Consider the following 144,179-nt stretch of genomic DNA (forward strand, 5'->3'; position numbering starts at 1 on the left):
GCTAATGCATCATAATGATTAATGCGTAAATATTTGTAAAACACTTTCACTTTCTTCATAATTAACTTTGAATTCATTAAAAAATGCTTCATCATTTGTTACTCTGTTCGTGAATCATGAGGCATTACCAACAACCCTCTCAACATTTCATGACCATCCAACCATCGCGCCCATTAAAAATAAAGTATAACATCATCTTACGAAATCAATGTACTTTTTTTAACTGGAGAATTTTAAGTTATATCCTTAATAACAAACCACAAACGGCACATGCAAAGCAGCACTAAATATTGAAATAAGTTAATAAAGCTTACCTGAGAAAGGCAAACCTCCACCAACACTGGATGTAAATAGAATAACTTTGTTATTGTTTCAGCTTGCCAAACAATGGTTGCTGTTCTATATACAGCAAGTGTGGCTGATGCTTTAACTCTTTCATATAAAATGCTTTGAGTCCTTTTACCATTACTATTTTTTTTGTCATGAACAAAAAATGATATACTTTTGAAATACCACTTTAAGATATCACAGAGATTAAATGTAAAGTTAAACTTCTTTAACTTTGGGCTGTATGTGGCCCACGATGTAAAATAAATTCGACAGTCTTGCTTTAACCTCTTCACACTTTCTTCTCCATGCACCTTGGTGTAGGTAAAGTTGTGCCAGAAACCCCTCCTCTGTGTGCATTTTTTGGGTAAATCTGATTTAAAGTTGACAAAATGGAAAATGTTTCACCTGCTGAAAAACGATCTTTTGATATGACTGAGAGCTTCTGAGCTGCGCTCGAGGCAAGGTCGTTTTTGTCTGCTTTATCTGGTCATATCAGTTGTTTATCAGAGACGCTCCCAACATTAAAGGCAGTTTGTTCAAACCTTCTGGGCTGTTTAATCCTCCTGTTAAGTTAAACTCTATGTGATGGGATGCAGGATACTTTACACAAGGATTTTAATAGAAATAACCGAGGCATGGATTTACCATTAAATTATGTCCATGCCAGTTTAGTTTTCCATGCTGAGATAACACCCGGGGCTCACATCACTCCAAAAATGATGCAGATTCAGGCTTGTGTTACTTTAATTGGAGGCTACACTGCTTCCCTTGCTGTGTTCAAGAGAGTGTCTGCCAAAGTATTTTCCTTTAATGTTTATTGATATAAAATGTCAAACCATAGCCTGTTTGTTCTTTTCACCTGAAAAACAAAATCCCCAAACTTGAGGCAGTAACAGCTGCACAGCACTCGATGAAATGAGCAATCTTGGTCTGTAAGTGTCGTAGACACTTGAGAAAAGTTTGAAAGTTCAATGAGTCTGCCATCATCAGGTAAGTGTCCAAGTGTCCCAGTTTATGTGGGACTGCACATCATTTTTATCCCTCATCCCACTGGCCCACATATTGACCAAATGGCCCACATTTTGACTGGCTCTAGTTTATAAAATTCAACACTCGCCAGACGTTTCAGTAGTCATCTTTCTTGTACCATGTTGGGCTCTTGTTTACCTTCAGATCTGCCTTAATTCTTCATGGCATAGATTCAACAAGGTGCTGGAAACATTTCTCAGAGATTTTGGTCCATATTGACATTTTACCGTCACACAGTTGCTGCGTTATTGGCTGCACTGCACTGATGCAAATCTCCTGTTTGACCACATCACAAAGGTGCTCTACTGGAATGCAATCTGATGGCTGTGGAGGACATGATGATCTAAGCTGTAACATAGTGCGCCATCCTGCTGGAAGCAGCCATCTAAAGATGGTTGCTCTGTTGTTGTAAACGGATGGACATGGTCAGCAACAATCCTCAGGCAGGCTGTGCCATTTAAACAACTCTCGGGTGGTATTAAAAGACCACAGTATGCAAAAGAGATGATCTTCTGCATACTTTTGAGCTGGTTTCCTATCAGCTCAAAGCCATTCATTCTCCTCTGACCTCTGGCATCACTGCAGCACTTTTACTGAGAGAACTGCGGCTCACTGGATATTTTCAAATCATTCTCTGTAAACCTTAGAGAGAGGTGTATTAATTTGCTGCCACATGATTGGCTGATAAGATGTTTGCATTAAAGAGCAGTTGATCAGGTGTACCCAGTAAAGTGGTCACGAGTATGTGTTTCTGTTTTTGAGGGAAAAGATTTCTAAGAAATAACTGAGCGAGTGAACTAAAGCTTTTGTACACCAGCTATAACATTTGTGCAAGCCTCAATTCAATACCTCTTAAATATACAGTGAGCAAAATGAGAACTAAACTCATTGTGAATGTGTGTTTGCACAGGAAGGTTTCTCGTGCTGCCGTGAGCCTCTGCCAGCACGTGGAATCGTGTCTTTAGCTTTGGTGGCACTTTTATTACACAGATGGCCTTTCCTCATTCATCCTTCGGGCTATTTACATTTCTTGGCTGTTCATTATGCAATCAGCGTGATGTCTGAGGATGCTTGACCTGGCTTGATTGCTATTTAGCATCTCGTTACAGTCTCCATCTTTCTGGCTCTCTCAAGCGCTCTCTCTCTGCTTCGGGCAGCTTCAGAGAACCAAGGTCGCCAGAATTGATTCAGTTCCTCACTGAGCACACACTGATTCTCCACCAGGGCTTTAATTGCATTTCTGTACCAATAACTCTCATGACAATCACGTAATTCTCACTCACACACACACACACATACACACACACACACACACCCTTCTCTTAACTTGGTACGCATAAACTGGCTGCAGCGATGATGATAAGACAGAAAAGAGACGAATGAAACGACAGAAACTGATGTGTCCTTTTGCTGTATTCATGCGCTGTTGTGACTCTCAGTATAATCCATTATGTTATTAGAGAGCAAGAGAGAACTTGGCACCAATTCTTCATAAGGCACTCAGCTAAAAATGGTTAGTTAATAATTTGTTTTAATTGACAAAACTGCTCTTTTATGATGATTTTGTTGAGAAGAACTGGCAAATCAGCATACCATTTGCTTAAGAATCTGCAGATACAATTCCAATAAATTCTCAATTAAGTGCTCTTACAATAATAAGCACTGCAGCTATAAATATTGTTTTAGCTGCTAATTTATTAGGCTTTCCCTGGCCTCTCAAACATTTTTATTAACCCATTATTTATCTGCTGAAAGCAGCACTGTACATTGCGGTAGATGCCCTCACTGTCGCCAAGTGTTTGCTCAAAGAGGCTGATTTTAAGGGTTCTCTCTGTATTATTGTAGTAAAAGTGCATTGAGACAATGCAGATGTGATTTGGTGCTATATAATTAAACTAGACTGAACTGAGTATAACATATTGTAGCACACTGACTGAAGTGTAATATTCAGTCCTCTGGAGGGACCTGGCAACCAAAAAAAGTTAATTAAAGTCTTCTAAAAAAAACATGAACATGTAAAGAAACCATTAGTTAGAGCGTAAAATCAGTATTGCAGCAGCGATACTATCAGCTCGAAAGGAAAAAGCATGAACAAAAGTACATCACAGAATGTGTCTTAAATATTCTGCGTATGTAGGGTTGCCAACCGTCCCTTAAAATACGGAATCGTCCCGTATTTCGAAACAAAAGTACACGTCCCGTATTGAGCTAATAAGGGACGCACTTTGTCCCGTAATACAGTGAGAATCAAAAGTAGTCTATAAATGTTTATGGAATTAACACTTTGTTTGAAAACATAATTCCCAGCCCCTCTCCTGCTTTGTGACCAATGAGCTGACAGCACACTTATGACAATTCGAGTATGACAATTCAGATTACCGCTCATCTCATTGGTCGAGGAAAGGTCGCTTGCGGAGAAAATACCGGAAGACAACAGATGACCACAACAAGAAGCATGGCCAACAGGGGAACAAACGCCGACTCTGCGGTGCAAGTCTCGGATGACAGTACACCTAAAGCTGGGCAAACACTGTGCGATTTTTTTCAGTCACGTTATTCAGCTCCTGCTCAAACTGCACGATTGACTCGCAGGGGTTAGAAGTTGGTAGGTCACGATGTACTCTCACACTATACCGCCCGATGCTCTGATGCGACCTGAGTAGGGTTGCCAACTCCCTGAAAAATAAATAAGGGACACCTCGTGGCCAGGGCCGGGCGACCCAGTTGTCTTCACCCTTCCCAGTGTGGTGAATTTTCTAGCTCTTTTTTTGTGTGTGAAATTATTTTTTTAACCATTTGACTTGAAGTTGATTTAAGTAGATGCATATTCTATTCTTTGTGATATGAACACATGTGAAACAAATGATCATTTAGCCATTTATTTTTAGCTCAAAATGACAACATTAACACAGTAAAACAGGTCTCTTTCTTAAACAGAAGCCTGTCATGCTTAACTTTTGAGAATATAAGTAAATCTTTCTTTAAAAGCACTCTGTCCTGCTTAACTTAAAATAATAGAAAACAATAGAAAGAAAAATATTCTTGTAACAGTGCACATTTAGTGCATTTAGTACAATTGGCTTCAGTTGAGGTATTATTTCAGCTTTTCTAATGCTAATCAGCTGCTCCTGTTTGTAAACCCGCTTGTTCCCATGATTACGCATCATAACTCATCATCATTATTCATCTATGTATTACTTTTATGTATTAGTCATCAATTTGTTGTAATCATCTATCCTTGCAGTTGTTTATTACACAAAATAAATTATATTATCACACTTCTGGCCACATAGCGCTGATATTCACTGCACATGCCCATATTAACGTTTTCCAGCCAGGTGTTTTCCTTTTCCCATTCTTCCCTTTCTCTGAGGGGAACAAACATTGCTGCTCTAATGCTGGGCTCACACTGTGCGATTTTTGGCCCATTTTGAGCCGATTTTTGAGTGATCGGACCGATTTTGGCCTTCATCGTGCGTCGTGTAGTATACGTGGGGTAACGAGAAGTGATTAACACCTCACGACCAGCTCCCGATCATCAATCGCTCGTGAGGGTGTCACCACAGGCGCTCACACTGCTCACGCGCAAACGTAAACGTTGGTGAAAAAGATGGAGCAGCACGGCTGTGCAGCGTGTGATCTGGACACAAGCGATGGAGGCACAACTTGTAGAACTTTGGAAAGCTCATCCGAGCCTTTTCGATGTGGCATCACAAAATTATCACGACCACAACAACCGTGAAAATAGTTGGATTTACACTGCTGCTCAATCACAGCTGCCTGATCAATGTTTTTCATTAGCAATTTAGCAAAGTTGATGGTGGTGGTGTGTCTGTGTGAGTGAAAGACAGAGAGAGAGAGCGACAGATTTTCTGTTATAACCTTCATGTTATGGAGGCACAGTGTGAGCACTCAGGTCGCATCAGAGCATCGGGCGGTATAGTGTGAGAGTACATCGTGACATACGAACTTCTAACCCCTGCGAGTCAATCGTGCAGTTTGAGCAGGAGCTGAATAACGTGACTGAAAAAAATCGCACAGTGTTTGCCCAGCTTTAGGTGTACTGTCATCCGAGACTTGCACCGCAGAGTCGGCGTTTGTTCCCCTGTTGGCCATGCTTCTTGTTGTGGTCATCTGTTGTCTTCCGGTATTTTCTCCGCAAGCGACCTTTCCTCGACCAATGAGATGAGCGGTAATCTGAATTGTCATACTCGAATTGTCATAAGTGTGCTGTCAGCTCATTGGTCACAAAGCAGGAGAGGGGCTGGGAATTATGTTTTCAAACAAAGTGTTAATTCCATAAACATTTATAGACTACTTTTGATTCTCACTGTATTACGGGACAAAGTGCGTCCCTTATTAGCTCAATACGGGACGTGTACTTTTGTTTCGAAATACGGGACGATTCCGTATTTTAAGGGACGGTTGGCAACCCTAGACCTGAGTGCTCACACTGTGCCTCCATAACATGAAGGTTATAACAGAAAATCTGTCGCTCGCTCTCTCTGTCTTTCACTCACACAGACACACCACTACCATCAACTTTGCTAAATTGCTAATGAAAAACATGATCAGGCAGCTGTGATTGAGCAGCAGTGTAAATCCAACTATTTTCACGGTTGTTGTGGTCGTGATAATTTTGTGATGCCACATCGAAAAGGCTCGGATGAGCTTTCCAAAGTTCTACAAGTTGTGTCTCCATCGCTTGTGTCCAGATCACACGCTGCACAGCCGTGCTGCGCCGTCTTTTTCACCAACGTTTACGTTTGCGCGTGAGCAGTGTGAGCGCCTGTGGTGACACCCTCACGAGCGATTGATGATCGGGAGCTGGTCGTGAGGTGTTAATCACTTCTCGTTACCCCACGTATACTACACGACGCACGATGAAGGCCAAAATCGGTCCGATCACTCAAAAATCGGCTCAAAATGGGCCAAAAATCGCACAGTGTGAGCCCAGCATTAGAGCAGCAATGTTTGTTCCCCTCAGAGAAAGGGAAGAATGGGAAAAGGAAAACACCTGGCTGGAAAACGTTAATATGGGCATGTGCAGTGAATATCAGCGCTATGTGGCCAGAAGTGTGATAATATAATTTATTTTGTGTAATAAACAACTGCAAGGATAGATGATTACAACAAATTGATGACTAATACATAAAAGTAATACATAGATGAATAATGATGATGAGTTATGATGCGTAATCATGGGAACAAGCGGGTTTACAAACAGGAGCAGCTGATTAGCATTAGAAAAGCTGAAATAATACCTCAACTGAAGCCAATTGTACTAAATGCACTAAATGTGCACTGTTACAAGAATATTTTTCTTTCTATTGTTTTCTATTATTTTAAGTTAAGCAGGACAGAGTGCTTTTAAAGAAAGATTTACTTATATTCTCAAAAGTTAAGCATGACAGGCTTCTGTTTAAGAAAGAGACCTGTTTTACTGTGTTAATGTTGTCATTTTGAGCTAAAAATAAATGGCTAAATGATCATTTGTTTCACATGTGTTCATATCACAAAGAATAGAATATGCATCTACTTAAATCAACTTCAAGTCAAATGGTTAAAAAAATAATTTCACACACAAAAAAAGAGCTAGAAAATTCACCACACTGGGAAGGGTGAAGACAACTGGGTCGCCCGGCCCTGGCCACGAGGTGTCCCTTATTTATTTTTCAGGGAGTTGGCAACCCTATGCGTATGCTATTTCAGACAACATCAACATCCCAGCGGAATTAAACCCACGGCCAGCCTGTTGACTTCACATCATCAGGCTGTAAGTCCACTTGTTTCCTCCATCCTCCAGCTGCACCCCTTACCCCACCCCCCGCCTCTTCCGTGGATCTCTCTCGCTCTCTCTCTCTCTCTGTGTGTGTGTGTGTGTGTGTGTGTGTGTGTGTGCGCGCGTGCATTCCTTTGCATCCAGAGCAGCGGCAGTCGGAGGTTGAGAATCCGCGCAGAGAGGACACACTCTGCAAAAATCAGCTATCATTGTCGCCGTTACAACACAGGAAAGCATGCAGGTAAGATCAACATCGAATGATTATTTTCTGTAATCGGGCATTTAAAAAAGGCGGCTTTTCTGCAGGTTGCAAAAGCAAAAACGCGTCTTAAGTTGAATTAACGCGCGGCATCTCCTCTACCGGCTACTTGTTGGCTTGATTTATATTTTAACCAATTTTTTTTTTCTTTCTTCGCGGACCTCGTTGGCTCATTCCCTCTCACTTTTGCCGAGAGCTGAGTTTCGGAGTGAAGTTATGTAATTGCAGCTGTGGAAGCTGCCTGTGGAGGAGACGCTTCGCTTTTAGCGCGCAGCAGAAATCCTGCAGACAGCAAGTGTCACTTGGCATCACGTCTCCCACCGCGACTTTTGCTCCCTGTCATCAAATTCTTTTTAACGTGTGGTTTATATATGTCATTATTAATGTGTGTGCGTGAAATAGACGTCCTTTATGTGATTCACTCGTGACTTCAAATCTGTAATAATCCTCGATTCTAACGAAAGAGTGGGATTGTGCTGGTAATTCTGCCGGTGTGTGTGTTTTCCTCCATGCTGATGAATCAGTTTAGGAGCTCAGATCTCAACAAGCAGCCTCTGAGTCTAAATCCGAGGTAATAGACTGTAAAGTGAAAGCCCAGCCTCCCCAAAGTGACTTCTACCACCTTGCAAGGCAGTGCTCATTAATTCTCCCAGAAAGAACAAGTTTCTCCCTTTATGGCTGTTTTTTTTTTTTTTTTAATATAGCGGGCTGGAAAACAAGGGCAACCCTGTGCAAAATATAATTTAAGAAAGGAGAGACACATCATTCAGCAGGAGACGGGAGGCTGCAACATGTGTGTAACAGTTTCAACATAAAATTCTGATAATCTCAGACAGGAGCTGGTAGTCACACGCAAACAACTCACAAGTGCATCGAGCTCTGAGTGGTGAGATTTTGATTGGTTGGAGTTGGTTGGAGTACAAGCTTGAGGACAGTGCAGAGCCTCTTTGAGATTGATGATACTCATCATCGGTCACTTGGTGGGTCAATAAGTCAGTCAGTAAATTGATCAATAAATCACATGAACATCAGATGGAGAGCTGAGGTCTGTGTGCATGGACGTATGCGTGTACACTCGTGGTTCTTTCAGTCACCATGCTGTATGTATGATGTTTAAGATGAAAAATACCTAATGCATGGGCACAAAGTACAAAAAAAGAAGCAAATTCTGACATTTCATGGACAAAGCAATGCTTGGCATTTTTTCCTTTCTGCATTTAGCAGCTGTTATTTGCTCCAGTTTGGTACCTCCTGTAGGTCGACTGTTGCAGGACCTCTACCTCATCATTTTATCTCTCCTTTCTCTCTGGCTATTGACATGCAGGTGTGTTCTGAAGGAAGGAAGGTTCAGGGCTGAAGCAATCAGCATCATGGGCTCATCCGGTTAGAATAAGAAAAAGCAGCCATCTAATTCAGAATTATTCTCAGGGTTCTCCTTTTATTCTCAAATAAATAAGGCAAAGAAGGAAGGAAACAAAGACACACATGGACTGCCAATGCTGAAAGAAAACAGATTTAAGTTACTCATTACCTTAAACAATACATAAAATAAAAACCCAAACAGAACCTCACCTCAGCTGCCGCCCCGTGTGGAAGTGAGGAAAGAGTGAGCCAAAAGTGAATGCAGTCCTTATATACTGTGTGACATATAATGTGTGACAGGTGAGTGCAATCAAGGACAAGCACCACACCCAATCAAAGGTGAGAGAACTAAACAAGGTGCATCTGGTGCAGTGAGTGGGTGTGCTGGGATGTGCTAAAAGGTGGGTCTCTACAACAGCCGCCCCCATATTTCTAGTGAGAAATATGTTGATATGATCAGGATCAGTCTTCGTCAGGAAGCGGGGGCAGGGGGATCAGACAGGAGACAGGGCGGATATAGGTTTTATCCTGTACCAGGACCTCCACAGTTCTGATGCAGTCATCTGGGCTTTTCAGCAAGCGTGTAACTCTTCCTACAGGCCAAAGGGCACGTGGAAGGTGTGAATCCATAATCATGACAACAGAGTTCAATGTGAGATCTGGGTACTCCTTCTGCCATTTGGGTCTTCTTTGGAGGGATGGTAGATAGTCCTTTATGAAGTGCCGCCAGAAGTGATCTGCCAATATTTGTGTATGTCGCCATCGTCGTCGACCTAGGAGGTCAGAATCAGAATAGGATACTAAGGGAAGTGACAAATCATGTCGGCCCATAATGAGAAGGTTTGGGGTTATGGGGTCAATATCCGCAATGTCTGAGGATACATAGCCTAGGGGTTTTGAGTTAAGAATGCCTTCAATCTCAATTAGGACTGTTCTTAGGACCTCTTCAGTGACCATTTGGGCCCCAATGGTCCTCTTCAGAGCATTCTTCACAGAACGCATCTCCCTCTCCCAGGCTCCACCGAAATGGGGTGCATGCGGGGGATTGAATTTGAAATGGATTCTTTTAGTCATCAGGACCGGCTGTAGAGTCGGAGCAAGGTTGTTAAAGGCTGCCCGTAGTTCCTTATCTCCTCCTTTGAAGTTAGTTCCTTGATCACATAGAATTTCCAGGGGTGTTCCTCGTCAAGAAATGAATCGGAGGGCCATGAGGAAGGAGTCTGTATCCATGCTGTTCAGGAGGTCAAGATGTATACACAGAGTGGTGAGACATTTGAATATTATTCCCCACCTTTTCTCCGATCTGCGGCCGGTCTTGACCTTGTATGGTCCAAAGCAGTCTATTCCTGTGGAGTAGAAAGGTGGTTTGAATAACCTAAGACGAGCAGCAGGCAAGTCTGACATTTTTGGAATGATGGGCTGTGCTCTCCATTTCTGACATGCAGCGCAGCTATACTGATGCCTGCGTACTGCTTCCCTTCCTCTGAGAATCCAGAATTTCCGACGTAGTTCAGCAAAAAGTCTTTCTGAACCAGCATGATGCAGTTTGTCATCATAATTTTGTATGATCAGTTTGGTCACTGGATGAGCAGGATCAAGTACTATTGGGTGAATGACGTTCAATTCCAAGTCTGGGCTTTGCCGTAATCGGCCTCCTACATGGATAAGTCCAGAATTCCTGCACAACACTGGTGACAAACACAATAGACGGCTGTCGGATGAGAGGGGTTTGTCTGACTGTAAACGGGCTAAGTCTTCACCGAAACTGTCCAGTTGTGCCTGACGAAGGATTTCTTGTTCTGCTGTTTGATAATCAGCTGCAGAAGGAATGTTACCCTTTTGGTTGGAGAGTGAATGAGCCGTGAAATCCAATAGCTCTTGATACGTTCTGAAGCTGGGTGTGTATGTATGGGAGGGTATACTGACAATACCAAAGAAGTAGGATTTCTTTAACTCAGTCTGATCATCATCAGGATGGAGATCTGTAACTGTGGGCCAGTTATTTGGAGGTTCATGCAGAAACGAGGGACCCTTAGTCCACCTGTTTGGGCTAAGGAATTCTTTCAGGGATTTACCTCTCGTAACATCATCAGCAGGATTTGTGGCTGAATTGATGTATCTCCAGTCTTGACTGTTTGTGAGGTTTTGAATTTCTGAGACTCTGGCTCCTACGAATACCTTGAAACGGCAGGAATCTGACTGAAGCCAGTGAAGTACAGTTGTCGAGTCAGACCAAAGGGTGGTAGTCCTGACTGGTAAGGTGAGTTCTGTTTGTATGAGCTCACTGAGGCGTGCGCCTAGTAGGGCTGCGCATAGCTCCAGTCTGGGTATTGTTAAATGCCGTTTAGGAGCAACACGTGAGCGAGCTAACAAGAAACTCAGTTCTACATGGCCTTCAAGATCATCTGATCTCAAATATGCGACAGCACCATATGCTCGCTCTGAAGCGTCACAGAAGATATGAATGTCTCGAACTGTGGTAGAAACATCCATTTCCTTAGAAGTATAGCAACGTGGGATGGCAATTTGTGGGAGATAACAAAGTTCTTCTTCCCAGGACTTCCATGCCTCTAAGAGGTCGTGTGGAAGGGAAGGGTCGTCCCAATCTCTCTCTTTTCTCCATAGCTCTTGCACCAAGGTTTTGGCGCGTGTTGTGAATGGGAGTAAGTAGCCTAATGGGTCATACAGACGAGCAAGTACTGCATAGATACGACGCATTGTGGTGGGGTGTGAGGCTAGAGTTCTGTATTTATAGGCAAACAAATCAGTCTCACAATTCCACAATAATCCTAATGTGCGTTCATGTGGGCCAGATGGCTTGTCTTCAGTCAGGCAAAGTTCATTACTTGCCGTTCTTACCTCAGATGGTAGATGGCTAATCACAACAGGATTATTGCTGGCCCACTGGCGAAGGTCGAAGCCTCCTTCTGATAGATGGTTTCTTAATTTGTCTAGGAGTGTTCGAGCTAACTCTGCTGATGGAAAACTCTGCAAGCAGTTATCAACATAGAAACACTGCATTACTGAAGACTGCACATCTTTGTCAGATTGATATTCCTTCACATGTTTCTGCAGTGCATAGATTGCACAACAAGGGCTGCAGGTCGTGCCAAAGGGGAGTACCTGCCACTCATACACTGAAGGGGGAGCTGCTTTGTTCATGTCACGCCACAGGAATTGGAGTGGTTTATCAGGAGGCAGAAGACGGACTTGGTGAAACATGCCTTTGATGTCGCCACTTATTGCTACTGAATGTTGCCTAAAACGCAACAAAACACCAAGAAGTGTTGGGCCTAGGATTGGTCCTGGCAACAGGTACTTATTGAGACACTGACCTTGAAATGTGAAAGAGCAGTCAAAGACTATGCGATCTTTATTGTTGTGACTTGTCATATGATGAGGAATATACCAGGTTTCTTTGCTATTGTGCATCTCCTCCGGGCTAAGTTTGACTACATAGCCTGCTTGCTCCAATTTCAAAATCTGATCCTTGTAAGACATGGCTTTGTCAGGATCTTTAGCTAACCGAGCCTCAGTGTTGCGGAGTCTAGACATGACTACAGTTGGAGGGACATTCAAAGGAGGAAAGTTTGCCATCCGAAGAAGAGTGGCGTAGCGATTAACACCATTGATCTCAACCCTTTTTGTGGCCTGTTCAAGGAGTTCCAGTGCCAGTTGATCTTGCTTTGATCGGATCACAGATTTCTCACTGTATTCAGGTAAAGTGTCTAGTTGCCATAGCTTCTCAACATGATAACGCAGTACATCTGCAGATGAACTGAGAGATGTGAACAAACACTGCACATGCTCTGTACTGCTCTGGGGCTGAAAATCTGTGATCGGACCTTGAAGTGTCCATCCTAATTGGGTTTTAACTCCTGCAGGAGACCCATATGGTCCCTGTCTCAATGGAGCAGTAGGCGTGATGAGGTGAGTATGATCTGAGCCTATGAGCAGGAGTGGCGCTGCTTTATTAATAATGGGTAATGGGATACCTTGAAGATGCTTGTATCGCCGTTGGAGAGATGATACAGGGTAGGTGTGGTCTGAAAGTGCTAGGTGACTTGCAGTGAAGGCATTATTAATTGTGTAGGTTCTCTCTGGGTGTGCGATGGGTGAGATTTTGAAACTTACGGAAGAACCATGAATAGTTTCAACTTCTTGACGGACCGTTCTAAGTGATAATCTCTCTGCTTCCCCAGTTAGGTTGAGATGCTGTGCAGCTGATGTCAGAAGAATGGTACGCTGGGAGCCATCGTCAAGTACTGCATATGTTTCAAGGGTTCTTTTGCCATTTCGCAGGAGCACTTTCACGACCTTTAAAAGGACACTAGGACAATCACTAGGTCTATCAAAGTATAGCGTCCTCACTACAGGATGAGTGTCAGTTTTAGATCTCTTATTTACATCACATAGGATCTGTAGATGTAGTCCCATACAGGTGGCACATGCTTTCCTCAGGTCACACTTTGCAGCCTGATGAGTCCTACACAGCAAATTCAAAAGTGTTAAATGTTTTGGTGTTAATGGTCTTCTTGCAAAAGTAGAGTTAATTTTACTCTAAGCAGAGTCACATTCTTTTAATGTAACTCTGAGGTGTAAAATGATAGTAGTTAAAATCGAGTGTTAAAAATGAGTGTTTCTCTGTCAAATCTGGAGGTGTTAAAATGGAAACATTAACTCTTGACCTCTTAACTCTGAACTCCTACAGGGGCTATGACACCAACAGAGTAAATTCACAGACTCCGCCCCCAGCACGGCTCCAATCGAAGCTGAAGTGAAGCCGTTTCAGAACATTTTGCTCTACATATTTGAGTTGTTTGCCATCCTTGGTAAGTCATTCTTTCAAAGATTGTTTCAATTATTATTATGAGCTTTTACTTCTGTGGCTCTTTGGAGTTGAGACAAAGCTGTGTGAAAGGCATTAGCCATGTTGCTCGCTGATAGCATAATATTCTGTTTTAGCTAGCTGAAAGGTATTGTTTGCGGGCAAATACCACAGCCTTGAAAAAAAAGCTTGCATGTGAATTTTCAGTCAAACTTTTGGTCAAATACACCTAAAACAATGTGTAGAATGTAAAATGTTGGTATAATGGTGCTACTTGAAGCCTGAAAACGATCGCCCATAAAAAAAATAAAAAAAAAAGCGAGCAAACAGCAGTAGCTGACGTCCTGACTGGATTCTACGTTAGCATAGATCCCTCCAGAGTTTTGTGCACACGGTTTAGGTAAAAATGAAAAAGGTTGAGGTTTTACATTTAGTTCAGTATTACCTGTTGCCTGTGTCTTTGTCTTTTGGGAAAATACTTTACACAAGTAATGGCTCAAAGAGGATTCCTTTTTTTTTTTTTACTGTGCTGCAATTGTTTACTGGATTATTTGTGCCATTAATTAGTGTCAACTAATTTTTATTCAATCTCCACACAGGATATGCTTGTGAAGATGGAATATGGGGGAGAGCAGAAGTGCGTTGCAGTTCCACAAAGTGATGAATGAAGGACATGCATATTGTATTGAAGAAATAAGTGATGAGAATGCTGTTATTTGCATTTGCCATGTCAGACCTTTTGATAAACACAATTCTAATGAAAGTGAGAACATGTACACTGTTACATCTTTCAGAAAATGTTTTGAAATCTTGGTGCACAGTTCAGAATAAATGTTTTTCAAAAACCATTGCATCTTTTTAGTAAATGTTTATTTCCAAAAGAAATTTCTAGAAGTTCAGAACAGTAAAATTCCCGCTTTTTAGAATGAATTAGAAGATAACTCTTATGTAGTTAAACTAAAATACTCTTTGAGAGTTAATATATAAACTCTTAACACCAAGTGTTAAATTATCAACTCCAGACAGATTTGGTGTTTAACACTAAATGAGAGTTAACGTACCAACTCTCCAAAAAGAGTTAAATTAACACTCTGGTGTGGACCCATATAGACACTTTAATAGTGTTGAAATCAAATCCGACAGTGTTAATTTGGACATGCTGGATTTGCTGTGTAGCACAACGCCAACACCGTTTGTTTGCTTTTATCCAGTTTATTTTCTCATCCTTTGTCTTCTGAATAAACCCAGGACACTTACTAATGTGATGTTCTGGTGAGCAGCAATATGCACATGTAGCCTTAGTTGTCATGATCGGCTGTGTTGCATGTACAGAATCATCAGATGTATTTGTTTCATGTAATATTGTTGTAAGTGGAGAAGCGTACTTACGGGCAGGTCGTGTCTGGTTGAAGGATGGAACAGGACTGGCCTTCTTTGGTTGACACCTGCATTCCATTTGCAACCAGGATGAGAACAAAGGCAAGGTATACGTCATTTCTCCCTGTTCCCTGTAAACATGCCGTTTGAAGCGACTGAAATGCTCTGCAGGCAACTTCACTAACAAGCGATCGACATGGGAGCCACAGTCTAGTTCTGCACGTCCTTGTTCTCCCATAGTGCTAAGCAACCCAACTAAAGCCTGTACACGAAGAGCAAAATTATCAAGACTCTGACCATCACCTGCTCTGATAGGAGGCAGTTCTAGTATATTCTTTAGCTCTTTCAATGCCAGCTGTCTTGGTTGCCCATAACGCTCATCAAGGGCTTTGATGGCTTGAGTGTATGGGTCAGGAGCGTAGGAAAAGGCAAGAGCTAATCGTTTAGCTTGGTCTACTTTGAGGTGATCAAGAAGGACATGATATTTGAAGTGCTCTGTCTCATGAGGATCAAGAAGGTTTGTAAGGGCCATCCGTAACATCCTGTATTGCATTTCGTCTTCTCTACTAAGGTCTGGAAACGAAGGACCTTCAAGCTTATATACATGTGTTCTCGTGCTAGAGGAGTGACCCGAGCTAGCAGTACCAGGTATCAAAGGTTTCTGTTCATATGAGGCATTGTATGTAGCTGGTTGCTGCTCTAAAGGAGGGCAATATTTGTGGTCAGATATGCGAATGAGAGGTTGAACAGGGTCTTCAGCTAAAGGAACAGCAGGTTGAACACATGAGATCTGGTGGGGATCCTGCCGTGATAAGGCCAGGAAATCAAAGGGAGTCTCATCTTCTGTAGCAAGGACTGGTCTAGGCAAACCAGTTGAAGGGATTGCAGCATCTAGTATTGTTGAATTAGGTAAAGGATGGCTGGCAGCTGTAACTAAGCCAGACTGACGGCTAATCTGCGGGGGCTGGAAGGGTGATTGACAGGTTACTGTATCAATCACTGGGAGCTGCTCATGTTGTTGATGTGTTTGAGGACTGGCTCGTAAACTGCATACAGATTTGATTCCATCAGATGAGACTGTGCGAATGGAAGATCTGGAGCTACGAGAATGGGAAGGAGATGATTGAATCATAAATTGCCTAATCTCCCTCATTGTTGTCAGGAGTTCCCTCATGACCTCATCTTGGTTGGTGGGTAAAGGAGCAGGGGATGTTTCTGGTTGTCTTTCTGACTCTCCGATAGGATCCTGCGGCCCATGTGTGTCTTTGTCACTATGCTGGCATTCGGTTTGGCTCTGTCTCACATGTAGCTCTTCTAGCTCCAGGATACTGAACATCATACTGCTGCAGGTAGGCAGGAGGTCGACTATCACGACTGGATCTTCTCAAACCTTCAGTCAATGGCTGCTTTGAATCCATGACGCTAATACCACTCCGGCTCGGAGGACCATGTTCTGAAGGAAGGAAGGTTCAGGGCTGAAGCAATCAGCATCATGGGCTCATCCGGTTAGAATAAGAAAAAGCAGCCATCTAATTCAGAATTATTCTCAGGGTTCTCCTTTTATTCTCAAATAAATAAGGCAAAGAAGGAAGGAAACAAAGACACACATGGACTGCCAATGCTGAAAGAAAACAGATTTAAGTTACTCATTACCTTAAACAATACATAAAATAAAAACCCAAACAGAACCTCACCTCAGCTGCCGCCCCGTGTGGAAGTGAGGAAAGAGTGAGCCAAAAGTGAATGCAGTCCTTATATACTGTGTGACATATAATGTGTGACAGGTGAGTGCAATCAAGGACAAGCACCACACCCAATCAAAGGTGAGAGAACTAAACAAGGTGCATCTGGTGCAGTGAGTGGGTGTGCTGGGATGTGCTAAAAGGTGGGTCTCTACAACAAGGTGTTTGAATTAAATCACGCTGTGAGGGAGCTGGGCACCTGCTGTTTCAGTGGGTGACTCACTTCAGTTTATTATTTGCTGTAGAATGACTGTGTGATCAATATTGTTGGTAGTTGTTTTCTCATTCTGAGTCATTTTCAGCAATATCAGAGTGCCTGTTGAAAGAGTGAGCCTGACATTTTTATATTTTATGCCACACTCTGCCTCAGTTTGAAAAATATTCATTTGGATAATGATAAATGTGAATTTACTCAGTGCTTTTATTCTCTCCTGTTGTTGTTTCATCTGGTTTAATGCTTGTTTGATACCTGAGTAATGTTTACTTAAAACTTCCAAGGTCTGCTGTTTTAGGAAATTATCTCAGTTTTTAAAATGTCAGTAAAAAACTGAACACAGTGACATAGTTTAAAACTTATATTTAACTAAAAATGGTATAAAGAAATGACTGAAACTAAGAAACACTGGCTGTTTGAAAAAAATACATGTTCAGTTTGAATTTGATTCCACCACTAAATGTCCCCAAAACTGTGAAAGCTGTAAAAAAAAAATCACCTGGTGGAACACTTTGTAGTTGATGCAGTTAATTAGTAAAACGACCGGCTCTATGAGAATATCCTAGAGAGGCTGAGTCTTTCACCTCTGTGGGACAGGATGCACGGGCAAGTGGTTTAATCATTTAGGAATCACGTTTTCATTATTAAGAGAATTTTAGGATATTGTTATCGGTGGTACAGCGACAAGGCTGAAAACCAAAATAGCATGGCTGTGATCTTAAGGATCTAAGATAGTGCTGCATTTAAAACTGACATGATTCTGTGGCGGAAATTACTGCACAGGCTCAGAAACTCCTCTAAAAAGCACTGTCAGTGCAGCTCGTTGTTTCATCTACTGATGCAAATTAAAATTCAACCGTGCAAAAAGGAAAAACAAACCCAGATAGGCCCTCATTTTTGGCCCTGAGTTCATGTAAGATGGACTGAAAAAAGTGGAGAACTGTCCTGAAAGCTGTGTGACCAACGGCAAATTTTTCCAGAATTGACTGTTTTTGAAAATCATAGACACTGAGCCCTGCAGTCTAAAGAGGAGAGCAACCATCTGGATTATCATCAGCGTACAGTTTAAAAGCCAGAGTCTGTGTATTAGTGCACATCACACTGGCAATTGAGGATCTTTGAAGGCGCCATTAAAGCTGTGTAATGCACATTTAAGAGCAAAATATGCTGCCATTCAGACTTTTTCTTCTTTGGGAAGTCTTTGCGTATTTCAAACTAACCTACAATTCAGACCTGTCATCCAGTGAAAACATTTGGTGTTTATTCTTTTTAATTTTTACTTTTGGAATTTTAGCCTTCATTTGACAGGACAGGGCAGACAGTTAACAGGAAAGTGGAGAGCGAGGGGGAGAATGACACGCAGGAAATGATCTGGGGCAGACTCAAACCAGGCCCAAGCAATGAGGACTTCAGCCTTTGGCACATCAGACACCAGTTCAACCAGGTGAGCTGTAGCAGCAATCCTTCTGGTGTATTATGAAACAAGCAAACAAACAAAAAAAATGTGACAGAGGAGGCCCTGAACTACTAAACAGCTAAAATCTCACATCAAACAAAAGTGGGAAAACTTTTGACTTGTCAAACTTCAAATTTTCGTCTCCTCAATTTCCAAACTCTTGATGTTTTTATAAAGATGTGATGCAACAAGAGGTGACTGCTTTTTGAAAACAAAATATTCAAAATGTGTATAAAAGAATATTTGTAGCCAACTATAAATAGTACGTGAAATGAGTATTGAGGGGTGGACTCAAACCTCATGTCTGCACATTCCTGCCAAACCTATGTTTTGTTGACCCTGTTAGCTTCCCCAACATCCTCCTTAATCACTAATATCCCCTAATTACCTTTTTAGCTCTTAAAGTAACAATGTGTAAAAACTTTAAGCTGTGAACTGAGTTCAATTTTCAATTACGTTTATTTTTCACTCCCAATTCAAGTGCAGAATCCTAGCCACTGTGGCTGTTATAGGATAAACATGTTTTAGTCAGCAAAAGAGATGTTGCCAACCAACATGTTTCTAATACCGTTAGGACTGGATCTGGAGCCGGCCCAGAGTTCTTTCCCTATCTGTAGAAGGTTGTAAGTCTGCTGTTTACCTCAGCTGTCAATGCCAGGTTAAAATTGTCCACCTTTAGTTACTGTGGACGAAGATGTCAAACTTTGTGGAAGGAGTCCAATACGGGTCAGACACATTCACTTCTGAACAATGAGAGTCGTACTGAGGTGAGCTGTTCAGGATATGCTGACCTGTTGGTAGCGCTGCTGTTTTTGTCACTGTTAGCTACTATTAGCCTCTGTTAGCTGCAGTTGATGGCAATAGTGAAAAGCTCTTTTAAGTAGCTGTAACACTGCTGGAATCTGATGTTTAGTGAATAAACACTCAGATGTGATGATTTAAATTAAAAAATAGGATTTTTTCTTCTCCACCTTTGGTGTGTGTGGCTAGAGACCCATCACAGATAGAAATAGATAGAGATGTATGCCATATTGTATTGTATGTATGAGGCTTGTTTCCTGCCACTGAAAATACTTTTTTTCTGTTAGTCAGTCTTAGACTAACCCTAAATCTAACCCTAATTTCAAGTTAGCCAAAATTTCAAGATAATAATGCAAAATTTGGAGTTATGAATGGCAAAAATTGTTTGTTGGTTTGTTTGTTTGAATTGCAGAAACTTCCATAGGTCTGGGATGGAAAACAGCCCGCAGTCATACTTCTCCCTGTTATAAGAGTTTTTATTTAAATCTTTCTACTACTGTACTGCAAGTAAAGATCACAAAACAAGTATTTTATAGTGGAATTTTGCTTTAGGGGAGTGTACCCATCATAGCTATTACACACACATAAGCCTGCAAGATGAGTGAATCTGTGGTAGACAGGCTGACGGCAACACACCCACCCTCACCCTCATGCTGCACCTGATACTGTGTCTTCGGGACCCACCTGCTCAATAGGTGGGGTGATTGGAAGTTGTAGACTCATTAAATAATTTACCAGGTCTGGTAACTGTATCCGTTGAAGTGGGAACAGGGATGGGCACCGCACAGTTCTGATCAAACTTCATCAGCAAACACAAAAGAGAGCTTCTGAAAAACAACAGAAAACTTTTAGCTCACCAAGGTCAAGTTGTTTTGTTTTGTTTTTCCAAAGTCTTCCATTTGTCTTATGATTACCATAGCTTATATTACCAGGAAGCTACACACACACACACACAGAGCCAACTTCATATTACCAAGAAAAACGGAGTATTATTGACCTAAAAGGGTAAAAATGCAGTGAGGTGCAAAGATGCTGCTGAAGAATATCAGTCACTGATCAGTATGTGTTGTTATTATCTGCCAGTATTTTTATTGACCTGTCCGGAGAAGAACGAAGCAATGTGATATGTTTCAGACTGACTGGTGTGTGTGTGTGTGTGTGTGTGTGTGTGTGTGTGTGTGTGTGTGTGTGAAGGAGGAGGGGCTGATAATTGAAACATGTCTCTTCTGTAGCTCTGAGCCTCCCCAGAGTATTAATTCTTTCACCACATGCAGGCTCACACATCAATATAAGTCTCACTCTTGCTCTTCTCTGACACACACACGCACACGTGCGCACACAAACACACACAGCATGCAGTCCATATGGATGTGCTATCCTCCCACAGACACAATGATTCGCTTTGACAGCGTTTAGGACACAAATAGTATCAGCTGTCGACCGTCAGCCTGCTTTCATATTTCATAATTTCGTCATCATGCTGCTGACTTCACATATAGAGCCGCACTGTGCCACATCGCAACAACAGTAATGCAGATATTTTCTGTCTGCTTACAGTAAAGGTTACAGCTCTGCTTGCTGCCTTCTTCAGAAATCTGAGAACAGAATTGGGCTCATTGTCAAAGCTTTATCACTTTATCACCTATTTATTTGATTCAGATGCTGTATATGCAGTTGGGTGTGTGATTTAATTTATCTGGCAAATGACTTTACAAAGAGAAGGAGAGGTATTGCATACACAGTTGACAGGATCTCATCAAACAAAGAGACAGAAGCTAGAAGGAAACAAACCAGTCAAGAAGAAGATGAACTAATATAAATGCACCAATCATTATCATCCTCTGTAATGACACGTATGAGGGCTTTCTGATCTCTTGTCACTACTGGCAGCACAACAATTGCTGTCTGTGCTTTACAAAATCAATACATTGGCTGTATCAATATTTGACTGTTACGTAACTGTGCAGTGCATTTCCACCATTATAACTGTGCCTTCATTAGGTTTAGACCCAATCAAAAATGAAGACATTTTTAAAAGAATTAATGGTGGAAGCTCATATTAAAAATGATAAAAGTAATTAATGAGCTCAACTTGCAAGAACATCACTTTTAATTTTGGATATTAATGTCAGAGAGAGGTTATCAATATGATAATTTCAGGCATACACTGTCCCTATGGGCATAGCAGCCTGTCAAACCTCCCGCTCTGTTTGGTAGGCTCAGCCACTCAGAAGAGACTTGGTTTAAGCTGAGGGTTGGCTTAAAGGGGGAGGAGCTAAATAAAAAAAAGCATATTTCAGACTGCTCAGAATCCCAGTATGAGATAAGTAAGGCTACTCCTGTTTGCTGGAGAAAAAGAATTGAGGTCTGTCCATCAGAGTGTCCACGTCACACTCTTTTTTTGAAGTCACGCTGACCTCCTGGGGCTACTATTTTGGCTGATTGTCCACGTGGAGTTCTGAGCTGACAAAAGGCATCTGTATCATTGCGGCTTTACTTTGGTCGTCTCGCTGTGCTTCCTCCCGTTTGGCTGTGTTTTCAGCATGGTGTCCCGATGCGTCCATCTGTCTTTGTTATTATGAATGGTGTCCTGATGTGTTGTTTGACTGCGTTGTTATGAGCATAATTTCGGCACTGTGGCACTGCGGCAGCCACGTGACTAAAAACTGAAATTTGACATCTTTGCCAGTTAAATTTAAAAACGTTAGTGACATGGAACAATGCCCCGTTTTTTTCTTTTGCTGGTGAAACAGAGAGAGGAAATAAAGACAAGGAGTGTGCAGTTTGTAGGCATTTAAGAATGTAAAGCTGCATGAATGTACATTAACATGATTAAATGACATATGTACTATGGGCTCTTAGCAACAAAACCATAAGGAATCACTACCAGGCTCTGCATGATGCTCCTTCATCTCTGTGGAGCTCCTCCTGCTATTTTTGTGTTACAGATGCAGTTTTGCAATTTTGGTCAAATCTCAGCAGTAACATGGTTTCTAGCTACTGCAAGATACTTTTTACAAAAAAAGAAAAAAAATCCCTGATAAAATCAACCATCGGTACACTTCCTGCTTAGTATCAAACCAGCTGGTGGACTTGATGAAGCATTTAGCAGCCAAGGAGCTATATTAAGTTGGTGAAAATCAAACAAGACCATATAACACACTTGCCATTAAAAACAAAGGAAAACCTAACAAGGTGATGACATGTGGGGTGTTTTTCCCCCAGCTGCTTCCAGTCAGACAAAAAACACTCAGAAGTTCCTCTCCATAAAGATGGAGGACTCTCAAGAGACATATTTGGTATGGATCAGATGTTTAGCTCCTACTTTGCTCATAAGGCAGCTTCATTTTTTCTTTTCATTAGACCAATCCCTCGTCTCTTTTAAACTCCACATTCTATTGTTTGTAAGGATCTGCTGGTTCCTGATCCTCATGGCAGTTTTAGTTTCGCCGTGCTGAACACAGAGGGTGTTATCCAAGAGTTTTCTCCAGCTGACTTCTTGTCATTTAGATGTTTTAAATAAGAAGAATTTTCCTTTATTTCATTTCTTTTAAAAGGACAAGCACAATCTTTTCATTTTTCTGCTGCCAGTGATGTCATAACTCCAGGTGTTTCCTATTTTAGAGCCAGTCTGTGCCATGTTATTTGTCAACATGGTGTCAGTACCTCGGGCTGTGGGTGGACAATAAACTGGACTGGTCATGCAACACAGAGCACCTGTATAAAAAAGCCCAAAGCCGACTGTACTTCCTCAGGAGGCTGAGGTCTTTTAACATCTGCAGGAAGCTCCTGAGGATGTTTTACCAGTCAGTGGTTGCTGGAGTACTTTTCTATGCTGTGGTGTGCTGGGGGAGCAGCACAGCAAAGAGGGACTCATCCAGGCTGGAGAAACTGATCAGGAGGGCTAGCTCTGTGGTCGGCATGAAGCTGGACACTCTGGTGACAGTGGCAGAGAAAAGGACACTAAAGAAACTGATGGACATTATGGACAATGCTGGGCATCCTCTGCACACGGCCATAAACAATCAGAAGAGTCTGTTCAGTGACAGGTTGCTTCTCCCCAAGACAAGAACTAACAGACTTAAAAACTCCTTTGTCCCACACGCCATCAGACTGTTTAACTCCTCTCTGGAGGGGAGAGGGAGGGGAAACAGGAGGACAAAGGAGGGGGGAACAACTAAGCTGTAGTGCCTCTGCACCTCACTGTACAATACCTTGTGCAATACTTTTTGTAAATAGTCAACAGTGCAATAGACTCAATACTTGAAATGTGCAATTCACTTGTATTTTTATTTTTTATTCCTACTTATTCTATTTATCCCCTTTGTATATTTTATTTATATTTGTCTCTGTATTTATATATGTGTGTGTGTGTGTGTGTGTGTGTGTATATATATATAACAGTTCTGTAACTGTAACTTCGGTTGTTGCTGTGCTTTTTTTTGGAAGTCGAACTTCCCAGAGGAACCCACCCGAGGGATTAATAAAGTTCTATCTTATCTTATCTTATCTTAACACACTGTGCCAACAAAATGAACCAACTCCCCGTGAAGCTGCGTTGTTCTCATGCTGCTTCACAAATGCAAGGCAGAGATTTAAGAGCATCTCACTCTGCTGGAAGCCTGGATGGGTTATGTGCGAGGGTTTAGCAAGTATTCACTGTACTTCTCCCTTTGTGCTGTCAGTCCTTGTCACCACGCTCCTCCTTCTGCCTGCTCGCCTTATCTCCCCGCATATGCAAGCACACATGGGCATGCAGAGGCTGAGTCTGCCTTCCCTTCTGTTTAGATCCCAGCTGGTATCTCTGCTTCACCTGGAGAGGAGCATGGTGACAGGTGACATTATGTGTGTGAGGGGGAGGAGGGGGAGGTGCCCCTGCAGGTGGGAGAGAGATGGAGGAGGAGTGATTGACTGTGAAATAAATTGGAAGGAATGAAGAGGTGACGAGATGGAGCGATTGAGAACAGATTTGCGCAGACATCCAGGGAGAGGAGATACAATAAATATTAAAATGAGGGGCTAATGAAATGACTGTTGTTTTCCCATTGTGGATGTGTTGGTGTATGTGTGCATACGCTCAGTTTCATTCTGTCTAAAATCAGGTTAAGGCTTTGAGTTGCAGCCCTGTGGATCAATTAGATCTCCTCAGAGTTCTACAAAGGAATATAAATATAACTTGGGAGACAATAAATGTTTGTGTTGTAGTAGTTAGGATGAAAACAGAAGAAACATCATAATCTTTTTTATTTTCTCCCTTTTCCCCCTGGTTCCAGTAGAACCAGTCTGGGAACTTCTCAACCAGTGCTTTGTGGTTCCCAGGTTAGCCAGTGGATACCTTTTAAAACTTTGCTGTCTACAGGGACTGTTTTCATGCAACTGTTTCTAGAGATTAAGCTGAAATGACTGTACACTAAGCTGGTGTTTCCAAACTTGCACGACAGATGTATATTTTACAACAACAGTAGCTGATTAAATACAATTTAAATGGCATTCAGTTGAAAGAGGGAGCAGAATTTGAAGGAATTAATGTTGCACTTGCTTAATGGTCCAATTGCCAACCACCATAATGGTTACTCTGTGGCATTATCCAGCTTTTCTGTAAGAAGAGAGAGAGAGGAACAGGAGAGGACTGAATCATGTAACCTTGTTCACAAACAATAATGGCCTATCCAGCCATTTTCTTCTGCTTATCCAGTTCAGGGTCATGGGGGCTGGTGTATATCCCAGCTTGTCAGATGGTGCATAAAAAGTCCCTGACACAAACCTTGATAAAACAAAAAAGAGAAAGAGAAATTATTCAGCTGGAGTATGAAGTACATGAAAATCCAGAACAGAAATTCAACTGAATCTAAAGGTTTTAAAAAACAAACAAAAACAAAGGCGCAGAAGGCAGAGCAAACAAGGAAAACAAACAGGCAGAGAGCACAGGCAATATGTCAGGAACATCATATAAACTTCTCAAAAAAATTAAAGGAACACTTTAAAAACACATCAGATCTCAATGTGAAAAAGAATCATTCTGGATATATATACTGATATGGATTGGGTAATGTGTTAGGAATGAACGGATGCTACATCGTTTGATGCAAATGAAAATTATCAGCCTACAAAGATGCCCTAAAAAATCAAAGTGATGTGGCAGTTCAGCAGTTTGTATGAACTTACATGTTTGTATGCATCCTTGACAATGATGCATGCTCCTAATGATACGACAGAGGGTGTCTTGGGAATCTCCTGCCAGATCTGGACCAGGGCATCACTGAGCTTCTTTACATGCTGAGGTGCAACCTGGTGGCATCAGATGGATTAAAACATAATGTCCCAGAGGTGTTCTGCTGGATTTAGATCAGGCAACCATGGAGGCCAGTCAACAGTATCAATGACTTCATTCTACAGGAACTACTTATATAGACTCATCACACAAGGCAGAGAATAGGGCCAAAGATTTCATCTCAACACCTAATGGCAGTCAGGGCATCATTGCCTAGCTTGTAGAAGTCTGTGTGTCCATCCAAGGATATGCCTCTCCAGACCATCACTGACCCACAACCAAACTGGTTGTGAAGAACAATGTTACAGGGAGCATAACGTTCTTCACAGCTTCTCCAGACCCTTTAACATTAGTTACATGTGCTCAGAGTGAACTTGTTTTTTTTGAAACGATGATTTATTGATTTTGTCAGAACAACACGAACAGCAACAAGTCAGCACAGCCAAGCACACAAAAAAAAACAAAAAAAAAAAAAAAACAAAGCAAATGCAGGTATATGAGTTACCAGTACACACGCCTGGGACAAAATATGTAAAGCGTTTCACATTCGAAGTCAAGGGAAACAATAAATAAAAAATAAAAAAAAAAAAGGGGGGGAAAACACAGACATTAATCAGTGTGTTTAAAAACAAACTGCGAGTCCCCTTTATGTAATAGCACAGTAAGGTCATGAGGTAGGTGATCAAGCAGAGGCTGCCATATGCTACAGAATGCATTACAATTGCCCTTTATGATGGCACTGAGGCGCTCCATCGGCAGCACCCTGAGCAGTTCTCTGTACCACTGTGTAACAGTAGGAGGCCGTCTCTGAATCCATTGAAACAGTACACATCGCCTCGCCAAATGTAAAAGTTTACTTAACAAAAGCATCTGTACAGAAGACAGAGAGAGCCCTTCTATAGATAGACCCAGAACGAACAGCATAGGGTTCAGTGGGATCGTTCGGTGGAAAATAGAGCAAAGCTCTATAGCAATATTCTTCCAAAATCTAGTAATTAAAGGACATTGCCATATGCAGTGGTAATAGGTCCCTACAGCCGTATTGCACTTCACACAAAGAGCAGAAATCTGAGGGTGAATTTTATTTAGGAACTCCGGCGTACGCTGTAGTCTATGTAAGATTCTGTACTGGCTTTCCTTTAGTCTGTTACAGGGAAACAATTTCATGGCAGATCTGAAAGTTTTGGACCATGCTTCCGCACCAACCTGAGCTTCGAGGTCGGTTTCCCACCGAACCCTGGCCTTATCAGTGGTTATAAAGTTCAAAGACAACAATTTCCCATAACAAAGAGAAATAAATTTCTTTTTTGTAGTCATTTCCTCGTTAACTTTGAGAAGAAAGCTTTCAACAGGGTTCAAAACTGGTTGATTGGCTGGAAATTTAAGGGAGTTCACATAATGCCTTACTTGCAGGAATCCAAAGAAGTGTTTCTGTGGTAAATTATACTTAACTTGAACTTGATTAAAGGCCATAAAACTACCCCTTTCGAACAGATCACAAATAAATCTTATACCTTTGGAATACCAATCATCAAATATATTAATGCCAATACCCGGGGGGAAAGCTTTATTCCTAGTTAGAGGCTGCAGTGCACTAGAGAAACCTCTTCTTCCGACGTGGGCAGTAATATCACGCCAAACCTTTAAAGTGGGCATCAAGACGGAATTAGTTCTGACACCAAGAGGGAGGTCCGCCAGGTCAGTGGATAAGAGACTAAGAGGTGAGAGAGGGTCACAGCACCAGGCATCTACCGATGGTTCGCCCCGGTGAAGGAAGGAATGTAACCACCCTGAGATTATTTGTGCATGGCAAGCCCAGTAGTAATATAAAAAGTTAGGCAGTGCCTGACCCCCCTCATCCGTGGGCAGTTGTAAAATCTGTATCTTTAGTCTAGATTTCTTCCCACGCCATATGAATTTAGAAAGACATCCCTCAATCTCTATGAATGTTTTTCTGTTGATCCTGAGAGGCAACATTTGAATGGGGTATAATATTCTGGGTAGCACATTCATCTTGATTAAACTTATTCTACCCGTCCAAGACAGGGGGAGGTCAAACCACCTATTGAGGTCATTCTTGATTGAGGCCACAATCGGCTTGAAGTTCAACTTGTACAACTCCGCTGTGTCTGCGGACACCCTGATACCTAAATATGTGAAACCCGTGGTCGACCACCTGAAAGGGAAATTAGGAGGAGCGTCCCACCTCCCCCCGTCACCCAGTGGCAAAGCTTCAGATTTATCATAATTTATCTTATACCCTGAGAAGAGGCCAAATTGGTTGATGATATGTGTCAGTGCAGGAATAGAAGTTTCTGGCTTAGTGAGAAAGAGCAACACGTCATCTGCATAAAGGGAAATCCTGTATTCAGTATTCGACAAGGTCACCCCACAGATCTCAGGATCAGTTCTTATAGCCTCTGCCAGTGGCTCCAAAGCAAGTGCAAACAACAGGGGAGAGAGGGGGCATCCTTGCCGCGTTCCCCTACCCAGTGGGAAGACATCCGAGACCGAGCTATTAACCAAGACCCTTGCAGCTGGGGCCCCATACAGCAGTTTGACCCACTTGACAAATTCAGATCCCAAACCAAACCTGTCCAAAACATCAAATAGATATTCCCACTCCACCCGATCAAATGCTTTCTCAGCATCCAAAGAGATCGCAAGAGCCCTATAATTGGTGTTCTGAGAGAACTGCGCAACATTTATGAGTCGGTGGACATTGGAGCGGGAGTATCTATTCTTGACGAATCCCGTCTGGTCAGGCTTTATCAGAACCGGCAGAACCTCCTCTAAACGTCTGGATAAAATTTTGGACAGAATCTTACAATCCACACTAAGTAGACTTATAGGTCTGTAGGATGTACACAGATCCGCGGGTTTATCCTTCTTTAAGATCAGGGATATATGGGCAAGGTTTAGGGTGGGTGGAAGCACGCCCCTCTCAAGAGATTCTGTATACATTCCCAACAAAGGACCCGCCACATGTTTGGCCATTTTTTTATAAAACTCTGGCCCAAACCCATCAGGGCCCGGAGCCTTCCCGCTCTGTAAGGATTTAATTGCATCCAAGACCTCCTGCACCCTGATAGGGCTGCAAAGATCCAATCGACTTTCCTCTGACAGTATAGGGAGGTTAACAGTGTCAAGAAACAGTTTCCTGGCGTCTACAGTATTTTGACACTCAGGGGAATATAAGTCTTGATAGAACTCTTTCATTATTTTGCTGATAAGTTTAGCCTCAAACTGTAAGACACCTGCCTTATCTTTTAGAGAGGGTATTGCATAAGAGCCCCGTTTCCCTTGGGCAAGTCGGGCGAGCAAGCGTCCAGGTTTGTTGCCTGATTCAAATAATCTATGCTTCGCATAGAATATTGCAGTTTCCGCTTTCTGAGTTAACAGTTGGTCCAGGGCCGATCTAGCTGCATCCAACTTCCGAAGCACAGAAATAGACGAGGATTTCTTAAACTCCCTCTCCAAGTCAGTGATATCGCGTTCAAGCACTAATTGTTTGGCTAAGTTGCTCTTCTTTTTTGCCGAGGTAAAAGAGATAACGGAGCCCCTGAGAAATGCCTTACCCGCCTCCCATAGAGTAGAAGCACTAACCCCCGGTAAGTCATTTGTAGAAAGATAGAGTTCCCACTGATCTTCTAAATACTTTACAAATTTAGGGTCACTAAGGAGAGCTGGGTTTAGCCGCCAATGTCTAGACGAAGGGTCATAATAAGGTGGTGATAGCTCCATTGAAACTGATGAGTGGTCCGAAAGCGCACATGTGCGGATCAAACAGCCCCGAGTTCTGTCAAGGACAGATCCAGAAACAAACATGTAGTCAATTCTGGAAAAGGAAAAATGGGGGCGTGAGAAAAATGTGAAGTCCTTCACATGTGGATTACAAACTCTCCAAGCATCAAAGAGACCAAGATCTGAACAGAGGTCCGTTGTAGCCTTTGCCATTTTTGAAGATGGTTGAGATTTTGGTGGATTATAATCAGTTTCAGGATTCAAGCCACAGTTAAAATCCCCACCAATTATTACGTGGTTCGGACACACAGGGGAGGTTTTTGCCAGAAAATTTGAATAGAACGATCTATCAAAAGTATTTGGTGCATAAACACTTCCCAATAGAATTAATTCCCCATATAGAAGCCCAGTAATCAAAATAAATCGTCCGTCCGTATCCCTTACAATAGTATGTAGCGTGAATGGTAGATTTTTATGGACCAATATTGCGACGCCTCTACTTTTAGAGTTAAAGGAGGAATAATAAATTTGTCCCACCCAATCACGTTTGAGTTTTAGGTGTTCGGAATCTGTGAGGTGAGTCTCTTGCAGTAATGCAATCTGCACTCTATCTTTTTTGAGTAAGGAAATTATCTTGCGCCTCTTAATGACGTGGTTAATTCCCTTGACATTAAGAGTAATAATTTTAGTGTTACTCATTGCAAAAGTAATCTGTCATTGGACAAGAATCGTCAACCCAAGGCAAACAGAAAGAGCCATCATAATAAAAGACATGTGAAAGACTTAACCCATGGCCTGAACCGGCCGTGCTGACATGAACAAAACCATCACAAAAAGATGGCAAAGGAACCTTCACCCACACAACAAATTGCATACAATAACAGAATTAAGATAAACGTCAAGGTATCACGGACTAAAAACAGACAAACAAGAAACAAACAAAAATGAAAATGCCACCCACCGGGTGGTGTCACAAGCCCAGTGCAGCCAAAAGAAGTTTCACTCCACGGGAGAGAAGGAGAGAGAAGACAAGAAAAAGAGAAAAAAAAAAAAAACAAAGCAAAACCCCGCCCCCGCTCCCCAAACCTGAATGGAATCGGGTTACTGTCAGTTGTGAATCAAAATTAGAGACTGAGTAAACAATTAGGCTATTTTCCCCGTTAAACCGTCTCTGCCTCCTCAAACTGCGTTAAACGCTGCGGACTCAGGCGTCCAATGACACGGTCCCAGTTAAGTCCGGCAGTGCCACAGTTTGTACGGGGCAAGCATCTATTAATCCAGCGCATTGATGAAACTTTGTGCATCTTTAGGCGATTCAAACTTGTGCTCATTGCCATTGTAAGTCAGCACAAGCGTCGCTGGATAGCGCATCCTAAAGCGGATGCCCTTGTCGATCAAGGCACGGCAAGAAGCATTAAATCCCCGTCGTTTCTCACGGATCGCGTAGGAGAAATCCTGATGTATGAAGATCCGCTGCCCGTCGTGGTGGAGTTCGGGGGCCGCTTTCACTGCAGCCATAATCCGCTGTTTATCTCCGGAGTTGTGGAGCTTGATGATCACCGGCCTGGGGTGAGCACCCCGCGGGCCGAGGCCCCGGTGTGCGCGGTCAACTTTAATGCGGGCTTTACTCGCGGAGCTGTGTCTCAGCCCGAGTGTGGCAGGCAGCCAAGCCTCGAAAAACTGAGTAGGGCTCTCACCCTCCGCACCTTCTTTCAGGTTAATGATGCGAATATTGTCGCGCCTGCTGCGGTTCTCTAAGTCGTCCAAACCTTTTGCCATAACCTTAATCCTCCCCTCCGCTTCAGCCAGCCTCCCCGCGAGGTCAGTCACCCCATCTTCCATATCTGAGATTCTCTGCTCTGCCTCCGTGACGCGTTTGGAGACGTTTTCCAGCGAGGACGAAATTTTCTCCAGTGTCCCCGACAGTGCAGACAGTTTTTGGTCAATTACCTCACTGATGCTATCGGTCACCTCACGGACGAGAGTTGCGGTGTCCACCGGGGGCGAGGGCTGGTCGCCCATTGCTACTAGCATGTCAGTTTGGCTAGCATTGTTCATCACGACGGCCGTGGTCTTTCGAGATTGTATCTTCGTCTGCTTCGACATTATTTAACTTCCAAAAAGCGTATTTAGGACTGCTGAGTATTCCCAAAGCTCTCAGTCACTAGTTTAGGTAAAAATATAGACAGTAGTGCGCATTACACTGTGATAAGTACAGGTGGGAGCGGGAGCACAGTGAAAGCACGTCTTCTAGCCTACCATATTCACCGGAACTCCAGAGTGAACTTGTTTATGTGTGAAAAGCACATAAACAAGTCCTCAGGCCACCCTCATGAAATCTGTTTCTGATTGTTTGGTCAGAGACTTTCCCACCAGTGGGCTGCGGGAGGTCATTTTGTTGGCTGTTCCTCCTTATAGAGAGGAGCAGATACTGACTCTGCTGATGGGTAATAACCTTCAGCTCTCCTAGAGTAACTATCTCCTGGAATCTCCTCCATGCTCTTGAGACTGTGGTGGGAGACAGTAAATCTTGGGGGAGAGTGGAGACACCTAGGAAACTAGACACAGCTGAACTCAATCAGATAACGAGACATGGAAAACTAAAACTAAAACGTGGCATAAGAGACAAATAAAACAGGAAGTAACATGACACAGAAATGAAGCCTTAACAACCAGATACAATGAGTCATTAAGTGATTAAGATAAGATAAGATAAGATAAGATAACCTTTATTAGTCCCACACGTGGGAAATTTGTTTTGTCACAGCAGGAAGTGGACAGTGCAAAAGTTATGACGCAAAAATTAGAATACAATAAGAATAAATACAGTACACAGCTGTACAGAATAGAATAAAATAATATACTATATACAGTAGAATAAAATAGAATAAAAATATACAATAAGATAAAAATAGAATACGAATGCTATATACAACTGAGTAAAAATACAACGATGCCAGAAAGGATTATTGCACTTAATGTTATTGCACATGTGTGGATGTGTGTGTTTGTTCAGTTAAAGTCTTTGTTGTGGAGTCTGACAGCAGTGGGGAGGAAAGACCTGCGAAATCTCTCCGTCCCACACCGTGGGTGCCGCAGTCTCCCACTGAAGGAGCTGCTCAGTGCTGTCACAGTCTGCTGCATGGGGTGGGAGATGTTGTCCAACAGGGATGACAGCTTAGCCGCCGTTCTCCTGTCACTCACCACCTCCACTGGGTCCAGAGGGCATCCTAGAACAGAGCTGGCCCTTCGGATCACCCTGTTCAGTCTCTTCCTGTCCCCAGCAGAGATGCTGCCGCCCCAGCAGACCACACCATAAAAGATAGCAGAAGCCACCACAGAGTCATAGAAGGTCTTCAGGAGTGGGCCCTCCACCCCAAACGACCTGAGTCTCCGCAGCAGGTACAGCCTGCTCTGCCCTTTCCTGTAGAGGGCGTCTGAGTTATGAGTCCAGTCCAGTCTGTTGTTCAGATGAACACCAAGGTACCTGTAGCTGTCCACAGCCTCAATGTCCATACCCTGGATGTTCAGTGGTTGCAGTGGAGAATGCTTGTGCCTGCGGAAGTCTACCACCAGCTCCTTGGTTTTACTGGCGTTGATCTGGAGGTAGTTCAGCTGGCACCAGTCCACAAAGTCTTGAGTCAGTCCTCTGTACTCCTTGTCGTCCCCATCAGTGATGAGGCCGACTATTGCAGAGTCATCAGAGATTAACTAAAGCAATGAAGCTAAACCAAGTGATTCTAACTCTAACAAGAACTGAAGACTAAACGCAGTGACAATAAACCCGATACAACATGAAGGTACAGATACCAAGGAATGAAAAAACCCTGTAATACTAATCAACAGGAAATAACTAGAAATTAACACAAGAAATAATAAGCAGAAGTCAAAACAAAGGAAAACTAAAACCTGATTGAGACTATGAGGCTGACACTTACAGAAGTAAAGAAAACCTGAAGTATAAGAGCTCCAAGCAACAAAAACAAGAAAACCATAATCAAACAGAATTTTTAATACTTAACCAGAAAGTCTCAACAAACCCAAACCGTGGGTTCAAAACCACAGGACAATGAAACAGCCATCATAAGGGAAAAGGTGGCATAGAGCCTGGACAGGCTTGTCAGTTGCAAGGCTGAACGACAGAGACAAACACTCACAGCCAATTAAACCAACATGCAAACTGAAGCTTTTGTGCTTGCAATTGTGCAATGAACGGATATCGCTGGTTATAGCATACATTGTTTACACTATGTGGTGTTCCCTGTTTACTAATGCTGTCTGCAGTGTAGATCCAATATTGCTTAGTGAAACAATGGGGCTCCTTGACACATTGTAGGTTAATATTATTTTCAGATTACTTCCTTACTTCAGATTTAATAACCTGAAAAAATATTAAAGTTTTTTTTTTTACTTGTAAACTTGTGTGCACAAGATAAGGAAAAAATGATAAAGAGCTATTTAATTCTAGTGTAGAGTAACCCTATACATTTACTATTGCTTATAATGAAACAGTCCCCCACTAAAAGGGGAGAGCTTCTATCACTATTCATATGCTAATGTTTGTAGCTTATATAAGAGTACACGCACACATACACACACTGGCTTCTACTCTTGTGTGTTTAAAATGGCAGAAAATGACACAGTTCTCCAAACTCTTTATAATGAAGGTATCACTCCTAAATCACTTTCAGATTATCCTCAGAACAAAACTTCGCTCACCAGCTGTATCTGGCTAATCTGATTGTTTCTGTGCAGGTGGAGGGTTTCAGTGAACTCTGAAAGTGCAGTATCACTGAGCTGCAGCATAGCTGGTTGTTATTCTGTAGGTGCGACAGTTATATGTGGAGGTGTGTGCTGGTTTAACTCTCTCTGTGGGGACGTTTACACAGTCACATGGTGTGGTTGTGTCTTGCCTATGGGCACAGAAAGCAACATAAATCATTGATTTTTTTTCAGGTGAGATTTTAGGGTTATGGTTAAACACCATAACCAACACCATAACCAACATTTAACTCTTTAAGAACGACAATATGAAAATATTTTTGCTGTATCTTGAATGGGTTCAGCCTCATTTATACTTCTTTTCTAAAAACAGCGTAAGCCATTATAAGAAACTAACACAACATCAGTAACAGCAGTAGCAGCAGTCTCGCTGAAATCGGTGTGAGTCAATGTAGTGTCCATCAAAGTCACACAAACACAACTGCGTATATGGTGGTCTTGGTCTATTTATAGTCTGCACACCCTCTATATCGTCTTCTGTAGATGTGCTTCGAATGCACGTCAATGGTCTCAGTACAGACTGTATATACAGTCCTGTGAAAAAGTAATTGTCCCCTTCCTGATTACTTTTTTTTCCATGTTTGCCACACTCAAATTTTTCAGATCATCAAATAATTTTTGATATAAAGCAAAAATAAGCTTAGCAAATTTAAAGAAATGCAGTTTTACATGAAGAAAGCTAACACAAAAATCTTGGAGATCATCTTGATGTTTTTTGGCAAATGTGAGTTGAGCCTTTGTGGGTTTTTTTTCATCAGGAGTGGTTCATCCATGGATGTCATTTTTGCCAAGTCTCTTTTTTATTGTTGAACTCTGACCTTAACTGAAGCAAGTGATGCCTGCAGTTCTTTAGATCTTCTGGGCTCTTGTGAGACGTCCTGGATGAGTCGCTGATGCGCTCTAATTTTGGTCACACCTGGGATGATTCACCACTGTTACAGATTTTCTCGCTTTGAGGATAATGGTTCTCACTGGAGTTCACTGGAGTCCCAAAGCCTCAGAAATGGCTTTGTAACTCTTTCTAGACTGATAAATGTCAGTGACTTTGTTTCTCAACTGTTTTTTAGATCATGGCATGATGTGCTGTTTTTGTGATCTTTTAACCCACTTCACTGTATCACACAGGTTTTGTTTAAGAGGTTTCTTGATCTAGCAGATCTGGCAGTAATCAGGTCTGAGTGTGACTAGTGAAACTGAGCTTAGCTTTCCCAATAAATTGGGTTCAGGATTTAAAAAGGGGTGCAAGAAACCTTACCTTTTCACACAGGGGGAGGTAGACTTGGATAGCTTTTTATTTCCTTGATAAATTGAATTTTTATAAACTGGATATAATATTCTGAAACATTTACATTTGACAAATATGCAAAAAACAAAAAAACAAAAAACATTGTCAGGTCTCATTGTGATGTTTTAGCTGTGTTTTAGGTGTGCCCAAGCCCAAGCTAGTTCAACCCAACGCACACCCTGCTTTCTCATCTGTTTGCCTCTAAGTGGGACTTTAATTTGTAAAACGAACATCATGCTGTATTCAGTAAGACTTAAAAGTACATTTTCTCTGTAAGCCTCTTTACAATCTGACTTCATTTTGCAACCAGGGGAGTTATCCCCTTTTGGCCATTAGAAAAAACAGCATGTTTAAATTCATGCTGACCTTGAAGAAGCGGCAGAGGAGCACAGATGAACTCTGCTGGCTAAGTTTGAGTCACACTGACACAAAGAGTCAGAGAGAAAGTGAGAGAAAGTGAATCTGCTGTGGCCTCGTTAATCACTCATAAATTATTAATGGAAACTCCCATCCGCTGTTATAACATTGCAAGGATACACCGCTCTCTCTTTCTTAGACCTCTTTCCATCACTTTTACTTTCATTTTTTTTTTCATATTGCTGTGTTTTCACAGAGTCATGAGCTTCTTTAAGCCATTCTCCCAGAATGACTTCACTCTCAAATGTCCTTCTCAGGTATTCTAACATAATTTATAACACGACTGCCCAACATTTAACTCCTTAAGACTTTCTGCATGAAAATACTTCTGCTGTATCTTGAATGGCATCGGCCCCACTTATACATCTTTTCTACACATAGTGTAAGCCATTTTCAGAAACCAATAAAACACAAATAATGTCAGCAACAGTGCCTTAAATCACAGTGAGAGTGTGCATGTTTTCTCACCTTTTCTGTTGTCTGTAGAGGCTCGTAATTGTTGAATCATTATGTGTTGTGCACTATTTTCACACTAAGAATCCAAGAATAAAACGCTTTTAGGCTTTTAGGCTTTTTAACAAAAATAGGGAAGAAATGATTTGGTTAAAATGTGTGAAAAGAGAAGGGAAAGTGGTTTGGAAATATCTACTACAAATAAATTAAAGCTGCTCTCACTTACTGTGACAATCACACAGGGATTCATTACTAAAGCCTGCAGCTCTTTTAGCATCACTGAACTGATTTCTTCTACCCATAATTTTCCTTTGTGATTCAGTTTTGCTCTGCTTGCCATAAGCAATTTTTTATTTTTTTTACTTAATCTGTCATATTTGTTGTGAAGATGAAGACCCAAATGCAGACACTCAGGCACTGTCAGGCAAGCTGACTGTGCAGCAGGCATGAGTAGGATGCAAATGCAAGACTTGAAAACAGTAAACAAAAAGCACTTTTATTTAACCTAAACTGGATACAAAAATAATACAAGGTGAAGAACAAACAAATCTAAACATACTTCAAGGTAGGACACAACCACTAGGGACAACACAACAGGAACAAAGGGCAATATATATACACATACCAGGCATTACCTGAAAAAGGGAATACACTGAAGGAAATCTGACTATTGAGACAAGGGGAAGTAACACTAAGCACAGTACACGAGACAAGGGCCTATCAAAATAAAACAGGAAGTAACAATCACTGAGACCGGGACTAAGACATGTGAACCTGACACTTAGGAATTTAAATAAATTGGGAATCAAAAGATATTTCAAATAAACAAAAATATCCAACAGATAGAGGACTGTGACATAACCTTTATTTAATAATATGACTGATAAAATTAAAAATTCACATCCACATTGTTCTTGCCAAGACACACACCAATAGTATTAATGGTAGTTGTATAAAAAAAACCACAGATACACAGTGAAAAACAGTGAATATAAAAAGTAAAATACAACACAAATAACCAACCTTTTTGACTTTTAGTGCCAATTATGACTAAAAGAACAGTAAAGGTCATTGTGTTGGCCTACAGGGGGTAACGGTATTCAGGAAAAACATTTCCAGCCCAGAGTAACTGGCTCTAGGTTATTTAAAATCCCCATAAATTAATTTAGTGAGCTGATTTTGTTGCAGATTCTGAAAGCAAGCTACTAATTTAAAGGCTCTTTTGTTAAAGTTCAGTGCAAACTTTCAGGACAGACAGCAGGAATGAATCTTAGGCAGTGACGGCCCACAATTTTTTCATTAATCTAATGGATTAAGAAAGGAGCAAGGCAAGAAATCCCTTCTAAATAATAATGTAGCAGTGGTTTAGTCTATGACATGAATATACCAGACCAACCGACCCCAGCATACAACGTTCGGTGGAGTTTGGAATAAGCCCCAGTGGAGACGGTATTAAGCATATCTATGCATTGTGAAGATACGTGCATATAAATCATGTCACTATAAATGAGCACTGACGTAGGAGTAGAGGCTGAAAGTCTATTACTTTCCTAACGGGACAGAAAGGACAGTTTCAGTTTAAGTTTTTGACAGCAGTTACTAAATGTTAGTTGTAAAAGGCAGCGAGCCATCAATTATTATTCCTAAGTACTTATACTGCAACACTAACTCTTGGAGTGGACTGTAGCGAAACATGAGATGTTTCGTGGTTTCACATTTCAAATTTGTCACCATTTAAACAAATGTGCTGTACGTCATTAAAAGCTACAGTACCATGCAGCCATAACCATTTAAAGCAATAGCAGATGTTTTTGACTAGTATACATTTTTAAAAAGCCAAATTCATGTTACATTTTCACTCTAAAATAGCGTAGCAACTACCTGTCGAGGAAAGCAAAGCACTTATAAGCCTAACAGCCTGATAATTCCCTCATTAGTTTGTCAGTTAAGATAAATAAACAAAGAAAATAGAGGAAATGAAGCTGTGCTAAAATAAGGTAAATATATTGGACTTAGATTCGACAGGTGGCCAGAAATAAAACACCAAATTAATGCTAATGCTGATCCGTGTTTGCTGACAGTGTAAACATTGCTTGCTGACACAGCTCCCTGATTCGTTCTCCATAACAGTTACACAGTGTTGTGTTTACAGCCTGCATGGCTGTTCCAAGTGACCAAAACTCTACTAATACTGCTCAAGAAGTAGAAAATAAAAAATGTATCTGATGAGAGGGGTTCAAGTTAATTATAATCATAAGACAAGAGGGAAAAGGATGGAGATGAATTAAAGAGAGAAGCTCAGTTGTGTTAGTTTTCTGTCAGGTCCTGGCACTGTTTTCCTACAGTAAATATTGAATTTTGTTCTGGTCTGAGAAAGTGTTGAACTCCTGGTATTTGAGTTTCATTTCAGTTTGGAATGAGATATTTCTGTCGTTGTACCGGAAGGAAGTGCAGCTCCATCTGTTCTTCTTGTTTGTGAAAGTCTGTTGTCTTTGGGTTGCCATGTTTGTCTTTGTCCACCAATCTCTGTGACCAAGCTGAAGTTTTCTAGCGACTGTCTTTCTAAATGTGCAGAGGTTTATAGGAATTGATTCTTATGCTAATTATCTATCATGTAGTGGTGCATTACATGATTTGAATTTAAGTTTAATCATTAACTGACTCACACTGGGCCTCATTGTGGCCCCTGAGTCCATCCTCTGTCTCAGATGTCTACGCGCCATCATTTTAGCCTTCTCTGCATTTTGCGACTCACAGCTTTAACCCAACTTTGTTCTGAAAAGCTCGCCCTTTTAAACAAGGTTTGAACAGCAGGTGGGTCAGTTACTGTCTCACAGCCAGAACTGTGTGCCTGAAAGGACCAAGGGTAGAAATAAACTGCCTGAAACCGAGTGGTTAAAGCTGCCTGAATTGTGAATTGGCTCACACATAATAACTTAATCTGATGTTATTTGAAACATTGGCTATGTATAGAAATATAAGCATGCAGAAATTATAACAGTCAAAAGTTAAACACATAATTTGTTGGGCAAAAAGAGAATTATTGTAGTTTTGGTTCTGTACACCACCTCAGTGGATTTCAAATTAAACAATGTGTGAGTAAAATGCAGACTTCCAGCTTTACAAAACTGCGTTACATGAACTGTTTTAGAATTACAGCCAGTTTCATGGCCAAGTGAGGTTTGTTCTCTCATTATTTAATGACAAATGGAGCCTAATATCTCAATATAATTCAAAGTGCTGTGCCCAAAAGCCCAAGAGATGTCAGTGCAAGTGAGGGAAGCCATCATTAGGATGAAAAACCAATTAAACCAATGAGTGATAAAGCAGAAACTTCAACAGTAGCCACATCAACATCTGGTACATAATTAAAGACGAGGAATGCGCTGACCAGCTCAGCAACCCCTAAAGGCCTAAAAGAAGACAGAAGACAAGTAAAGTACATGATCAGAGAATTATTTTTATAGTTAAAAACAACAACTTCACAATATGTAACCAAGTCAAGAGCATGCTTAAGGAGGCAGATGTATCATTGTCAAAGTCCCGATTAAGAAACGGCTTCATGAATGGAAAGACTGGGGGTCTACAAGAAGGTGCAAACCACTGATTACGCGCAAGAACAAGAAGGTCAGATTAGACATTGTCAGAAAACATCTTAAAGATGCTTATTGTTTCATTTAAAGCATAGGTGTTAAACTCTGGCCCGCGGGCCACATTTGGCCCGCAGCCTAATTACATTTGGCCCACGAAGCCACACCAAATTACTATCAGAGCTGGCCTACTGGTATTATACAGCTAATATATATATTGTTTAGTATTAAGCTTTGCTTGTTCCAGATTCAGTTTTTCAGCAAAACGTGTTTGAGTCCATAAGAAAAGATTCATTCTTATATCTGGATGAATAAATATATTTCAATAAATATTAACGTTAGCCCGCGACTTTGTTCCAGTTTTGAATTTTGGCCCACTGTGTATTTGAGTTTGACACTCCTGATTTAAAGTCTACTGTGGTGGTGACAGAGGCAAAACTACAAAAAGTGTGCAATTCTCCAACAAATTGTGGACTTAACTGTACACTTTTGAGTACATAAACACCATCAGTCCTCTTTAACTTCGTTTCTCTTTGACTGTGTTTCATTTTAGAGTGATCCAGATTCGCTCTGTAACGTAATAAGGCCAGAGTTTATGCTTCACATTAGCCAACCTCCGCTGAAGTAACAACCCAGCAACTTATATTTAATAATTGATGGCAGAGCATAGCGATGCGTACGGCTTGGCTCCTCTGTTTGCTCTGAGCGTTATGGGTCCCTTATAGGATGTGCATGAGTGTTATAGTGGATGTTGTACAGACATTACGAATGGGAAGTGCCGCCCCGGGACAAAGCCAGCTGAAGCGTTAAGAAACAGAAGATACTAGCTGCAAACGTGTGTGTGTGTGAGTGAGTGACTGTGAGTATGCCTACATGTCCAGCAGCCCATGAATAAACAAATAATGTAGGGCTGCATTTTCTGTTGTTTGCACTGTGCCTGTCTGCATCTGTTTGCCTTACGGCCCTCACTTTGGAGTTTGGGACTTTCTCTTAAAAGCCACGCTGAAAACAACACTTTCCAATAATCTACTTCTCCAAAGAAGCGAGTCACTGCTGAGCACATTTGCAGCATATATGTCACTGTTGACATGCGATTAAACAGATATTGTATGTTGTCATTACGATACAAGCCATCTTCATCCATCTCTTTCCTCGCAGTTGTCCCTCTCAGCCACTTTTTCCACTCATCTTTCGCTGTTTTTACCAATCTGTTCATGTGGAAGATGCACAGAAATAACCTTGAAAATGTATTCCCCAGCAAAGTGCTTTCATATCTTCACCTCCTATCTTCCCATCCTCCATCCCTCTGTCCTCTGGCCGTCCTCAGATGGGCCACGATTCATTATGGTAATTGACTTCGGTTCTTCCAGGAACATGAGCAGACCTTGTTCTCCTCACATCTTTTTCTTTTTTTCTCTCGCTCTCTCTGTTTCCCTTTCTGCCTTAAAGTAAAGGATTTGCATGGTCAGACTCCCACAGAATCAAATAGCTGTTAAAAATCCTCCGTGTGTTTGTTTGTGCACCCTGCATCTTCATTTTCCCCCCTCCTCTCCCTCTGTCATCCCTTTCTTCCCTCTCTTGCCAATAGCATAACGGGGTGTCTGTTTGTTCACTGTTCACCTCTTTCATCTTCCTTCCTGCACATGTGTGTGTATGTGACTATTTTGCATGCACCCAGCAGGAGCAGCTTAATAGAGCTTATTGAGAATCTAAGAAAAGACATTCTCAGTAAATCAGAGATCGCATCGGATCAAATCAATGTTTGCTGGATAAAAAAAACTGAAAGGATGCCAAGATGTGAAGGAAAGAAATTGAAAAATATATTAGAGCCAAAAACGTTATCTCCTCTGATGAAAGCGGATAAATGCTAAATATGAATGAGATGGTAGGGATGGGGCTTGCATGGTAAGCATTACAGGGAGCTGAAATATGAAAATGAACAGAATGAGGCTTTTAACTAATCTGAAATTAAAGTTATTTCAGCTATTTAAAGATGTGAGAGCATGATATTTGTAGATGAAGTGGAAATAATCTCTTTAAGCATGGCTTGCTCTTATTCTTTCTTTTGGATCTAATAGGTATCAGAGATACGTTGTGTGCTTTTATTTGTAGCCAGAAATATGAAACCGTCCTTACTTAAATTTCAAGACTGTTTTGTGACTGATACACTGTTGGTGTCTCACCAGTTGTGTTATTGTTGTCTGGCTCTTAGTAAGAAGGTTTATCTGCCACTGGAAAAAAAAAGTAAAAGAAAAAGTATCAGGCAGACTTGTCAAGGAAAATAAAAGGCAAAATTTCAGATTAGTACGTCAGAATTTCGACGTACAAACTCACAACGTCAAAGTTTTGACTTATGTACCATACAGAAGCTTGTGTAAAATAAATGTAGTATAGTCAATATAGTATTGAGTACTGATATCTCAATCTCTTAAATCAGTGCTGGATGATTCCATGTGTTTATTGGCCTTTAATTGCATCTTATACTGTCTGTTGTCCTCCACTGATCGTTTGTGCTGCTGTAACTGTTATTTTGATCTATCTCTTAAACTTTAAACTTCCTGTTTGAATAAATGCGCCGTTGTCTTCGCCACAAAATGTATATAAATGATGAGCTATTAGCATCTTTTAGTTTCTCTATATTATCACTGGCCACTTCCATGTTGTTTTTTTTGTGCGCGAGGGTGCATTAATAATGCTAGCTAGCTTAGTTTGAAAGCTAGCTAGCATTAGCAAACAGTAGCAAACTGGCAAACAGTACTGGTACAACACACAGGCACACATATGTGTAAGCTCTAGAGGTTTTATATGGAGAAAAATAACCTACCCCATACTGTTTTATTCATCATAATTATTTCAGGTTATTAATATGTTTAATTTTCTGTTTTTGTCACATGATAATCTTTGCTAAACTCTTGTTCTTCTATTGTACCATAAGATGAAGCATCTATTGAAATGAAGTAGGACTAAATTCATATAGGACTAATTAGATAAAGACTTTTACTCTGGAAAACTGAAGCCTAACATCCTTGGATACCTCACTGATAATCCATTACAAAGGCTCCAACTACACAGACACGGTGAAGCGGTCCAAGTCAGAACGTTGAATTGGCAGAGGTGAGGCCCAACGGTCAGCTCTGTCCAAATGGATGACTTATAAAATATTCAGTGGTTATGATTTTTTTGTTGTAGGCAGTAAACGTACTCTTTAATGCTGTAAAGCAGGATTTGGCCATCACTTTCAGATGGGCTGGGACACCGTACCCGTGGAACCTAGAAAACGAAGCTTTCCAACATGCATTAAATATTCTGAAAGGGTCTTTTTAAACCCCAAATCCCATCTTTTTCCAAATCTACTATAACAAAGAACTTGTAATGCCTAAATCAATTGGTGGGTGCAAAAGAAATTTAAAAATAGCTCCCAGTGAGAGCTAAACTCCAGTCTCCTTAATGAAAGGATGGACCTTTCCACTCCTGGGACAGTGGAAACACTCTTAAATGTCATTTGAGAGATGTTTATGTGACTAATTTCAGTAGGTGGGAATAGTCTAGCAGCTCTAATCAATATTTCTCATTAACAGCGGCTGCAAACAATGTTAAAGAAAGGGAACAGCAACAGAGGGAAACAGCAACTGGTATTAACATCATCAGCATCGTTCAGCTCCCTGTTTTACTGTCATGGTTCACTGTTACGTCATGTCAGCAGACAGTTGGTGGCAATGGAAAAGCTCTCATGTGCTTATAAAACCTCATAAAACACTAAAGAGATCCAGAACTGAACTCTTTCTGAACCTCTTTAAAGAGTTCCTGAAACACTTGCAGTTCAGAGATTAATCAGATTCTCTAGGCTTGCGCACACACACACACACACACACACACACACACACACACACACACACACACTTACTCATAATCTCTGGCTCCATTTGAACATTTCAGTCAGATTTGTTTAATTTTAATTTTGTGCTGAATTCTCTCCCGCTTCCTCCTCTTCCTCCCTCATCCCCTCCCTTCCCCTCTCTCCAGGCGGATGGCAAGGTGGTCGATGGCAGCCTGCTGGGAGATGCCAATGGCGTCGAGCCTGCACCGGGCAGAGTGAAGGATTCTGGGAAGTGGCAGAAGCCGCGGTTCTCTCGGAGAGCTCTGATGAAGTGCTGCCTGGTGAAATGGATCATCGCCAGCACGCAGCCACAGGACAAAGGTGAGAGGAGTGACATGAGCATCTCAGGCTGAGTGTGACATGTGGGGTGAAAGCACAAAGAGTTTGAACTGATCAATGGCTTTGACACATGAATCCCAAAGTTCCTGCAGACTGAGCTGGTCAGTTGACCTCAGGGTCAAGTACCAAGAGATAATTTAAAGTCATACGCTCATTTATCAAAAACCTCTACACCCTCGGTCACCATTAATATTGTCCACAAACCTGAATACCCTCTCCAACGCCTCCTGTGCACTGCTTTTTATCTGTCTATTGACTTTGTCTTTGAAAGGAAAACAGATGCACAGAGGTCGCAACCACAAAACTGTATAGATAACAATAACAATAAAAAGCACAGGTAAGTGAATTAAAACCGATTAACAAAATACAATAATTAGAAGTTTAAAAAATGCTGATTTTTTTTTTTAACAAAAAGGGGGTAAATAAGTAAAATGAGACCCTAAAAATATAATCGATAAAATAAGCAACATATTGACAAGCTAAACTACTGAAACAGGCAGTCAAAATTAAACCTTAGAGCACCTTCACTAGTATTGTTCCAGATGTTTGAACGATACTTGTCCTCACTGTTTTGTTTTTTTTTAAATATGAAAACAGTCTTCTTCTTTGTGTTTCGGTGTAGTGTAGCCACTCCAGAGTTTTCATGTCTCTGCCTCCTGTTTGCTACTTCCTGTTTTATTTTGATACTCTGTTGTCTCCTGTGTCCTGTTTTATGTTTTCTTGTCTCCCTGCCTTGATTGTATGCACTGCTGTGTTTTCTCCAACTGTTTCCACTTTCCCTTGTAGCCCTTGTAATACTTGAAATACTGGAAATTTTTAGCTTTGCAGTGTAGCAGAGAAAATGGTTACTTAAGCCTTTCAAAGCTACATTTGAGAATTATGTTTGACTTCTGAGTAGGGCTGAACGATATATCGCATTTGCGATAATATCGCGACATGATCAAGTGCAATTTTCTAACTGCAAAGGCTGCGATTATACTGCGATTATATTATACAATTCATGGGCTGCATCCTCCTGAGGCCGCATTTGTAGACCGATTACGTCACAGCGACGCGCCGAAGGCTGTCCAAATTACTACCATATCCCAGAATTCATAGCGCGGCCCAGCCAAACTCCAGTTTCCAGCAATGGCGGCCGCTACTAAGTTTTAAAATTACTCATACTAATCTTTCTGGGTCACAAAATAAACTTTTAACATATTTTCAGGCGAGAAAGTAGTTGTGTAAACATCAAATATCTGCTCGGTTTATCAAGATATCCCATATTTGCAAAAGTGCTTCGACGTTTTCAGAGGCGTCTGCTACCCACCAGCTCGACAGCTAGCCGGGAGCTCGAGGGTTACTGATGCGGCCGAGAGCGGCACAACTCCCGGCACATCATTTTCAGATCACCGCGGAGTTTCGCTGCTCGGGTTAAACGTAATATATAAGTCACTTAGACAACCTAAAAATGTTATTGTTGGGCTTTTTTCAGTGTTTTGTTTGTTCGTGAGTAAATCGGTTTGGCTGAGATTAAAGTTATTAGATTAGATAAAATAAAACTTTATTAATCCCCCGGGTGGGTTCCTCCTTGGTTTTCACACAGCTGACTAAACGTCAAACAGAAAACTTATTAAACAGAAGTATGAGACAGTCCAGAATTTACACCAGTGTCTGGTTATATTTTAGATAGCAAGAAGCAGACGGCCGAGTTTATTAAACTCCACCGAGACAGCGGTGACGCTAATCAGAACTAGCCTTCTGATTCAGAAGGCTAGACCGTCCAATTTCACGCCTTTAAACTTTAAAGGCGTGTTTGTGTGTGTGTTTATACAATTGCTATTATGTTTGCACTTTATGTGTAATGTTACTGACTGCAGAGATCAGTAAGATGTGTGTATTTTTTATTTATTAGTTTTATTTATTTAATATTATTTTTTAATTGAATGACTGTCTAGTAGTTCACAGATGTCGAAAAACTGAGTGTGGTAAAGCCACTGATTTTTTTTATGTATATTTCTGCAATCTGCACATTGTACTGACTTTCATTTTAATGTTTACACCAGGGTTCCTTGTCAGCACTTTATGCTCAGATGTTTGTAAGCTAAAAATAAACTATTGTGTATGTTCAAATATACTGTTGTGATTGAAGAAGTTAAATAAAAATGTCATCAATTCATGCATCACCTCATGTCATCATAACAGAGGTCTGTCTTCCAGGAAAGAACAGTTTAAAATTAATGTAATATAGTATTGGCCATACTATATGATGTATTGCTTGTCTTTGTTTAATAATACAGAAGACAAATACCTTAAAAAATAATCGCATATCGCATCGCAATCGCAATATTGGGGCAAAAAATCGCAATTAGATTATTTTCCATAATCGTTCAGCCCTACTTCTGAGCATATTACCCTGCATTATAAATAGTTGTTCCTTCCTCTGGCTTTACAGGCCTCCAGTCTTGGTTTGTTCAAAGGGGTTATTGCTCCACCCAGTGGTCCAGCTGTTATTGTACACAGTTAGTCTTTTCCCCGCAGGGAGGAAAAGAGACTCTTTTAATTTTAATCTTTATACACATATACATGTGTTTTACTGAAGCCTGCTTGTTAATGGCAGAAAATATTATCTGATGTTTGTTGATTTTAAAATAGCTCTAATGTAAGAAAACATTTCTACAGTGCAAATAAAATCCATAGTTTAGTTCTGGATATTTATTATAAAACAAGAAGAAACCCAAATCATCTCAGTGTGCTCTCATCAGGGCTTTGCCTCCTCTGGGTCTTCCTTTCTTTGCCAATTCTTCAGCACTTCATGACCTCCTTTCCTCTTCTTGTCCTTCCTTGTCACTTCTTAATCACCATCATCTTTCTTCCTTACAGACTTTATTCTTTCCTTGCTGCCTCTTCTACTTCCTTCTTGACTTACTTGCCTTCTATCTTTCTCTTATTTGTTTACTCCTGTTTTCATCCCTCCTTTTTTCATTCCTTCACTTTTCCTTCATCATCTGTCTGTCCTACCCCTGGCTTCTTCCTGTCCATCCTTCTCCTTACTTCACTTCTGTCTCTATTCCTTCTCCTTCCTCATCCCTGCCTCATAACACCATATTTGTCCCCAACTGTATTCTGCTCCTAAACTTTATTTTCATTTGTTTTTTGTTTGTTTGTTTGTTTGTTTGTTTGCTTGTTTTTATCATTGGAGGCATGCATTTCTGTGTCCAATCAGTTTAAAGTTTAAATTTAAATAACACAATGAGGCAGAGTCTGTGGCTGTGACCTGTCTGAGCTCAGTTCACGCTGTAATGTAATGTAATGGTACACTAGGTAGACATTGACTCTCTCTCTCTCTCTCTCTCACACACACACACACACACACACACACACACACACACACACACACACACACACACACACACACCACCCTCTCCATGAGTTGGTGTTTCCTCCTCTCGTCCTCTCTTGGCTCTGGTAGAAGTTCTTCACTTTTTTAAAAACGTAATCAAAGTTTTTGACAAAACGATTTCTAATATTTGAAAACACTTTTCATCACTGAGTGGATAAAACTTATATTGCCTGGATGTGGAGATGCTGGAAAATATGTTTGGATATGTTTTTTTTGCATCATTGTTCCAGGATTGTTTTTGTTTTTTCGGGCTTATAGAGACAAGTTCGGGTCATAGTCATTAATTATGCCCACTCCTCTGGCCAGCCCATGCAATCAGTAAAGCCCATTAGGAGAGCTACACACACAGTCATAGACCTGTTTTGTACATTTTCTCTAAAACCTGTTGCAGAACAATTTTATCCACATGGACACATTTGAAGAACTCGTACTTCTCGTATTTCTGCTTTTAAATCATGCTTGCTTAAATGAAAATAGAAAGTTAACTATAAATCTAATATCGGGCTGTTTCCAGCAGAGAATAAAAATAATGTCCACCACTGTGCGCAGAGGGACTTCCAGTGATTTAGCACAGATATTTATACCTTGAAGGTTTCCACCCAAGCACCTGTGCAACCAAATTACATCTATTAGTTTTGAGGTTGTTTGTTTGTTTTACATGCCTTGATGTGCACTAATGCACTTCATCAATCTTTAACAGATTCAAGTAATCCTTCAGGTCTTTTCCTCTTTGCCTCTGGCTGTGAGATCAGTGAATAAGCTCTTTGTTTGCAGGAAACAGGAGCGCAGTGAGTAAAAAAGAACAGGACTAACAATCACAGAGAGAGAAAGAAAAGTGGGGCTGTGATGGGATCTATTTCATCTTAGCGGTGTCGAGGGAAAAGCGAGAGGGATTCAGCAGTGGAAGTGGGCAAACCCTCACCTCGATAATGGCCAGCAGCTAAAAATAGCAGCGCAGAGACGGAGATGTGAATCAGTGGTGTGGGTGTAGTTTAGGTGTGGAGAGTTAGAGACAGTGTGCAGGGTTTGAGCAGGATAACTGCAGTTTATACACTGCTGGAAACGAAGGACTACAGACAGTGGGTTTAATAATTTCTATTTTCAGGTACCTTGTGTTTTTAAGGATAACACTGATCATTTCAGTGTACATAAATGTGTTTCTTTCAGATTTTGGATGCTCGTTCTTACCTTTGTTTGAAGCCTTTATTGAATTGAATTTCACAACCATTAGGCCTTCAAACCCTTTATTATTAGGCTGTGGGCTTGGTTTTAGAAATCAACCTATAATAATAGAAAATTGTTGTCTGCATGATGCAGTACATTTGCTGTCCAGCAGATTTGTTCTCCCGGGAACCCTCATTAAACGGATTTGGCACTAGATGTTATCTAAATGGTCTCCACTTCATATAAGTTGGTAATGTAGTCAAGTTTCAATCACTTATGTTTAGTCTTGATGTATTTATTCAGTATTAGTTTTAAATTGGTAAAGCTGAAACTTCAAAAAGAAACTTTTTACTGATTGGCTTTGAATTTCCTGCTCGTTGTTCTTGGTTGTAGCATGTTTTATGCAGATATTAACTGAGGTGAGCTTTGCAGGACATATGTTTATGTGTGTGAAAAGTGAAGAGAATTGCTTGTCTTAAAACGTGCATTCTTGCAAATGACCAGCAGGTGGCGACTCCTGGTTGTAAAAAGATATCTGATTGCATAGCACTCTATAGGAAAATGGCCCTACTTTTCACTCAATTTGTGATCTCAGTAATTATTTTCCTACTGCGTTTATGGCCTCAAGAGCTAGTTAAAAGTCTTATTCATTACAGTACATAACACATTATGTGAATCTTGTTCCCATTAAGAGTAAAATAATCAATAAAACACTATAGGTTTTGGTTTGTAAGTCTCTCAGGAATAATTGTACAGTGTTCCTTGGTTTCTCAGTAACATCCTCCCCTCTCCTTGAGGTTTGATTTAAAAATAGACCAGTTATGATGAATGTTCTCAACTCAAGGTTTAAAAATGGGACTTTACGCACAACTGGCTGACATCACAGTGACCATGTACAACTTTTATGTGTAGCTGGCATGGTTTATGTCACATTAAATATATTTAAGATCATTCTGCTACTTGCGTGTATAAAGATGTAAACTACATTTAAAATTTTAATTAGTAGTGTTACCTCAGAATTTGAAGAGGTAGTTCTTAGTACACATCATCCACATAATGTGATGGCTCTGAGAGCTTAGTGCACTGCAGCTTGATAAAAACGCAAATTACAAAAAAATATCTTCACAAAACCGACTGCAAAACATTTAAAAATAATAATAATCAAGTAAATACAGAGACATTACAAAGCACTCAGACAACAGCACACAATATGGACAAAATTACTGAGCGACACCTCTTAATCTTTAAATTCAGGTGTGTAAAATCAAGCACCTAGCCATGCAGTCTGCCTAGATATTCACCTGTAAGTGGTTTTATGTAAAGTGGAAGAATTTAGGAACCACAGCAAATCGGTCACAAAGGTAGGTATGTAAAAGTCGCCAATGCTCTGGCGACAGTCCAAACCTCCTCTGGCATTAACATCAGCACAAAAACTGTACCAGGAGCTTCATGGAATACGTGTCCATGGCCACACAGCTCCTCTAAGTGTAATGTGTAGGCTGCACAGTATTCTTATCCATCCACTGTATTCCAAGGGGATACTGAAATGTTTGAACATATGTTTCTGTTGCAATAGTGAGTCATGAAGTTAGGTATTAATCACTCCAGATATCTCCTGTTAGCTCAGGATTACTTATCACTCAATGGGTGAAGTTGTGAATAAATCAAGTGAAGCGTGTCTAGTTTTATGAACCATGTATTCAAGCTTGATTAAGTTTGACTGGACTTTTTAAGGTTAAGAAAGGATTAAAGCCAGATAACAAAGGCTTTTTCACAAATGTGTTGTGTTCTACGATTATTCCTGAGATTAATCAAACTAATAATAAACTAAGTGCTTACACTTGGTGGGAGGCAGATATCTGCAATGAATGAATGAATCATCTATGTTAAGATGAGACTTTTTCATAGGCACAGATTTATTTATTTAGCTTCCATAACATGTCTTCTTCATCAAAACCTGCACACTAGACATTTAATGCTTATTTTACACATTTAAACATCCAAACAGCAAATTTCAGAAAACTTTGAATACAAAAATAATTATAATAAACTGTAAGTTCCATTGTGTCAACGTTGCTTGCATTTTTTTCAATGTAAAATAGCAGTTTCTAATTAAAATGTATAGAAATCTATGGAAATCTGCACTCCGCTCACAAATGCACAAACCAAGCGTTCCAGTTTTAATCCCGTTTGTATTCTGAGCACCGAGGTTTGTTCATATATTATTCAGAGGCTGATTTGTAGAACATTTTCATCTGGGAATACTCCTGTCTCTCGTGATTTATGAAGTCATAAACTCATAATATCTTCTCCGTAAAAAAAGAAAATTAACATTTTAGCCGCTAAACAAACTTAAAGTATGCCGTGATGTTTTTATGCTTCTTGTTTTGGTTAAAGTAGTCTAAAGATATTGAATTTAAAGTGATATAAAACAGGAAAAACACGAATAAACAGTTCCTATAAATAAAGTCAGCTATACTGCACAGCTCCACTCTGTTTTGGCATGCATGACTTCTTTCATTTCAGTCAGCATAAAGTTTAATCTCTACTTTAAGTTACTCTCACACCAGGGAAGAAGAGTGAGATAAGAAGGCTGTATCAGTGAAACTGAAAGACGAAGAGATATCAGTGACTGTAACACGAAAAGTGTAATATGAGTCGGATTAGATATGGAAGGAAAATGAGGGAGGGAGCTAAGCAGAATATTGGGATTTCTTTCTCCGTGACTGTACACGTTGACACGGTGGTCCCAGTGACCACGATGGCTGATGATGGCTGAAACAGGAAAAGCGGCGATGGGGGGGGGGGGGGGGGGTTCTTTTGTGGTTTGTCAGACTGGGTCGTGTTTAAGGAAAGCAATGGTGATTCGAGTCACCTCGTCTGAGACACCAAGGGTAGTGGAGAGAGGAGGAGGAGGAAGTGAAGATCACCTGTAAGCAAAGTGGGACAAATGAAACAACCTTTATATCAGAAGACTTTTCTGTGTCTTATCACATTCCTGATTTTTCCTGCAAGATCAGCATTTCTTTTTTACACTGTGTGGTCTATTTGGCCAAAGTTTGGATGATGAATGCATGCAGGGCACACTGTGAAAAGGAAATCACCAAGCTGCTGCGCTGCTTCTTTGGCTTCATCACCGGGACACTAGTTCAAGGTATTTTCTTTTTTGTTCGGTCGTGCATTTTTCATTCCGCTTATTAAAACAGCAGATTATAGGCAAGGCAAGGCAAGGCAAATTTATTTGTATAGCACAATTCAACAACAACAGCTAGCTAGAGGTAGATAAGGGAATATGAGAGGATATTTCAGTGCTGGATAAAGAGAAATTTAAAAATAAAACAACCGTAGCAGCGCGAGGGGAGCGGAAAAGTAAGACTCTGTTTTAATCACACATCCAGGCCTGGCTTTGAACCTGCCAGGCTGAGGTGGGTTTATGAAAAGGAGATTATCTCATATGGATATAAGACTGGATTTAGTTTTAATTGGAAAATTAAAAAAGTTGACGGAGTGAGGCAAAGACAGCAGGAGTGTAAAAAGTGTGAAAAAGATGCCATCTTTTCCCCCAATGGCCACTAAATGGTTTTTGCAGCTCTTGGAGTTGGAGAGGACGTAGAGCAAGTTTACATGTCTGGGGTGCTGTTTACTGACAGTGTAGAGGGCAGTTCCTGTCAACACTTGGTGCAAAGTTTTCATCTTATGTCCCTGGGGTAGGTTGTTTGGGAAGAAACGGGCATTAAAGAGACTTGGATGATTTAGTCATCTCTCTTCTGACTGAGCAGCAGGGTGTTTAAAATCTGTGCACAGCCTTTAAAGATTTCCTTGCATTCGCAGATTTCCACTCATGTTCGTGAACATACTGCGAATAACAGGGTGGATTCAGGGAGGCAGGCTTTACAAATTAAATTTCTTGCTTTGTTTTATTCCTGATGTTCTCCTGTCAAACATGGATACAGATGTCGTGAGAAACCACACATTGTCTTCCTTTTCATTTATGGCTTAGTAAGCTTGTCTATGATCTGGCAGTAATCAGATCATATACAAACTTGATCTAATCAAAATTTGATCTAATATCTCCAGTTTCTTCTTGTGTCAGTGAAATAACACGAGTGGCTCTTCTCTGCTGTTTGGTGTCTGACGCCCTCTGGTGGACAGAGTGGATATAACATGGCAAATACATTCCTCAGTTCAAACTTAGTTTTATGACAACAGTCAAAAAAAAACAGCTTTTTATGGGCTAAAAATTATAATTTTATAATTTTGATTTTTAAATTTACTGCAAATATCCAAAATGATAGAGACCTTGTCTTTGGTGGGAAAACTGTGAAATGACAAATTTTAATAAATTAGATTATTTATTTTTCCATTTTCTAATAATTCAATAATTTCTATTTAGGATAGATAAACCAAGCAGAGACTCGCCTATCAAAGCCAGAGTATTTCATTATAATGCAGTGAAGACGAAAATGAGATTACATTTTGGAATCGGCTCTGGTCTGAAGAGTCAACTAAAAAATAAGGTGATAAACAGCTTGACTAGCTCTGTTTAAAGAAAATCAGCTATAAGCCTGTTTTATTCTCCATATTTGTACAAGTTTAAAAAAAACAACAAAAGTTGCATTTTGTATGTCAACGTGATGTCCAAAGAGATGATCTAATTGAGGGAGGGAGGCTAAAAACACAAACCTATCTCAAAATCTCATCAATCTGGTATTTTCTTAAAGAGATTATACGTGCTCAGCTCAAAGACTTCAGAAGAAAACTGCAGTGCCCAATGACAGAACTGGTTAAAGAAAAACAGCTTCTCAACATCTAACTTAATAATAAGAGGAGGTTGGCATGTCATTGTCAAAGTCTCTGTTCAAAAAACACCTTCATGAATGTCTTGATGCATGCTCAATCATCCAGGTAAGTAAATCTCCAAAAGTTGATTCTGTTCATCTGGACGTAGCGTTTTGTGGGAGAAACGTTTCGTCACTCATCCATTCAGTCTCAGCTGACTGCAGGTTTCCCCAAATCTTATAAACAGTAAATTTGCATAATGACTGAAACCAGCCCACGAAGGAACAGTGGGCTGGGAGGTCAGTTCCTTAATCATAATTATGCAAATTCTCATGACCATTGATCAACAACCACTGACCAAAACACCGGGTCTCTGTGGCTTTTAAACCCCAAAACACACTGCGCCAAAAATTGGTCCACCCCAACACAGAAGAGCTACCTCATCAGGCCAGGACTCTGCAGTCTATTTACACCTACAGACCAGTGGGCACTCTTTCAATGATGAGGATGTACACATCCTGGACAGGCAGGAACGCTGGTTTGAGCGCGGAGTCAAGGAGGTCATTTACGTGAAAAGGGAAAGACCATCTCTGAATCGAGGAGGGGGCCTAAAGGTACATCTTTCGCCATCTTACAATTCTATGACTGCAGCCATTCCCCAACTCTCTGTGAATGGTAGTCATTGATCAGTGGTTGTTGATCAATGGTCATGAGAATTTGCATAATTATGATTAAGGAACTGACCTCCCAGTCCATTGTTCCTTCAGTGGGCTGGTTTCAGTCATTATGCAAATTTACTGTTTATAAGTTTATAATTGGGGAAACCTGCAGTCAGGTGAGACTGAATGGATGAGTGACGAAACGTTTCTCCCACAAAACGCTACGTCCAGATGTACAGAATCAACTTTTGGAGACCTTCATGAATGTAAATACAGACTTACATGGAGGTGCAGACCGCTGGCTACATTCAAGAACAAGAAGGTCAGATTAGACTCAGTCTGTGTAGTTTGGATAAAAAAAGATTCGAGCAGATGAAACCAAGATTAACTTGTACCAGAATGATGGGGAGAGAAAGTATAGAGGAGGAAAGAAGCAGCTCATGAAACAAAGCATGGCTCAGGCAATGTTAAGGCATGGACATGTGTGACCCATGCCATAACATCTGCCAGTGGAAATGTGCCAGCAGTTTTTATTAATGATGGGATGGAAATGGATAATAACTCAAAGCATACTGTAAGAGTAAACTAAAAGCAAAGAGTTAGTGGACCTGTAAAATGTACACGTGTCATATTTTTTACATGCAGTGGGACTGTGTGTTTGCTTTAATTGTTCCCTTGGAGCTCAGATTCTTACTCCCTCCTTGCTTCATTTGTTCCTAGGCTGAACAGCTGCACCTGTCTTTATATTCCTTTATGATTACATTTTTAGATATACATGAGCAGTTTTACGGCATTCCTGGATAACTACATAATCTTTGGGTTATTTTATCCATTAACCCTTGTGTGGAGGAAATCTGCAGGTATGTTTAAAACAGAGTTTCTATCGCTGGAGAAAATGGAGAAGAATTGCTGTTTTACTTGGAAAAACTCTACAGCAACCAGATTTGTTTGCAGTCTGTTAAATTCACAGCTGCTGTCTGAGCGTCTGTGTGCATGAGTCTGATCGTACATCCAAATGCAGTATTGCTGAACAGCACTACATTAAGGTTTCTTTACACAAAAGAGACAAGCATAAAACTTTCCCTTATGCTCTTGGAGGTACTACAGATATTGGGGAGTTGTTTGACTTTCCAGAGCCACAGAAATTTGTGAGACAGTAGGAGTCGAAGTCATGTTTATGTGAGGTGAACGATCTGAAGACAGGAAGGGAGTGAGACAGGCAGAAAAAAAGAAATGTCGGGGCGTCTGCTACATGTGTGATGTGAAAGGTCAGAAGCTCTGCTGTGCTGTTTGATCCTTTTCTCTTTTTTATCTCCCTCTCGCGCTGTGACGTGGTGTCGCAAACTCAAACAGATTTTCAAATGTGGCCTCACACACACACACACGCGCGCACACACACAAACGTCTCTCTCACCTGTCGCTTTTTCCATTTGCCTTTGTTAGTAGGTGAGATTTGCTCGTTTGCCTCCTCTCAGGCTGAGCTGAGACTTTCAGTGCTCGGAGTCAAACTTGGCGGGCGGCTCAGACATTTGTAAGCATTTTGTTAGCATTGATCTCCACGACCAAGCATTTACATTCAGTCATTTAAAATCTGGATCTTCTCCTGTTAGACGTCTTGCTATTGTGACAGTTCAGCTGATTATGGGAGCTGTGATGGCTGCGCTCTCTGTGGAGGCCAGGAGGCGCCTCTCTCGGCCCAGTTGCCTCTCTCACTGTGGCCACAGTGCAGCCAGGTACCACCGCTCAGGTAGGAACAGACAATGTCACATTATTACTTACTTACAGTATTAATATTACAGCAGTTGAAATGACAAATATTAATGATAATATGATAATTTGTCAGTCAGATATCGTGTATTTTTAGGAATTGAATCAGTCTGTTAGTGAAGTTGCTTCTAGTTTTCTTACTCTTAACTAAAAGGAGTGACACCTGGTGTGGTCTCTCTCTGCTGTAGCCCATCATCTACAAGGTTCGACGTGTTCTGCACTCAGAAATGATCTTCTGTATACCAGGTTGTAACGAGCAGTTATTCTGTCACCAACAAAGCACTTTCATCCATTTTCACACTTTTTTTCCGGACCGTCTCTTTTTTTCTGAACAGAGACGGTACAAGATTATGAAACATTCGAAAAGTATAGAACAAACATCTTTATAAAAAGTCCCCTAAATCACTTTTCTTTCCCATTCTGATGCTCAGTTTGAACTACAGCAGGTCATTTTAATTATTTCTACATAGCTAAATGCATGGGTTGTGATTGGAACAGGTGTAACAAATGAAATAGCCAGTAATTTCTACATGTAAATTATGTTTTTGTCTCTTTATACTCTATGAAAAGGTATTGCTTCCATATTTGAGGGCAGCACGGTGGTGCACTGGTAAGCAACGTCAGCGCACAGGCAATAACATCTGTGTTCTAATCTGTAGCTTGAAGTTCTAATTTTAGTCGCTGGTCAAACTTCTTATGTAAATATTAAAACTTGTGAAGCAAGGAGTCATTTCTTGTGAATTGGTGCTATTGTACTGAAGAGGCTTAAGTGTTATTTAAGTGTGTCTTCCAATCTCAGTAGATCTTTGCTGATATGTCTGACTCAGAGGAAACAGTCTGGGTCCTCTCTTCCTATTTACCGACTGCTGTGTCAGCATCAGCAACAAGCCTACCTTTTAAACCCTGTTAGTGTCCTAATGGTCTCTCTCACACACACACACACACACACACACACACACACACACACACACACACACACACACACACACGGAAATCCGCCAGCATTGATATTTTCTCAGAATAGACCCATACACAATTATTCATAAGTATACACACATGCCCAGATACATGCATGCAGTGTGTGTGTGTATTTAATGTTGGCTCATTATTGCTTGTCTCCTGTCAAATCCTCCTTCAAAGCTGTGTGAAAAATGTAAGTTTGACACTCATTATAAATCCCACCACAGAGTAACCAGTGACGTGATTCTGTCAGTGATAGGTGACCTCGGTTTTTCTGGTTAAATTCACAAAAAGCAGGAAAAACAGAGGGGATCTCCACCACCTCACCACAGAGATATTGATCTCTCCCACTCCAGCGTCCCATCTGCATCTCCTTTCTCCATCCAAGTCAATACAATAACGCGCACAAACACACATACACACACATCTTATCTTGATGCATTAGCAAATGCAGAGTCATCAGTTATCCTCTTTTGACCTGCTAAACACACACTCACACAACCATACTTATGCACGCTGATACTCACTCAATTATATTTTTATCCTTGGCAAACTGTGGACCATGTTCCAGTAATTCTGTGTAATCATTAAAATGGTTTAGCGATGCATAATTAGGACTCATTATACGTCTGATTCAGAGTAAAACAGATAAGTGGAAAGATCAAGAAGTTACACGTGTAGGGAGGCTGATGTTCCTATTTGATCTCTGCGTTTGCTCAACCTCGAATTCTTGACTCCAGCCCTCATATGCAAACAGGATCAGCTGAGGATGGTGACAGTAATGGAGCTGGCAGAGCCACAGTGGTGTAATGTGTATCATATGTGGATTAATGAAATAATATAACAATATAATAATATCACAAAAGCTATAAGATGCAAAATGAAGGTACAAAATAACTAAAAACATGTACCAGAATAAAAAAAATAAAATAAAACATCTTACAAAGTTGCCACAAAGACACAACAAACTATTATAAAAAGAGATGTGCACAAAAATTTCAAAATGACAAGAAGATACTGAAATCATTTTGCAAAAAAGATGCAAAACAAACACAAATACAGTCTGACCAAAAAAGAAAAATTACAAAAATACACAATATAACCACAAAAAGATGTAGAATTACTGCAAAGAGGTACAGAAACATCACAAAGAAAAGTAAAACACTCACAAAATGAATACAAAGAAAAATAAAACACCTACAGCAGATGCAAAATAGACCAAAATGGGAACACAGAAAAGGGAAAACAGCTTAAAAACCGCAAGAAATTACGACATAGTGACTCAAGTAGCCACAAAAAATGCAAAACAATTAAAGAATACAGAAAGCTGATACAAAGATGGCACATGTTCAAAAGGAATACTGCATATCTGCAAAAACAAGGTGCAAAATTGTCACAAAGAAACACAAAGTAGCCAGAAAAGGAAGAAAAAACAACCACGGAAGAGATGCAAAACGGCCGCAAAGTGACATACGGATAGCAGCTATTTATTGACAGTATAAAGCTCTTTATCAGAGGCCATTTATCGAGGGCTCTTCAAGATGAGCATTACTGCAATTTGCTCCCCAAAATGTTTTAAGCCTTAAAAGGTGGATGCAGAATGAATAGTTTGCATAAAAGAGCTCAACAGAGTGGGGAGAAAGTCTGCTATTGGCCATAGTTATGGAACAACGGATGAGATAGAGAGGGAAGGAGGAGGAGGCTGAAAGCTCCAGAGCACATATAGACAGAGGGAAGAAAAGGAGGAACCCAGAGGTTCAAAAAAAAAAAAAAAGTAGAAGGACGGGATGTGCACAAGGTTTAAGGTGGAGCAACTGAGCTGAGGGGTGAAAAGTTGTAGCAAGAAACAGCAACAGATTAATTCAGGAAGCTGCAGAGAAAGAGGAGAGGGGTGGGAAAGTGCATGCGAGTGAGGCAGACACTGAGGGGGGAGGATTCATTCCCCACAGCGACTCTCAGTTTCTCAGGATTTCCCTTCCCGGACACTGCTGCTGCTGCTGCTCTGAGTATGTTCTCTCAGGGGTCATACTCTTCCATATCTGGACTTGGATTTGGCCAAACAATGAAGAGTGGACTGCGATGCCAAGTTTAAACTTAACTGTGGACGCTCAATTTACGCTTGAATGGTGGACGTGGGGATTACTTCCTATTGTAAGAGTACGAGAGCAGAAAAAAGTGATTGTTTAAATGATTTTAAACATCAAGTAAGTCCCATCAGTTTCGGGGTAGATTGTTGTTTCATCCGAATTTTTTTATTTTGAGCAAAGTTCAGTTTTTTCCGTCTTGACTGGACGGTCCGTTTAAAGTGGATACCGCTGAGGTTAGAGAGTCAGATAGTTCTCAGCTTGCAGATAAAACAAGAAGTGTTTTTTGTTTCCAGAGCTGAGGTTTTAGAGATTGCTCATGCAGTTTCGAAATTGTAATGGAGTGATTTATTTATGATCTCTAATGCGGTTTTGCCATTTTATGGCATGGAAGATGAGAAGACCTGGGTTTTTCACGTTCTCTTCTTGGATGTTCTGTTCAATAAGCCTGTCCTATTCAGTCTGACTTTCTCCTAGTAAATGAGTGCAAACTCATGAAAATGGACACCGACGCTGCACCGCATTGTTTTGCTTTTTCTAAATGACATTTTAATCTAAAACCAAGATGTGATTTATTAGTCCACGCTATGCAGCGAAGACTGATAATAGCCGGATTAAGAGTAGTAACGTGTGTCTTTTCCACTGTGAGCTCTAAAAGTCTCCTTTAACTTGATCTAATAAATGGCCTGTGACACAGCTCCCAGTTTTTCTCATGGGTCCAGAGAGGAAGATTTTCCATATATGTCAGCCTCCACATATTTTCCACTTCAGCATCAGTGTTGACATTAGAGGAGCCTTCATCCAGCTGGTTCTCATGCTGCTTCCTGGGCCTGGAGACAGCTTCATGCAGTCACCCACTAACCAGGCCGGTTCCTGTTGCCTCTTGGCTCATCCCTGTTGACACCGCTTGTTGTTGAGTAGAGCGCTAACTCGCATCAACCCGAGCTTTCTTTCATCTATCCCCGGGGGCTTGGTTGGCCCTGAGTGGGCTCCTGCCTGTTCTGAAGTCATGGGGATCCAGGGCATGGAGCTTTTCGCCATCGGCGTGGTCATCATCCTTTTCATGGCAGTTCTTAAGCAGTTTGGGATCCTGGAGCCGATGTCCTCGTTTGAAGGTAACAGCCCACCTGCAGCCTTTGCTGGGTAAACTTTTATACACCTTTAAGCACTGCCTGAGTGCACTGCACTGTAGGTTAGTTATATGATAATATCAAAAGTGTTTAATAATAATCAATCAACAATTATAACGTTACATTAAGACCGCTGAGTTGTATCATGTTGCCTTTTGAACTTATAAGACCTCAGCCTCCACTCAATGAGTTATTACTGTTTACATGTGCATGTATAAACACTTGTACCTGCTTACATTATAGTGTGCTATAAATCATTTATTAAATGTTTGTATACTGCGTATAAATTCTAAGTTATGAGGCTTTAATGCGGTTTATGGTTTATGTAATAAACTGTGGTGTTGCATGCCATTATGGAAACACTTCTACAAAAATATTTACATAACATTGCTTGTTTCCAAATTTGGTTATGAAAATAAAGATAGTCTGCTCCCTTGAGAGTTTAGCAAAACAAACTGTGTAAAGGGTTGCCCAAAAAAAGAAAAAGTTGTCAGGATGAGCTCGTGAAAAATTGACATTTAAGAACTTTTGGACTTTTAAAGGCCGCCACCGCATGATCAGATTTCTCTGTGATTAATCTCTGTCTCCTAGTAAACACAGCTGGACTTATCCAAGACTTCTGATTACTTAGTTTTAACACAGGAAATAATACTCCAGTATTAATCACTGTATCTTTAATAAACTGTACGCTTCAGCCAATCAACGGTTTTCTGCATTTGAATGTTATCACCAATGAAATTTGGAACAGTTACAACTTGTTGCTTACATGTTAATTGATTAATAATATTTATTAAGTATTAATACGTTTATAGACAATATATGAAAATAATATGTGGACAAATATAACCAACAGGACCCATTGTGCTGGTTTTTAAGCATATCTAAAGGGTTTAAATTTAACTCTAGTATTTGTAGTCTTTCTTAGTGGATGTCAATCATTTGGAGAGTGATCAAATAGTGATGTCCACACTGCCTCCTATAACAAACTAAGATAAGTTCATTTTGGTTTATTTTATACTGTCTAGATTACATCACAGAAAAGTACAAACGCAAGTCATGAAACATAGACGTGAAGACGAAGAAACTGTGGTGTTTAGCAGCTGATGAGCCCTTCACATCAGAGATGTCAAATTTATTTTACATAGTGGGCCACATACAGTCCAGTATGAGCTTAATGGACCAATGAAAGTCCTCTTTCTATCAGTGCAAAGATGTTTTAACTACTTGTTAATATATTAATATAAGGAGTGCAATTTCAACAATAAGCTTACTTTTTCTATAAGCCTGACTCTGTGAGCTTAAATCATAAGAAATAAATGTTTGAAATTACAACACTCATTGAAAAAAAAAAAGAAAATAAAAATAAAGAAAGAAATATACATATATAAGTAGAGCAGACACACAGGTAAAAGCATGTGTTCACAAATTATGAAACACATGTACAGGAGTAATTTAAGATACTGAAATTTAACTTTTCAAAATGTTTAATTCATATTTATTGGAGTCCAGTTTATTTCAAGTTCTTTATGAATAGGTGGCACAGCTAATGTGCTCTTAACCAAAAAACGCATTTACCCCAGGGTAGCATTTGTAGGAGAGCTATGTAAATAACAACAATATTAAGCTTTATACGTTATTCTTATTAGTTATTACTTTCAAGTGACAAAAGCATAGGAACCTTTGCTTTAAGGTTTAATATGACTCGGAATGAGTGACTGAGCAGGAAACAGGGGAGGTAGGTGACAGAGGACAAGACAGAAATAAACTTCTATACTGCCAAATATCTTTTTGAAACCACAGCTATCTCCATCTGGTAATTTTCATGTTGAATACAGCTTTTAGACACTTTGCATTGGCTTTATTTTTCTGATCTGGAAGCTACATCGAAGTTTTATATTGTGTATGAGTCAGACACATCGGCTAGGAGGAACTTGAGCCCATTCGACAGAACATATTGAACTCTTAGATGTTGTGTGCTTTTTTCAAATAAGATAACAGTGCATGACCTTTTTCACTTCAATGTTCAAAAGCATTAATGTCCTAGTTTTTATGTTTCAATCAGAAATTGACATCATGTTGACAAACCTCAGCAGCCTTATTTATAGCACAAGGGTCTTTGAAAAAAGCCTGAGTGAAGAGTGGAAAAAAGGTCACGACTACATCGTCTCTGTTGAGTCTTTGTTCACATTTTGTCTGTGAAGTACAAAAATCCAAATAAAGTACTTCTAATGTTTTTTTCCCTTTTTTCTTTTTCGAAATTCTGTAGATGCTGTAATATTTGGGGGCTTTTAACATTTCTTTCTAATGTTATATTCAGAGTTGAAAAGTTTAATGGGCTTTTATTATGCCTGATACTTCATGAAGCCTTGAAGGGCTAACAGGCAGCGTACCTTTAGGACAGCAAAAGAAACATCAGACACTGCTCTTTGAATGATGCATTTTTTCCCTTTGACTAGAGTTTTGGGCTGAAGGCCAGCGAGTCAGAGTGCCCTACAGTCACTGTGCCAAGACAATTACAGCCGGAAGGCTCCAGTCGGCACATTAGTGCCTCTCATATGGCTCGGCATCATAAGTAATAAATTCAACAAAAACGCTAGTAATGTCCTTACATAATTTATCACTCCTCTCAATCTCTACTGTCTTCAGTTCCTCCAACACCACCTCTGCCTCTTCCTCCTCTTCTCCTCCAATACTAGAGCCTACACCCAGGTTTAGCATTACTTCACATCAATTATACATAAAGTATCGAACAAGCTTTCTCTGAGACCGCCTAAATATGGAGCCCCGAGTACTCCTCCAGGACCCTGAAGGACACTGGCCATCCCTGAGTAGCCTCCAAAATTCCCATCATGTGCCTTCATCTATTTAACTACCTACTTCAACATCTCCCACTAAGACTTTCCCAACTGCAGTGTCATTATCCCACTCCTGGATCATCTTCTAATTGCCTTAATCATCTTTAAGTACTTGTCACCAGAATGTTTGCGTCATCACCGATACAGGAAGTGGAATATATATCTGCTATTGTAGTTGGATGGATTTTAAGTTTTTTCTACATTAGGTCGTTAGGTCCATATATATTTGGACACTGACACAAGTTGTTGTTTGTTTGGGGGGTTTTTTTGTTGTTGTTTTTTACCCGTTTACTGAAACATACTCCATTTTAAATTATATGATGGACATAATGTGTAGACTTTCAGCTTTTACTTGAAGGTATCCATGTTCAATCTGGATGAAGGGTTTAGGAGTTTCAGCTCAACATGTGCCACCATTTTTTTAAAGTATTTGGACGATTGATTTAAAGGCTAGTTCATAGGCAGGTGGGGCAATTGCTTCATTATGTCATTATCAATTAAGCAGATAAAAGGCCTGGAGTTGATTTAAAGTGCGGTGCTTACATGTGGAAGATTTTGCTGTGAAAAGACGTGGTACAGTCAAATAAGTGTTCCATGCAGGTGAAACTAGCCGACCTTAACCTGCAAAAACAGAAGAAAAAAAAAACAATTAGACAAATTTCTGCAATAGTAGGAGTGGCAAAATCTACACTTTGGTACATCTTGAGAAAGAAAAAAAAAAGCACTGGTGATTTGAACAACACAAAACAACCTGGACGTCCATGGAAAACAACAGTGGTGGATGATCGCAGAATCATTTCCATGGTGAAGACAAACCCCTTAAAGACAGCCAACCAAATGAGCAATGCTCTCCAGGGGTTAGGCATTGCAATATCCAAGTCTACCATGAAAAGTAAATATAGAGGGCTCACTGCAAGATGCAAACCACTGATAAAACTCAAGAATAGAGAGGCTCGATTGCACTTTCTTAAAAAAAAAAAAAAAACATCTAAAAATGTCAGCACAGTTCTAGGAAAAATATTCTTTGGACAGATGAAACCATAATCAGTCTCTACCAGAATGATGGCAAAGTGTGGAACAGATCATGATCCAAAGCATACCACATTATCTGTAAAACATGGTGGAGGCAGTCTGATTTCCTGGGCGTGCATGGCTGCCAGTGGTACTGGGACACTAGTGTTTATTGATGATGTAACACAGGACAGAAGCAACCTAATGAATTCTGAGGTGTTCCGAGACGTACTGTCCTCTCATATCCAGTTAATGCAGTCAAATTGATTGGCCAGTGTTTCATTATACAGACAATAATGACCCAAAACATACAGGCAAAGCAACCCAGGAGTTTATTAAAGCAAAGAAGTGGAATATTCTTGAATGGCCAAGTCAGTCACCTGATCTTAAACCACTTGATTACAACAGTTACTACAGTTTAATACAATGAACTGGAACTGGTGTAACACCACATACAAAATTTTAATCAGCTTTTGCTTTAATACTGTAAAGTTAACATTAATATTAATATAAAAATACTACTGTTTAATGCTGAAATGAGAAATGTATGTATCTGAAGAAGCATGCAGTGAAGCAACTTGAAGGGTTTGTGGTTGTGCCCTTTAAATCATGCACCCTCACACTCAGTTAAGGTTCTTTGTTTGTTTGTTTTTTTTTAATCTTGAATATGTGCATCGGGATCTTATGGCAGGAAAGCTTAATCCACATTTTTAAGCTAAACTATATATGCAATAAAAATGAAAGTTTGTATTTTGTTTATGTTATTTAATTCATGTCAGTAGGACACCAACCCAAAATGCAAAATGTTAAATTCAATTCAATCCAGTCCAGTTTTATCTATAAAGCATCAAAGCACAACAGTTGCCTCTCGTTATTATTATTGATAACGAGGGGCTGCGGTTTAGGGAATGCCTCATTGGGATAGACGGGTGGAAACTAGACAAAGAGCAGAGAGAGGGTGAAACAAGAATAAATGTGTGTGTGGTGCAAGTAGGTATTTATAGACATATGACCGGAAGAGGAGTGTTTTGGGTGGAGTCTAGCTCCTGAAATTCAGAAAAATTAGCTCCAATTATGTGCACTAATTTAATTTCCCTGGCAGTGTGACTTCTTCCAGGTGTATGAGTGATGAGTGAGGTTTTTTTTCTGTCATTTACATTCATGCTACTGTGTGTGTGTGTGTGTGTGTGTGTGTGTGTGTGTGTGTGTGTGTGTGTGTGTGTGTGTGTGTGTGTGTGTGGTAAATGGAAAGTCAAGAGCTCAATAAATCAAAATCTAAGTGTGATGCTAAAGGAAGTTAAATCTAAAGTGAATACAGGTATTGTGGTATGAGGTGGTAAAGATCTTCTAGCTCCAAGAGTGTGTTGATTCCATCAGCAGCAACAAAGACGGGTACTATGGATGTTTTGATAAGACCACAGTTTAATATTAATTGAGAGTTAATTTGTCTGGGATTGCACCACTTTTCAGTCACAACTGGTGCAATCCCTATACATCTGGATGACAAGCAGGACTGGTCCTTGAACTGGTCTTCCTTAGATGTAACCCAAGAGGTTTTGTTGAAATTAATTGATCTCTATGTCGCCTCATTTTTTTTTCTCTTTGTGTTTGCAGTTTAAGATATTAATTTTCTTTTCACATTTTCCTGCCTCAACGTTTTGAGTTTAAGTTGTGTTTATAAAAGATTCGTTGTTTCATCATTGAGAATACAATACAACAGGCTTTTTAAATATTCATTAATTCAGTGTTTTCACAACAGAGTTGATTATAATCTCGTGGGGGAACCAGACAGGCAAATATCTATTAAAGTATGTTTTAAACCACATCAGGAGGCTATCTCAGAATCCATTTTGGTACTGTGTATGTGCTAAAACATTCCACATTTAGCATCAGCAATACATTAGTGGTCGCTTATTAATCAGAAGATGCCGTGGCCTATTTGATGAATTATTTATATCATCAGCACTCAACAAAAGCTCCTTTGATTTCACCCTACGAAAAATATTCACTCATTGGCACTTGTTGTGTGTGTTTGTGTAAATGTGTGTGTGCTTATAGTTCAGTTAAGTGATGTGATCTAAAACCAAACCACTGACCTTTCAGGCCGGTGCTCTCTGATGTCGATTTTTGGGATCAGTCCAGGACCTATTTTGGGATGAAATCGATGGCAGAGGTAGCCTTGGCTTTAGAGATGTATGAGCCCTATTTCGGGGCTTTCTGATACCAGTATCTGGTGTTTTACTGGCGGTTTGTGTTGGATATTTTAAGTGGCAAGTGGCGTCAGTGTACGATAAGAAAAGATAAGGAGGAAGTGAGTATTTCACTCTGTTCATCTCTGGTTTCTTTGCTCATTTTCATGTTTCTTAGAAGCCCTTTAGATCAATTTAATAAATTACTCAGAATTTATGATTCGTATCATCAATTTCCCAAAGCTGGTACATTTAGAAAATGCTTTCAGTTAAACAGGACCTACTGTGCTTCTTCTTGTTTTATCTAATATGGCCAAAGTTTCAAATAAGTTCAGCATATGTGCAATTAATTCCTCTGAAAGGAAAGCTCAGGGTTTAGACTTTAGCTTTGACACTTTTTTCTACTCTTGGACTTCTATAATATCAGCCCACCTTCTGTTTGCAAGGGGCAGCCAATCAGAAGGCAATCAACTAAAAGTGAGAGGAGCTTTAATGCTGTTTGTTTCAGATCACTGATGAGCTGAGGGGCTAAGGCACAGTAAAAGATAAAAAGATTTATTTGAACTGTGAATCAATAAAATCAAAATAGCAGGCAGTAGTGGACTGGCAAGTGGAAGCACCAAAACATTTCCCGGTGGCCTAAAGGTCATTTTAGCCTGCCGTGAATTTGAGCAGCAATATTATAAAAGTGCGAATGAGTTGAGGGAACTATCAGACCACAGCAGATCTGTCTCTAGCGTCCTCCTCTGCCATATCTTCCCTTTGCGGATCCTCCATCATTACATCCATGAGATTTCTCTGTGGTCTTCAACTTCTTCTCCCTGGCAGCTCCATCTTTAACATCCTGCCTCCTCTGCACATGTCCAAACTGCTCAACCTGAGCTGTTCCTCTGATGTACTTATTTCTAATCTTGTCCATCCTGGTCACCTCCAGCATCATCAATCAGCCCCGTATGTGCTTAATGTAAGAGCTGTCATTTTTAATTATTATTTTCTTATTTTAATGGCTCCATCCTCCAGGATCTGAAAAACAAATGATGTGAGATGAATGTCACTTTCAGTTAATGCTGTTTATTTAGAGCAATATGCTTAAGAAGCTGCATCTTATGATCTTAGGAGTTAATACAATCCACTAATGGTAGACTCCGTTATCTATGATTTATCGCTGGATTTTATTGCTAAAGTTTCAAATTGAATGAGTAGGAAATTATAGAAGGTCTGCATGGACATAACTGTGAATGGAGAGAAAAACAATTTCTTAGTCTATGGAATTACATCCTCATATTACATCATGCACTTTGTGCATGTTGTCTCTTTAGTCTCCACTAGAGGGAGGCACACAGTAAAATGAGCTTTGAACAAGTGTCACAGGGCCTGAGGGAGCCTTGTCTCACTGTTTTTCTTTATTACATGAGAATGAGTGTGTGACAGGACTCCACCGAGGCATTAAATCTGTGCTGCAGATCCCAAGAGAGACGGGGGAACAATTAGAAAGTGGATCACGGAGATAACTGGGAAAATGAGATTCAGGACACCTGTTGACCTTTGTCACCACCCTCTCTGTGTCCTTAAAGGCAAATTATTTTTCCGCTTGTCACATTTAGCAGAAATCATTCTAATCTTTGTCAGCCATGCCTATTTAAAGCCGTCCTGCACTGATTTGATGTATTTTCCGGTCTCGTGTTGAGGTTGTTTTGATGGAAATGGGAGAAATGCAACTTTCTCTGCTTCCTCAGGAGTTCAGAGGTTAATTAGCAGAGAATAAGGTGTGATATGGAGGGAGGCTATAGAGGAGGAAGCTGCACAGCATCAGTCATTTGTTCTGTGGTGGATTTTCCTGATGCACCTCCTTGTGAATTTTGGATAATTTTTTTTATTGTTATCACTGACGGCAGGAATAATATTTACTGGAGAAATCCCAAGCCAGCTTCAGCTTTTTGCCAAAAACCTAATCTATGTGGTGTGAGAATATTTGAGCTTCCTCTTTGTGTGATTGGATTTCCTGTGGATTAACGTGGTGATCCAGATTTTTTGGGGGGATTTTTTACTCTCATCTGAAGCATTTGACGTTCATGAGGGAGTTGGACCATCACACCCTGCTTTTAATTGTGGAAAAAATCCTGTAACATTCATTGGAGCACAACAGATCACCGGGGTAAAAAAAAAACAAAAAAAAACAGGCAGTCAATTAAAAAGGCAGAGGGGGAGAGCTAAATAAAGAATCATCAAGAAAAAAATGTGACATAAAAAGAGTGATGAGTGACTGACACTGTTTCAGAGACAGGAAAAGGCAGTGGAGAAGAGTGAGACTGTGAGAGGCAGATGGATTAAAACAGGTGTCTATAGAGAGTCCAGTGATGTCGAAATAGAGGCAAGGAAAATAACAAGAGAAGACGAGATAGAAGAAGAGGGGAAGATGAGTGTAAGATGGGAGACGGAGGGACTCCAGACAGTTGGCATCGTCTGCCTGGTGATCATGTTCCTCAAACTGATGCACCTGCTGGGCCTGATCGACATCACTGAGACCGGTGAGATGCCACAGGAGGGGGGAAGTGAGGAGGAGGAAAGACACGGAGCAATTTGTGAATGTTGTGAATGTGTCTAACCCAATTTGGATACGTGTAGATTATCAAGAGAGAAGAAGACATAGCTGTAAGAGACATGAGACAGCCACAGATGGTGTAAACAATAAAGACTTTTTTTGGCTTGGTTTTACACAGGCATCATTTTAAAGCTTGTTAGCTGAATAATTGATGTGAGTTGACAGTCAGTCCCTATCAACCTCTGGTAATAATTGCTCACATGTATATTCTTTTAACCCAAAGCTTTAAATATGTAAATCTTTTAAAAATGGCAATTATAGAAATACACAGTGTATTACTGATTCCTGAAATACTAATTTCAAACAGGAGTAAATAGTTTGATTTCAGTTTGGCATGAATACATATTTGATGGTCTGGTGAGTATTTGCAGCACTGGGGCATTAAAGGGGGAATTAACTATCATGGTAATACCAGTGCAGCAGTTTGGCTCGTGTTTTAGTGACAGTTAGTGACATTAAAATTGACACATGTTTAAAAAAACAACCATACTTTCCCAGTACCTCAGAGTGTGTATAGTACAGTAGCTACACAAATCACTTCTGTTAGAGCAATGATTCCCCAGTACCAGTACAAGTACCCCCAGGGTACTTCTCCAGCCAGGGGAGTACGTGAAAGATCAGCTATTACTTAGGCCAGTTAAAGACTTTAGTGGACATTAACATGTTTAAGCACCCTCGAAAACATGATTCTTCACCCTCAATGAAGCAATAATTTTGAGTTAAATACAGGTGATATATATAATTAAAAGGTTTATTTATTCAGATAATAAATCATTAAGGAAAATGTGCTTATAAATTGAATCTTTGCCAATCAAGTCAATTTTATTTCACCAGATTCCATTAAATTTGACATTTTATCTTTTATTTATGTTACAAACTATACATGGAACATTCACATGTAATTAAATTAGAGGTAGAAGTAAAGCATTTTGGGCACAGGCTATTTGACTGCATAAAACCTCTCTAAAAGAAATAAATGAGGAGTAAAACAAAGAAGAAAAACTGATTTACTTTTATCCAAAGAGAAATCAACGATTAAGATAGTTTTCTAAAATTATGCCTAACACTTTACATTATTACATAATGCATTGCAAATCCCAGCAAAGTGAAGTCTGCCATTTTCATTCTTAATGTATTATAATAGTTTTCAGTGTATTTTGTAGATTGTGTTCTGTGTGTCTGAATTTTCTGAAGTTTTGAGCCCTGGGTTCAACATTTCCATGGTAACAGATGCCTCCGCCAATCAGACGCCACTGTTTCAATTTAGGATTGTGGGTAGAGTAAAAAAAAGCCTTTTCGTTACAACGAAAAGGTTGATATACAGACCTGTGCTTTCTGTAGGAATACTTACCATCATCCCATGTTTTAGATTGTAGTAAGGCGTAACTCTGAATGTTTATGGCTCATAATGAATCAGGTTTTTATTTCCACAAACTAAATGCTGACCTGCAGAACTCTCGTCACCAATAGTTTTTCTTGGTTATTCTGTATTATTTTGTATCATGCAGGAGATACAGAATAATCATGCTCTGATGGGATCATATGAGCGTTATTTTCTTTAATAGAATTTGAAATTATTAAAAATGTGCAGGTTAGATTCATTTTAGATTAGAATCTTTAGCAGGCAAATTAAACTTTTTTGCAGAAATGTTGCAAAAATGCATTGAACAGTCTGAAAATTTAGAGGGGAAAAAGGAAAATGTGTGGACTTTTGAGAAAGTATTTCATCCTACCGGGTGCCTTTTCTGATATAACTGGGTTACAAGAGCATGACCGTCTTTGACAGCTGCACCCATACAGACAAGGTCAGAAGCCATCTTCTTCTCACATTGTGCAAGAATAAATGAACTGTAAAGAAATGTTGAAGAGCGGATCACATTCCAGTTTGAATCCCCTTCTCTGTGGTTTGGGTTTATGTTTCACAGCGTATCATATTTCCCCGCTCTGCTGGGTGTTTTATCCGAATATGACATGAATCCTCTCCTTTGGACCCAGCGTGTAAACCACACAGCGTCCGATCTGACTTGACATGTTTTCTTTTTGTTTTTTGTTTTTTTCTTCCTCTTACTGTCACTCTCCCACTGTTCTCCATTTACGCTCTTTCACTCCATCTCGGTGTCGACACCCGTCCACCTCCTCCACCTCTGTTCTTTCTGTCTAAAGATGGTGAGTATGTAACAGCACGAGTCCAACCAAACGGAGAAAACGTCCCTCCTTTTTTAAAAGTGTTTTCTTTTTGCCCGGCTGTGCAGTGCTTTCTCTTAGTGTGCAATGGTAACCAATGTCACGACACTTCATTTGAGTGAGAAAGTGTCTTTGATCTAAATGATCAAACTTAGGTTTTCTGTGGTGGCTTTTGTTTTGAAAGTCGCTCCATATAAAGTCAGCCAGATTTGAAACATTTCCCACACGTCTACCTTCAGGATAGGCTGATTTTTGTTCTATAATAACTTTTTTATGTTTAATGAAGGCATGCAAACTTTTACTTTTATACTATAAATATACTTTCCAAGTTACAGGCCCTTGAAGTACATAGAGATTGGCTGGAATTCAGTGCTTTTTAATGGCCTTTCATTTTTAAATGCTTGAACCTGATTAAAACTGATTTGGTTGTAGTTTTTAACTATGTTTAAACAAGGCAATAAAAAAAAGTGATAAATTTCAACCTTCCTTTTATATATTTCAAGGGCCTGTAGCTCAGAAACTACTCATACATTATTGACCAACAATATCAGCTGATTCTGATGGGGCCATGTGGGATGCATTGATTGAATTCTCATAAAATGACCCTCCAAGTTTGGTGACATGTCCACCATAAAGAAAGTACCTCCTCCTCTTATTTTACTCCCTTGTTCGCCTGCCTTTTCCTCCTCCACAGTTTTTTGATAATTCTCTCTTTTGAACTTCGAACATTTTCCTCTTATGCCTCCTCCTGTTGAATGTGTGAACCCACCCACACCCCATCTCCGAATGTTGACCTGCATCCTCTCACTCAATGTCTGCCCCATCCTCCCTCTTTTTTCTTTCCATCCTTCCCTCCCTTCATCACTTCTCTCTCCTTCTCCCCTTCTTTACTTTTCCTCCTTTCTGTCTGTCTATCCATCCCTTTCTCTCTGTCTCTCTTCCTCCCACAGACAGCAGCGACAGTGATTTGGAGCTGTCAACTGTGCGTCACCAGCCAGAGGGGCTGGACCAGCTGCAGGCTCAGACCAAGTTCACCAGGAAGGAGCTTCAGTCTCTGTATCGAGGCTTCAAGAACGTGCGTCTAGCTGCTCCTTCTGCTGAGACCAGCCTAATTGCTTTGCTATTATTACTATGCTTTATATAGAGCTGAATTATTATTCTAACATGTATATCTCCTTTTTCCTCCTCTCTTGAGCAGGAGTGTCCCAGCGGACTGGTTGATGAGGAGACATTCAAGTCCATCTATTCTCAGTTCTTTCCCCAAGGAGGTTAGACATTAAAACAATCTCCTCTTTTTCTGTCCTTTTTAGTGAGGGACTGAGGGTCATATTTTTCCACACCTGATTTATATTTCATAACTTTGACCTCCTAAGACCCAAACTCTTTCATGGCATGCATTTTTAATTTCTCTTTGCTATTTGGGCTGATTGGGACCTGATGAATGTAAAAACAAAATTATCTGATTTCTTTTTTTTTTTTTTGAGAAAAATGAGACCCACATATGAGGACATTCGTTTTAAATTTTGATAGAGCAGTGGCAGTATAATGTCCTCCTAAGTGGATATCAGGCCCTTGTAGAGAAAAATTTAGTATTTTGGTCTAGACCAGCGGTCCCCAACCCCCAGGCTTCAGACCGGTACCGGTCCGTGAGTCGTTTGGTACCGGGCCACGAGAGTTGAGGCTCAGGTCTGAAATGTATGTGTTTCAGGGTTTTTATCGGTTTTCAGCGTTATTTTGTTATGGTTTTTATCGTTAACTCAGTTTTCCTCGGTCTTTTCACGTGTGTTATGAATAAATCTTCTTTTTTTGGTACCGGTACTAGTTTTATTTTGTTGTATTTATCTGCGACACCTTAAAGGCCGGTCTGTGAAAATATTGTCGGGCATAAACCGGTCCATGGCGCAAAAAAGGTTGGAGACCGCTGGTCTAGACGACCCAAAATGTGATGTCCACATGTGTGGACGCCAGGTCCTAGGAGGTTAAACAAGATTTAAACAAGATGCACACCCAATTATTTTGTTCCTGAAGCAGGCTTGAAATATGCCTCCATTCAGGAAAGAGAAACAAGGGTTACCCCAGTAGGTGTCAAAGGGGGAATGAGTTAAAAGCATTTAGTATGAGAAGTAAAAGTATGTGGCTACAAGAGCCACATGCTGCAATATTCAGTTAAAATTCAGTTTATCATGCTTTAATGCTGCCCTATTAAAATAATTTAATAGCATTAAAAAATACACAGTGTGTCAGAATTAATCTGAAACTGAAAAGTCCAGTATGACAAAGTCTGAAAGAATACCCAGACTGCCACCTTCAGATGAGAGGAAGCTGCTTTGGATGCTCAGGAGCAACCCAGGAGCCATCAGTGCTCAAGCCTGCTATGAACTGGAAACCAGTGAAACACCAGCTTTATTGGCTGAATATGTTTTACATCGCCATGGACTAAAAGGGTGTTGACTACACGGACAAGTCAAAGCCTTCTGGAGAAAAGTGACACAAAAATTGATCTATTTGGGTACAATGACATGAGGCATTTTTGGAAGAGTGTCATGTCTCCCTCCCCTTACCCCTGTTGGAGGGTTCTTTCTGTTAAAAAGGAGGTTTTCCTTCCCACTGTCGCCAAAATATTTGGTCATGGGGGGGTCGTCTGGTTGTTGTTGGTTTCTCTGTATTGTAGGTTCTTCATCTTACAATACTAAGTGCCTTGAGGTGATTATTGTTGTGATTTGGTGTTATATAAATAAAACTGAACTGAATTGAAGGCGAAGCGAAGCTTTACAACCCAAGAACAATGCACTGCAACAGTGTTGCAACAGGACGCATCAAAACACACACAAAAACTAGTTCTAGAATTGAAACCGCAGGCTAACCTCTGGAACAGCCTTTCCAAAGTCCCAACTTCAATCATGAAAACTTGTTAACAATGTTTGAAAACTGGGTCTCCCTCTCCTTTGCTTTTTTGGGTGCTTTGTTAAAAGCACTACATTAAATCCGCATCTTCTTTCATCTACAGATGCAACCACCTACGCTCACTTCCTGTTCAACGCGTTTGACATGGACAGAAACGGTTCAATCCGTTTTGAGGACTTCGTCATCGGCCTATCAGTGTTGCTCAGAGGTTCGGTCACCGAGAAGCTCAACTGGGCTTTCAACCTTTACGACATTAATAAGGATGGTTACATCACCAAAGAGGTGTGTGTGTGTGTGTGTGTGCGTGCGTGCGTGCGTGCGTGCGTGTAAGATATGTCATTTTTTTGACAACAAGACAAAGACAAATTTCATATTCTGTCACCTTTGTTACATCCAAAACTGTTTAAACTGACATGAAGTAGAAGCAACTAATAACTGATTTCATATGTGTACACTTAAGTGCTTTACAAGAAGATAAATGTTTTTTGTTTTTTTTAAAAACCACACTCACTAGCTCACCTTCTCAATCTAGATTCTGGGTCTAGATACTGATCAGGGGCCTTAAACCAGGCAGAATTATATATTTTTGTTAGTAATAACTATTATGTCCTATTTAAGCAGTTAATAACCATTTTAATAATGCTTATTAACTGCTTATTAAGGTGTTAATAAGCATATTAAGCCCATTTCTTGGGGCAGATATGCCTGTTTGTATTTGTAGAGAATAGCATGTTGATTGGCTTCACTTTGAGAAACTACACCAGTCGCAGACATTTAAAGGAGAGCTCTTATACTCGTTTTCCATGGTATAGGTGACCTGAATGATGATTGTGCCTTTGGCAGTTTCAAGCTAAATAAACATATGTAGACATTTAGCCTCAAGGGCTGTCTGTCTCTATCTATCTGCCCTGATACAATCTCATCTTTCTCAGAGACTGGCTTTTTTTTGTTTTTATTAAAAACAGCCAAGATGGGACAACTAAATTAAATTTCCGTTTTAATCATATAATATAGAGTTTGTACATTTTAAAATTCATAGTAGGTAAACAAAACACTGAAACAGTTGGCTGTTTTAGGTAAAAAGTGAATTATATTCACTCCCTTTCCTTCTCTGCTTCTCTTCAGGAAATGCTGGCAATTATGAAGTCGATCTATGACATGATGGGGAGGTATACCTACCCTTGCGTGCGGGATGAAGCACCCTCTGAACATGTCGACAAGTTCTTTCAGGTTCTGATTCCACACAATTAAATATAATTTCTAGATTATAGTTTTTCATTGAGTCATGGATAACAGACTTAGGGGTAGTAAGATTTAGCCTTGAGGCAGATGACTAATGCCCAAAGTTATGATGAAAAGACTGGTGATGGCTCAGATTGACTCCCTTTTCCATAAAAGCTATTGTAAGCCATACATAACTACATTAGAGCATCTTAGAATATCTGTCATAGATAAAGACAAACGTCTAGGTATAAACGCAAACAGAGCCATTTATGAAAAGTTTTCCTTTGTAAAATATAATTTGGTTGGAAATGACCCTACTCATTCATTTTGGTCTCTTAAGAGTTAAATATCGTAAATATTGTCTCACTAATGTCTGCTTTCTCTTCTTATTTTTTCTGTTTTTTCAGAAAATGGACAGGAACAGAGATGGTGTAGTGACTATTGAAGAGTTCATTGAGACCTGTCAGAAGGTGATGCACACTTTTTTGTCCCACACACCAGTCAGTGTAAATCACAATTACAGTATTGCAGTAGATCAAGGTTCTTGGTTCAATGTCAGCTACAGCATGACGGCACTCACACTGACTAGTGTTATCTCCCTTCACACATATTGTAAACCCTGACATGTTATTTTTGGAGGAATATTACACTTTCTAGTCTGTAATGATCATATTCTGTATTTATATGCGGACTTTGCCTTTACTAATTATAGCGTGTTTATTTTTGAATCACCTTTAATCCTGTGTTCTTCTATATGTGTCTCCACTTCTTTCTCACAGTCAGTACTGTAAGGAAAAGAGACCTGATTACACCTAATTTCCTTTTTTAATACCCAATTCATGAACTTAAAAACGTCAGTGATAAAAACTCAGCTTCACATCCTCAAAGATATCTCTGCAGTTAATAACCAGAACCAGATGTTCCTCATATCAATACACTATTTTGGTTGAAAAATGTTTATAAACTAATATCCTTAATCATGAACATTCTCTGAAGGAAAGCACTTCCTCTGTATTTTGCTATATTAAGCTCCTGGTGTTTAATTTGTCACAGTCAGTATCTACACAATGTTAACAAACACTAAAACAGTGTTTACTCATCATCTAGTTATTTGGGCAGGCTACTTTTTCAGATTTTTTATGTCTGCTAGACAACCTTGACATAAACACAGTTTTTTTTTTCTTAGATTTTTTACAGTAAAGTCAGTAGGCCTTACCAGGAAGACATCTCTGTACTGGAAAAGAAAGAAATTTTAAAACACACCTCCAAAAGCTGTAAATTGTTAACTGGGCAACAGTAAAAGTCATTATCTCCTGATAAAGGGTAGTTTTGAGTGTTGGCACTCACTACCAGCAAGTAAAAACTTGTAATGAGGCAATTAATTGACTTTTGACCCCGTTTCTTAACTGTTTTACCACAAAATTTTCTTTAGATTGTATGCGCAGTTTCGTGGATGTCAGTTTTCTTACCGACTTCACAAGTAGTTGAGGTCAAAGTATGTACACTAACTTATCTTGTGTTTTGGTTGGTGTAAAACACTGGGTTTTTAGATTATTAGTCATTATTTATTTTGAGACCATCTGTGTGTGCTGTTTACCCCAAACTCAAATATTGGTCAGTGCCTCTGATGCAGCTCTGCAGCTGTTTTAACATGCTTCAATCAACAGAGATAAAAATGGAAAATTCAAGCCAGTGCATTTACGTAACGAGCAGAGAGTGTTCCAGTTATTTTACTCAAACTGTAGACGTACTGTAGCATGCTTTATTTACACACAATTTTTTTTTAAAATACCGATAACACTAAGGCGCAAAAGAATTACAATCTGAGAACTTTGAATTAACACAAACAATAGACTGAATGCTGCTGCTTTTCCCCAACAGGCTGTGTGTAATAGATGGATTACCACCAGGGGATGACTTGATCGATGACCTCAGTAAATCTTTTTCCTTAGTTAGTGGTCTCAAACACCAGTTCAAGTGTCATTGAATATAAAGTTTGGTGAAAAAGAATGTTTTTCTAGGGCTCTAAGTACACCCTAGATTTCATTTTCTGTATTTTCTGCATGACTTTCTCAGTGTCTCACATCACTCTTCTATACAGCATTGCCTCAGTTGACTGCATTCAGTCTTCTTCTCTATCAAGCACATCAAAAAACTGAAATTAGTTGTCTATTAGATATTTGTAAAAACAAGCTCAGTCTCTAATCTGTGCCCCTATAAAGAAACATGACATGGTGGAAGATTTATATTCGCAGTTGCTGATAATGACTCAGTTCTTTTGGCTATAAACAGTGCCACCATGGCCATTTGTTATATCTGAAACTTTGACCTAATCAGCGTGAACATTTGTTTCCTTCTGAATTTGCTGACAGATGTTTTTTCTTTATCGTTTTATTTGCAGGACGAGAACATCATGAACTCCATGCAGCTGTTTGAAAATGTGATATAAGAATCTGGACGTCCTCAGCTGTTTTCCTTCATTAGCACAACTCGCATACAAACAGAGCAAAGTCATGCACTCCACCCAATGCCGCAGACTCCACAATAACGTAAGACACCCTGATACATAATGTAGCTCCAGTGAAGATGCAGGGACTAGAGGTTTTTCTATTTCTCGCCACACTCTTTTAATGGTATCTTGTGACTGTTTCTGGATTACAAAAACTGCCTCATGTCAAAGGAGACATTCTTGGATGACTTTTTTGTCCTCGGTGGCTCAACAGACATGCTGATTGTGCTTTGATCAGCGGACAAAAGCCACAAGGAACGAAGAGGCTCACAGAAATTGACAAACTACATGGATACTAACTTTAACAATAACATACAGTATATACACTCACATATGGAAAAGCCTGCTGTTTCCTCAGATTTTTTTATAGCACTGGATGGAGAAAAAAATCACAGTGAAAAAAAAAGACATGAACTAAAGCATGTTTGTCATCAGATATGTCATGTGGAATTAGCTTGCACTACAGTTTTATGACTATGTATTATATGTGCCTGAAATAAAGGCACTGTAGATACCTGCACCTGATATACCACTGAAGAAAACCAGTGTATATGTATATACATGTAAAGTTAATAATTATATCTAATGCATTGTGTTGGTCTAATCTGTGCTCCACCAAGTGATGGAATAGGACCAGTGCTCAATATTTGTTTAAGAAATTTCAATGTTAATCACTTTTAAAAAAAATGGTTAGTAAGCGTCGTTGGAATTTGGGATATTTAAATGTTTCTCTTCTTTTTTTATTTTTGTTTTGGAAGATTATGTTTGCTGATCAGATTACAAAAATGAGTCTTTGCACAACCGTGAAGAAAGACACATCAAACTAAGACCTTTTCTTTAGTATCTGTGAGCATGCTGACTCCACAGTGCCACAGTGTCATGTACAGTACAGTAGGACCTTTGTGATGTCAGGTAATTAAAGATGCTGTCTACAGGTGCAACTTCTTCTCTTTATTGTGGTTAACCAGTGGTTAACCAGTGCATTCAAATGATGATTCAGAAAATCTTTCATTATAAAAAGTCAATTTCTATTCCTCTGTATTTAGTGTTACATGCTGGCTTTGGAGCATTGCCCTGTTGTGTGACCCGGCTTATGCAATTACGGCTATTCTTCCAGTCTTTCTTGATCATACTGTCTATTACTGCATGCATAATGCGTTCCTCAGCCTGACAGGGGTCACACTGATACTTTGATACGATCCCTCAGAGTGACCACTAACCTGATGATGTCAAGCCCACCCACTTAAACAATAGAATTGAATACAGTAAAATTATTATTTTAAGTGGTGCTTATTAATGTGCAGAGTAGATCAAGTTAACACAAAAGGGAAGACAATGACATGAACATATTTAATTTAGCAGCATATTTATTGATTGAACATTCAGGCTTTGGGTGAACAGGTTGCACAACATCACTGTAATGTGTGACATGAAAGGCTAAAAAGCACGCATTGATTTTCTCAGGAATTGGTTAAGGGCCAAAGCTGGGATTGAAGTCAGTAATTAGACATATTTATCAGTTGTAAAACATAAAGTTTTACAACACAGTGGCAAAAGCAGGGATCTCATGATGAGTCCAAGATAGTTCAAGATTCAAGATTCTTTATTCGTCACATGCATAGTTATACAAGTACAACACGCAGTGAAATGTAACCTGACACACTCCTCGACTTGTGCAAAAAGGGGGAGAGAAGAAGAACATTATATATTATATACATTAGGTGAATGTGCAGTAGTAGCATTGTATGCAGCAAGCAGGTGAATTCTGTACATTAAGCGAATTAAATAAGAACAGACAATCTGAATGTGAAGTATGCGATACACACAATGTTTCAAACAGAAACAAACAGAAAGAAGACACTGTCATCACATAATCGCCACCACCTGTGGCTCACCTGCCTCCCAGTACCGCCCCCTTGAGCTCACTGCACCACTCCTACTCAGACAATATGAACATATTTAAAAATAAAAAAGAATTTGAAATGTACATTGTGCTGGTGGGTGTCTAGAAGAGAGTCCTGTCTCAGTCACTTATGGATGCTGTGTGAGAGGGCGGGTGTATGTGTGTGTTTGTGGGGGGGGGGGATGTTATGGTTTAGGGCCCGGAAGGCTTGGGGATACAAGCTCCTCTTGAGTCTCTCTGTCCTAGCCCGGATGATTTCAGAAGTTGGAACAGTTTGTTGCCAGGATGGGACGGGTCCTTCAGTATCTGCGCTGCTCTAGTCCGGCATCTCCTGGTGTAGGTGTCCTGAAGTGGAGGGAGAGCAATCCTGTAGCAGTGCTCTGCTGTACGGATCACTCTCTGAAGAGCGTTTTGGTCCTTAACACAGCTGTTCCCAAGGATGTGATGTTCTGTGTGAGGATGTTCTCCACAGAACCCTAAATACACAATACAAGCCCAGAGCCCCGAAAGCTCGTTTTAATTGTTTAGGAGGCTGCAGAAAACTTACAGCCAGGTTATACAAGCGGGGTTATAATTACAGAACCTGTCCTTGAAGGGGGGGGGGGGAAGTCTGGGCTGCGTCACGTTCTAAGTCGCTTCTGATTGGTTAAGGTGGGGCGAAAGCTTACATAGGCACCCGACGTCACGGGCGATGTGGGCATGCGTCCTGATGAGCGTCATTCCCGTGGCTTTATGAAAGGCGAAATCCGTCCACGCGCAGCTGTTTCTAAACCGAGGGGAAGCAGGTCGTCTAGGAAGAACTGGGTTTAAGGACAGTCTCCCAATCTCTTCGCCGCCGTCCGCTGCGCGCGTGTGAGCCACTTTCCGCCTTCAACTGTCGTCTGCGCGTGCCTCCCGCCTCGCACAGCTTCAACAACACAAGCCACGGGGACAAGCCAGCGTTAGCCGAGAAGGGAAGTGGACTCTGTCTACTCTTTTATCAGGTAGGTGAGTGCAAAACGTGCCACGTTATTTTTAATTCCAGTGCCTTGTGAGTGTTAGGCACCCCTGCGTTGGTTTCCCACTCTGTACGCCGTCTCAGTTTAGGGGCTGGAGTTGGCAGAAGATAACCGCTAGCGGTTAGAGGTGTGTGAGCTCCCCTCTCTCTCTCTCTCTCTCCTCAGAGGACTTCGTGGGCCGCCTCGACCGTGGCGATGCTGATGCTGAAAGTGTGACCGTGAAAATAAAGGCCCAGATAGCCAGGGTTCTGTTAGGGTTCCAGTACTAGTCACCTTTCTCCTCTTTAGCTCATATTTTTTTTACTTATCAGTATGAGGTTTAGGGCAGATGTATCAAGGTTTCTAGATAATGAGGGCTTTATTGTGACTCTTACAACACACAAAACATAATACAGATAGGCTAAGTATGCATGAATAAAAACCCTTAATGAATCAAGCAGCACTAACTGCTACACTAATGCACATTTGGCTTTTAGGATTTACTGGCAATTGATAATGGCAGTGTCCTAGAAACGTGGCTAGGCAGGTGGGTGTATGCTCACAGTACATGTGCATCTATCACATGACCAATAAGTGGCCCAAAAAACCCAACCCAAAAGCCAAATGGGCAGTGCCTGGAGGTGACATGGCTATTTACGATTGCATGAGAATTGCATTATAAAATTTACTTTGTATCAACACCCAGATTCCAGGTAGCATCTCGACTGCTTTATTTTCCTCTCTGAGTAGTTTAAATTTCAAATGAAACTGCCATTCTCAGAGCAGGGACCTTTGATACAACTGCACCTGCTTACACGGGGCTTTGTTGTGAAAGTAATGCTTTCAGCTTGTGGTTGTCATCATCAGGGTCCTCAGATCAGTCACAATTGTCATGAGAAGTGTCACAGTAATGCAATCCATGAGATATTTTAATCTGTAATATGACTGAGATTTGGCCGTTTTATTCTTTCAAACTGCTGACATTAGTTATAATGCCAGCATTGATGGGGTTGTGGACTGATTTGATATAAATTTCTTCCACAAAACACACAACGCAACTGCTGTTTAAGCAGGGGATTTAGTGCATTTTTTCCATTTACCAAATAAATACCGTGGTGTAACATAGCTGGTTTTCTGTAAGCTTTAAATAAATACTTTTGCCAGACCAAATGGCCAGTAGCACATTTGTGTCCCGTCCACAAATAAACAATTCCTCTAGCCTCATTTCCCCCTCTAAAATTGTGTTTTTGAAAATTCTTACTGCAGTCTGTTAGTGCTTGTAGTACATCCCTGCACCACCCTTACATGCAAGGTATTATCCTATGTCATTTAACCTGTAGTTTTCACAGCACTTGAGTGGACAAGATTTGTGACATTTTTTTCTTCAGCTGTGTTTAGTTTAGTTTTTAGATTTTCTTTTATTTAATTTTGTGTAGCTGTTTTTCTTGGTGATGAATATTCACAGGTAGTATGCATCGACATGGAGGTGACCTGCTTTTGAGCTCAAGATTTTTCTGACCTACTACATGCAAAAGAAAAGGATGCATACACAAGGAGTGATGTCCTGGGTTAATAGACATGTATGTAATCCCAAATATAAACCCATACAAGTATAATTAAGTAGTTGTTGAACTTAAATTATGAAAAACTGAGAAGTGCAAATACAGCTAAAGAATATTTAAAGGATTTTTCTTAGGAATGTTATCCGGATAGTAGATTAAAATCAGCCATTTTCTTCATAGATAATGGGGGTTTTAAGGAAATTTACTAAAATGATATTTATGACAATATAGAAAAAAATACTAAGTTTTATTGGTGTTTGCAACACAGAATGATGGGCGTTTTCCATCCTTTCCCAGTAATCTACAGTCATCGATGACAGACTACCTAAACTGAAGTCTGGCTTTATCAGAGTGCCAATACCAGCATTATTACAGTGCAATTGTAGTGACACAGCATTATATACGATGATGCAGCTTAAGTCTGGGATGTTTTAACTCGCTGTTTAAAGCCCTGCTTTTCCACCATTTAACTACATCCTTAATTTCCATGCAATGTTTGTTCCTGTCATATTGAGTGCACCTAGCGAGTGCTCCAGTGATGTGCCATTGGTTCGTTTACTTTTGGGTCACACATCACCAGTTGCTAATATCTCCTTGCATGCTGTCATACTTGATTGTACTTGTTGTCTGTGGTGTTTTTGGTTTTCTATATGATTTGTTTTATTTTTCTCCCCCTCAAGAGGTGAAACAGCCAAAGAATTGTGCTTTGTTGGCGGTCTGACCTCTTGTAAACAGGCAAACTACTTCAATACTATTGACAAAGCTCTTGCTCTAAGTGTTTGGGCTTGTCTTGTTTATTTGCGTGGTAGGTAATTTTAACTCATGCATTGGTATAGTATGATATGGCCCAGCCCTAATAATGTTTTCAGTCTTTCAGATGTAACAGATGGCAGTTAATAAACCTTGGGGCAGATGTATCAGCTATTGATCCATAGGTGCTGTGATGTAGAGGGGGGGAGCTCAGTGAGTGCAGCAGTGACTGTCTGAAAGAAAGGGGAAGATACAGATGAAAAGCCATTTGTAACCACAGATTGTTCTGTAAGCTGTTTAGCCAGTCACACTTATTCATATTGGGGACCAAATGAAAGTGGAGCACTTGAAATAGAAAGAAATGTGACAGGCTGTTGGGACCAGGTGTTCCCTTTGAAGCTCTGTCATCCGTTATCCTCAAAAAACCTTAAAGATGGAATGCCTGACTGATAGGCCAAACTGAGGAAAGTGGTAATTCTGGTTGTTTGGCAAGAGCAAAGGTCAGTGGTTGAGATTTAATTGTGGTGGGTCACGATCACGTCAAGGAAACAAAGGAAAGTAAAGATGCTACATAGTGCTGAGGAGGAGGAAAATGGCTAAGAACCAGTCCTGTCAACAGCAAAAGGAAAACAAAGAAAGATGGAAATTGATGGAAAAGATTATTTTAGAGCAGTGGATGAAGTGATGAAATTTTCCTGCCAGTGTTCCCACAAAGCGGCACCCCTCTCTCATCTGTCAGTTATGTTTAAAAAAATAATAACTAGCTGTCCATGAACAACCTGTTCATGGACAGCAGTGGTATTACCATTAGTTTATATATCAACTGTGAGTCATGCTAAAAACATTCTGTGTATTTATTCGATGCTACTGTAAAATAAGGTACTTCTCTGACTTCAGTGTGGTTTATTTCCAGTTCTGTTAAGGTTGTACACTAAACTGCAGTCATCCTGGACATTGTTTCCTTTTAATCCGTTAAACCATTTCATCTTGGTCACACTGAAAAGAGCAGTGGCTCACCTAACAGAATGTCGGGGCCAGGACAAGACTCATAGAGGCAAACTGGGTCGCAGATTCTGGCCCTTTTTGGTGTAGGCAGCATGTGACTAAGATTACACTGTAGTGCTGGGTCATGCTGTGCCTTCCTACTGTACTGTGTAAATGTGTCTGCTTGTGTGGTGTTGACTTCTGTTTTATTTATAGCTTTATAACATTGATTTTCTGCTAGAAAAAGAAATAAAAGGAATCTGTTTTATAAAGTTGACAGCTACACATGCAGCCGTCTAAATTCCTGTTTGTTCGTTTGATATAATTGATTAAGGTGTGGATTAAATGGGTAAAACCAGCATGGCAGCCCATATGACTCTTGCGTAACAAATACTGAAAAACATACCCTGCTGTATTAACCTCTTATGTGAATAATTTATTATGTTTAGCATTAGTGGAGCATTGTTTCTGAGCTGTTGTTTTGTCTTAGGATTGTTTTGAAATTGCAACGTCCATACATTTCCCTCACAGAGGAATTTGTTTGTGTATGTCTGCCTACCCTTACAGCTGTTGATTATGATTATTTGCGCTGTTTTACCCTTCTTTTCTTCTGGGTCACATCTGGCTTGATGTAATGAGTTGTAAAATTAAAATGAGGATTCTATGGATTCCCCCCCCCCCCCCCCCCCCCCCCAAGAAAAAAGATTTTTCTCTAAGGGGGAGGAGGGATGTGTGGATGGAAGTGCCCACTGAAGCCATTTATTGATTTATTGGTGATTGTGTATAAGTGGTTTTTCCTTAGATGCTAGTGTTTGTGTAGTGAAGACCAATTCCTTTAAAATATATCCTAAATATTAAAATGACTGATCTGAGTGAATTTATGTAAAATTGTTTACATAAACATTTTAGAACTTGAAACCTGATCCACAGCCTCAGATTATGTTTGTAGAGGTCCTCTCAGATCCATACTGATCCCTTAAAACCAACCTTATTGTGTCTACATTGTACTTCAAATGATGCTAATACTGGAAATTTTTTATAATACTTGCACCTGAGGACACCCATATGTGTTAAATTACCTTCACAAATGAGATTATGCAATTAGTTGGTTTTGTCTGTTTTTTAGCAGGATGACTCAATGTTATATACCACTTTGCGTGAAGATTTTACTAGAATTGGGGCTTGGTCAGACTGGGAAGTGATTTAAAATAAACATCACTAACCCTTGAAGTCAATCTGGTTCTAAGATTTTTAGTTTTTCCTTCATGTAGGATTCTGTATAGGGATTGATATTTGTCTCTGTCCTTACCTAGACAGTATAAAACACTATTTGAGGTCTGAGAAGTGCCTATAACCTGCATTCTTTTTAATGGCCACCACTGTGTGATACCTATATTCATCTTTTGCACGGTCTTTGTTCCTGACTCAAAAAGCTGGATCAAATGTCAGTGACAATGGGTAGTACTTGCTTGTACTTGTCAGCCATTGCCTGAGAGTAAGGTATCAAATCAGAACAGGAAAAAATTAGTAAGTACTTCTTGTTTAGTGTGGAGAACCTGGGCAATTTGCTTCATATCTTCACAAATGTACGTAAAATTGGAATAAGAAATATTGTGAGACATTTTCCTGGTAATCTCAGGAGAATATCTGTGGATCCGCATATACTTATGAATTGAGGCACCCAGTTCCTACATGATATGGAGGAAGTTTGGCCTTGGTAGAGATATGTAGTTTGAGTGCTTACCTTGATGAGGGATTTTTTTTTTTTTTAAATAAATTTTTCAGAATTCATTGTTCTCCATTATCCATCCTTTTTTTGTATTGCATATCTGGGGCCAGGTTTCAGCATATAAGTGGAGGAGGAGTAGCGGCAATACTGAGCCTCGCCAGAATGACTAAACTCCTCACCCTATCTTTGAGAGAGAGGCCAATCACCCTTTGGAGAAAGGGTGCTGCTTGTACCTGTGATCTCATTCTTTACCCAAAGCTCGTAAAAATGGATGAACTTAGGGACATAGAATGACTGGTAACTCGACAGCTTCGCTTTTATGGGCAACTCTCTTTATCACAACACACCGGTGTGGCATCACTGCAGATGCAACCTCAATCCATCTGTCAGCATTTATCATGAACAAGACCGTGAGATTCTCTAAGTCTTCCATTTGGAAAACAACTGGTCTTTGACACAAGGTGAAGGTTGGCACTTCATCCATTTCCCTGAAGCATGGCATCAGACTCAGAGGTGGGTAGGAATTCTTATTCCTGCTACTTCACAATCGTCTGCAGGTCACTCTAGTGTGAGCTGGAGGTCTCCACCTGATAAAGCCAATTTAGCCATATCATCTGAACCAATAAGAGATGAGTCTGAGGACACCAAAGTGGTAGCCTTCTGCAGTCGCTCTGTCAGCCTTTCGGTTCACAATTTTTATGGACAGAATCTTTATGATTATCTGTTAGTACAGCTGAAGCAACATTCAACTAGTTTATCTACAAAATGGCTGTTTTCTCTTAGTATAATGGATTTTGTGCAGGCCCAGCAAAGCAAATTACTTTTATATTCATAACAAACTGTTTTCTGACATTTTATGGAGCATAAGTTTTTTTTGTTTTTTTTTTTATGCTGCAGACAGTAATGCTAATTCTACTTTTAGCCTCAGCTCCAAAACAAAATGCTATTAGAAATATAATTGAATAAATTTCAAGATAAAAAATGGATTTATCCACAGTTCATCCAGTTTTTGTCACACTTGTGTTAATCATGTGACATTTCCTCAGGCTGACCAGTTTTGTAACTATTGGAACAGAGCAATAACCCACGTCTTGTGTAAGTTTCATAAAAATTTAATGAGCAGCATGACAAATGATGAATGGACTGCTACCGCCATACTAAAGAGGACCTCTATTTACTGTCTGCTTGCTTAATGGGAGTGGTCCATCTGAGTTCAAGCTTTCCACCAGGTCACGTCATGACCCAATATTATATTTAATTTGATGTCATAGAACCCATATGTTGTTAAATACCCAATGTTCTGCCTTAAATTGGCTAAAATAATTTAATGAATCCTATTGACTTGGTTTTTAGAGGAGTCTGTTCGATGAAAGCTGGTTAAGCATTTTTCTGGTTACCTTAATTGTTCATTGTAAGGCTCTTTTATCGACAGGGACACTCTGCTAGCATCCCTGTCTGCAAGGAGACTTATGGTCTTCATAGCTCCTTTTCAAAAAAGCATCTCTTTATCTCTCTGAGCGCATGTGTTACGTGTCCTCCCGTATTACACCACCACGCATCACGTGGCATGCAAAACTTCCTCTGCAAAATGTGTCTGTGTGCTGGGTGTGTTTTTAAATTTCTGTTAATATTAAAAGGTTAAACTTACCAAAGTGATTAGTAATTCCTAAGAAGTGATTAGGTGTGCAACAGAAAATGCATCACCGTTTGTAAGTCTGTCATTTTTAGGAGGAACTGATGATTATGAAACTGTACTACTTATGTATTTAGCACTTTTCACAGACATATGTCACAAAGTGCTTCACAAGAAAGGTAATAAAACACAATACAGTCATAAATGCATAATAAAAACCCTGGCCTAATTAAAAGCTTTTTGAAGGTCTCCACCGAGTCCAGACACTGTAGAAATTGAGGAAGTGCATTCCACAGACTGGGTGCAACAGCTTGGAAAGATTGGCCCCCTCGAGTTCTGAAACGAGTGTGGGGGACCACTAAAAGGTTTAGTGACAAGTTACAGCTCTGATGGTTTTAGTCTTAATGGTGAAATTGTAGACAAATTATGTTTAAACTCTAATGAAATAGGTTGTTGAAGACCTGAGATTAGGTTGATTAGATGATCATCATTCTTGTAAATGCTATAACAAATAGAAATTTTAACTCAAACTCAAGTAGCATTAATTTTGACAACATTTCACACAAATGTCTAATAGAGTAAAAGTAATGTAGTGATAACGCTTCATGTGTGGAAGCTGCCAAAATGCTCAGAACAGCAGCGTTGCATCGGTGCAGATTTCAACACACAGTTTGAGTTTTGCCTTTCTCATGATTGTATTTCAGTTGCTTCATTTGCTTATGGCAATAAGACTAGAGAAAATCAGAGGGTTAGTTAATTGCTCTCAGTCAAAATTTCAACAGCACAACTTTTAATAAGTTGATGCTTGTTTGTGGATATATTTTTCCTTATTTGTTTCCCTGAGCGTATACTTTTTTTTTTTTTTTTTTTTTTTTTTTTGGTGCTTTCAATCACAAGACAGATTTTACATTTTATCCTTTTATCAGAAAAAAATGCTCAATTGAGTTTAAGTTTAAAAAAACCCAAACCAAAACAAAAAAAACCTTGGCCAAAAAGTTGCTATTTTTATGGCTAATTTTTCTTTGTTGCCAGCGTGATGCATCCCTGCTGAAGAAACTAGATTACGCACGTTAAACATATTCATGTAGGTGCATATTCCTGAGTTGAATATTTTGAATTTGGGCTCAATAAAGCCTGGATTTTACTGTTGGTCCTTTTTTATTTATTTATTTATTTATTTATTTATTTACTTCTATTTTTAGCTCCAACCGTTGCTTTCACAGCTGATGTTCACACGGAAATTTAAAAATATGCTGGCTGCTGATGTGTCAACAGTGTGCTTAGATGTAGACTGTACAGATGGCTGTGCACTTGCATCACTCAGAGGGTTCCCGTTTGCAGGAAGAGTACTACTCTCACATGGAGCATAAAAAAAATATATCTCAAAAGATTAAAAGCACTCTGTGCCCGTCAATTGAGTTGACATCCTCCACGAATTATACGAATTGTGAAAAAGTTCATGTTGTACAAAAGCAGCCCTGTGACAATTTGTGTTTATATTTGATTACAGAATGATTGTAAGCGTTCGTCACCCTTTGGGTTTGGTGCTGTGTCTTTACATACAGCTGAATTTTTTTTCTCCAATATTTATACATTTTGCAGACAATGAAAATGAGTTTGACCTCATTATCCAACCTATGCAGACTGCACCCACCTGCTAATTCATAACCCAGATTTGCACATTTTTAAATGTGTCAGGCCACAGCCAGTTTTTTTTCATCTTTTTTTTTTTGTTGTTGTTGTAAAGTGTTGTAATGAACTTCAGTTACATTTTCTTTGCGATGACCCACTTTTATTGAAATTGTATAACTTTCTGTAAAAACCCAGGTCATGCATTTTTATTTATTTTTTCAAAGCTGATTATGAAACTGTACAGTTGGCCAAACTAAGGTAATTGGTCCCTACTGTTATGAGCAGGTGAAACTGGTTGTCCTACTGTGAGGTCCAGCAAGACTCTGGCTCAAGTAGACTTAAAGGATTGCATCACCTTTTAAGCAACAAGGGATGCATTTAGTTTTTAATCGCTGCAGGGCTTGGTGGGAAAAATGCCTGAGGCTGTAGGAGGTGGAATGACCTATAAGCAAAGTGTACTGTTACAGTAACAAATCTGTTCATATGCTGCTGGTGGCATGCTGTGTGGGTGTAGGTGATGCTTTGAGAACAGGATGAAAATGCAATTAAATGGGGAACATCTCATGATCTAAATGTTATTGTCTGTCCTGCTTGTTGGTTTGTTTTTAACTGGTGAATCCAAATTAACCCACTTCCCTTACAATTCTCATGAACAGGGAAATTAGAAACACTTTTTTTCCTTTTTTTTTTTTCTCACTTCCTCATCAGCTGAAAGTTTACAGCAACTTGAAATAGTGGTGTTCTCCGTGAGGTTACTATCTGCTTGAATAGAGGAAAAAAGAAGAGGTAATCATATTTTAGACCAGAAAAAACCCACAAAACTACATACAACACACAAAAAGAGCGAGTCATCTATATGACAGGAAGTATCCCAGCAGCCTCTGGGTAACTTGAGGTCTGATGAGGCGAGTGTTAACAGCTGAAGAGCCATGCTGGTGTAGCATGAAATGCCCTGCTCCCCTGTCGCACCAAGAGATAAAAGTAAAAAGGTAAGCTCACTGCGCTTCCTGAACCAGCAAACAGGTCCAGGTTTCAAACGAAACCTGAAATGCTTTTGTTTGAAACACTTACCTTTGTAACACTTACCTTTCATCATGTGTTAATTTTTGTGGTTGTCAGTTGAGGGTTTTTTTTCCAATTTTGTGACTCATCAAACTCTGATCATCAGTCAAACCTGCTTATTAAACGCACTGTTTATGTTGATCAGTTTTGGAGTATTTACAGCCATGTTGTCCTTGTTACTCTACTGTTGAGGGATCTCTGTGTCTACTAAACTCTGGTTAACTTGCTGCCAGTGGAGCAATGTAAACATGTCCTTGCAGTCTCTTTGCAGTCCTCACCCCCTCCCTCATAGTGAAATCAGAACTGTTCACGTGTACCCTGTCATGTAAGGTTTTGCCTGGCACCTCATTGCCTCATGACCACATGCGTGCATATTTTGTAAGTAGTGAATGCTCTAGAACATGTGGTGAACAAAACCAGTAATCAAACCTTTGCTGGAGCATTTTTGCTTTAGAAATGCACTGTAGCAATTAGGGTTAGGCATTTCAAGCAAAAGAATTTGTACTATACATGGAATTTTAAATGGGACCTATTTGGGTGTTCAGGCATTGGTCTCCAATGCTTGGAAGCTAAATCCATCTTTTTATAAAATTTCAGGTTAAAATAAGAAATTATGATTCACTCAAACTCATAATGTAAAGAAAGAATGGCAGTAGCCTCTGTTCAGCCTCTGTTTATCTATCTTACACACTCGACCAGTCAACAAAAAAGTTAAAAATAAAAAAATGTCTCTTCCAGCGAACATTAAAAAAAAACCTCAGGCGTAAAGTTAAGTCTTTTGTGTGATTTGGTGCATCTCGAATGAATGAATGAATTATTCAGAAAGTAGCTATATTAATACTGAAACAAACAAAAGAAGGTAAAATATTCCCTCCAAACAAAGTTTTATAAATTCTTTGACAGGAAAATCCGCATGTTTATCAGGTTTTAGCAGTGTGTGGAGGTGGTTAACAATATTACCAGCGGTGTTGAAGACGCGTTCTGAAGGTGTGCTTGTGGCTGGTATACACAGATATTTCCGTGCCATGTGTGACATCAGTGGGAAACGTTCTTCATGCATTTTCCACAAAGCCAGTGTATCATCTTCTCCATCTACGACCTCCTCGCTGAGGTATCAGTCCATTTCTGTCTGCACCTTCTCCTCCAGTGTGCAATTTGGCAATTAGTTCATCCTTGTTTGGACTTCTTCTGTGTTCTAAATGCTCAAATCAGTCCATGCATGATTATATTGCTCCGGCCATCAAAAAGTCTGCACATTTTCGAATAGATCGACTATCGTCGGTTATTGGACTGACGATTGTCGGTTGGAATATTTTTACATATTGCCCAACTTTAATTGTTATTTCCTCCTGCACACTTTTGCCTACTACTACCATCTGCCATGATCTTTTCAACATTGCAGGGCAACTTAGGCAAACAGCACAAATGTAGCTAAGATGGTTCTACATCATAGCCTCTTCAATATAAAACCTGTTGTTGTTTAACAAAATAATAAAGCTACAATGGAGCCTCTACAATCATACAGTTAAGCTCTGCTTGTCAGACCTGTTGATAAGGAAACTAGATTTGTAGCAACACATGACATCTAAAGACTCACGGTCCCCGTGTACTCACTCTTGTACACTCTGCTCCATGCGTCTCATACATATGCAAAGCATGGACAAGACAGGTAAACTTAAGATGGCATTATTCAAGTTGACACGCACTTCCTTTACTGTGTTATAAAAAGATACAAATGCATGTTCATTATAAATTTTATCCGCTGGACAAGTGAGGCACAGTTGTATATGCAAATGAAAGTAGTCCCCTGTTCTTTATCTTCATATACATAACTAACTTTAAATAATAAAGCATGAAAATATATATATATATTTTTTTTAATGGAAGGAACTTGTAAGTATCCAGTTCTGATGAGTAGAGGTGAGTTTTTAAGTGTGTAAAAGACCTAAAAACTAAAGCGCTCTGGGTGCTTGAGTAGCAAAGGGCTATACAAGAACCAGTCCATTTACCAAGTCAGAAAGACTTTGAACTTAAACTTCATTTTCTTCACTTTAAAATTTTTTGCAGCTTTATTTTTCCTGGTACCAGATACTTTCACAGCAGCTTAAGTTTGACATGATAATGACATTTTTTTTTTTTTCTTTATTAAGCTTGAGAAACGGTGGAGCTTTGCAGCGTTGTACATGACTGTACATTTTGCATTGTGAAACTTTGGATTCATGATAACATGACAACTACAAAAGACGTTCTTGCGCTTCACATTGCAGGAAGATTACAAAACCAGACAAACAGCATTTACATTTAATAGATCATATTTTTATAGATTAAAGCAAAAAAGAGTTTCTTAAATTTAACTTCCACATTCTCAAATACAGGACTTTTAATTCTATTAATTCCATTTATTCACATTTGTTTTTTCCCAATCCCATTGGGCAATGAATAGTAGTTTCCAGTTACAGTCCTTATTATGTCTGCTGGCTGTCTTACAGTTGTGGAAATTTTTTCTACTGTGCACCTCCTGTGGTTTTGTTTTCTCTGATTCTGATAGCTTCCTCCAGTATGTAATGCATTTTAAAAACAAAACCTACTGAAGTAGTTACAAGATGTTAAGTAACAAGACTCTGACAACAAAATGCAGATGGGAATATGCGATCATTGCTTGTTTTTCTTTTCTTTTTTTAATAGTTTTTCAGAGAAGGCTTCTTTAGCTTCATTGTTTCATTAGGAGAAAATACGATCAGCTTTGAGGAGATATAACTCTTGTTTTCATTAGCACCTCCCCAGACATGGATTAGAATACACAAAAAAATAACAGAAGTACAGTGCTACTGTTGTCCTTCAACCCACCAGTGCTCACGGAAGGAAATGACAATAAAAAGTAAAAGACTGGCCGATATTGCGTAATAGGATCACAGGAAAAAAATAAAAGGTGTCTCCTTTAATGAGCTAGAGAGTTTACATTGGTACATTTTTTTTTTTTTTTAATTGTATTTAATTTTTTATTTTTTTTTTATGCTGGGGGAAAGTGGATTGCGGTGAACTTGAAATCTTGTTTCCTTCTAAATGGTTGTTTCAAAGACAGGAACAAGTCTGCAACCACTTGCAGGAGAATTCACATTAGGCAAGTTCATATAAACTACTTTCAGAGTCAGATTTAAAAAAAAAAAAAAATCCCTAAATAGTAATTGTTGCAGGACTGCAATTTAAGTGCCAAATAACACAGGTAAGCAATCGGCTCGTTGCAAATGAGCTGCACTCAACAGCACAGACTGACTCAGATTGACTGGACCGTGTTGGAAATCTGTATACATTTTTTTTTTTTTTTTTTTTTTTTTTTTTAAATTGGATGAATATTATTTGAAAACCTTTGCCAGTCTGTAATAGTTCAATTAAAGTCTTATGTTTGTTTTTTTTGTTTGTTTTTTTGTGTTTCAAACATCTGAAGTCATGCTTTTCTATGAAGTTTATTCAGTTGGTATTTTTAGGAAAAGGGGTTGCTACTTTAAACTGTAATTGTAAAAGCAGCAGTTTTAAGCATTAGTTTAGTGCTTGCTGCTGAACTAAAGACTGAACTGAACTATGCAGTCCTGCAGCAGGCATAATGTCGTCTAGACTTTGAGCCCCAGATTAACATCTGGAGGGGATGGTCCTCATACACATGTGCATGCTGTCACATAAATTGGAGATGAAAGCGCCAACACAAACATCTGGTGTGGAAACGAACAACATGGCACAGGCCTGCAGTGGATCTGCAGATCGAGTTACCATGGTTATAGATCCTTCAAATGTCCAGCAGCTTGTGTATTTTGGGATGATTTAAAATAACCACAACAGTTGTCTTTGTTCCCTCTTGTCTCACTCTTTCTTCGCTGCTTTCCCATCTCTCTAATATCATCTCTCTTACAAACATGAATACTTTCCCTGTTTTTGTCCTGTTATGTTTGCTTTTACATAATGTGACATTTCATGATTATAAAACTGCAGATTTTGATTTTGTTGTGTAATGGCATATACTCAGTTTCAGTTCTCTCCTCTCTCGCTCCAGTTCCCCATGTTTTTGTGGTGGGGGTGGGATGAGGGAACGACACAGATTTCCGATCATCACCGGCAGACAGGCTACTGGGATACTTTCTATTCTATTCCACATCTCAGAGATGATTCACAGCACTGAGAGAGTCATAGGCTAGGCAGCACTGAGCTTAATTAAGTGCCATCGTTTCTTGTGTTGTATGTAGTATTCATTGCTTAGATTAATAACTCATCATGTGACAATATTAAGGGAAAGTGGTTTAGTATGATGTTCTTATTTTTGTAGTTATGGCAGGGATTTCTGTGATAACACTGAGCTAATATTTTGCATAGAGGAAATTTGTCTTGCCCACAGATTTTAAACAGAGCCAAACAAAATCACTAGTAGCTTTTAGTAAAATGATTTAATGGAACACTTTGCTTATCACATGGCAGGAAAATGCACAGATATGAGAATCACTGCCTTATTGATTATGCTTACTTGAGTAGTCTCCCCTTGGAAGGCTGATGCTGATACAGGAAAAACACTCTTCATTAGACATATGTTCTGTTTTGAGCCAATGAGTATTCTAGCCCATTTTTCAAAAAATCTCTGTAAACTTTAGGTATGATTATGTGGGGAAAATCCCGTTAGATTGTCAGTTTCTGAAATATTAAGATCAGCCTGTCTGGCACGAACAAGCGTGCAACGTCCAAAACCACTTATGCAACTCACCATTGTGATGTTCATTCTAAACTTCAGCAAGTCGTCTTGACGACGTGTACATGCCTAAATGCAATGAGTTGCTGTAATGTGATTGGTGGATTAGATATTTGATAACAAACAGTTGAACAGGTTTACCTAACAAAATGTTGATAAATAATTGAGTGTAAGTGTCTAGTGAAGATTTAAACTTGGTAATAATTAGCAAGAGAAAAAATAAAGGCAGAGCTGCAGGGTAAAGAGTGTTAAAGGAGCTGAATGAATTGCTTTTGCGAAGTTTATTGTTGAGCCTTCCTGTCATGTTAAGTCACAGCCTAAAGTAGAGGTAAAAATTAAGAAGCAAATGATCGAATCCATCATCATATGCCTCAAAGATTGGCAGTGATAAAAGGAACTGATAATGGTGACAAATGGTTGTATGATGCAAAACAATTACTTCAAGCTCCTGATGGGAACACTTGACTCACATGTAAGATTTATTTATTTTTATTTCTCTCCTGTAGTGTTTCTATTCTGTGCTCACTCGTATAAAACTGTTTTATTCACAATGGAAACCTTTCTTTGTTTTCACAGGAATAAGGTAATTAATAGATAATTAGACTTATAAGCGGAGTTAAAAATGGCCTCAGTATCAGAAACAAATTGATATCCATCCATAATTTCAAGTGCGATTCAAGTGTTTAAGTAGAAGGCCTCCACAATAACAAATGCCCACCATTAATGAAATCTAAGCCCCTGGTTAAAAATTGATGACTCTGAAATGAAAATCAACATGCCAAGAAGAATGAGGAGTGCTGCCACATTTGGTGATATTGTCTTTCAGTTATTACCTATAAGAATAACAGAATTACTTGCCTTATTGTCTCTGTACGACTTAGATCTTTTTGAGTCATTTAGCAGAGGCGATAGAGATTTTTGTTCTACAATTTAAATTACAATCTGGTCCTAACTCTTTAAAACTTGTCTGACTAGTTTGAGATGGCTTTTACATGCAATTATGAGTGTGCTTAAAGTGTCTTTAAAGTTCAGCTGGGCCCTCACTTTTCTCATAAGACCAATTTAAGGTGCTTAAGACATGCACTTGTTGAAGAGCCAGAAGGCTTGCAATACTCTACAGCTCTTGCCGCCTTCCTGAAACCATGTTTCAGCTGAGAGTCTGAATTACAATCGGCACATCAGTCACACGGTAATAACTCTTGCTTGTGATTAAATGCTATCTGTCAAATTAACTTATGTCTCACCTCCCTCCTCCTCCTTATCCTTGACCCTTTTGTGTCTCTCTGTGCTTCCTCCCCCTCTTCTCCCCCCCCCCCCCCCCCCCCCCCTCCCCTCACGTCCTCTCTTATACTGCCTCCTCCTTTCCCCTTCTCTTGCTCCTTCCACACAGATGCTCCCAACCGCCCAGCTTGGCAGGAGTGATGGGATGTGTCATCTAGGTATTACAACTATCCCAACATCTTACACTGCAAGCAGGAATATGACTGGGTGGGAGAGGATATTTTGGGAGGGCTTTAGGTTGAAAATGTCAAAAACTGAAAAATGCAACAAAATCCAACACAGACGATGAGCCGCAACAAAAATGGGATTCGCAAGCAACGTGGACAGCTGCTGACATTTGATAACAGTTTAAAGATTAAAAATGTAAGCATGTAGTTTTTCGTAGAGCAAATGGTTGGAAAACTATATCTGGCTTCAGTAAACTGAGACCAGTATCACAATATGAGTGTCTGCATCTTTCCGTACCATGATACTCCTGCAGAGCTGTTAAAACGTATTAGAATTCCAGATCATTCAGTAACGAGCAAACGGGAAATGCATCAAAATAATTGTTTTAGTTCATACTCCAGTCAAGATCTAGTGATCAGAAATGATTTAACTTTAAAAAAATAATGTGGTACTTGATATTAAAATGTCTTTGAAAATCTTAACATATGCAAAATACAAATTTCCGAGTGTAGCCATTTAGAAATATACAAAAGGCAGTCACCAGGATGCTCATGCCAGTAGTACTGTCTTCTAGATAGCGATGAGATGGAAAAGTACAAGTTCAATGAAAATTTGCTTTCCAGCCATCATTTTTGAGACCAAAGTGGTACTGAAGAGTCTATTAAACATATTTTGTGTAGAAAGTGGGGATAAAGGCCGTGGAAAAGGATGAAAGGTCTAGTCAAACATTCTTGATTAAGCGACACGTATACCTTAGCTTGTGACAGATGTCAGCGAGGACTGGTTTCTTTAAAAGTGCAGTTAGAGGGATCAACCAAGCCATAAAAAAAACCTTTGGTTTCTAGTAATTATAGCATGTCTCTCCTCCTTAACAGTGACAAATACAGCTGCAGTCATGCAATATCACTTCACTGAAGTTTAAAAAGCTGTAACAAACTACAAAAATAACAACTGGTGACATAAACCACACTTACAAAAAGTGCTGGTGGGTATATTTTCTTTCCTGTGTGGAGATCTTCACTTCCTGCATTGGCAATCATTTATCAGAGTATTTATCAGATGTATACAGCAGTTTTCACTCAGTGAGAATTTGTCCGTGTGCTCATTAATACAGCTGTCCTAATGAACGTCACTATTATTATTTTTGTTCAGTTATTTAGACGTGTAAATATGCATCTGGAGTTTGTTTCTAGTTTATCACATTGGAAACCTATGCTTACATCTGTGTACATCTGGGACATTTATGTAATTTCTATATGTTTGCGTGCGTTATTGTCACAACAAGACAGTTCATGCATATTAATTAAAATTCTACACAGGCAGGAGCACCACACCAGGGACATGTGAATACATGAACACCTGGCTTTTGGATGATAGGTCACATGTAAAATACTCGCAGCATTTTATCCTCTAGGGATGTGTCAGTTGACCACAAAAGGCACAGTTTAAATTTGTAAACCAGTTTAGGCATAAACAAAAAGAGATCAAAACAGAAATGACATTGATTTAAAAAAAATAGTACGTCTTATGCACCATGCCTGCTAAAACTCCTTCTCTTTCTGCCTCCTGCATCATCGCACAGTGATCTTTGTTCCTGTTGTTATCAAATACTATTTTTCTTTTAATGGGCTCTCCTCTTTGTGCCTTTTTTTGTTTGTCAAAGACCTGTTTGCAGCATGGATTACTGATTGACATGTATCCCTTGTTAGTTCACAAGTTATCTGGTTATTGATAATTTGTGCAGGCTGTTTTGATTAAGGCAGATTAAGATGACCGTTTTCTTAATATAGTGAAAAATGATCTGTATAATGACCAGAGCGGTGTTTCTTGGGTTGTTTTTGTTTGACTAACAAAACATTAAGGTATTATATAATCAAGACTTGGTTAACTTTTCACATATGAATGTAAAAGCAAGCAAAAAAAACAAAACAAAGTGAATTGTAGGAAAAAAATATTCTGTCAACTAGACAGAAAACCAATCACACTGATAAACTTTCTGTTAGATCCACAAAGTTCAAAAGGAGTAATATTTGTGTCTTCTGGATTTTTAAAAAGTAGCTTTGGACCTGGAATTACTTTCAAAATCCATAAATGTAGTAGTGGCATAAAGTTGCATGTGAACAGTTACATGCTGATTTCTAGACCTGTGAGTAGTTTTCACTTCCCAAATCTTCTGTGAACTCTCTATCAGGATGTAAACAGATTATATAGCTCCAATAAGCGGATCTTACTTAATTAGAACTATGTCATAATTATTTCTTGTGCTTTTACAAAACTTCTTAACTTTTGTCTTGGTTCTTCAAAAGACACCAGGTATCAATAATGCAGATCTTGAAGTGAAAAAGCAATATCTTAGCTAGTTAAATATGTATTGAACAATGGCTCATGATCCCTTAATGAACAGTTCAATTTAATTGTGTTTATGCTGTTGCTTTATTATTGTGAATCACACTAAGAATAAAAAAAAACAAAGTCTGAGAATTTAATATATTCCACCAGAAATTTTGACCCATCATCCCCTGCAGTGCCCTGATTTTATCACAGGAATGTTGCCCTTGTAAATAAATCAAATATTAATCCCTCCTTATCTGTCTCATTTTCTAAGCAGAAGAGGCACTCCTAGACGATGTAATCACCCTGAAGGATTCATCTGAAACCACACCACAACAAGACCAAGGAGTAACAGAGAACGAGAAAGAAGACGAAGACACAAGCATGGGCGTGGGGAAGAACACCACCTCCAAATCGATGGACAGCAGCAGTGAAGCAGGAAAATATGAAGAGGAGTGCAAACATGGGGCAAATTTCTACCCAATTCCGGTACATACAACCATAAATAAAATGTTCCCACAGAGACCACAGCCACACCTAAAGCATGCTTGTATAATGAAGACAAAGACAGGGGTTTGCACATAGTTGGGATTGTCCTACATCTCCTCACATTACTCTTTTCTGACTCACGCAATCATATTTGGCATTGCTTTTTGCCTGGAATGTGTTGGAGCAGACAGTCGCACACGAACCTCTTACTTCATGGTCACTTAATGCATGCTGCAGCCAATACTTTTTCCAGCCGTTTCCTCTGTTTGTCCTCTTGGCACCAGGCCGCTGCCTTATGTAGGTCAGTGGGCAAAATCACAACAGACATTTATCAAATCTGATTTCCTCCACACAAATATGCTTGTTAATTCTTATAGCTCCATTAAATTAAAACATAGCATGTTTTAAGAGATTCTTTTTCATACGTGTTTTACTTCTTGCAGGAGATTTGCCCATGTTCTGTGCTGACAAGAGAAGCTATTATGCTCCTTTTAAGTTTATATTTTTGGTCTACTAGAATTGCGTTGCATGATTCAAAGATTAAAATAATTCTTATTTATCTTACTCTATCTTACTGAAGCCCTTAATAAAAGCCATTTGGGATTCTTTAACACTAAGCCAACTGATTGACTGCCCCTTACAATTAGGAGAGTGTGGACTGTTGTGCTCAGTCAGGTCTGTGCAGCAGAGATAACCATCTTCCAGATATCTGCAGTTGCTAATCCTGCACAGCCAAGAGAACGAAACTGTCGAAATCAGAGCGTTTAGAATAGTATGAAGTATGAACTTTTGCCTTGAGATGAATACTTGCACATACACTGTCTTTTAGACCCTGTTTCTTCTAGACTACTTAAAGAACACCTACCGTTAATTAATGCTTCATCTTAAATATGACCAACTTTTATTAGTGAAAATTACAAATGATTTTCTTATGGCCACTTCTCACAGTAAGGTTTATTATAGAGTTACCACCTGTATCTGGTTTTGGACCAGGGTAGATCCTCGACATGCGCAGGGATCAGGTCATGAGGTCTGGGGACTGGCCAAGATCCCCTTGAGGCGTCTTAAGACTGGAGAGGAGAGAGACATTTGGACTACCTATATGTTAGCATGTTGGTCCCATAACAAGGCCCCAGGTAACAGAAGGACTGACTATTTATAATTATCATCATCTTTATTTATAAAGCACTTTAAAACAACCACAGCTGACGTAAAGTGCTGTACATTGGAACTAAATCATAAAATTACATAAGATATAAATATAAGTAAAATAATTTGTAACTTGTAAGAAACCCCATGTGCTCTCCATTATTTGCACAGCTTTGCAGATTAAGTTTCACATACAGCACGAGTTAAAAATGAACCCAGCCTGTCCTACATGCAATATAAAATGACTGTTTACAGTTAACAATATCCATATTGTTTCCATACAGTCTAAAAGTGTTCACATTGAATAAGGTACTTTTTCATTTTAGAAAAAGTCTTAGTTGTATTAGCAGAATCTTTTTTCCCCTAAAGCAACTCTAATTTGGCACTTCTCCAGAATATTTCCATATAATGAAAAAATTAAAAACAAAACAAAAAACACACAAAAAAGAACCTGAAATTTCCTTCAGGAACTGGTGAAGATTTAAATAGTGCTAGCAAACATCCTTTCATGTCCTAAAAGAGGGGGGAAAACATGAAATTAATTTTCATGTGGCTTCTTAATACCCTTAAATGTTTAAATAATCAGGTGACACAGGTTAAGCAAGGTATAAACTACGATAAATCCTCCCATAGAGCTTTGAGGGTGACCATGGAGCCAGCTGGTTTCCTGTTAGAAACTTAGATAAGCTTTGTTCCCTCTTTAAAAGAATTTTCTCTGGAGGCATTTACTGAAGCTGTTCAGTGGAACACAAAGGGAAATAAAACATGAGCCTGACATTTTGTGTGCATTTAATTGTCCTGGTGATCTGACATGTTTCCCTGATAACCTTCAATATCCACTCCACCGCTCAGAGTTTAATCTGGAGGCCTATGCATGCCATATGTTTGCATGTGAGGACTGTAGAGTAAAAACTCTGGGTTTGGTGGGCACATTTGCATACACTCCTGACTATGCAAACTACTGCTTTCTCTCTTCCTCGTTGCTGATTGTTCTTAACCTAAATGCTGTGACAAATGCAGCAAAGCCGCACTCTCGTACATAAACCTCAAATGCATATTCAATTATTGAAATTTGTTTGAATGGTTACAAGTTTGCATACTGTAGGAAGCACATGTCCATGTCCAGGGGACATAAGTGCATCCGGCCTTCCACACTGCGTAACATATAGACTGGCGCACACACACAAATATTGACATTGCTTCAGCTTGCATGTTGGCACGCTGACAAAACCTACATTGAAAGCGAAAGGTATGAGCATTGCGCCAAACCTGCTTTTGAGAAACTGTGATTTTTGTTTTTTCCTGCATGCTCTGGCAAATTGGGATAGTAAAATGTTGACGTGAAGCTCTTTGTATTTGTTTAGGTGGTGGTAAATGGAGTCAGCGGCGCCAGTGGTGACCAGGACACTGAGAACACAGAGCTGATGGCCATCTACACTAAAGATAATCAAGGAGGCGAAAAGGTAACTTAGGAGTAAAAACCGTCAAAGTGAATTCCTCATGAGTTTTTGTAGTCATCTTAAAGGATGTTTTTGAAAGAGCCAAGTCACTATTTTGGCACAATGACTCAAAAAGCATACTCATAAAGTGCTTTTGTTGACTCTGTGGGGTTTTTTTTTTGGTTTTTGTTAGCAGCGCTCAGCAAAACAATTTCAGTGATTTCCTTTTTTCCCCCCCAACTCATCTTTCACCTACATACTTGAGATTGTTATCAAAGACTGATTTATTAATAATAAAGCAAACAGCCCTCAATGCTCCACTGGTCTAAAGACCTAGTGATGTCTCTGTGATGTGTAGCAAAGTTTGCTTTGTTTCTTTAAAAATCACATCCAGTAAGTTTTAATAGATGCTTTTCACCTTTTGTTTTGAGACAACAAAAATAAGTAAGCAAAGTTTTTATCTATTCTAAAAATGCTGACCTTAAATGTTATTGAAAAGGGGTATGCAAATCTTAAAGAAGTTTTTATTTCTCTAAAATGTTCTTCCCATAAAAGGCTGAATTTGCACTGATGCCGTAGCTACAGGATGTAGATCAGGGAATGTATACCCATGTCTTACATTGTTTATAAAAACAAGCCAAAGTGAGCTATGACCTCCATTTTTTTTTAACAGTAAGTGGCAATCATGAAGCTTAAAACCTGTAATTATGATAAGTATCCATTCATGGGTTTTCCCTGAAAACAAAAGCCATATCATTATAAGTAAAACCCTTTCATGTGATTCACTATTTATAGTATAAACTTCTGCTGTAAACATGCTGTTGTTTTCAATTCTAATCTCCAAAGTAGAAGTTAGAAAAATTATGTTTTGTTGTTCTGTTTTCCTGGTTTATTTTTGTTTACATAAAAACTTTAACCTCATTGTAGTACAGAAAGATGCTGATGAGATATTTAGTAGAAAAGACCAACTCATCAGAATGACTCCTTATCTTCCTCTGTGGTTCTCTGCTCTCAATGTCACCATGACACTGCACTTTTCTGTAAGACAGAAATTTACCTCTGGTATTTTTCCATTCATAAAATTCCACAGATCGGCTCAGACATGTTCCACTGACGTAACATTATTTTCCAGTACGTCATATAGCATGCATGTAAAGAGAAGTGTAGATTAACAGGATACAGTTTCTTTGTGTTTCATTGTCTGTGTAGAGCTCTGTCTGAGACATTTAACAGAGCTCTCCTCAGATCTGCTCTGACACGTTTCTCTTGCACTAACACAACATGTGGCAGCTATTTTCCTGTACATCCTATGTAAAGTACATGCACTGATGCAAAGGGAAGTGGATTAAAATGATAATAATACTGTTTGTGTTTCATTATGTGTGTAGAGCTCAATGTCTGAGACATTGGACAGTACAGACAGTATTGATGCAAGGAGGTCGGATATGATCTACACCATTGAAGACACCCCACCCTGGTATCTCTGTGTGCTCTTGGGATTACAGGTAAACCTACACATTAAATTGTTTTAACCTCCTAGGACTAGGGATGGGTATCGAAAACCGGTTCTTGTTGAGAACCGGTTCCCACTGTTTCAATTCCTTGGAATCGTTTGCCATTTTTGCAAACGATTCCCTTATCGATTCCAGTCGCCCCGAATGACGTCACCACGTTGCGGAGCGTCATTTACCTGGCAGGAAACACGGCGCCTAAGCGGCTCAAACGCTCAAAAGTTTGATTATACTTTATGAGAACCGATGACAACAGGGCAACTTGCAAAGTAGATATTTCATTTAAGGGAGGAAACACTACGAATATGCAAAAGCATTTGCTCACAAAACACGCGATGACACGCGTTTTTAATTCCGCTCCAGACTCGTGACTCTCAACCCAGCAGCAGCGGTGACGTTTGCACGTCCTCTCCCGTTAATGCGGCAGGTAAATAATCAACTAACAGTGCATATTATGTTAGCGCAATCTGCCTTATTACAAGACCTGCCATTACTGTACATGTAGGTGACCATGATGAGAGAGACAGACAGAGTCTGGCTCAGATGCTGGCAGTTCTCGCTGCAGTCTACCGGTAGCGTCTCCTTTCAGGCCAGGATAGACGAATGTCACCGAGCAGTGACTAAGTTTGTGGTAAAAGGCTTGCACCCATTTGCTACAGCAGATGCCCCCGATTTTTGGTAAGTGAATGTGTTTAATTGTGGGCAGGGACATTACTGGATATTCTTGTGTAATTGCTACAGAACAATTTATGTTATACTTTGTTATTGCTACAGAAGAATGTTGCAGCTTTAAGGCAGGGATGACTCCTGGAGTTGCTTTCTCACTGCATATGCTTTATTTCACAATCAGATCGATTCGATAACAAAAACATACAGCAGCTCCTCTCCTACTCCTAGCCCTTCGCTGCGGTGGAAAAAAGAACGACTTCAATCCCCTTCAAGGAACATACGTACAAAATAGTTTTCCCAATGGGGCGTTCAATGCCATCTTGTAAATATGAGTACTCTGGCAGAGTAACAGTTCAAATGAAAAATACACCAGAACAAACAAGCAAACAAAAAAAGAAGTGTGGGGTACCTTTGAACCAATGAACAAAGTATAACAATTTATACTTTTTAACATAACCCGACCCCGTCAATATGTGATATGTCTCACAAGAATATTTATTTTATTATTTTACATTTACAATTTTTTTTCCTGGGGACCCTGTGACACCCCATTGAAGAGCCGTAGGCTGGATCTCTCAAGATCTCACTGTTGGGTTTGTAAGGCCATGTTACTCCTAAATTTCTATCTTGTTCAAAGAGAAGATATAAAACAAAGCTCTGAGCTAATCGACCTTAGTGTTCTCCTTTTTAAAAAAAAAAAAAAAGAATCGATAAGAGAATCGATAAAGAATCGAATCGTTAAACAGAATCGAAAATGGAATCGGAATCGTTAAAATCTTATCAATACCCATCCCTACCTAGGACCCTGCGTCCACATATGTGGACATCACATTTTGGGTTATTTAGACCAAAGTACTCAATTTTGCTGTACAGGGGCCTGATATCCACTTACGAGGACATTATACTGCTACTGTTCTATCAAAATTCTAAATGAATATCCTCATATGTGGCTCTCATTTTTCTTAGAAACAAAAATTAAGTAAAAAAAAAAAAAATCTGGTAATTCTTTGTTTTTACATTCATGAGGACCCAATCAGCCCAACTATCAAAGAGAAATTAAAAATGCATGCTGTGGAAGAGTTTGGGTCTTAGGAGGTTAATATGGACTGAGAATGTCAAATACACACTCTATGATAAGGGTGTGGCAGATGCTTTTTAAGCTATGTTTTATGTCAGTGACGTCTATTTTTTTTTTCCTTCTGTCCTCTTAATCCAACTGTGCTCAGAATATAAATCAGTTTAATAATCTGCCTGTTAAGAATGGTTAGCTGATGCATAAATGCAAATATTAAATTAACTGTTCAGTTCACCTGAGACTTCTTTGTGGTTTGCACAGGTAAACAGGCTAAACAGGCTTTTCTTTAGATTTGGGAATTTCCAGGTGGAGCAAGGTGGGAGCGGAACTGGATTGTCCACTCCCGTAGTAGAGAACTGGATGACTGGTACCCTGATTATAAATGGGGAAATAGACTAATCTGTTCTGGGAATATGGTAACCATATAAACAATGCAGATAGTTTCATTTGAGGGTCAAAGACTTCCCATTATATTTTCCACTTATGAGCCTAAAGGAATGATGGTGAGGATCCAAATTATAAAACTAAACATTTGTGCTTTGTTATCGGGGGCTTTTGGGAAGGGGGTGGACTAAATTTCTATAGTAGATGGTGGAAAAAAACAGGAACGACCTTCTGCCATCTTGTCTTTCCAGCACTACTTGACATGTTTCAGTGGAACCATTGCGGTGCCGTTCCTCCTCTCTGAGGCGATGTGCGTCGGCTTTGATCAGTGGGCAACCAGTCAGCTCATAGGGACCATCTTCTTCTGTGTGGGGATCACTACCCTGCTACAGACCACACTGGGCTGCAGGTATGCACACACACCTCTCTTCCCCCGCTGTCTCTCATCCCTGAGTAACTGTGAGTGTGTTTAGGCGTTACATGAACTGAGTAAATGAATTACATCTTTTTAATTTAGAGCTGCAGATTAGTCCAATTTGCATCCACAAAGATACGCACTACTACATACAAGCTTTATTTATCTTTTACGTGTAGTTTCTATCAAAATATGGATGAGTAGCATTTTAATTTCTCTGCTGTGTTTCTGTAATATTTTATGAAATTGAGACAACATGTGGTTCTTCTATTGCATCACTTCTGGCCAAGCAATGTGAAAAACACGGAAGCAATAACTGATTAACCACGGGCATGTCTTGGTCAGTAGTGACTTTTCCAGGAGGGATGGCCTGTTTACCAGTTTAGATGTGTGGAATGATTCGCTTTGACCCCCTTTCTCAAGAATGTATCGCGTTTTGTCTTCATACTTGTTTTTCTGGAAATACAAAGAATTAAACTCTTCATTTGGTAACGGTCCCTCTGCACTATTTCTACACTTTCTACTTTTGTTTGTTATTTACGACGAACATAAAATCAGACATGCTTAATGTGAGGTATGTTTTGTAATCGGTGATTCACCCTTATTCAGCTCTTAAGGTTATATCACTCCTATCACTTGCCAGAAAATAATGACTGGTATAAAATGTTATCTGTTGTCATGGATATTATCACATCTCTGGGGTCTGTTTTAATGAAAGTTGAGTTATGATGGCAAGAGGTGCTGTTTTTCTTTCATAAAGAAGGAGCAGTTGCGCGAGAGAACCCTGGCTCGTTTTCTTTCTTTCCTTTTTTTTTTATTATTAAACCTAATCTTTCAATCCTGTTGTGGAAGAGTCTTGGTCTCGTTATCATGCTGCACAGCAGCAGCAACACCGGCCAAATCACCTCACTCATATAAACCCAGACAGTCGCACACACAGGCTGTTCATTTTAACACTGACTCTATGACTTTTACTGATACTTTGATGGAAAGGAAAAAAGTGTGTGAAAGTTATCCTGCCTCCTCCTTTTATTTTATTAACAGACAAATAGTGGCTTAAAAATCAGCACCTTGTAGAAAAAGATATACACTCATCACATTACATGTGGTCACCTGTAAATCTCTAATCAGACAATCACATTAAGGATGCAGTTAGTCATCCAAACACAATGAGGAACTGATAACATTCAACCCAGCTGCGTGACTTTGGTGGCAGTTTGGGTATTTCAGAGACTGTCCCTTTACTGGGGTTTTATACACACACACACACACACACACACACACACACACACACACACACACACACACACACACACACAAATTTCCAGAAAGGTTTGAGCTGAGAGAAAGTCTCAGGTTACTTGTTAGAACTAAGGTAGGCATGTGAGCATCAACACATCAATCCTTGATGTGCTGTAGCAGTAGAAGGCTACTCTAGAAGCGATACACAAAGGACGATTAGGAAAAATTATGCCTGCTCAGATGGTCGATTTCTGCTGCAACACTTGCATAAGCTCACACACGCGTAAACATGGATCTAACCTATGAGCTGTCAACAAATTAGGCTGCTGCTGGTGATGCGATGGTGTGTGGACCCTTTTTATAGCTTACTTTGAGCCTCTCAAGTCCAGCTGAAGATCATTTAGCACCACAGCTTACCTCAGTGTTGTTGTTGACCCTGTTGTTATCCTATTCACAATAACCATCTTCTAGTGGCTGTTTTTGTCCGGCTAATGCACCTTGTCACGAAGTTCGTATGATCTCAGGCTGTTTGTTTTGAAAGCAACAGTGAGTTTACTTGACTGAAATAGCCTCCCGAGTCACCGGAGTAATCTCAGTGCACTTCTATGAGCTCAAATTGTGGTCATAAATATAGTGTGTGTGTGTGTGTGTGTGTGTGTGTGTGTGTGTGTGTGTGTGAGTGAAAAGGTTTTGTGTGTGGACTTGGCCAAAAAAATATGTGTGCAACTCTGCGCTCAAGTTCCAAGTGTGGATTTTGACCCTATTTTTCTTCTTTCAGCTGATTGGTCAATGTCATGTCAATCACAAATGTAACTGTTTAACTGTTGTCCTCCTCTTCTGGGTCTGTACTTTCATTAAAAAAAAAAGTTTTTAGGGATGAGTCACTGGACAACAGCACAACCCCAAGTAGATTAAACCCTCTGAAACCCTTTTGACAACTAATAAATTAATAGCAACTACAGCTGATACATTTGGCCAGTTCCTCCACTATTAACTGTAATACATGAAACATTAATTGGGGCTGTCATACCTTCAGAAAGTGATTTAGTCCTGAATCGTCACTGATTTGTGCAAGCTGAGCAAACAGCCTTACGTTTATTGGTAATTTTATTAGCCCATTGTCTTGTCCTTTTTTTCCCACAACTTATTTTACAGACAGTTCATGTGGACATATAATGGGTCAATCTGAAAGTGAAGAAGCTGCCCCCTGTTGGACAATGTGGCAAACTATTTCAGACACTCTATACAACTTGCATTTTAACATTTGAGTTTAGTCCTCATTTCCATTTAGATGTTGATATGTTTCTGTGACAGAACAGATCTGGAGACTACAAAACTGACAGCTCTGCAAGGGTTAGTGGTCTCCAACGTCTGAAGGCATAGTCTAACAATGTAGTGAAAATATTCTGTGTTTTAGGACCACAACAGTGCTGCATCCCACTTTTCCCATAATGCGTCCCACTAAAATCTGATTGCCTGGTAAATATCTACATCTTTCAGTGTCTGTGCCAATTATCAGCCACAAATGTAATGTCTCAGCATCAGGCTGAGGTTAATATCAGCTTTTGATATCAGCAGAAAAGGACAGATTTTTGTTTTGTTGTTTTTGTTTTTTCGGTTGCTGATTAGTTGTTATAGTTTAAAAAGTAAATTCTGTACTTGCAAAATATTTTTTTCCCCCTGTGAACTGATGAGTTTCTATCAAAATATAAACTTTATCTCCAGTCTTACATGATGCTATAAATGCCAGAAAAAGGATCATTAAATATGTAGATTGTATATGTTTACTGATTGTGTAGTAGAGTGCTCAAAAACATCTAAAACATAAATCACATGCTCAGTTTTTGCTTTTTCATAGAAAAGATGGGGAGGGGGGAGACTGAAACACAGTCTGGTCTTTTTTTTCATTTTTTTGTTAAGCCCGTCATTGTTGCCATACCAGCAGCTTCCCCTCTCTCAGGCAGTGCTGCCCTGATGTCACAGACGGTGCTTATCTGTCCATCTCTCAGTGGATTCGTTTCTCCAGAGAAATGTCACTGAATGGAAACCACTAAGGGAGGGAGAGGATAAAAGCAGGGGGGAAAGGGAGACAGCAACAGTGTATCTGTAATAGTCATACTCCATCACATCTGGATTGTTTATAATGTACCAGATAACTCCCTAACAATGAAGGAAAAAAAAAAAGAAAAAATGAAGAAAAAGGCAGATCAGCATGGACAAAAACTGTTATTCTAGGCTGATTATTTATGCATATCCCAGCCCATCAGTCCTCTGGGCCTCTCTCTGTTCATTAGAATGTCATGTTGGTGCTCAACATTTAAATATTTCTTCACCTGACTATTTCTCTAACTGCATGTTCAAACCTGTTAACAAGCCTGGTTACAGACATATTCATCCCTGCTCAGATTTCTTCAGCTATCAAGTGACTGACTCGATCGTATCCACAGTGATAGACTGAATGCAGGACGAGGGGGGGGGAAGGTTTGGAGATGTGTACTGAGGAATGACGCAGAAGAACACGTGCAGAGCTGTAAAGAGGTGGAAAGTGGGTGGGGGTGATATGCAGTGAAGATTTCTGAGTCATCGTGCCAAGTGAGGTCAATCAAAAAGGGCAAAATGCTTTTCCAGGAAAGGTGAAAGTGTCTCTCTTTTTACCCAAAGTGTCCTGCTTGTGTGCACAGCTGCTACCTGCAAACATGAGACTTGTATACACAGAAATGTTTAGTGATTTGTTTTACAGTTACACATTGAAGCACACATGAAGCCTACATGACGAAACAGATTTTAAAAATGAAAAGCAAAGAAAACATTACAGCAATAATGATAAACATGAAAAGGGTAAAAACACGGGGATAAAGTTGAGTTAAAAATATTTTGTTTTATGGAGCCAACCATCAATCTTGAGGCCCACATAAAATTTTCTGGAGTTTTTTCATTGATTTGTATATTTGCACTGACAAGAAGCAGCTGTACATAAAACACTGACTTTTAGTCGAAACAAACAGATGTGCTGCCAATTCATAATTAGCGCTCATGAAATCTCACTTCCTCTTAAGAAACATTTCCTTTTTCCTTCCCACTACCTCTCCTCTTTTTAACTGTCCTTAGATTAGTCAGCAGCAGTCCAGGTGTATTCTCATGCAATACTGTCAGTGATGTTTTTAAAAAATGGAAATCAAGGTCAGGTGGAGCAGCATGTGGGGGAGTACTTGTGAACACTCATCTAATTTTGGCTCACTGAAACTAAAAATGATACTTGGTCTAGTCTAGTTTTTAATGATTGTACTGCTAGGGTTACAAATCAGAAGTTCTTAATTGAAACCAGATATGACTAAAACCCCCTGAAGTTTGGCAAAAATGTCCCAAATGTGACTAATTTTTAAACAGCCACACTTCCTAAACTATTTCTACAACTTTGATGAAATTTAGCTTATGTGAAGTCTGTTTTTAACTCTTGTCAAAACATTTTATGCAGCTAGTGAAAGTGTTTCACAGCACCTCAGCTAGATGGGGTATCTCACCCTAGACAAGCAGATTTGGCTCCAATTAAATTATGAATTGAGGCTGAATAACCCTGTTTTTAAATTGTGAACTGTCAATAAATACATTTTGAAAAAGGTCATCTTTTTGTTCAGTACATCACAACTAACCCGAAATGGTTCTCTTATTTCTTAAAGAGATGGCTTAGTTGGCTTAAGTGTTTAATATCTAAAGTGAGCTTTTCATGTTTTTCAGGCTTCCTTTGTTTCAGGCCAGTGCCTTCGCCTTTCTCGCACCAGCCAGAGCCATCCTGTCACTGGAGAAATGGAAGTGCAACAACACAGGTGAAGAGAGGACTGTCATCTATCTTTACTTTACAATATATTATATCTCAATGGTCTGGCTGGCTTTCAGTGGGAAAGCCTTGCAAAGATCTGTGATTCGTTGGTTTCTGATCGCTCATCTCCTCGTCTTTTTCCACAAGCAGATATTCCAGCATTAAACGGTACAGAGCTCCTCAACACAGAGCACATTTGGCAGCCCAGGATACGAGAGGTAAGGCAAAGAAACATGCACACGCTCACACATACACTCACTCACACTGTTCCAAACCACATCTTTGTGGGAAGGGGTGACTGACTTTACTGCAGGTTTTCTCTAAATGTTGTTGAACTGCACTTAAATAACACATTTTTGAACAACTAAATTTGAAAAGTATGTCTGTTAAGCTGATGTTTAAAAAGTTGAACATTGTATATATGCTGCTAAAATAGAGACATTACTGTTTTCTATATGTCTGCAGGGTTTGGGTTTGTGTGACACATGCTCTTAATTTGCGTTAACCTTTTGCATTTGCGTAAGCCGGTTGAGTAATTGTTTGTTATGTGACACGTGAATGAGGCGAAACTCGATCAGACTGAATCAGATTGTTGAATGAAGGAACAGACGTTTGATAAAATGTGACAGAGGAGAACAGAAAGACCAGGCAAACAGGATTATCGCTGTCAGTGCTGCCGACTCTGTTACCTTGTGCTATACAATCACAGTGTTTGCTTTTAATTCATAAATTTGAGGGTTTTTATTTAATGCTTAAGTACTGATATGTGCAAGTACAGTGTAAACAGACCTAGTTAATACTAAGCAAACTGACAGTGAGCAGTCTCACAATAGCCTCACGTACAAAACCTTACTTTGTGTTTTGATTTATGAAAATGTTCATTTTGCATGAATCTTGGTAGGTAGGTAGGTAGGTATGTATATATACACACATCTACGTGTGTGTGTGTGTGTGTGTGTGTGTGTACATATATGTCAGCTCACGTGTTTCTGCAGAACAGAAATGTATTTATTTATTATTTATTTTTGTTTTGACAGATCCAAGGTGCCATCATTGTGTCATCCATGGTTGAGGTGTGCATTGGCATGCTGGGTCTCCCCGGGATGCTCCTGAAATACATCGGACCTCTGACCATCACTCCAACCGTGGCCCTCATCGGCTTGTCTGGTTTCCAGGCTGCAGGGGAGAGGGCTGGAAAACACTGGGGTATTGCTATGCTGTAAGTATGGACACGCCAATGTGTCCTCAATAACACTGTCTTTAAAAAGACACTATCTAGAGTTTGTTTGTCTATGGGGAAAACATGCCATTGGTAAGTCAAAATTTCGGGTTAGTATCTCAAAAGTTCAAGGTATGTCTGAGTTGAGATGATTCAAAATTTTGACTTACTTGGCAAGTTGTTTTTTTTGTTTTTTTTTTGTTTTTTTTTTAATTTAAATTCTTTGTTTTCAGTTATGGAAACAACATAGTTTTCCTTTTAAATGTTTTCGTCATGATACATTTAGAGGTACATTTAACTTTTTTTTTTTTTTTTTTTTTGACAGCTGGGGTGTAACATTGTGGTGCTTTCCAGTTCCATATAAATTATATTCCTATACTCTACTATAGAAGCGTTGCATGATTTACAGTTTAAATAAAATATCCCTATTTATCTCATACTCAACTTTGGTTCAGTCCATCTGTCCTAGCGTCTCTCCCTTTAAGACAGCTTTCTTCTGATTGGCTGCCCCTCACAGACAGAGGGTTGAAACAACAGGTGGGTGGGTCTTCTCTAGTTAAAGCCAGACCTGAGTGGCTAAGATGACCACACTAAAACTTAATCTAGGAAGCACTTAACCCTGGATCATGTGGGCTGTGAAGCTACAGAGGGCTGACTCATGAAGGATGATGCACTTCATAATGTGACGTTCAGGTGGTGTGACATCAGCTTCTGCTGTGTCATAGCTGTTTACACTGTAGCTCGAGGGCCTCTTCTCTCGCCCACAGGAATTGAGGTATTGTGGCTGTAATTGCAACTAATTTCTTGGGCCGTTAGGATAATTGATTGGCTCTTAAGCCTCTGGAGTCCTTGTCAGACATAGGCAGGACTTAAAGGAATATGTTTGCAGAATTGGTTGTCATGCAGAGAATATGCGGTATAACATGTCACCACTAAACTTAGGAGGATTGGTTCTCTCTGCAGGACTATCTTCTTGGTGCTGCTCTTCTCTCAGTATGCCAGAAATGTTCACTTTCCTCTGCCCATCTACAAAGCCAAGAAGGGCTGGACATCCTATAGGCTCCAGGTCTTCAAAATGTTTCCTGTAAGTACACAACATGCTGTAAGTGCCTGCATACAAACAGTGTCTAGACTTTTTGCTTTCATTCCAATTATTAATATTTTTCTCTCTTGTAAGTCACAAATTATTCAGCAGAGCAAACGTCCGTCTCCCCAGGTTGTCTGAGCACTGTGTAAATCAGTCACTTTCTTCCCCCTGCTGGTGAAGTGATTAAAAACACCATTAAATTATTTATTTGCTGCTCTTATTTTAATTTATACCTTTTTCATGAAACGATCTCAAATTACTTTTATGTCTTTTTATTGGCCTCAGGTCTTATGCTGCAATGCTTTTAAACTAATCATTAAATGATTTTTTTTTCCTAGTCCAAATGTGTAGAATGGTTAGTCCACATGTGAAGTCAGACAGCATGATGTGAACAAAGCTGTATCCAAAGAAGATCCAAACACTCACCTCCTGATGTATTAGTTTATTAGCTTCTAGGATAAACAGGTCTAAGTATAACCAAGGCAAATTTAATTTAATAAACTGATGCATACACCCCAAAAGGTCATGATTTCTTTCACATACTCTGCATATAAACAGATAGCTGGAGAGAAGTAATAAAAACATATACAAAAAGGGTAAAGGGTGTTGTTGTTTTTTTTTCTTCATGTTTTTGATGTTATGTAAAAGTCTGATAAGCTTTTTCTTTTCTCTTTCATGCAGATCATAATGGCCATTCTCATGTCGTGGCTGTTATGTTTCATTTTCACTGTGACCGACGTTTTCCCACCAGATAAGGACAAATACGGTTTCTACGCCCGCACAGACGCACGTCAAGGGATCCTCTTAGTAGCACCATGGTTCAAAATCCCCTACCCCTGTGAGTGTGTTAATGAAGAGGAAGGTCTACAAATTGTATATATGCTGTAGACTGACTATAGAAATATAATATGAAAGTTTAAAGTTGGCATTAAGCATGATGATGGATAAAAATACCAGCATGTTTTACCTCTACAGTCCAGTGGGGCGTTCCCACGGTGACGGCTGCAGGTGTGATCGGTATGATGAGCGCTGTGGTGGCCAGCATCATCGAGTCAATTGGAGATTACTACGCCTGCGCTCGGCTGTCGTGTGCTCCTCCGCCTCCCATCCACGCCATCAACCGGTAACCTTTGTTTTTCCACCTCCTTATTTGCTCTCATACTTCAGTAGTTCGTCACAAACAGCCCAGGCAGTTTACTGTCTGGTCCGAACTATAATTATGATGTTTTTTTGTCTCTGCAGGGGAATATTTATAGAAGGCATTTCCTGTGTGCTGGATGGTCTTTTCGGGACAGGAAATGGCTCTACTTCCTCCAGTCCAAATATAGGCGTCCTGGGAATCACAAAGGTAACACACTATATGTTTTGGGGTTTTTTTTTTTATTCTTTATTTACTTTTTCTGTATTCATGTTACCTGCTCTTTATTTAAAAAGGTGTTTTAAAAGTCTTAATTGGTTCTCCAGGTGGGCAGCAGGCGTGTAATCCAGTATGGAGCTGCCATGATGCTGCTGCTGGGGCTCGTGGGTAAATTCAGTGCCCTCTTTGCCTCTCTGCCTGACCCAGTCCTGGGAGCGTTGTTCTGCACCCTGTTTGGTATGATTACAGCAGTGGGACTGTCCAACCTGCAGTTTGTCGACCTCAACTCCTCCAGGAACCTCTTTGTCTTGGGCTTCTCGATCTTCTTTGGCCTGATGCTGCCGAACTACCTCAAACAGAACCCACTGGTCACCGGTGAGTGCACGGAAGGGAAATCAAACTTTCAGTCACTCATTTTCACTTTTACAAGGAGCACCAGTAACAGTAGGAGAGTGCTGTGGGTCAGGAAGTAGTTGTTTGTCAATCAGAAGTTCAGTGACTTCTCCAGTCCAGAGATTAGATCAGTTTAACTTTGTGTCAGTGCTGTAACTTCAAAAACAAATTGTACTACATTCACGACTTCTGTCTTTCTCAGGCATTGTTGAAATTGACCAAGTGCTAAATGTGCTCCTCACCACTGCAATGTTCGTCGGAGGGTCTGTCGCCTTCATTTTGGACAATACCATCCCTGGTAAGGTTTTTAATTTCATTAGTTTGAACAAGAATGAATGTTTTCACATTTAATAGTGTTTTAAGTTATTGCTGCTTGAGAAAGTGATGGTAGTTTGTTGGAGCGTGCAAAAAAGTTTTTAAGGAACACGATCATAACATGTGGCTGTGACTGCCAAGCAGGTACAGGTATCGTACAAGGCACTACATGTGGGGGGTGGTCATATGTCTGATCCTCGAGGTCATGCTGGGAAAGGTGGAAGAAAACATGGCTGAGAGAGTCGTCTGAGCGTAACCTGCTGCCACCTGGAAAATCAACTGAAGATGAATGGGCGGAGGCGCATCTTACGAATTTCTTTCCATCTTCACAAACATCAGAAAGTCACAGCAGCAGCAGAAGACTTGTGGAGCTTGTTCCTTGTTAGCCTGGACTTTTAATTGTGAACTTTAAGGCACTCATTATTAATCTCTCTCTATCCTCAGGTTCTCCTGAAGAACGAGGTATTAGGAAGCTGAAACGCGGTTCTGGTCTTAGTGCAGCAGAACTGGAAGGGATGAGATCCTACGACCTGCCGTTTGGAATGGACTTCATCCGCAGACACCGAATCTTCAAGTACTTCCCCATCAGCCCAACGTTCACAGGCTACCATTGGGGGCGGCTACAGGGAGCCTGCAGGAACAGAATGGGACACGGGGATGGGGCAAAGGGAGGGGAGGGCGGCGCAGCACTGGGAGAGTCGGGTATAACCAGCAGGCTGGAGAAACCTTGAAATGGTTGAATTTTGGGGAGCAAGGGATGGTACACTAAGTCAACATAATGGGGGAGTGGAGGACAGAAGCGGCACTGGATTGTGTGGAAGAAAATGTGATGCACCAACCCCCCCCCCCCCCCCCCCCCCCTTCCCACCCTGTCACTATATGCGTTTATTTTCTATAGCTTGTATCAGTCTCTTCCCACTTCCCACTATGCTATTTTAAGCATGCTATAGCAAGCCACAGCATGCTATAAAAGATGTCACCATGTGGAGATCAGTCTGTTTGTGTGCATGGAGTAATCCAGGAGGAGACAGATGGATGTCAGGCAGTCGGAGCTGAATGTCTAATGGCTCACTCACTCGTGATCGCTGCTAACTGAGACAGCCCAAATTATGTTGCATACATTCTTCTCAAAGCACAGTAGATTGAAATATGGGACTTGAGCATCATGTTAGGAATCGTTCCCCTCTGGATTTGTTATGCAACCACACATGCACACACCAGCAGCCACTGTAGATCAAGCACGAGCACTGCATTGCACAACAGGGGGTCATGCAGAATGATGGAAGTAGTTTGTAGGGTCCCCTTAGCCATGTGAAGTGATTGTGAGATTTATTTTTGTAGTACCTCCTTCCTGAGTTCAAAGTAGAATGTCACTTCACAGATTCTTCAGTAAAACACGCTCACGCTAAAGAGGCTCGCATCCCATATTATTTCATAATGAAGTGCTAATATTCAGAAGACTTCTCCCATATTACTGGGCAGAAAAGAAAATCACTAACATACCGGTTTACATTTATTTAGATTATGTCAGTATTATTCATCAGTTGTTAACAGGACCAAAACTCTGCCTTTCCTGAACATGCTCGTTAAAGTTTTAATTTAAATCTGCTACCCTTTATTTACTTTACATGCTGGCTCTTAACTAATGAGACAAGCTTTTAATAATGCCTCTATCATCATGGTGACGGCAGAGGATTTATAAGAGCTGCATTAATGCGCACAGTAACACGGACATGTGGCCTTGTCAGGGAGACCTTGTGTGAGTATATATGAAACTGATGAATGATGACATGAGAATAAGTGTTCTCGCACAGCTCCATGTGGGACTTGTCTCACAGTTTTGGGGTCACTGTGGATGTATATTAAGGTAGGATTTACCTAAAGGCTATATAATTGTACTGGGAGGTAAGGACAGTGTATTTTGCTGACTATAGAGTATATAAATCTAACAGTTTCTTTCTTTTGTGCCCTTCATCAGCTCACATGTGCAGTGTGGCAGTTTGGGGGGGGGTTCTTTTTTTCCCAGACAGTCATGACGTATCAATGTTTACTTGTTTAACTCTGGTCATGACTTTTTCTTCACATTCCTGCTCTCCCTCAGTCATCAATACGCGCTCTCTTTCATCTCCTACTAAGTTTCAAAGCATTTGCAGTCTGTACGGTATTAACCCAGGCGTGCCCCCCACCCCAAAAACAGAGCCACTCTTTTCTGACCACACTGTGTGCCTCTGCTGCTTCTATGTATAAAGAGCAGCTTTTGAAAAAAATACCACAGAGTTGGCAACAATATAAAAAAATGATGCATAGAAATAAAGAGTAGCCCACTTGAGATTTTTATAAAACCAAAACGCTCAAAGCTCTTTATTTGTATTTCTGCTGTTCTGTTACCATATACCAAAACTTTTCATTGACATTTGTTGCTACTGAGAGACGTGATTAGTTTAGTCTCATTCCAGATTCCCCCATTTTTATCTCTTATTAAAGCTATTTATTTATTTATGGGGGGTTTTAAAAAAGAAAAAGTCTAACGGGTTTATGCGTCCCTTTCAGAATAGAATAGTGTGTTTTAGTTTACTTGTTGAAGCCCTGTAAAGACCGGTAATGATTGACAGCTACTCCTGCCCTCCGCCCCAGCTCCAATCGGTACTTTTAGAAGGTCACCCGGCGAGAGAGGCTTTGAAAGGGTTGTTTCTGACGTAATATAAAAGCTGCTTCTATTTCATTCCATTTCTATCATGTTGCATTTGAAAGCAAAAGATGAACACTTTTAAATGTCGAACTGGATAGTTCAGAATTTACAGATCAATCAGGGCCTTTTTACTACGAAGTACTGTTTGCACATGTAATGGTGCCAAGAAGACTGGGGTCCAGATGACTTCATACGCACTAACCTGGAAACCTGAAATATTACTACAGTGTTTTTGAAGACTTTAAAGGAGGTGTGAACATTAATGACCTAATTAAAACAGGTCCAGCTGTAGTTCCATTTATGACGTACTGCTCTGATTTGGTGACGTCTCATACTTTGTTACGCCAAAATAAACCATAGTTATTAATTATGTGACCCTTAATATCTACAGGGGCGTCACTCTTTAGGTAGGGTTAAAGGTGTTGGGACATTTTTATAGATTTCCATTTGTTTGTCAAATAAAATATGCAATTACAGTAATATAATTTGCGTTGACTATACTGCTGAAACTCCTTACGAGGTCGCAGACTGATTTTTCCAAAATACTGAATGACCATCCAGAGTAGATGGTAAAAAAACAGAGTAATGATGTCACAAAAGAGCCCAGGGTTAGAGATAACTGACGTGCGAAAACTGTAAATCTAAAACCTCATCTCCCTCGTTTAAATTATTGGCTGACTTGCAAAGGGACTTTACCAGGTGGTTGGTAAAATAAGCAGTGTGTTGTTGGCACTCCAGCTGATGTGTCGTGACTATGTAACCTAGCTCTAAGAGCTGGCAGTGATCAAAGTCAGACTTTTAAGCAGCTTCCATGGAGATAGAGGGTAGTTTTGGGGGGGTTGGCCCCTGCTGTAGTAAATTTCTGGCATGCACACGACTCGTGACCTTGTTTTCTGTGTCATATCATGTTCATGCAACCAGCACTTCTCCCATCACATCAGTCTCTCCTTGCACACTCTTGGCCCTGCAGTGAAGATGCATCTGTGTCCTCGTGATTGGTGTACCTTGTTTTTCTCCTCTGGAATTTTTATTGTCACCATTTCTGAATGCAGGAGGAGGACACACCCGTTGGTCACCTTATTAAGAGCCTGTTGTTTATCAAGCAGCTGAGTGAAACCTGCCTTATCGCTTAATGTGAAGATGAACATGGGATGTCTTTGTGCCTCATGGCAGCTTCCTCCAGTTTTTTATTATTGTACTCCTGTCTTATTGTAGGATTTAGTACACATGCACCTCTCGCACAGCTGTGAAAGAAGCAGCCAGTTACAGTAAAAAACAAAATAAAAACATTGTTTCTGGTTTGAATTACATTCACATGGCTCTTAAAAAGGTGACCATAAGGTGCGTAACACAAAGACATCAATCCCTTTCAGTTATTTTGAAGGGGTCATTACCTGGAGACTATACTTCTGTGTATTAAGTGTTCTATCTTTTTAAATGTTTTTTTTTTTATATACATAGTTTTTATGTTTTTGCAAGCAAATATTTGTAAGAAACGAATCATAACTTTGAATCTTAAATCATGCTGGAAAGCGCACCATTTTCTTGTACTTTTTATTTAAAAAGTAAATACATTTTAACCCTATTTCAAATCTGTGGTTTGGTGGAATCCTGTTTATGATCTTTTCATATTGTATTTTTTTACTCTAACATTGTTTTCTGTCCATGTTAACACATTACCAATATAAATCCAAGAACAAGCTGAGAAACTTTAAATAGATGTAAAAACACAAATGTATATTTAATGGAGTAAAGTTTGCTAAACATTCTGGAATATAAATTGTGTAAACTAATTGTAGCAACAAAATGTTTTATTCTTTGTCCCTAAAACTATTTAATAAGATGTTACTGAATGAATTTAGTCTTCTGTCTTTTTTTTTTTTTTTTTTTTTTTAAATTGTCACCATTCCTCCTTTTCGCTCACACAGCAGCAACTAAATACATTTAAGCATGTAGACATCGTCAAGACCACCTGCTGAAGTTCAAACTAAGCACCAGAGCGTGATTTTAAGTGACTTTTGATGTTACATGGTTGTTGATACCCAATAGGCTGATCTAATTATTTCTCAAACTGCTGGATTTTCCCGCACAGTCATCTCTAGGGTTTACAGAGACTGGAATACAAACCAGGCAGCGCTAAAAGTGCTGCAGAGTCTCTCCCCCCCCCCCCCCCCCCCCCCCAAAAAAAAACAAAACAACAACAACAACAACAGAGGGCACCGCCTGTCAAAATCTAGTTTTAAGTAATCTGATCCTGGACACAATGCACATGGTCACTGACAGACCCTTGTCTCATTTGTCAGTAATGTAGCTACAGAGTATCTCTAGACTGAGATGTCCCATGGGCTACAAAGCTTTCAGTCTTTAACGTCGAAAAGCATAAAATATCAAAATGTACTGAGATTTGAAACATTTTCTTTAAATTGTGTTTCCCACAAAGATGACTGAAACTAAAATGAAAATATTTAATTCATTTTATTGAAGTGGTAACATGTTTGAATATTTGAGTAGCTCTAACCAGAGCTTTGGTCAGCACTATTTTATTTTAACTTTTTTTTTTTTTTTTTTTTTTAAAGGTCTTTTCAGTGTAAAGAGTTGAATTGTTTTAAACAACTAGAATCAGTTTTTCCTGTGTCGGTCACAGTTTAATTTGCAGAAGGTGGGAAAGTCGGTTAAGAAAGACTGCAATTATGAATTGAAACAACAAAGGAAAATTACCTTCAATTTTCATTGCTGTAAATTCAAAGGAACAATTTCCAGATTAAATGAGGACAAAAAAAACCAAACAACTCGAGTTCCAATTCATGAATCGTGACAAGTAATGGGAACAATGGCTTTAGCCAAAATGTACCAATTTTGTAACCAAAAGGAAACAATACTTAACTGACATGTTTTTTGTAGTTTTATCAGTTGCATTAAAACTAAAATCGGGCTGAAACCAGCCATATGGTGTAGAGTGTGTGGAGAGAGGCCAAAGACTGAGTGAACCAGCTATTAAAGATTGGCCACATCCACAGTAAAACACACAGAACAGTCAAGTAAAGGAAGCAACAACGAAAGCAAAACAATATACAAGTCAATAGATGCAAATATGTGAGTGCAGGCAGCTTCCTATAGTTCAGCAGGTGGTTATGTCTATGTTTTATACGTGTACAAAAACAGGACTGTCTTTTATTGAAGAATGGTTGTAATTAGTTTATTCAGTGTTTTAAAGTTTCAGTAATAAGATTTTAAAAATTGCTCATTTTTATCACCAGAGTGAAGGCATGAAGAAAGATTTTTCCCTTTGGCTGTTTTCTCTGACAAAGAGAATCAGTGAAAACATGAAACAGGAAGTATTTCCTCTTAGGTTTGTATGATGATTGGAGTTCTGATTAAATGTTTCAGTGGACCACAAGATTTTCAGATCCTCAAGATGGCTAGAAGTTGAAATGGGTTATGTCCATGTTGTGATGATCGAGGACGCCAGAGGTTACACCAAGTCTACAACAGTACTTTTTTAAGGAAAAAGGGAAAAGAAAACAAAATGTTTAGTCTTCTTATAAAAGGGAGCTAATATATGGAAGTTTGTTTCTGACACCAAAATTATTTATTTAAAAAATAAATTTGAAGGTATTTTTTTCAAAATGTAAGTTTCTCATTTAAACTTGTAAGTTGAAATTTTGAGATGCATAACTCGAAATTTTGACTTGGACAGTAATAAATAATGAAATTTTTTTTTTAAAGTTTATTGTATTTTGGCAGATCTGATCTTCCATAAGAGCCATAAACTAGCATGAAGTTGCACATGCGTGGACAGAGTTTGACGTGGGACATTGTACTTTTGTGTCGTGCTTCCATTAAATTGGGGTTTCTGTTGAATAATGTCCTTGCCTTCTGCTCTGCTATTGTTGTCCACTTCTCATTCATCTCCTCACGCAGCGCGAACAAAGACACGTCAGCCTCGCCCTCTGATTGGCTCCCTGCCGGGGCCCCGCGACGCTGCTGTGCCGCGAGCTCCGCCACAACAGATGGACCTCTCGCGCTCTCCTCCTACCAGCTTCTGGATGCACTGCTGCACGCGCCCCGCTGATTGTGTCCAACGGCAGGAGAACGAGCGACTTGTCCCAGGAGTTTTAACGGCTAACGCTCAGTTCAGGAGAAACGACTGGAAGACGAAAGAAAAGGACCGAGGAGACCTATGTTAGGTGAGCCGTGAGAAGACTTCCAAAAGTCGGCACGAAGCAGACAGAGGGGTCGGTGTGGCTGAGTAGGCTGATCATGATGATGTGTCTGAGCGGTAGATGTGGCGATACGGGCTGGCTGCAGATGGATTCTTTGGTTGCCTGTATAAAAATGAAGTTTTAGTGTTTCGACAGCATCAAATGCAGGACGATTTGCAGATTTATTTATTTATTAAAAGCGCAGGGGACAGACAGACTAAAAACCTCGAATATGAGGCATTTGTGAGGAAACATCAGGGCACCAAACATGATGCCCTAGCCTAAATCTTGAACAGCAAATGATAGGACTACCCCACTGGGTCTCTACCAGAGTGTGCATAAAGATGTGTCCTTAAAACGCGTTACATAACAAGAAAATAGGGCCGGATAGACGGAGGCAGTGCCAAAAAAAAAAGTGAATCTTAATGTGCACTCACTTGCCAGTATATTGTAAACTGCAGTTTAATATATACCAGCAATAAATCCATCCACCATGGTCGTTTCTGGTGTTTTTAAAGTGTTTTGTTGACGTTTGATTTCAACTTTTGGGTGATTAGGTAGGTAAGCGGTAAGCGTAAACCACAATGTAAACATTAAAATTAAATGTTTTCACAAATACTGGACAATATTTAGTTTTGGTAGCTAGTACCAGTCAACTTAAGGTTTCCCTTACTGATTTGTGTTGAGTTATTCTCTAAAATTTTGACCATTACAAATATCAAAATAGTCTTTTCAAGTTCCCATAGCCCTTTCTGACATCTCAAATGCTTTGACTGCCAGTTCATCTGGACGCTTTTATTATTTTTTTGACACCATCTTAGGAAAGTTTTAGCCTGGTGTTTACGGCCCTTGCAATAGTCAATGTTTATGTGATCAGTGACAATCAATGACAACACAGCCCCAGTCTTCACCCGAACAATAACTAGATAAATACCCACACACATACACAATAGGCCATTGTTTGACATTTAAAGTTATTTTCTCAGAAATTTGAGATAATAAGTCAAATTTTAAAATAGTAATCCAAAATTATGACATGTGGGCGGTTAAAAAAACAAACTTCTATAACAGATTAGGCTGAAACAGAAAACTAATTTATTTTCCTTTTAACATCCCATCTTTCCTGCCGCAGTCTCCCTCTGTGCTCCTGCTTTGATATATAATTAAAATCTAGTGCCGCACACACATTTGTTCAGGAATCAGGAGGTGCAGTGATAATTGTGGTGTCACTTTTGAAGACACTTGGAACAACAATGGCAAACCTTAACTTTCTGAACCTCAAGGGGAGCAATTAAATGGACTATTAGTGACAGAGAACAAGAGAAGTGAAGGGGCATCCACGCAGGAACGTGGTGATCAGAGTCCATAGAAAATCAGTAAGAAAACCATAAACCTAAAAAAAAAATTCAGGTAAAACTCTAACATTTCTGCCTTCCCTCTTTGCAATTTTTTCCATAGCCCTCCTCTCTGCCAAAGCAGATCACTTGGGTTGCTGGTTTGGGCCCACAAGTTATATTTTTGATACCCCTGCACTGCATAATAGACATTAAATTGAGGCTGTCGAAGCTCTGATATATCCGATGATATTGATGTGCAGAGCTGGTGAGACTGATGTTTAAAGTGGATGTAAAACCAATTTGGTTTAAGTTTTGAACAAAGTGTCAGTGTGTGTTTCAGCTCTGAAAATGTAATTTCATTGTCTCTACTTTTGAAGTTACAAAAGACCAGAGTGCTGGAAAATTACACCAAATTAAAGAGCACCAAATTTATACCGAGCTCTATGTACTTTGAAGAACTGTAACTAGGAAAATATTTGTAGCATGGTTAAACTTTGCATGGCGTCATTATTTCACAAAAAAGTGGGTGTGCTTTGATTGACGGAGATGGGAATTTCTTCCAGATTTAATTGACTTTATGTGAAACAAACCAGCAGCTGATAATCTTTAGCTCTACCATCTGCCGAAAAGGAAGAAAAGCTCCGTCTTTATCTGGAATCTGGGAGCCATATTCGGATTCGAGTCATGCTTCACTGTGTTGTTTTTTTTGTTTTGTTTTTTTGACAAGCCCAGTAAGCCTAACAAGGAGCAGGAGAGACGAACAGACACACACACATACACATACACACACTATTTTTGGCTCAGTGTTGTGAACTAGTTTCGGGAGCTCAGATGTTTTTGGTGTTGCTATGACAATAATGACAATAGCAAGGCAGAGCAGTGGTAACGTGGAGGCTGAAGGCAGGGGAAGAGGACAGGAGCTATTCATCGAGCATTTCAGCCAAAGACATTGACGGAGGAGGTTCAGAGGGAGCAGGGCAAGAGGGCAGAAAACAAGCCGGGGGGAGGATGGAGGAAGTTGTGATCCTGGTTTGTAATAGTGTGTTAGATAGCCTCTAGTCTTTCACAAGGAAACATGAAGCAGCAAACTGTGAACAGAAAGCAGCGGAGAGCAGAGTTACTGTGGTACAAAAATGATGAGACATAAATATATATAGAAAGAGGGGGTAGATGGAGGCTGCGGGTTGACTGAGGTTGTAATGAGGCACGGGGGGATTTCAGACGGTCGATTAGCTCTACATTTGGACACAGAAGAGCACTCCGATCTGAAACAGGACTAGGTCAGCCGTGGGTCAGTCTGGCTAGATTTATATGCTGCTGGTTCTGCTATTGCAGCCACACCATCCTGCAGAGCATTTCTACAGGGAGTGCAGAATTATTAGGCAAGTTGTATTTTTGAGGAATAATTTTATTATTGAACAACAACAATGTTCTCAATGAACCCAAAAAACTCATTAATATCAAAGCTGAATGTTTTTGGAAGTAGTTTTTAGTTTTAGCTATTTTAGGGGGATATCTGTGTGTGCAGGTGACTATTACTGTGCATAATTATTAGGCAACTTAACAAAAAACAAATATATACCCATTTCAATTATTTATTTTTACCAGTGAAACCAATATAACATCTCCACATTCACAAATATACATTTCTGACATTCAAAAACAAAACAAAAACCAATCAGCGACCAATATAGCCACCTTTCTTTGCAAGGACACTCAAAAGCCTGCCATCCATGGATTCTGTCAGTGTTTTGATCTGTTCACCATCAACATTGCGTGCAGCAGCAACCACAGCCTCCCAGACACTGTTCAGAGAGGTGTACTGTTTTCCCTCCTTGTAAATCTCACATTTGATGATGGACCACAGGTTCTCAATGGGGTTCAGATCAGGTGAACAAGGAGGCCATGTCATTAGTTTTTCTTCTTTTATACCCTTTCTTGCCAGCCACGCTGTGGAGTACTTGGACGCGTGTGATGGAGCATTGTCCTGCATGAAAATCATGTTTTTCTTGAAGGATGCAGACTTCTTCCTGTACCACTGCTTGAAGAAGGTGTCTTCCAGAAACTGGCAGTAGGACTGGGAGTTGAGCTTGACTCCATCCTCAACCCGAAAAGGCCCCACAAGCTCATCTTTGATGAGCCCAAACCAGTACTCCACCTCCACCTTGCTGGCGTCTGAGTTGGACTGGAGCTCTCTGCCCTTTACCAATCCAGCCACGGGCCCATCCATCTGGCCCATCAAGACTCACTCTCATTTCATCAGTCCATAAAACCTTAGAAAAACCAGTCTTGAGATATTTCTTGGCCCAGTCTTGACGTTTCAGCTTGTGTGTCTTGTTCAGTGGTGGTCGTCTTTCAGCCTTTCTTACCTTGGCCATGTCTCTGAGTATTGCACACCTTGTGCTTTTGGGCACTCCAGTGATGTTGCAGCTCTGAAATATGGCCAAACTGGTGGCAAGTGGCATCTTGGCAGCTGCATGCTTGACTTTTCTCAGTTCATGGGCAGTTATTTTGCGCCTTGGTTTTTCCACACGCTTCTTGTGACCCTGTTGACTATTTTGAATGAAACGCTTGATTGTTCGATGATCACGCTTGAGAAGCTTTGCAATTTTGAGACTGCTGCATCCCTCTGCAAGATATCTCACTATTTTTGACTTTTCTGAGCCCGTCAAGTCCTTCTTTTGACCCATTTTGCCAAAGGAAAGGAAGTTGCCTAATAATTATGCACACCTGATATAGGGTGTTGATGTCATTAGACCACACCCCTTCTCATTACAGAGATGCACATCACCTAATATGCTTAATTGGTAGTAGGCTGTCGAGCCTATACAGCTTGGAGTAAGACAACATGCATGAAGAGGATGATGTGGACAAAATACTCATTTGCCTAATAATTCTGCACTCCCTGTACTAACACAAGAATCTCTTGTTATAACAGACAAAAGTGATCAATGGTTTGGAGATGTTTCAATTAAACAGGGTAACTGCATCGAAATCTGGTCTCTGAGCATGTTATGGCCTGCTATTGTAGAGCTGCCTTATTTTGATAAAAAAAAAAAAAATACGTGAGTACTCTGCAGTGGGCTGCTTATGATTATTTAGAGCTTTAGCTTTGCATTTCCATTACAGTCATATGTTTTGATACATTTATGGAGTTCTAAAACTAAAACAATATAAATTGTTCACTTTTTTTTTTTTGATAACTTGAAATGGAGCGAAAAAGGAAAAAAAAACCTGTTAAACACTTTTAGGCCTCTTTTGAAACTTTGAATCACATTTTTTGTTTGTGCAAATGAAACACATTAAAAGTAGACTAAAGTAATAATAAAGTTTATAAAATATAACAGTCTAATAGTTTTACAATAGTAAAAGTGAATTTGAAGCCCAGCTGCAGATTAGTTTTTGCATCAGTTTAGCCATCGCTATCATAATTCAGCAAAATGAAAAGAGTAAGGTGCCAGGTAAACTAAAAATAAAATGTCTAAAGAATAAGTGTTGTTCATAGTAGAAGTGGGGTCAATTATCTAAAGCGACAGACAGTACCAAGGTGAAGAAGAGAGTGTAGCCAGGGTACAGTGGGTAGAGATGAGTGATTAGAGTGAAAGGGAGGGTTTATAAGATGGTAGTGAGATGTACTATGATTAGTTTGTAGAGAGTGACCCTGAAAAGAGTTGAAGATGCTCTCACTCCCAATGACTGACCAATGCTGTATTAATTTCTAATAATGTATTCATTATAAATGGATACTTCAGAAGGACAGCTTAGGTCGAGACAAAGTTTGAGAGGTAAGGCTGAGATGGATTGGACATGCAGAGGAGGGACAGCGAATACACTGAACAAAGGAAGGTGAATATGGAGCCTGCCAGGCAGAAGGAAAAGACCACAGAGAAAATGGATGCAGTGAAAGAGGACATGTAGAGGGGCAGGTGTGATACAGGAGGATGCTAGAGGCAAGGTGAGATGGAAGCATCTGATCCACTTTGGCAACCACTAAAGAGAGCAGCCAAAAGAAGATCATTTGTATTCATCTAGTTTTTCATTTACAACCCCTGAATTAAATAATATGTTAACTCGTATTAGATGATTGACACTGCTCTAAAATAACAGTGAAAAGAACAAAATGGGTGTCTCACCATGAATGAGCAGTGAGTATGGCTCACATTTTTAATGTTGCCCTCTCAGCAGCGTTAAAAGTGACATGTCTGAGTCAATCTTTTTCTCTGGAGCTTGAAGTCTCATGAAAGAAGGATCAATTTTGTTATCAGATTCCAGTTTAGTTGGCATAAAGTTCACGTTGATCTCAGACAATTATGGCATTGTTTTTGTGTTGTCAGCTGGCCACATGTCCGTCGCAGACCGCTGCCTTTGACCGTGATAATAAAGGCTAATGGCTTCCATTGTGTAGGTCAGTGCTTAGCTTTTGAGCTCTTGACAGGGCTAATATAGGTGATGAAATATTGATAGCCCCTGGCGTTGGGCTGAGCTGATTGGCGTTAAATATTTAATTTGCCCACATTAACTGAGGCTTTTTATTTCAGAGATTGACAGCCCCATCTTATTTTATCAGCACTGCGTGTTGAAGCTGCTTCTGTTTACACTAAACTGTGGAAGTATGTGCCTGATCCAAGAGTTTAAAGATTGATAACCGGGTGAGGCTCGTCCACGTGTGTGTAAGCGGATTATTCATTTGTGCTGCTTGAATTGAGGAAGTTTTAAGCTGTGTCAGGCCCTGTGTCGGCTTCCTGTGTGGCTGATTGAGTAAAGGAGGAAGTGATTTAACGGAAGGGGAGCACTTCCTTTTAACGTCCCCACTCTTCCCTGTCTGTTCACAGTCACGTTCAGAAGAAAAGACCCTCTTGGATCACTGACACCTGAGGATACAAACAGAATCTACCTACCTATAACTTTGGCTGCCTCTCCTCATAGGCAGTTTCTTCTCTGGTGACTCAACAACAACTCATAGTCTTTACGACGGTAAGATCCATTGTTGTCTTATAATACATTTATATATATATATATATATATATATATATATATATATATATATATATATATATATATATATATATATATATATATTCTTAATATTTCATATTTTGTTGGCTGTTATGTTACAGAGGCACTGGCTATGTAACAGGAAGGTAGTTTAAACCGAGGCCTTTCAACTAATGTCCAAAATGGTTTTGGGTGTTTCGGCCTGTTTACAGTAAATCAAGTGTATTTAACACTACTGTGGGGAGTATGCTGTAAACAGGGGTTAACTGTAACTAATTAGCAGTAATACTACTTCAATGTTAACACAAAACAAAAAAGTCTACGGCAGGTATGGGTAAAGTACACACCTGGGGCTGGAATCAGCCTGCAGACTACCTCAGGTCACTCACAGTTGCTCTAAAAGGAATATGAAAGGAGGCTAGACACACGTTTTTTTTAAATATACATGAATCATACAAATTTAGAGTTTGTTGCAAATAACAGTGGAGCAGTAATAAGCTGTGTCCAGTGAATTGCTTACCCAGTGGAAGGATTCGAACTCCACCGTCTTGTATTGTAGCTGGTAGTCCTTGTCTTCGTAGTCTCAGTTAGCTCACCCACTTGAACCATCTCTCTGCCTCCAGCTCGCCAAGGCACTCCGCAGTAGAACAAGGACTACTGTCAAGGAGTCTCTGGGGACTGCCACAAAAGTGACCTGATCATCTTACGGGTAGAAAAACAAGAGACAGCAAGGGATGCAAAACAAACAGCAGAGGAATAGCAGCTGTAGGTATAGCTGTAATTTCGTAGGTCATCACTGTTGCATAGTGTGGACTTAAATGTTACTTAAATCTAACACAGTGTAGGTGTCTTGAAGAGTGAAGAATAAATTGTGACCTGATGACAGATCTAAGTGTAAAGTCACACAGATATTGAAGCTGTATTGTCAGGTCATCATGAATGTCTAACCATTTTTTTTTTTTTTTTTTTTTTTTTTTGGCAATCTGCCTTAAACAGGCGATCATTTAAACCAATAGGATTCATTTTCTTCAGAGGCTAAGCTGAGACCTGCAGTAAATGTTGTTTCAGTTCAGTTGTGACTTATTGAAATATGTCAGTGTAGAAAAAAATCACGCGCATTGCATGACAAAGCAGAGGTCTTTCTACATATAGAGGAAAATCCCCAGAAGAAAATGTGTTTTTAAGGTCTATGTCAGCATCATTGATGACCCTGTGCAATCATATTATGTATTTTTTGTTATTATTATTAAGGTCAAGGGTTAAAAAAAACTATCATTCTTCATTGAAAGTTGTTCCAAAATATCCTTTCTGCTTGTCTCAAAAACACAGGGTTTGGTTAGAGAACCAAGAATTCTTATTTTAATTACTTAAAAAAAGATGTTTCTTATAGCATGGGCTTGTTAAGTAACTATCATGAACTTTCATTTTGGGGAATAACTTTTGTGGGCTAGGCCAGAGGTCATCACTGATTTTAGACCTCAAAGAGTTAGGTGGGGTTACATTTACTCAACCATAAAATGTATTTTTGCTCATGAAATTGCTAAAACGGTAGCAAAATGCTCAATTTCGTGTTAAGTAAGGCGATTCATTGCTTCATCTACATGCAAACTAATCTTGGTAAGTGCCTCTGACTCCAAAGGCCTATTTTGAGGAAAAACCCTACAACAGTTGCATCTTTAACTTTTGGTCTTCATGTTCTGAGGAAAAACAAAAAGAAAAGAAAAGCGTGCTATATGGCAGATGAAGGCACATAATGTGTTTTGCCAGTAGCATGCTCAGAGATGAATGTTTAGGCAGCTGAAATAATTTGCAGCAGCAGGTGGTCCATGTGTCCTGCACCTGTCCTTCATCCGGAGGTTTCTATCCTGCCAAACTCACACAGAAACACTCTGTCACTCAGCGAAGAGGGAAGGAAAACTCTGCAGGGTGGTGGCAGAGTGCCATTTAAAACAGCTGCATGTGCAAATGTGCAGCGTTTGTTTATGTGAAAGAGCTCACAGGAAAGAGAAAATACATTGTAAGACGAAGAAGAGAATGAGGAGAGCAGCTGCTCCCCTCATTCGCATAGTATATGTTTTGATTTAGTACAGGGACACAGTGGTGGAGGTTTAACTATCTTAAGGGAAGTAGTTGCCAGGAAAGCAGATATCATCTTCTTGTTATTGTTTACGGTCTGCAGCTCTGCCTCCTCCTCTTCCTGCAGTCACTCTGTCACTTCTGTTCTGTGCTCGCTGCTGGTCATGAGGAGTCATGAGACATTAACTCTGTGTGCCTTCTTTGTGTCTCAGCTCCTCTCATGCTCACTGAGAATGGATGATACACAGTACGGGGTTCAGATCGGAGAGAACAAGTTCGTCAGCAAGTAAGTCTTCCATCCCGCACTGTTTCTCATATAAACATAAGTATGTTTATACAGATTATAAATTCACAGTAAGTGACAACAGGGAAACAAATGAGTAGCCTTTATTCATCTTTGGTATGTTTAAAAAAAACCCATTAATTTAAAAAAGATGATGTGAAATAGGGATGTTTGTGGTTTTAAAGGTTTCAGCCTGTTAACTGTTTGCAGTGTTCATTATCTGAAATCTAGGTCTTTATTTATGACAACAAGTATCCCTAATACCTAACAAACTGTGATCTTTGGCTTTTGAAGTCTGACCAATCAGTTAATAAAAATGATAAATAATGCACACTGAAAACTATTAACAATTATTTTTCTCCACAACATAAAGTTACAGTTACTCCGCCTACCTGCATATACATTCACTTGTATTGTGAGACTCCTATTTAGGGTTTCAGTATAGAGACATTGAAATATTAAGGGAACAGGACTTCACCTGGTCCTGAAACTGCTTGTCAGTTAATTGTCAAATTACATTTGACTTCTATAAGCATACAAGACACGATATCCTGCCAAGATGACTGAATAATAAACAGCAGTACACAGATCATGTTACCAGTCACTCACAGGGTTAACACAGAGACAGGAAATCACACACTTGCATCTACTGAAACCCCAAACCTCTCAACAGAAAGCCAAATCAACATTTTATTCACACAGCCAAAGATAAATGTCTTTTCCAAAGTTTTTAATGGTGGCTTTATTAAGCTGATGAGAAAACATCAATTGAAACTGAATCTCAGCCTTACCAAGAACAGACATTAAATGCTTCTCTTTAGACATGCTTCTTATCTTACTACACCAAGAAACTGCTACACCCACTTTTCTTCTTCCTTTGTCTGTACATTAAAAAAGAAATGAGAGCTAATGAAAGAAAGGACGGGATCTGAAAATTACACATTAATCTCAATTCTGTGACTTATTTTTAATCTTTTAATCCTGATCTCATCTGGTTCTTATCTGGTGGGAAAGAACTTAAATGTAGTAGTGGCTATCAAGTAATGCTAATGGAGAATAAACCTCTAGGAGAAAACTGTGAGAAGATGAAAAATCAGTGAAAACGGCAACATTGTAATTTAAGGTTTGGGTGGGTCAGAGAATTTTGTCAGATTTGAGATTGGGCAGTTTGTTAATCTCAGGGTTAAACAGGGTTGGAATTAACATTTCAATCTGCCCCTGCATAAAGTACACAATAACACTAATCCAGCAGCAGAGACTGCCCTATCTTTCTCTAAACATATATGAAGTTTTTTTTTTTAATTAGTTCTTTTTATTTTCGGTCTTACTGACATTAACATTAACAGCATAGTAAGGAATACTTTATTTTATCAGGAATGTTGTGGAGGGCCGCACCAGCATTACACAGGAGGTGATCTATTACTACATGGCTATATTACAACCTGCCCCTGCACAGTGGCATAGAATGAGACTTTGTAGAATAGTTTTCTTTTTGTTTGCTCATCTCTCAGCTGCCTTCAACTCACCACCACAGAAACTAAGTGAAATCCAAAATTACCAAAGTGGTGATTAAGTGCCAGAAATATTGTCAGTGCAGTGACCTGTATCCACTGATGTTAGCACCAACTGGTTTTCAGATATATTTGCATCACTCCATTAGTGATGATGTTATGCATTTTTGGGATGAATAAAGATCCCCAAAATTTGATCTAGTGTTGTTAAAAGTGCACGGTGCATGCAGAATTACAGCTGCAGGCACTACGAGGTGGTAAATCAGTGGGAATCTCCTTAAAACTTTGTTTCCTTCCAGTGATTTAACTACTTCTGTCTTCAGGTCAACAGTCCTGTCACATCTTAAAACTTACAACCTCTATTATGAAGGGCAGAATCTGCAGCTGCGGCACAGAGAGGTGAGTAATTGCATCTCTCGGTTTGTGTGTGTATGTACTCACATACAGTGTGAGTGCAGAGTGAGTGAGTGAATGTGTTTAATCTTATTTTATTGTTTTAAATTTCAACAGAAGAACCTGAATGTGTCGAGGCTTCATCCCTGCTTTCACTTTTGCTCTTAATATATTTAATATAATATACCCCACCCATTTCACCCTATATCCCTAAGGAGTAGCAACTGTCCAGTCTGTGTGTATTTACTGTATATGTGTGTTTGTGTGTATTCATCAGTATTCGTGTCTTCCAACAGGAAGAAGAGGAACTGATTGTTGAGGGCTTGCTGAATATCTTTTGGGGCCTCCGGCGACCAATCAGGCTACAGATGCAGGATGACCACGAGCGAATCCGGCCGCCCCCCTCCTCCACGTCTTGGCACTCGGGTTGCAATCTGGACAGTCAAGGGTAAGAGCTCCAGACAGATCCAGTTACACCCCAGTGACCGGAAATGGTGATACAGAGAGGTCAGTGAGGGCAGATATAGATTTTATCTAGTTTGTCCAATGAAAGACAAGCAGGTATTTAATGTTTAAAAGTGTGTAATTAGGGTTTGAGATTTAAATCCATGTAAATGGAGTTTAATTCCTAAATAAGATACAAATTGGCAGCTTTCCATAAGCAAAAGTGAATCTTTTAAGCCACACTTCTGGTTTAATTGAGGATCGTACTCCAAGCTATTGCAAATCAGTCCATGTCAATAGGCTCTTAGTGCCATTTTCAGCGCTCCCATTTATCAAAAGAAGCTATTCTTGCTCCGAGGATAGCAGGCCTCACAGGCATAGAGTTGCCATTTGGATGTTAACATGAAAACAACAACAAAAACTCTCATAAGTAGCCAAATTGCTGTGAGATTCTTCAGTAATTTGCTTGATTATAACAGGAAACATTGTCACAACTCCTAACTAAAAGAACAGCTGCACTGGCAAAGAGGAACAGCAGTCACAAGTTGAAACTAACCAACCCAGATATGACGTATGTTAAACAGCAGGTTAAAAATGGCAGCTACTACAGGAAACCGAATAATAAGACTCACCACTACAGTCAGGACAGACCAGCATGTTGATGGCATCACAAACACATATCAAAGTGAAAAAAGAAAAACTGGTGTTCTCAAGAAAATCTCACAAACTGATCGAGATCTCCCTCTAGATTCATACATGGTGTGGAGGGAGTTTTAGTTCAGCTGTGCAGACTTGGACTGCTCTTAAACTTAATGGCTTTACAAGATTCTAGTGGCTGTTAGTCCACACTAAAATCAATATCAGGATAATAGTTTTTTGAGAAACTACAGCTTATGGTCATAAATACATGATGGGAGTTATCATTTGAAGGTGCAGTTTTTATCTGAAAAAATATTTTTAGCTGTATGTTTACAGTTTTGACAGTTTGCAGTTCTTCTCCTTCACCCCATAAATGTACTCTCTCCTGTTCCCTGTTTGAAGTTCTCCCACCACCACAGATGGTCAACAGGCTCAGCAGAGCTCACCCACAGTGGAAGTGACGCCACCTGACAGCCAACCAGAGGACAACGGTGTGACTGAAGAGGAGGCAGAAGGTAAATTTTGGACTTTCGTTTTATACATTTATATTTTAAGACTTCAGTCATTTAGATTTTAAATATTTCAAGCTGTATCTACATGGTTATAAATAACCAATAAAGTAAGAGTAAAATATTAACCCAAAGGTGTAAATTAGTCTAAATTGCCCATAGGTGTGAATGCGGGAGTGAATGTAAGCGCGAATGGTTGTCTGTCTCTGTGTATTAGCTCTGCGACAGACTGGCGACCTGTCCAGGGCGTACCCCGCCTCTTGCCCTATGACAGCTGGGATATGCTCCTGCACCCCCTGTGACTCTGAAAAGGATAAGCGGATGGATGGATAGATAGATTTATCTTATTTTGAACGTGTTTGCTCACACTTCTTTCAGTATTTATAGATTTTTTTGAGCTGTTTCTCAGTTTTTTGCTACCTGTTCTTTTGGTTTTACTCATTTGAACTGTACATTACTCTGATGGCTATAATGAGGATCGAATAAGCAGCCTCAAACATCAGTCATTTACTAAGAATATTTTGTTTTTAAACTGGCTGAATCTTGGCGAAAAAAAAGTTGGATCGCATTAAGATGAAATGAAATTAGCTATAAACACATTTTTAATTAAAAATAAAATTTGCACATTAAAGCGAAAGATAAAATTTGTTTACAGTTCTGTGTAAGTGATGTTTATTTCTAAAACTATGGTTTTCTTTCACTATTTTGTGATCTTAGCTTAGGGCTACACTGAATAATAATCAGTAATTTAAGGTGGTTCAACATTTGATTTGACAGAGGACAGTGAGAGCTCCGCTCAGCTCCTCAGGACAAAGAGCGATGCCGGGGTCTTAAGGAGAGGCCAGCGAAGGTCGCCAAGTGACCAGAGGAAAATCCGACGCCATCGATTCTCCATCAACGGACACTTCTACAACCATAAAGTAAAACTTTTAAAAACTTACAGAATAATCAAATAAAATTCATTAGGTTAGTTCATTTATGTGACTTTATGTGATTTGGGAACAGGTTTTAGTTACATTTTTCTTGAGAAAATGTGTTTAAAAGTGAAAAGAGTAAAAGTTTTAGCTTCAACAATTTTAACTGAACCTAAATTAATATTTAAAATATTAATATTTAAAATGTTTTTCCATTTCATCCTCAGACAGCAGTGTTTACGCCTGCTTACGGGTCGGTGACTAACGTTCGCATCAACAGCTGTATGACCACGCCGCAGGTGCTACGAGTTCTCCTTAACAAGTTCAAAATCGAAAACAGCCCAGATGATTTTGCACTCTATCTGGTCCATGCTAGTGGAGGTGAGTTAAGACTTTAGCCGCAGTCCACTAATTTTATTTTATCTGATTTTATCATCTACTTTTAGACTTTTAGTTTTATTACTTTTAAAGTTGGAAGTTTTTGCATTATTGCTGGTGGTGCAATCAAATCTGAACTAAAGCTACAACACAGAGCTTCTCTATAAAGCTTCGTAGCTGAAAATGCTACGTCAAGATGAACAGGATCAACCTTTTGAATCTCTATAAAGCTTATAATTTATTTTTATTTTTTTTAGAGGCTATGATATTTGGAAACTCAACACAGAATCGGTGTTGTCATTATTCCATTTCTGTTCACTCACTGGGTTTTCTGAGCTGAAAGAAACACATTGCAGTCAGTAATCAAACAGCAATTAGCAGAAGTGTAACTGAAAAGTAATGATGCTTTCAAAATGATGATGAAGATGTTTGATGAGATTGTAGATTATGTTGCGGTAACAAATGGCAAACTACCCCACATACAACTGAGTGCTCTTGCTGTTTGTTTTTGATTAAGTTCTTGCATCAGACCCAGCTGTAAAGTCTGAATGTCAGTGCTAAATTATTCATGAACTATTGGCTATGTGGATTACAAATATGGATATGTGTCATGTAGCTCAAAGGCGGACATTGAGGACATTGTGTATAAAATGTGTTATTGTTATTAATCCATCACTCCGTGTATGTTCTGGTGTTTCAGAGCGAGTGAAACTGAAGCGGACTGACTATCCTATGTTGCTGAGAATCATGCAGGGACCGTGTGAGCAAGTCTGCAAAATATTCCTCATGGAAGAAGATCTCGGAGAAGAAGTCACATATGATGTAAATCACCATTTTCTTTTTTCATAGCTATAAATGAACATGTGTTAATTATTTTACAGTTACTTTTTCCTTGTAAAACGAATAAAGTATACGCACAAGTATTTGCACTTGTGTTTCCAATATTCAATTATCTTTTGGGATTTGGCCTTAAAATTCTCTTTGCTTCCACAAGGTGGCGCAGTATATCAAGTTTGAGATGCCTGTCCTCCAGAGTTTCATCACCAAGCTAAAGGAAGAGGAGGACAGAGAGGTGCAGAAACTCAGGAGAAGGTATAAGAAATACATTTTTAATCTGTCCTGGCATTCAGTAAACATAATCTTAACATCTTTAACTTTTATGAGCTGCAATAAATATGAAAAGTGGAGGCCTACAAGCTATTTTTAAACTATTTTTTAGCCCACCACCTGCCCCCAGTCTAATGTGGATGTGCACGTGTTTTTATTGGCTCTTTAAAAAATCCTCAGATTTGGTCTTCCTCTGCCTTCATATTTGCAGGTATAACTATATTCGGAATATAATCGAGAAGCAGCTCCAGTGTCTTCCAGAGGGGGCAAAGTGTATGTGATCTGCTTATGGTAGGGCCCCCCACACCAAACTGTCACCACAGCTGCCAAGCCGTGACCAAGAGAATGACCAAGAATCAGCTGACAAGAGCAACAAGTACATGTTTCACCAACTGTCCTCCCTCAGCACATCCCACAATCAGTCAGCCCACAGTTTGCTCTTTCGTGCACGTGTTGAGTGTGACCATCTCTGTGATACTGAGAGTCATGGCAACACACACACTTTTTTTTTCTTTGCTTTTCTTTACCATGAACAGAGCACTCGGACAAACGTCTCCTGTTTGTGTTTTTTAACCTTTTTTTAGTCTGTTAGCCTGCAAGATGAGGCTAAAATGTAACCTGTCTTCTGCCTTCGCTGCAGGAAATATTCAAAATCGTTTTAAAGCACAAATGTCATCTTATAGTGACTATATAGGTTTCTCCAAGCACAAAACACACAAAGTTGGTGGGATACTTTGAAGCTGATGTAAACATTTAGGACCTTTTTCATTTCATTGATGTGAAATCTTTTTATTGCCACTGCAGGCTGTGACTGTGATAATGCAGTTACACACAGTATTTGGCAATTTTACATGTAGGCAGCATGTAAGACTGAGAATCACAGGGAACAACCATCCTGTAAATGTGGAGTGGTCTGACGGTGACAAAAATTAACCTTACATATTTCATTAAATTTAATGCATAAAAAGCCCAAGTGAAAGAGTATGGAGAAGTGATTCCTGCATATCAAACCCCCAAAACTTCAACTGTTTATGTTTGGTGGCACCGGTCTTTGTCCTGCTTACTGAGTTTTAAATGAGATCTGGTGACATTGAAGCCAAACTCTCAGCATGAAGTTAGATCCAGAAGTTCCCCAAAATAACAGACTATTCCTTGGAATAATGCAACTTTTTGAGCTACTTGTTTTGTTCCTACACACACTCTTACGCTAAAGGTTTGCCTGACGTTAACCAGATTGCACAAAATCTTCATGTTTTGTTTTCATTTTGATTTAGTTTTTTTTTTTTTAGTTTTTTTGACATCTACATCCAGCAGAGACAAGAAGCACAAAACGATAATCCCACAAGACTGTGAATTTTACGGAGAATGTTTTTAAACGTACGAACGAGCATTTCTAAGCAGTGCGGTTTGCCTCCACATGTACAGCACTTTGTCTCCTTCCGCCTGACAGTTCAGTATTTCTGACACGCAGTGGACGACGCCCCGAAGATTGTGTGAGAGCATGCATGTTGTGTTTTTAGTGACTAAGACTTGCCTGCTTTTGTATTGTGTCTTTTACAAAGTAAAGAAGAAAATTTAGCCTTTAAAGTGTTAACTCTTGCCACTACTTTGTGGAAGTTTTCGTACAATGTTTGTTATTTAATAAAAAATTTGTCTGGGGAAAATGAACTTGTAGTTCTCATCTGTTTTTGTTGCAGTCACTGTTACCTAACGATGCTGAATTCGTTTGCAGTGGCAGAAGCTTCGGGAGAGCTCGCTGAATGTTCTGGTTTGTTTACTCGGAGAGTTAAATAATTCAGATAAAATTAGAAACGCAAATGTTAAGCCCGCGCTCTCAGGTATTTATGCGTGATGTCGGCAGCACCAGCAGCTTACTGCACAGTCAGCCAATGAGGTGATTGAGATTGTCTGACGGATAACAGGCTGGCCCTGAAACATACTTTCCCACAGACAAGAAAAGGAGTCTGAGCTGCGAACATCACTTTTGGCTTCAGCTTCCCAAAGAGGAATACCATCCAAATCTCCGCCACACAAAAAAATATTAATTTCGCAGGTAAGACTTTTTTTATTTCTATTTTTTTCTCTTTTTTCTTCATGTTACTAATTTATATTAAAATGTGGGATGTTTATTGTATGAGGCTCAGTGAGTTACAGCCTTTTGTTCTTATTTCTGGGATATTTAAAAAAAATATTTGCACAGATCAGAGCTTATATCTAGAAAGTGTAGCTGTAATCTGAGAGTCACTGGATTATTCTCAAACTAACTGACCCAGTGTAATTATAGCTCGAGTTACCTTGTAAGAGGACACAGATTAGACAGTGTACACCGTCTGTTGACAGAGCCAATGATGTCATGGTCATATAATCAGTGGTGGGACATGTATTTCATTTCTTTGTAAAAGAATTAGTAGTACTATACAAAGTAATGTAATATAAAAGTTGCATACAGCGTACAAAGACTGTGGTATTTGTCAAATCCTAATTCTCAAGCAAGCTAATTACAATTAATATGAATGCATCTCAAGGTACAAACAAGGATTATAATAAATAAAAAGTCAACTCTAAGTTCTCTTTTAATCATGGATACTTAATAATAATATATAAAACCAACCTGGATTTATAGACTGAATGGTTGATAAAAGAGAATTTAAGTGGAGCGGATTAAACTTTGCTTTAAATTGGATTTAAAGTTTGAAAAACAGACGTAGTTATGATTCAGTGATAGCGATCCTTATTAGTGGATTGGTGTTATCGATGCTCTAATATGTGAGCTATCCTTCAGTGACGCAGTTGGTCAAGGTGAAACTGCTGTAGGCGTTTTAAATACTGGAGAGTATTTCTTAAAACTCTATAACATACTTATTAAAATTATCTATTTAAATCCTCATCCAGAGAAGACTTAATTAAAATAAAGCTGGTGAATAAAAGTAAAAAGTGCAATATTTCTTTTTAAAATGTGTCAGAGTGCATGTGCAAAGTAGCATTAAAAAACCCACTCAATGTAGTCATGCATACATCAAAAGTGTACAGATTTGAGTAAATGTTTTGATGCAAGCGTATTTCTGCCACAGAAAAACAGAAATTGCCACCCAATTTTATCTCAATATTTCAACATGATTCAATATTTCAAGTTGAGTTATTAAAATTTTGAGATACTTTTTAGTGGCACAAACAAGTCACTAACTCTAATGTTAGTCCTCATGTTCACCTCATTACTGAAATTATTACTAGATACAGGACCTGCTTAGACTTCACAGTACTTAAAAATACACTTGTCCTACCACACTGTATATAAAGTACAATCTTCACTAATATTTTGTTAGTACAGATTATAGCAGTGACATACTTAATGCAATATGTTTTTACTAGGTTTTTGTTTTTTTGGAGTTTACATAATTTAATGTTGGATATTTTATAATAATACATCAATAATATTGTATTTATGGTGCATAGCCTACACCTAAACCTCATATATAAATGTAGCCTGGATGTTTGTTAATACATTATTTTTATGGCCTGTGTCATCTTTCTCTAATTCTTTTTACATGGTTATCTTATGTCTTAGCCTGTCCATAATTTGGGATTAGGTCAAAAATAGTCAGATTTCAGAATTAAGAAAATATGAATTTCATCCCAACAAAAACGAGCTAATCCATAGATTTAGAAACAGACCCCATCTACAGGATCCTAACTGAGGTGCATTAGAAAATATGAGTCTGATCTGATCCCTTGTCTGCTTCAGCACTCATGCCACGGTGCTTGTGTAAGATTTGTTTCTCAAAGCTGGATTAAGAGCAGTGATCTGTGCTGTTCCTAATTCATCAGCAGTGTAATAATACCACACAGCAGGACTAAAGCTGCACTGAGAACATCTCATCAGTGTGTTTGTGTGAGTTCAAGAACCTTTCCATTTTATATAATGTATAAAGTATAGTTTTAAAAAAAATAAATTTAAGTACTCACCATTCAAGTAGTAATAATGCAAATAAATATTTTCTCTTTAAATGATTTAAACGAAATCCTTGGTTGGTACTTGTTGGGTAATTATTTTACTATGTATAGTCTAAAACAGCAACAGCAGAAACAAAAATTTGATTTTCCTGTTTATAATAGCAAAATGAATACATAATTTTTTAAATCCCAATGACAGAACAAAGCTGAGCAAAAAAATTAACAACACAACTGAAAGATGATGTAACATGTAATAGAAGTAAAAGCAAGTCTATAAAAATGTAAAAGTGATTACTAATGAAGTTCATTAACCTCATTAACCAATTCAGTCCTAATAAAGTTTCTATAATCTTATTTTGACAGGATGAAAATCACGTTGGAAATGCACAAACTTTCCACAGTGGCCCTCTGTGTGCTGCTCCTGGCCACACTGTTACCCGGCTCCAAGGCCCGCCGTGGACGTGGAGGTGGTGGGTTCAGCCGAGGAGGAGGAGGCTACAGCCGGGGGTGGGGAGGTCAGCCCTACAGACCACCGCCTGTCCAGAGCAGTGGCCCCAGTGCCGGGAAAATAGCTGGGGCAGCTGCTGCAGGAGCAATAGGAGGATCCATGCTCGGCTCTGCCTTGAGCCGTCCTGGGTATGGGTATGGGTATGGCGGAGGATTCGGAGGATATGGTGGATATGGAGGGTATGGAGGAGGTTATGGATACCCACGATACGGAGGTGGTTACGGCTATGGCCCCCGCCCTGGCTATGAGCCAGAGGGCTCTGGTGATGTAGAGTACTACACCGGAGCATCCAGTGGCCCAATCTACAACAGCATCATTGTTGTCATTGGCTCCCTAATGTCCCTGCTCATGGGCCACTGGGTGGCATTCATGTAGCACTGGAGACGAAGCTGAGATTTACAAACACACCAGAAAAAACCCTCCTTTCAAAAATAACCCATCCTACTGTAAAGGGGACATTTTTAAAGTCATAGTTCACCTGAAATTTGAGTTTTCAGAAATAAAAACCTGTTGCCAATTTGTTTTATGGACACTTCAGTGACCCTGTGTGAGGACAATAAGAGGAGTTTGACTTATCAATGTGACACCATTACGCTGAATATGAAAACACGCGGTCAAAAATCATTATTAAAGTCACGAAATGTAATCTGATTTGATGTGATGTTGCTATCCTGTCCCATTTTTCACTTCTTTTAATGTGACCACTGTTTTTATACATATGGTGATGACTACAGTCTGTAAAGATAGAGCAGGAATTAATTAGATCTGTTTTAAGTTAAGTCTACCTCAAGGAACAATGTCAGGATTAGATGTTAATGTAATTTTCTAATTACCAAATTTAAATATTTTTTTCATTGTGTTGCGAAATCAGTTTCACCCCGGTTCTTTTTTTTGTTCCTCGGCCATCCAGAGACGGCACCGGACTCAGTAGTCATTTTCACAAAAACCTTTATTCCTCTTGTTAAGCATGCATCTTCTAGAAGGGGAGACGTGCAAGGCCAGTGTCCCTCTGCAGATCTTCCACTCCTTTATAGAAGTGACCCCATCATAAAACCCCCATGGTGTGCTGCAAACTCTGTGTCTGTGTGTGTATGCACGAGCACGTGAGTGCCTGTGTGTGCGCGTACCCGTGTGTCTATGTGAGTGCACGTACCCGTGTGTATGTGTGAGTGCATGTGAGTGAGTGTGCATGTAGGTGTGGGTGCGTCGTAACAGTCAAAGCACTGTGTGTGTCTCTGTGTAAATTCCTCTACACAACATAAAAAACAGAGTTAACATATTACAAACACTGAGACCCCCACTCTGCATCCACTGGGCCATTGGCCTCTTGTTGTCTTACATTTACATTTAAGGTGGAGAGTCTCCTGCAAGCCTACTTCTAAGTTTATAACAATTATGAGATTTTATTAAAGGTACAAGCATCAGCAACCCCCAACTGTAGCTTCCTGTCTCCTTTTATGACAGCAGACCCCCAGTGTCAATAAATTCCTTTCCCTCTAAACAATTGCACACACTCTCAGGCTACAGCTAAGCCAAACTGAAACACAGACAAATCCTTCCTTATTCCTCTGATCTAAACAAATTTAACACATATTATAATAATTATTTTCTTGTACTCACAATTGTTACATAATTTTGCCTATGCTGTATATTGTGTATAGGTTATATTTTTTAGTATTGCTTTCGTTGACATATTTGCATAATTAAATGTTTTATGATCATTTGTAGATTTTTATTAAAGAATGTTCTTTAATATTTAAAACTGTTATGAATGTAAAATAAATGTGTGATATAGCTTCGTGTTGACATTCATTCTCCATGCTAACCACATCATTTTAGATTATTTTAGATTATTATTAAGCCTTAGGAACCTTTGTAATCCTTTTCAGACTGACGTCACTGACTTTGTTTCTCATTTGTTCTTGGGTTTCTTTAGATTGTGATATGAAGCATTGTGTTATGAGGGCAATAATCGGGGCTAAGTGTGGCTAGTGAAACTGAACTGAGCTTTCCAAAAGAAAAGTGGTTAATCAAAGTTAATTTATAATCTAACAAGGAGAGGCAATTACTTTTTCACACGGTTTCAGGTCGTTTGAACAGCTTTTTTCTTCCTAATAAAAGAAATCATCATTTACAAACTGCATTTTGCATTTACTCAGGTTTCTTTGTCTAATATAAAAATTGATTTGATTATCTGAAACATTTAAGTGTAAAAATCAAAATAGTGCACTTATTTAAGTTATGTCTGGTATTTTGTGTACCAACACACTGGACCTACAGTTATAAAATGAATAAAAGGTCAACGTGCAGACGGCCAGCTTTAATTTGAAATGCTTAACAAGAATATTGCATTAACCTTTATGGAGCCGCAGCCATTTTTATACACGATGCCCTATTTTCAGGGGTTCATATTTAATTTGAGCTGATAAGTGTTTGCTAGTTCTTAATTATTTCTATAATGAAGCAGGTTAAAGGTCTGACAAGAGAGTTAAATGTGGCATTTAAATCTGAGGTACAAGTAAAATAGACCATTCTTTACAAAGCAAGTCTATCAGAGAGACCGGGACCATTAGGGGGGGCCAAATCACACAGTTTGATACATTTGTTAGGGATCGTTGAATGTCTGGAAATCTACAGACTAATACGGAGCTGAATGATCACATGATCCTTTAAATGGGAAAGAGAAACCCATCACAACATCTAGCTTAGTGTAGCATATTCCCCAAGAGAAAATTATGTCATTACCCAACACAATAATGGTGTGGAGGAGGCCTGGACGGGCTCATGATCCCAGATTTGGAGGTGCTGGATGGATACAATAACATAAAAAATACATAATCCAATGCTGACTCTACCGTTTTCATAACACTAATGCTACGAGACATTGTCATTTGCCAGCTCCGAAGCAATGAAATATCCACAAGTACAAGTTAGTAAAGCTATTTCATTTATTTAACATGACGAGGAAAAAGTGCAAGCCTTTAGGATTAATGAAAACATTCACATTCTCCCATAAGAAACAACCCTTTAGCTCGTTTTGTTTTACAGTTACAGGAAAAGGCTTTGTAACTATTTATTTTAATTTCTCCTGTAATCACAAGTCAGCCATCTGTGCCGTCAATGTTTGCTTTATATGAAGCATAAAGTATAAAATAAAGTATAAAATCTCACAGCAGAAGTCAGCACAAAATAAAGAAAGCATTACAGGTTCCTTTCCACCAAGTTATTTTTCATCTTATCATCTTTCATCTTATTCATGAACACATTCTCTATAATGTCAAATGAACATCTCAGTGCAGCAGCACAGGTACATTGCTGTTAAGTAGCATCAGCATAGCACTTGTAACTACTGCTAAAAGTCTTTGAAAGCCCATCTCCAATCCTTCTACCCCTCCTGTACTCCCGTCTTTCGGCCCTTCCTGTCTCATGTACTTCATGGAGTAAGCCATGTACAACACAAAGCATCTCCTGGTTTTCACCTGCTCGATCAGTGCCGGGTAGCCGATCTCCACAATGCTGACTGTGTCATCTTCTTCGGGCTGATTTGGAGGGCCTGGACTTGCAGGGGTGGGGGTCGAGGGGTTTTCTGTGGCAGTGTCG

General features: G+C 39.6%; 5 protein-coding genes across 10 annotated transcripts in view; 4 read left to right on the plus strand and 1 right to left on the minus strand.

Annotated features, from left to right (window-relative positions):
• The first annotated feature begins 7,080 nt into the window (after window positions 1-7,080).
• LOC146621492 (calsenilin-like) lies at window positions 7,081-77,712 on the plus strand. 3 transcript variants are annotated; one of them, XM_085368501.1, is made up of 9 exons: window positions 7,081-7,135; window positions 7,286-7,382; window positions 43,746-43,920; window positions 71,655-71,779; window positions 71,903-71,972; window positions 73,712-73,890; window positions 74,734-74,838; window positions 75,240-75,302; window positions 77,234-77,712. In XM_085368501.1, exons 2-9 carry the CDS (start codon window positions 7,377-7,379, stop codon window positions 77,279-77,281), a joined length of 771 nt encoding a protein of 256 aa, XP_085224627.1. In that variant the 5' UTR covers window positions 7,081-7,135; window positions 7,286-7,376; the 3' UTR covers window positions 77,282-77,712. The 3 variants fall into 3 exon arrangements, with proteins under 3 accessions (XP_085224627.1, XP_085224625.1, XP_085224628.1); XM_085368499.1 differs by lacking the exons at window positions 7,081-7,135; window positions 7,286-7,382 and adding an exon at window positions 18,181-18,367; XM_085368502.1 differs by lacking the exons at window positions 7,081-7,135; window positions 7,286-7,382; window positions 43,746-43,920 and adding an exon at window positions 59,052-59,848.
• A 2,394-nt stretch (window positions 77,713-80,106) lies between these two features.
• Window positions 80,107-118,935, plus strand: slc23a2 (solute carrier family 23 member 2). Of its 3 annotated transcripts, XM_085367427.1 has the most exons (16): window positions 80,172-80,227; window positions 95,693-95,741; window positions 98,360-98,571; window positions 101,085-101,183; window positions 102,548-102,664; window positions 105,050-105,207; window positions 110,191-110,279; window positions 110,423-110,490; window positions 111,310-111,491; window positions 112,455-112,575; window positions 113,260-113,416; window positions 113,554-113,701; window positions 113,821-113,926; window positions 114,043-114,310; window positions 114,531-114,626; window positions 115,088-118,935. In XM_085367427.1, the coding sequence occupies exons 2-16, from the start codon at window positions 95,693-95,695 to the stop codon at window positions 115,372-115,374; spliced, it is 2,157 nt and encodes a 718-aa protein (XP_085223553.1). In that variant the 5' UTR covers window positions 80,172-80,227; the 3' UTR covers window positions 115,375-118,935. The 3 variants fall into 3 exon arrangements, with proteins under 3 accessions (XP_085223554.1, XP_085223555.1, XP_085223553.1); XM_085367428.1 differs by lacking the exon at window positions 95,693-95,741 and having other exon boundaries at window positions 80,107-80,227; window positions 98,357-98,571; XM_085367429.1 differs by lacking the exon at window positions 95,693-95,741 and having other exon boundaries at window positions 80,107-80,227.
• A 2,436-nt stretch (window positions 118,936-121,371) lies between these two features.
• Window positions 121,372-137,647, plus strand: rassf2b (Ras association domain family member 2b). Of its 2 annotated transcripts, XM_085368503.1 has the most exons (11): window positions 121,372-121,519; window positions 127,704-127,845; window positions 130,155-130,228; window positions 132,060-132,135; window positions 132,426-132,577; window positions 133,615-133,727; window positions 134,499-134,641; window positions 134,863-135,016; window positions 135,714-135,835; window positions 136,008-136,105; window positions 136,332-137,647. In XM_085368503.1, the coding sequence occupies exons 3-11, from the start codon at window positions 130,176-130,178 to the stop codon at window positions 136,399-136,401; spliced, it is 981 nt and encodes a 326-aa protein (XP_085224629.1). In that variant the 5' UTR covers window positions 121,372-121,519; window positions 127,704-127,845; window positions 130,155-130,175; the 3' UTR covers window positions 136,402-137,647. The 2 variants fall into 2 exon arrangements, with proteins under 2 accessions (XP_085224629.1, XP_085224630.1); XM_085368504.1 differs by lacking the exons at window positions 121,372-121,519; window positions 127,704-127,845 and having other exon boundaries at window positions 130,125-130,228.
• A 2,788-nt stretch (window positions 137,648-140,435) lies between these two features.
• On the plus strand, window positions 140,436-140,954 carry prnpa (prion protein a (Kanno blood group)). Its single transcript, XM_085367000.1, has one exon. The coding sequence runs from the start codon at window positions 140,436-140,438 to the stop codon at window positions 140,952-140,954; it is 519 nt and encodes a 172-aa protein (XP_085223126.1).
• Window positions 140,955-143,597: 2,643 nt separating this feature from the next.
• The window catches only part of prnpb (prion protein b), a 10,761-nt gene continuing 10,179 nt past the window's right edge, over window positions 143,598-144,179 (minus strand). Inside the window, exon 3 of the mRNA XM_085367431.1 lies at window positions 143,598-144,179. This exon is cut by the window's right edge and continues 789 nt beyond it. Coding sequence (XP_085223557.1) covers window positions 143,870-144,179 — 310 coding nt within the window. The 3' untranslated portion in view covers window positions 143,598-143,869.

The sequence above is a fragment of the Diplotaxodon limnothrissa genome, linkage group LG12, assembly GCF_057381915.1.
Source record: "Diplotaxodon limnothrissa isolate DT_005_m linkage group LG12, D_limnothrissa_male_GT1.1, whole genome shotgun sequence".
NCBI lineage: Eukaryota > Metazoa > Chordata > Actinopteri > Cichliformes > Cichlidae > Diplotaxodon > Diplotaxodon limnothrissa.

What these genes read in the sequence shown, in the direction of transcription:
- LOC146621492 (XM_085368499.1), top strand. Translation starts at nt 18,290, where the DNA reads ATGATCTGGGGCAGACTCAAACCAGGCCCAAGCAATGAGGACTTCAGC. An exon ending in TCAGACACCAGTTCAACCAG is followed by an intron (nt 18,368 to 43,745) that starts GTGAGCTGTAGC and finishes CCCTCTCTCCAG; the next exon opens with GCGGATGGCAAGGTGGTCGA. An exon ending in ATGTCGACAAGTTCTTTCAG is followed by an intron (nt 74,839 to 75,239) that starts GTTCTGATTCCA and finishes CTGTTTTTTCAG; the next exon opens with AAAATGGACAGGAACAGAGA.
- slc23a2 (XM_085367427.1), top strand. Translation starts at nt 95,693, where the DNA reads ATGCTCCCAACCGCCCAGCTTGGCAGGAGTGATGGGATGTGTCATCTA. An exon ending in ATGGAAGTGCAACAACACAG is followed by an intron (nt 110,280 to 110,422) that starts GTGAAGAGAGGA and finishes TTCCACAAGCAG; the next exon opens with ATATTCCAGCATTAAACGGT. An exon ending in ACAGAACCCACTGGTCACCG is followed by an intron (nt 114,311 to 114,530) that starts GTGAGTGCACGG and finishes TGTCTTTCTCAG; the next exon opens with GCATTGTTGAAATTGACCAA.
- rassf2b (XM_085368503.1), top strand. Translation starts at nt 130,176, where the DNA reads ATGGATGATACACAGTACGGGGTTCAGATCGGAGAGAACAAGTTCGTC. An exon ending in TGCAGCTGCGGCACAGAGAG is followed by an intron (nt 132,136 to 132,425) that starts GTGAGTAATTGC and finishes GTCTTCCAACAG; the next exon opens with GAAGAAGAGGAACTGATTGT. An exon ending in GTGCAGAAACTCAGGAGAAG is followed by an intron (nt 136,106 to 136,331) that starts GTATAAGAAATA and finishes TCATATTTGCAG; the next exon opens with GTATAACTATATTCGGAATA.
- prnpa (XM_085367000.1), top strand. Translation starts at nt 140,436, where the DNA reads ATGAAAATCACGTTGGAAATGCACAAACTTTCCACAGTGGCCCTCTGT.